At 36.8% G+C, this 144,179-nt stretch overlaps 1 protein-coding gene across 1 annotated transcript; it reads right to left on the reverse strand.

Annotated features, from left to right (window-relative positions):
• Positions 1 to 25,874: 25,874 nt before the first annotated feature.
• On the reverse strand, positions 25,875 to 91,668 carry MSR1 (macrophage scavenger receptor 1). The gene is made up of 10 exons (XM_060001374.1): positions 91,604 to 91,668; positions 83,297 to 83,403; positions 81,714 to 81,827; positions 75,466 to 75,878; positions 70,979 to 71,165; positions 61,589 to 61,669; positions 58,544 to 58,633; positions 53,127 to 53,180; positions 35,923 to 36,111; positions 25,875 to 26,084 (listed from the first exon to the last, which is right to left on the reverse strand). The coding sequence occupies exons 2-10, from the start codon at positions 83,397 to 83,399 to the stop codon at positions 25,951 to 25,953; spliced, it is 1,365 nt and encodes a 454-aa protein (XP_059857357.1). The 5' UTR covers positions 83,400 to 83,403; positions 91,604 to 91,668; the 3' UTR covers positions 25,875 to 25,950.
• Positions 91,669 to 144,179: the final 52,511 nt, after the last annotated feature.

The raw sequence follows: 144,179 nt of genomic DNA on the forward strand, positions 1-144,179 counted from the left end.
GATTATGGAAGGGACTATGTCCCGGGTACTGTGGGAAAACCAAGAGAAAGGAAGGGGCAGTTCCTTGAAGGGGCAAAGGCTAGGGTGGAATGATTGAAGATGTTTTCAATTTCTAATTTTTAAGAGTCTATCAAAGAAATGAGGACATTTTAAGCAGAAGGAAAAATAAACAAGTGTACAAAGATATAAAAATACACAGGATGTTTATGGAGTTGTGAGTAGCCGTGGCAAGCTCATGCCAGAGAGGAAGTGGTAGTGTTTGCAGTAGGGGGAGCATTAGTTGTAAAGCAAGATTTATTTTGTTTTTTAAAATTTTTTATTGAAATACAGTTAATTTATAATGTGTTAGTTTCAGGTGTACAGCAAAGTGATTCAGCTATATATATATTTTTTCAGATTCTTTTCTGCTATAGGTTGTTATAAGATACTGAGTATAGTTCCCTGTGGTATAAGTAAATCCTTGTTGTTTATTTTGTATATAGTAGTGTGAATATTTTAATCCCAAACTCCTAATTTATCCCTCCTCCCCTTCCCCTTTGGTAATCATGTTTCTTTTCTATGTCTTTGAGTCTATTTATGTTTGTAAATAAGTTCATTTGTATCATTTTTTTAGACTCCACGTATAATCAATATCATATGATATTTGTCTTTGTCTGACTTGCTTCACTTAGTTTGATAATCTCTGGTCCATCCACGTTACTGAAAATGGCATTATTTCATTCTTTTTTAAATTCCATTGTGTATACATACCACATCTTGTTTAAATTTGTGGTAGGCACTGTGAATTTGATCTTGTAGGCAATTCACTCCTTTAAGGGTTTTCAAGATAGTAAATAGAGTGACTTATTCTACTTTAAAAAATCATTTTTTCAAATAGTGGATTACAAACTCTTCAAAGAAATTTATAAACAAAAAGTCTCTTATCTGTGATCCCTTCCCAAGTAATTTTATAAGCAAATAGCCTGGCACTGTGAACCCAGGAGCACCTCCTGCCGGGGGAGTGCCGATGGTTTCACTGGACCCTCCCAAGTCAGGCTGCGGTACCCAGCGCTGCTCAAGGAGGAGAGGCACGGTCTGTGAGATTCACTCACAGCTGTTCTGGAACCTCTAGCTAGGAGTTTCTCAAAGCTCAAGTCCACTCCCTTCAGCATATAATTTGAGAGCATCCTATTTATCAAAATCTAAAATGGCAGGAGGAGACAGGATCCACCATAGTATCAGAATAAAGGTATTCATTCAATGCATTCTTCCATTCACCCAAAATGCCGCTGCTTCTTGAGAAAGATTTTGGTTATTTTGTTGTGATTGTGATCCACTTTCAAGTGCACACGGGGGCAGCTCGAAATATTTGTTATTGAGTGCTGATCAATGCCGTAAGAAAATTGTGGAACATCTCTTACAAAATTGCGGTCATCTTCTTTGACAGCTTTAGCAGAAAGAGTGGGAAATTGCAGAAAATTGTTAAAAAAAAAAAAAGCAGTTAAAATGGTTCACACTTACTGACAACCTCTATCTCAAACCCTGCTATTTATCATTCATTTAACTTAATCTATGGTTTTAGCTACTAGTTTAAATTTCACTTTCGATTTTCTCCCTTGTGTTAGGACTCCCTTGCCTCCTGCATCTGGCATCCCAGCAGTGAGCATATATTCATTCCTGATTACCAGGCACCTGGGCAGTTACATGTTCAGGTCTCCAGCTCTAAATGGGGATGAGTGCTTATTAAAGACTGCCGTTTTATGCACGTATTTTGTGATTATTCTCCTTTGTTTAAACTGCAAACATTCCAAACTTTTCTTTTTTACATCTTTATTAGAGTATAATTGCATTACAATGGTGTGTTAGTTTCTGCTTTATAACAAAGCGAATCAGTTATACATATACATATGTTCCCATCTGTCTTCCCTCTTGCGTCTCCCTCCCTCCCACCCTCCCTATCCCACCCCTCCAGGCGGTCACAAAGCACCGAGCTGATCTCCCTGTGCCATGCGGCTGCTTCCCACTAGTTATCTACCTTACGTTTGGTAGTGTATATATGTCCATGCCTTTCTCGCTTTGTCACAGCTTACCCTTCCCCCTCCCCATATCCTCAAGTCCATTCTCTATTAGGTCTGTGTCTTTATTCCTGTCTTACCCCTAGGTTCTTCATGACATTTTTTCCCCTTAAATTCCATAATATGTGTTAGCATATGGTATTTGTCTTTCTCTTTCTGACTTACTTCACTCTGTATGACAAACTCTAGGTTCATCCACCTCATTACAAATAGCTCAATTTCGTTTCTTTTTATGGCTGAGTAATATTCCATTGTATATATGTGCCACATCTTCTTTATCCATTCATCCGATGATGGACACTTAGGTTGTTTCCATCTCCGGGCTATTGTAAATAGAGCTGCAATGAACATTTTGGTACATGACTCTTTTTGAATTATGGTTTTCTCAGTGCATATGCCCAGTAGTGGGATTGCTGGGTCATATGGTAGTTCTATTTGTAGTTTTTTAAGGAACCTCCATACTGTTCTCCATAGTGGCTGTACCAATTCACATTCCCACCAGCAGTGCAGGAGTGTTCCCTTTTCTTCTCACCCTCTCCAGCATTTATTGTTCCTAGATTTTTCGATGATGGCCATTCTGACTGGTGTGAGATGATATCTCACTGTAGTTTTGATTTGCATTTCTCTAATGATTAATGATGTTGAGCATTCTTTCATGTGTTTGTTGGCAGTCTGTATATCTTCTCTGGAGAAGTGTCTATTTAGGTCTTCTGCCCATTTTTGTATTGGGTTGTTTGTTTTTTTGTTATTGAGCTGCATGAGCTGCTTATAAATTTTGGAGATTAATCCTTTGTCAGTTGCTTCGTTTGCAAATATTTCTTCCCATTCTGTCTTTTGGTCTTGTTTATGGTTTCCCTTTTTATTGCTGACAATCTGACCTCCTTTTTAAATTAACTACAGAGGTTTGGTTTATACTAATCAATAAGAACTATTAGCTTCAATATTTGTATACAGAAAAAACCTTTTTAATGTATAGGAAAGTTTGAACTATTATTTGAGAGTTTTTAAAATTAATAATGCAATAGAATCAAGCCTCTGATTTTTGTAATAAAACTCCTTTCTCCTCTCTGGACTTAGAATTGTAATGGTTTTGTCTACTTATTTGCCTCAATCAAATATGACCTTGCATCAACTCTTATTTTCTTGTCTACTTGTCCAATTATTGTGTCATAAGTATTCTTACCACAAGTAAACTGTAAGCTCCCAGAAAGTATGAAATGTACACCATTTTTTTCTAGCTCCCCAAACCCCCAGAAAACCTCATATGTTACTTGGCATATTCTACGTTAAAAATGTTCCATCAGGATTAAATATTTTGAGGAGAAATTTGCCTCTACTCTTTTAGTACATTTAATACACAACTCAAGAAAGTAGATTTGCTTATTACCTTCCTTTCTCTTATAGTTCATAGTCTCATTTGCTTTGAGACTTTTCAACTTTGTGTGAGAGAGGAGCACAATTACTCCCACAAATAATGGGAAAGTAGATTGAGGGAAAAATTATATTTTCCAATACATAAACGGGGGTCACCTGCCTTAAAGAGTTACCTATAATGAATTTTAAATAACTGATGTAATGCAGTGTAGAAAAATAGACAGAATTTGCAGCAACATGGATGGACCTAGAGATGGTCACACTGAGTGAAGTAAGTCAGAGAAAGACAAATATCATATATTATCACTTATATGTGGAACCTATAAAAAAGGGTACAAATGAACTTATTTACAAAACAGAAAGAGAGTCACAGATGTAGAAAACAAACATGGTTACCAGGGGTAAGGGGGGGAGGAATAAATTGGGAGATTAGGATTGACACAAACACACTACTATACATAAAATAGATAACTCATAAGAACCTGCTGTCTAGCACAGGGAACTCTACTCAATACTCTGTAATGACCTATATGGGAAAAGAATCTAAAAAACAGTGGATACATGTATACGTATGACTGAGTCACTTTGCTGTGCACCTGAAACTAACATAACATTGTAAATTAGCTATATGTCAATAAAATTTTTTTAATAAATTAAAAATAAATAAAACATTAAAAAAATAGGCAGAAACATAGGTAAGTGAGAGATGATGTGAAGGTTATTATTAAAAATGGAGCAGAAGAGCCTAGAAAGAGAAGAAAAGAGAGAAAGGAAAATAATTCATTCTGGCAAGAAATGACTTCAAGGCTGACTTTTATAGGAAAGAAGTTTAGAAACAAACTGCAGGAAACTGAAAGTGATCTTTGATCATTTAGAGAGTAGATGCCAACAAAATGTTCCTTCTAAAGGAAGTAGTCATAGTAAGGAAAAAATCACCACCTTAACCCTAGAGCTAAAAAACTAGAACTTATAAATTATGAATAATGTCTTATAAATCAGTCAGGGATATTAGAGAATTAAGAGAACTATACAGGTGAAACAAAATATATATTGAAAAGGAGCTGATGTTACTCCTGAGAGAAAAGTCAAAACAACAACAAAAAACAAGGACTTCACTGGTGGTGTGGTGGTTAAGAATCCGCCAGACAGCGCAGGCGGCACGGGTTCGAGCCCTGGTACAGGAAGATCCCACATGCCGGGAAGCAATTAAGCCCATGCGCCACAACTACTGAGCCTGCGCTCTAGAGCTCACGAGCCACAACTACTGAGCCTGTGTGCCACAACTACTGAAGACCCACACACATAAAGCATGTGCTCCACAACAAGAGAAGCCACCACAATGAGAAGCCTGCAATGAGAAGATGATTTGAGTTTGAATGAATAAGTCAGTAATTCTTTTCTGCACCTATATTAAATGTATATGGAAAATAGGTGGATAGGAAATTATGTATCCTTTTCTGATCTCTGGGAAGGTTTTATAGCTATTCTTTTCAGCTGTTTCCTCATAATTTTGAATGATTCTGTATTCTCAAGATGTACTTCCCATAACCATTTATGTCAATAACTCAGGATTTTCCTTGTCAAAGGTGAAATACCTGATTTTGTGAAGGCTGTTGTAACAATTGGCTAAAGATATCAACAAATGCCAAAATGTCTTGAAGACAATGGTTGCAAATAATATGTTGAATGTTATCCCAACAAGAGCAAGGGTGGAAATGAACAAATTAATTGATGTAAGCTTAGTGCAAAAGATATAATTTTCAAATTATATGTATGCTTAGGGATATCTTAACATGTGGAAAGAGTATTTTGAAGGTGCTTTTTTTAAATAATTGGATATATTTATATTTAGTTCTGTACTGGTATGAAATAAGAAGCACTATGATTGTACAGTACCTAAAGTTCACAAAACATTCAAAAGTATCAAATAGAAACTATTTTTATCTTACAAAAATGTTTATAGTAGAAAGGTCCTCCGAAAGAAGCAAAAAAAAGTACCTATGAAAATATTTTAGCTAAAATATTTATATATTTTAATGCAAAAAATAGAATTGAATATACTTTCTGTCCAGCAGAATTTGCCCCTATAGAGAGATAATTTCTCAATTAAAAATACGATATGTAGAGAAGAGTCAATTAAATCTATCAACAGCAAAGTATGCAAGTGGAAATACAACAAACTAAAAAGTTTCTGCACACCAAAGGAAACCATCAACAAAATGAAAAGGCAACCTACTGAATGGGAGAAAATATTTGCAAATCATGTATCTGATAAGGGATTAATATCTAAAATATATAGCAAACTCATGAAACTCAAGAGCAAAAAAAATTTCAATTAAAAATGGGCAGGGGACACAGGTTCATGCCCTGGTCCGGGAAGATTCCACATGCCACAGAGCGGCTGGGCCCGTGAGCCACCGCTGCTGAGCCTGCGCGTCTGGAGCCTGTGCTCCACGACAGGAGAGGCCACAACAGTGAGAGGCCTGCGTACCACAAAAAAAATAAATAAATAAAAAATGGGCAGAGGCTCTGAATGGCCATTTTTCCGAAGAGACATTCAGATGGCCAACGGACACATAAAAAGATGCTCAACATCACTAATCATCAAGGAAATGCAAATCAAAACCACAATGAGATATCACCTCACGCCTGTCAGAATAGTTATTATCAAAAAGACAAGACTTAAGTGTTGGAGAAAAGGGAACTGTCGTGCACTGCTGGTCGGAAAGTAAATTGGTACAGCCACTATGGAAAACAGTATGGAAGTTCCAAAAAAATTAAAAATACTACCATACAATCCAGAAATTCCACTTCTGGGTACATATTCACAGAAAACAAAAACACCAAGTTGAAAAGATAGCTATCTGCAGCCCAATGTCCCCTGCAGCATTATTTACAATAGCCAAGACATGTAAGCAACCTATATGTCCATCAATGGATAAATAAAGGAGATGTGGTATAAATATATACAATGGAATATTATTCAGTCGTAAAAAAGAAGGAACTCTTGCCAGTTATGACAACATAGTTGGACATTTAGGGTATTATGCTAAGTAAACTATATCAGACAGAGAAAGATAAATACTATATGATCTCACTCATGTGGAATCTAAAGAAAAAAACAAAAAGCAATTCACAGAATCAGAGAATGGATTGGTGGTTGCCAGGGGTGTGGGGTGTGGGTGGGCAAAATGGGTGAAGGGAGTCAAAAGGTACAAACTGTCAGTTATAGAATAAGTAAGTCATAGGAATGTAATGTATAGCATGGCGATTCTATTCTAGTTAATAATACTCTAGTGTATATTTGAAAGTTGCTAAGACAATAGATCTTAAGTTCCCATCAAAAGAAACAATTTTTAACTCTATGTGGTGATGGAGGTAAATGACTTGTGGTGATGATTTAGATACACAGGCAAATGTCAAATCATTTTGTTGTATATATGAAATCGATATAATGTTATAGGTTCATTAGATCTCAATAAAACTTTGTAATTAAATAGAAAGAAAGTATCAACCATTTCAAAGTTTTTAACCATAAATTGCCTCCTGGAAGAAAATAGCTGACAACGTTAGAAAAAAACATTATTCCCATCTACTGAGGATGATGTTCTCCCGAGAAAGCACTTGGTACGTGGCAGCCCCAGGAAGTTGCCATGTTTGGCTCTTCTCCTGTTCTTTTGTACTTTCAGCTAAAGAGGATTGGTTTTTTCTTTCCCTATGGGTCCTGCTTTGCCCCCTGGAACAGAGATGTTGTAGCCATTTGACTAGTATTCTCACTTCCATTCTACCAAGCAGAGTCAGCAGAGTTTACAGTCCACACATAGTCACTCCTGCAGCAGCCACTCAATATAGCTTTTTTTTTTTCCTCCCTGAGGTCTGTATGCTCCTTGCAGGCAGTTTAAGGGTGCACCACACATAAGGAGTCTGCAGAGAAGGGAGCTTTTTCACCATGCTTCGCACCTCCACATTTTTGATAGCATGTAGCCTAGGCTTTGATCTATTTTTTTAATCTAATTCTGAAACTAAAAAAAAAATGTCCCTTTTTGAGTGACATTTATCCTTAGTTTTTTCGTCTTCTATTAAATTGTCAACAAAAGATAATTTTGTCCTGACATATTCCTAAGAATGATCCTAAACCCAAGGCAGAGGACTTCTACAAAAGATATTCTTTCCCCCATCTTCTCACCAAATTTTACCTGGAGAACAAGAAGGTACTGGAAAGGAAAGAGGGCCAAAAGGGCTTTCTGATTGCTCTTGGGTGACAAAAGGTGTGCCCCTGTATGGATTACAGTTGGGTCCAAGCACTTTTCTGACTTGTAGGCAGATGAAAGATAGTATGAGGTCTCCTCAGGAAATACTGAGGTGGTAGTGGTCTGAGAGACTGATTTATCCTGGGTGGCCTGATTAAAGTTCTCCCCATCCATTTGAAGGCAGCTGTGACAAAAGAAATGAATGCTAGAAGCCTGGCCTATCAGTCCCAGCTACCAGATCATCCTCGCTTCCAAATCTCTTGGAAGAATATTCCTACCCATCTTCTCAGGATTCCAAGCCCTATGCTGTGACAAATGGCTCTACCATAATATTAAATATAATTTTTTTCTCATCACTATTTCAGCCTTTACCCTATCTGTAACTATTTAAACTCATTCCTTTCTTTACTATCAACTTAGACTTCTTACAGAGATGAACTTATGGCTATATACATGTATATGTGTTTGACTTTTTACTTTATAATTTCCATTTGCAGAGATATATACTTAAAAGTTTAACAGAACTTCTAAAGAGCATCAGGTTATTTTCTACTTTGGACACATGGAATAGAAAAGAAGTCCTTGGAAGGGGACAGATGGAAAGAACAGAATGCACTCAAGCCCACTAATGACGACAGGGAAGGACTGGGATTCTGCTCAGAGAGGAAGATGGGATGGGATCGGGGACATCTAGAAAGAGTTGTCACATGTACAGATTGGACAGTAAGTAAATGGGTCCCTCTTTTCTACATATTATTCTCAATCTTATCAATAAAAGACTATACCTCACAGTTATTTTTAATGCATTTTTAATCAGATTGTTTCTATAGACACAGATCCCAGAGAAACACCCCAGAGATGTCCCTGACTAATTAGGTCAACTGTCCTCTTGCTTCATATGATCTACAATCATATTACTTTATTCATACAAGTCTTCATTTTATTTTATTCATACAAATTTTGATGCTTATAAGGATTTTAATAAACCGTTCCTCTCAGTTTTAGGCTCCCATCCTAAATCTAATGGGTCGGCGGGGGAGATGCTATAGGGTACAGTAATTTATCATTCATTCCTGATCCACCACCAACATCCTGGACCTTACCTCCTCCTGAGATGATACGTATCTGTTCATGGGCATAGTGTAAATGTCAATGAGTGTATCAGCTAGATTGTGGCATGGAGGAAAGAGTGTAATTCCCCCCCCCCCGCCCCGCCCTGCTAGATATGCCTAATATGGAATTAAAGATCTAACTAGATGATATGACCAAAGGAGGTCATCTAAAAGTATCCTTTACCTCAAAATCCCATCGTTTTGTCCCAAATTTTATTGGTGTCTTTTCTGGGTGGTTAATTTAAAGCTCATGTTAAATCATGTGTTGTATGGGTGTATTAGTTAAGGAAATGCTCACTAAGTACTCTAACAGATAAACCCCCAAATATTAGTGGCTCAACACTAACAACTTATAAACGATAACTGCTCATTCCTCACTTGTATAAGAGTCCCTGATATGTTACTGGTTGGTAAGTTTCCCACAATCGAGTAGGACCCAGGTTGGCAGATGTTCTTATCTTTTTAATATGGTTTTGAAGGTTATCTTGGGGGTGTGTTCCAGACTGAAAATGGAGGGAGGGAGGGAGAGAGAAGGGACAGAAGAGAGGAGGAGATATTACGGGCAAGGCCTGTGAGTGGTAGATATAGTTTCTTCCTATATTCCTTTAGTCAGAACTCAGTAGCATGGCCATAACTTCTGCAACTGCATTCCCAGGAGGAAGGCAAATAGGTTTGATACATGTTATTTTTCTCTGCCACAATGGACAAGGTAAGAGAGATTTGTTCATACAAATGCTACCAGAGGTAGGGTTTGCAAGAAAGTAGGTCTGAAGATAGAAGTTTTGTAGGCTACTTGGGAAAGTGATCTTCTACCAAGAAAAAAATTTCCCCATCCTCCTATGACACATCTAATGGGGAACAACATAAAGATAACGAACAGCTAAGACAGACGAAGAAGACGGCAAAATCAAAGAGGAAGAATGGAGACAGGCACAGGAAATCTTCCTGAGGACAACTGTTTCCACTTTGCTACGTGCTCTGTGCTCTCCCTTCTACAGAGAAGGTGTAAGAATCCCAAATGATGGTGAACGCCTGTGTGATCAAAGTCAGTGCTTCCTAAAATTGAGAATAAGAATCAGATTTAAGACTCGCCACTGACAAGAGCTACCAGAAGCACTTAGAATGAGCCAGACACTGTTAAATGCTTTGCTTGTATTAGTGTTTTTTAACTTTCACAACAAACTTATGAAGTACTGAGTTCTATTTAGGTCACTTCTACCAAAATTAAAATTGAAATTCAGAACTAAAGTGGCTTGTATAACATCACACAGCAGAAAGTACTGAAGCTAGGACTAAGTTCCATGTCAGTTTTACTGCAAAACCTTGTACTTCTTCTGGTGATATTGGGAAGACTGAAGCTATTGTACTTTAATATAATCAATAATATGATATACACCTCACTGGGAAAAGAATAGACTGTTATTTATCAGAAGAAAGCTATTTGCCTTAAGAAAGAAATGTTAAAAATGTTAATAGGTTGTATTCAGTAAAAATCAAAGTACTGATTACAAGTATAGTTTATTTTGAGGAAATCTGAGGAAATAGAAATATTCAAGTACAATAATAAAACAAGGAAAGTTTTAGAAAAATCCAATGTATTAAAATACGTTCTACCCTTAGAAACTTGAAGTCCTTTGCCTTTGCCTTGTCATTTTACAAATTTATTGTTCTTTCATTAGGTGCTATGAGTCCAGATTCTGACCACTCCTTTGAGTTACACATCACTGAGTATTCTTCACATTTGAGTATGATGTTCTGGTCTAACCTTCATTTGTGATCATTTGTTTCTGACTTCACTTGGTTTACAATTTTTCTGGACATTATTGCCACAGGATTAACATCTTTGTAAGCATTTCATTACATACTTGAGCTTGGCTGCTTCAAGAAGTGAGCACATAGTTTTACAATGTGTTAGGCACAGATAATGCATTTTTAATTGTGAATATACTTATTGGAGGCAAAGGAAGTATTAACTGTGTTCTCATGGGTCAGTAACTGCAAATTGAGGAAGGCTTTCCCTAATCCTCTCTTCTCGTGCTATTTTATTTCTCCTGTTTTTCTCTTGTCTCTTCCTGATTTGTGGATCTGTCTCCAGCTCTCCTGACAGCTGTGCCAACAACTGGAAACTCAGGTAACTTTACTCCAGTGCCCCCATCCTGTTGACCTTTTCTGGCTCTTTCTCATTTCAAAAGTGGCCTACACTCAAAGCAATTAAGTTCTCGAAAAATGCAAGACTATAAACACTTGCTGTGCTTTTGATGCTTCTCAGTAGAGGAACTAATGACAATGTCTGTTAGTTTAAAGTGTGACAAGGGTATATGCAGAGAAAAGCATGCATGGTAAATCTCTTCATGGTAGGTTTGCTTTTGAACTGTGCCCAGACCATCTTACAACAGTTCAACTGGAGTAAACATCTCTTTCATAAAAGTTGTCCATACTCCCTGTCTCCACCTCCATAAATTCCAACCTCTTCTCAATCTCCATTGCTACCACCCCTCTCCCCTGCCCCCAAGTCAACAAGAATTTGCTAGATTCTTAACTCCTAAAGACACTTTCTGCTTTTCATTTTAAAATGCTCTGCAGCATGATACTATCATCTCCTCTTTCTGAAAACAATCACCATCAAATATTGTGCCTTACAATACTTTTTCCTTTATAATTGTGGAATAATGAAAATTGCAAAAAAAGTTTAAATGACACTATGATGAACACCTCTGAGGTCACCACCTTAACTCAAGAAAATTAAAATATAACAATATAACAGTTCAAACTTCCCACATGTTTCCTGACTGCAAGCCTCTCTCTCTCTCTCTCTCCCTCTCTCTCTCTCTCCATTCCCCAAACCCTCAATATGGTCAGTATCATCTATCTTCATTTTCTCAACTTGGATCACATTTGTATGTATCCTTAAATAATTTAGACTGTTGATTTGCATTTATTTAAATTTTATATAAATGGAGCTAAACTATATCTATAGCAGTTCTTGTTTTATTGTTACTGTTTTTTTAAGTTAAATGTTGTTTGTCAGATTTATTCATATTGCTTTGTATAGCTATAGACCACTTCTTTTTATAGTACATTCATTGTTTAAATCTACTGCTGCTGACTGCCCAAAAGACCACCAGAAAAACTTGCTAATCAAGTAAAGTTTATTAGACTTACTGTAGTAAAGCAGAAACAACACTGACAATTTTTAAAGTATTTCAGAAGGGACAAACCAGGGCGAATACTTATGCATTTTGAAGTACTGGGCTAGGTGATTTTAAGGTGGGCCTTACGAGGAAGGAAACAGTTTGAGATTGAACAGGATTTATGGCATTATGTCTTTGGAACAAGGGTTTTGAAGAGCATCTTGCTCAGTCTGATAATCTTGAGATGATAGGAGAATTATTAGTTTGTAAAGTAGTTTATTTTAGATGGTGCATAGGCTTATTTCCAGGAGCAAGTATTTCTTGGAACAAGCTAATTTATTTTGCTTTTTCTCAATACTGCTTAACATAGGACCACTGTTAACATGGCTCAGTTTTATTTAACTATGGGGCAGAAAAGGATTGTTTAACACAACATGATGGAATTGTGTTTAAATTCTCCCCACAATTTTTAAAAATCCATTTTCTCTATCAACTGTTTTCAATGCTACTATGAACGATGCTATAATACTCCTTTTTAATATTAAAAAACCTAAAGTGTAATAGATGGTTATAAGGAATTTACATTTTAGAATTTACTAGACAATGAAACTTTGCTCTACAAATACACTGTTGTAAGTTAAATTCCCACCAGAACCTTATGAGAATTCTTTGTCCACACTCTTGCCAGTACTTACAACTGTTAGATTTTTAAAGTTTTCCCCAAATTTAAATGATACCATGGTTCAGTTTGCTTTTTGTAGTCACTACTTGGGTTTGCTTTCTGTCAGTTGCTGTTCCTATCTTTTATCTACTTTTCTACTGAGTCTGTATTTTTCTATATTGACTTTAGATGCTCTGGAGTTTCATGTAAACCATTTTTTAAAAATGATTATATGCATTGCAAATATTTTATCTCAGTTTTTGGCTTGTCTTTTCTTTCTCCATTTTATATATTTAGTTTCCTATAAAGTTTTTTTTAATGTAGTAAGATTCATCAATCTTTTCATTATAGCTTATAATTTTTGTCCCATTCAAGATATATTTCCCTGCTAGGAAGTCATCAAGATGTCTTCCTGTGTTTTTTTCTCATCGTTTTACAGGCTGGCTTTAAACATTTAGATCTTTAATTAACCAGGAATTAATTTTTGTACTTGGTGTTAGTCAGAAACGAATTTCATTTTTGACTATACATGGATGACTCGTTTTCACAGCATAATAGAGAACATCTTTTTCAACTTTCTATCACATATCAAACTTCCAAATATGGGTTGGTCTACTCCAGGCTCTAAATTCTATTCCACTGTGCTATTTGTCTATTCCAGAACCAATACCACCCTTTCTTAGTGTAGTGTGATGATATTTGAGACTTGGAGAAGCAAATTTTCCTATTCAGTTCTTTTTTCTTCAAGGGTGTCTTTCCCCTCACTTTTCCTCTTCCACAGAATTGTGGAGTCACCTGTCAAGCTCTACTGAAAAAACCAACAAAAACAAGAAATAAATTTTAAAATCCCGTTGCCATTTTAATTGGAACTGTGTTGACTCTAGGTCATTTGGGGAAGAATGGGGATTTTTAAAATGATAGCCAAACTTTCTATTCATGAAGATAGAATCCCTTGCTCCTTGTTTGTAGCTTTCTTAATATTGTAGTGACTATGGAAATGCACTTCTCTGGTCTCTTAGTGTAGAAAGCGTAGTGGATGGATGAAGGCCCTGGCTGACATCTCTCTGGATCTATCATCAAGTTCATGCAGGTGACTTTGCACTTGTTCAAGGTTGCTCCCAGCCAGTGATGGAGCACACAGGGTACTAAATTTAGGCCCAGTCCTGCTTAATTCAAGTCTCCTCTGACAGGTAACTTTGACTCAGGGACTCCCCATTGGCTTGGCAGAAACTTTCTTATAACTGCTTTGTGGTCTTCTCCTACCCAAGCCTCCTTCCTTCCCTCATTTCTTCCCCAAGTATCAAACCTACATCACAGTCTAAGGTTTACTCTCTTTCCCCTTTATCCTCCAGATGTTCCCTCTAATCAATCTACTTCATTGCTAATTACATCTAGGTGCCAGCCTCTTGCAAATCACCCAAACACAGTGATTTTCAAAGTTATTTCCAGACTTTTATGAGATTTTTTAATAAACATTTAAGATTTAAAAATCATACTTCTTGATTGCTATTGGTGGTAGAGAGATTGAATATAGGGACTAGCATATATCTTTGAGGACTTGCCTAATACATGCTATTCCCTACCTAAAAGATTTAGAAAAGCAGCAGAAAGAGTACACCATGTTCAGCAACTTGTAGATCTGTGGAACCACACTGGCCATCTTCTACCTCATAGCTAAGACTGAGGTTGCAGGCATAATAAAGGGAAAAGAGCAGAATTCTTGACCCCTGCCTGCAAAAAGAGACTAAGGAACAAGGAATCGCAGAGCAGCGGAGCTCAGGGACGGCACATGAACCCGGTTCTGTAAACCTGAAACTGAAAAACAGAGTTCTAGACCCAGTCTTGGCTTCTCAACCTCTGTTTGGGGATGTTGTTATAGTGAGACAGGTCCTATGGCTTCCATCTCTGAGATTTGGGAGGTGGTACTTCAACAATACCGAGCTTCCTAGACAAGAAACCATTGCTGGGTAACACAGCCCAGGAGGCACCTCCTATCAACGGACCCCTAAGTAATGAAGACCACTTGCTGAGGACTTGATAAATAGCGGATGAGTTTATCCATAAATCCAGGAGAGAAGTCAAGAATGAGTCATCTCCTCTTCTGACAAAACAGCCTTTAGTTGAAAACCAATCTAACCTTGAGGCAGGATGTTCTGAAACAACCTACAGACAGAAGAATAGAAAATTCTCTTAGAATTCAGCTGCTCCTCTGTTAGGTGAGGCTGAGACACGGCCACATCCTTGGCTGCCTTGGGCACTTTGCCTACAGTGCTTCTTGCTGCAGAGTTCAGCAGTTCATCATGTCCCAAGGCTGAATGCTAGGACCCCAAATTGTGCGCCCTCCTTGGGGTGATTAAACCCATCCCACTTGGATGCTGCCTCAACTTGGCAGGCTCCTAGGTGGAGAGTCATCTGTTTTCATTCCATTGTTAACATCAGTTTGAGTTTCAATAGACCCTATCCTTTTGTTTCCCTTTTGGTCCGGAAGCCTCAACCCTATTATTTACCAGCAAATACGGTGATCACTGGTCTGCTTTCCCAAGGACTGAGCCAGACTAGTGATAACATTAAGTGAGGCTTCCAGTGAGCTAGAAGATGACCATGGTTCTTCATGATAATTCTTATTACATGACTATGAGAGATAAGACAGTGAGTCTAAGGAAGGTTGAGTACTTTGCCTAAGGTTACACGTAAACTTGTAAAATGCAGAGTTAGGATTTGAACCCAAGATTCTTGGACTTTGGACTCTGTGCCCTTTCCACGGTGCATTTTCACCTACCGTGCTATGCACTTCAGTTCCCCATCTCTGTGTTCAATCTCCAGGCTGGGTCATCTTATTGCATCTCTTTAGATGCCTCAGTGCAAAGTGTGTAATTAAGCCTTGACAACTCTCTCAGTCGGGTTCCCCCTGGGTCTCACTGTGTCCAGGGAAAACGGGGGTGTTACCCCTCACCATCTCCTACTACTCTACTTTATTGATAAATCCTCAGAAATTATAAATGTTGAGAAATCATTTTTTCTATTACAAAATTTTTTTATTTCTAATCCCTTCTATCTATTTCCATTGATAAAAGCTACTGATTCTCAGATCCCAGATTTATTATCTGAGAGAGTACTCAGCTAAAGAAAACGTTTTAAACTAATTTACTATATTTTCTAAGTTGCAAATTGCTTTCCATTAGCTTTAATTTATGAAAATATGCCATGAGAAGTCAGAAGATGTTGCATATGCACTGACACCAACACTCAGGGAAGGTTATGCCTCAGCTAAGGAGATGCTTAAGTCATTTGAAGGCTTATTTCAAAGTTCAAAAATAAAATTATTACTGCAGAGCCATCAACACAGTGCTTAGATAAAGGATATGATGGGAAAGCAATGAGTGACACTTTACATGAACAAATACCTTTTTATGGTCTATTAACAGTTCTGTGCTTGAACTAGTAGTTACACCCATTAGCTTCTAAATGGAGCACTGTTGAGAAGCACTGGACTGTGATATTAGGAATGATGTCGTCAGTAGAATAAAGTGATTGAAGAGTTGAACTATTTTCAAATGATAGCTGGAGAGGTACTACGGGATCAATGAGTTTGGTGTACAGGAAACACAGGGAGCTGGGTGGGGAGCTCCGCCCCTTTCCAATGCTGACTAGGTTATGTAGAGGGTTGATATTTTAGTTGGGTCCAAATAGTAAGTCACAGAACAAGAAATCAGGATGGATGGGGTTGTGATTTTCATGGACTCTCTTAACATACACAGGGGTACATTAGGGTTTACAGGACAAGAAACCCCAGCTGACTGAAAGGGAGAGTGTGCTGACATGGACTAAATGGGACCATAAGACCCCAGCAAGCAGAGTAGAGACCCTGTAGTCCTCCAGGCCAGTGGGGGACCCCTGTGATCATCAGGCACTGAGAAAGACATGCAGTCATTTGGCCAGCTTATGCAGTAGAAGTAATAAGAAAGCCTCTTGTTGGAGGTACAAGGACACTCAGCATTCTCAGGGAACAGGATGGATACCAGGATTATGACTATGCTTGTCATCGGAGATCACACCTGCTGGTGGGAACTGGGTTTCCAATGTGTTCAGTCTTATTGCAAGAAGCGGCCAGACCGAGTCATTAAGTATTGAATAACAGAGCCTGTTAATTTGCTACAGCCTTCTACAGATTATGAATAATAAACTCAGTACATCTATGTGGTAATTCTTCCTGTCCACCTCTTATTTACCAATTATATTTTATTCATTTTTTGGCCCCATAGTAGCTAGATAAATGCTTGCCTAGTTTGAGTTCTTAGAAAATGCATGGTTGTGTTTTCTATTTGAAACTAACCTATAAGGTAAGGAAGAAAATTGTTTCAGTAGCTTGTAACAGGTCCTCTTAGAGAGAAGGAAAACTATTAGGTCAATGTTTGTCGGTAGATTTAGGGGAGGAAAGTAAGCCTCCTTAGTCAAGGACATATATAATGAGAAAAAGTAAGATGAAGATCTGTGATGCACAAGCAATTAATAGGCATTGGATGCTGGGTTAGAGCCTAAGAAGGATGGGAAAGAATTGAGGAAGCAGGTAGGTATCTGAGAAGCAAAGGGGAAGTAAGATTGTTCGATGAGACATTCCCGATGGTAGGGGCTTCAACAACAGGGATGCTTAATATTTGGTCCTGTATTGTTAACATTATTGGGAATTTTATCTGATTCTTTGAATCCTCAGGCTTTTTGTATGTTTTATTTTGGACACAGAGGAATTCGAATGGTGTCCATAATGAGGCAATGCAGAAAAAGAAATGTACTCTTGAAACACTAAGCTGAACCCTAAATTTAACTTAGAAGAAGCAGGCATGGGAATCCCAGGTTGACCAGGTGAAGCATCAGTTCTAATCGGTTCCCTCCAGTAAATCTGAGAGGGATCTAAGTCTCCCTTTGCTGGTTGGGAGGGAAATCAATTTGTTTAATGTTTGGATTTAACTTTACAGGAGTTTTCAGTTCCAGACAACAAAAGCAAAAAGAAATTCTCTACTCATCTTTCCAGTTTGTAATTCAGTATGCATTTGGCATTTAAAAAGACACATATTCCAAAAAAGTACATATATTCAGATCTAAAAGAACTTCTGATCACTATAAAAACACGTTTACAATCCTTCAAGGTAACGCATTTCTAAAATTAGCATCCTCCTGTGTACTTTCATACCCTAAAAGTCTATCTGAGACTCTAGGTGTGCGGAGCTAGAACTGCAACACCCAGGAATTACAGTGGATCTGTAGAACCCTGTCCCTTGTCCTCATTACTTTTAATAAAGTCCTCTTCAGCACTGTCTTTTGACATTGAGAAATCCTTCTTTCTAAACGACTTCTTAAATAATACTAATCTTTAAAAATTACCCTCAGTTGTTCCTCACATTATTTTATTGATTTTAACAAGTCTGTAAGTACTTTTATTTTCACCATATACACATATGAGAAAACTGACAGTCATGGATTGACATTTGTGTAGTTTAAACTTGTATATGGGAACCAGCACCAAACTCACATCTGACCATCAGAGAACAGGAGGAACCGGTAAGTGAGGTAGGAGCCCAGCCACCACGATCTGTCCCCAAAACTTTCCACATAGCACTGTGCCTTATATAGGCCAAAGGTGGGCCTTGCTTAAACCATTTAAGAAAAATATGGAAACGAAAGCAGAATCGCTATTACTAACGATGCTGGCACCTGGCAATGTCATAACATGAATTATACAATAAAGCAGGGCAATTATGCCAAAATGATTAATGAGAACTACCAAGAAACTTATATTATCATATATTAAAAATTCATCCTACACACGTATAATTCTATACTTGGAATTATCCCAAGCCAGACTCACTCCTTGGGAGTGAAAAAGAAGCACATTTTCTCTGCCTCTCTCTCACCTCCTCCTCCTAGACAGCAATAATAATAAAGCTAATTTAAATGTTATTAAAACATTTACACAGCATACCCATACTTTCGTATGAGTCTAATATTATTGCGACAGTGGCACTGTAAAGTAGGAGTTGCAGGTGTACATATCTTATTTTAAAGATGAATAAATGTGAAGCCTAACAAGTGTCATCACCCTGTTTAATTTCACAATACTCGTTAGGGGGTTTGTGTAGCTCAATCCAGTTTGGGGAGCTGCTCTCAGGGACTGTGGAGTAGCAGAGAGCACAATCACTTTGAGTTTGAACGAGCCCATTATTGAGTTAAACAGGTGTTTGGTATTTTACATCACCAGCCCATCAAGCCTGCAGATAACCAGCTTCTCTCTAGCCACAATCATTAGATACGACTTTCCTTTCCACAGCTTTACAATGGGTCCCAGATGCTTCTTAAATCCAATTAAAAACTCCTGAGCCGGAGTTCTTTTCCTTCTAGGAATTTCCTTCAGCTCTTACCGTTCTTCTCAGGTTGTTAAAAGTTTTACCCCTTCGTGGCCCTGCTTGTAAGAACCTCTTCCGTACCAAACCACATTTTTCTTCTTTAGACCATAACCACTTCCCAAGAAGGGCCCAAGTTTCTTCCTTCTTTCTTTCTTGTTTTCCTAAGTCTCTGTAACTTTCCCCAGCCTGACTCGGATGGTTGTGTGCTGTATCAGATGCTGGCTGACTCAATTTAGTAAGTGGTTTGGATGGAGACCTTGGCAGGCCTTCTCTAGGACAGGCCAGTGTTTGTCTAGTGGCTTTTCAATAAAACCCCAGGCCTTTTCAAGGGTGAGAGAGGAAAGGAAAGGAACAGCAGAGATAAGAGAGAAATGATATGAAGAGAAAACTACTCAGTAAAGGGACTGACATTTTGGAAGGCAGAGGGAAGGAGATTCACCTGGGGAGTGTTTCGGCTTCTTCATCTGAGATTTCTGCTGTGGCTCAGAATCAGTCTGCAAATTTCTTTGTCTCTCTCCTGTCTTCTTTCTCTGGACTCCTGTGCAGGCCTGAAGCTGCTTCTGTAGGGGACAAGGTGCGTACCCCTAGGCAGCCTTGGAAATGTCCCCCTTATTATGTTTTTCAGTTTACCAGGTAATTCCTTTACCAGGTTAAACTAAACTTATTCCCACAACATTTCTCCTCCCAAAAGATCTGAGTCAATTCAAAGTTCTAGATACACAGTAAACTTTCTATTCGAATTTACAGAACACTGTCACATTTTGAACCCCAGTGATACTATGTGTGTGTGGGTCTCAGGGTCATGTTCCAATGAAAAGGGCACAGTCTAGAAAGCAAAAGAAACTTCAAAATCATTCCATTTCTTTACTAGTATTCACACCATGAAACGCGCGAGGGCTAGTAATTATTACGGGTACTTGAATCACTTCTGTCAGTAATTCATGTTCACATCTACTCCTCACAAGCACGTCCTGAGTTTTAGGTAAATCGCATACAATTACTCCCATTTATGTACTAAAGTTTGAGAATTTAGAGGTTAAATGACTTCCCTAAAGAACGTACAGCCAGCAGGAAGCAGAGCCAGGAGAGAAAGACTGGTTTTCCCTTCTAGCCCAGTACACTGACCGTATCACAGGGCTTCCTAATAAACAGTAGCCTTTTCATGAAACGACGAAAATGAAATGCCTTGTTGGTGGAGAAAACACTTAGTAAATTACAACGAACTGCTTAAGTTTTTCACCCCTATGAGAAACGCATAATCCACAGAGAACGTTATGCATTTGTGCTTCATCTTAACGTCATATGTTTTCTCAGTGTTAAGGATTAAAAGACAATATACGGTAATTCTATTTAAAAATGAAACATACAACAAATGGCGTTCTAGCGTAGGAAATGTTTGTTCTGTTGTCACACTGTGAACCTAAGTTTATGGGTGCAGATTTCTTCCAATTGTAATTGGAGTCCACGGCCACTGGTGGGAAGTTTTTATATGCTAAATTTGCTCCCCTGTATTTCTTGGTTCCCTTACTACCTGCAATGTGGAGTGAAGCTCTGTCTTTAGGTAGGAAGTCAACTTTAGAATCTGAATATTAAGATAAAAATAATTGTCTAATATTACCATAGTCCCAAGAGCCTTTTTTCTCCAATTAAATTGTTACCTCATTTCTTCAGCATAAGAAGTTTAAAAATATCACAAAATGACTTACCTTCTAATTCAGAAGTTTTGGTGTATAATGAAGTGGTGATTAGTATGACTTGCTATTCCTTGGATCTCTTTTCTTCTTTCCTCCCTTCTTTTTCTTCCTTCCTTTTTCCTTCCCTCCCTTCGCTCCTACCTCCCTTCACTCCTACCGCCCTACACGCCTACTGCCCCTCCTCCCGTCCTTCCTTCCTTTTATACTGAACTCTCAGGTTATCCCTTTTACCCCATAATCACTCTGGCAGCTGACTTGAATATGAGATAATAGTTCTCTAAGTCAGCAAGCCTTGCCTTCTTGAATAGGCCCTTATTCAGAATAACAGCTGTGTTTTCACTTTATTCTGCCATTGAATCTTTATAGTAGGACAATGTTATGCCATTTAATAAAAGAAAATAAATGAGCAATTTATGTCATTAACTTTATCAGTCTTTTTAGGGAAATGATGTAAGCATGAAACATCAAAGACATTTTCTGAAACGATTCAAATGTCTTCCAGTAGGTTTGCTTGAACTGACTTGGCCCTAGGGAGGTTCTTAATGGATGATTAACAAATGTATTTCAGTCTTTGTTTTTTCTTTTCGTCCTAACCTAAAATTACTCTAGGCATGTAATTCTAAAGTTTTTCATTCAGGGAACTCCAAAGAGCTTTAGGGTTACAGTCAATTCTAGAGTTATTAAAAATAATAAAGTAATTTCCCTTTTAAAAATTCTTTGGGTGCTTGACATTTTTGTAGAAAAACCTACAGCACAACAGTTTCAAACGTTATTTAACACTTTTAAAACCTGGGCCCAGGTGTTTCAGTTTCAACGTAGTGTTGCTTTCAGAAAGCTTGTTCAACAGCCAAAGTAGTTCAAAATAATTCCATGTTTTACTTGTATGCTTTATAAACCGGAAGAGAATCTAAATTTCTTTTTTGATGTGACCATTTTTTAAAAGTCTATATTGAATTTGTTACAATATTGTTTCTGTTTTATGTTTTGGTGTTTTGGCCATGAGGCATGTGGGGTCTTAGCTCCCTGACCAGGGATCGAACGCACACCCCATGCATTGGAAGGTGAAGTCTTAACCACTGGACTGCCGGTGAAGTCCCATTGCAATGATTAAATGTCCTCTATTCTCCGGTCCCCTTTTCTGCCTAAGACCAGTCTCAAAATCCAGAGCAACTGTTCCTTTGTTCCCTTCAAGAGACTCAATCTTATGCAGTTGTGGATTGTGGCTGATGATTGAGCTTTCAAGGCAAGTGTGTTGTGTTTGTGCCTGGGCCTGGGTCTGAAGCCAGGTGGTGGCTGTTTAGGAGGGAGGATGGGTGTGAACTGGGAAAGAGAGTGAGGACAAAATGGAACCCCTATAGATGAGCTGGAACCTCCAACTTTGATGACCCAGGTGGCATGCAGGAGAAGGTAGTAAATTCATCACAGAGCTCAATGTGCACCTGGCTCAGGTGAGAGAGAAACTGCAGGAGGCTCCACGGGGAAGTTCAGGAGCTACAGGCTCTGCTGTCCTGCAAACCCAGTCAGCCATCAGCACAGCACCATCTGTGTATGCTGTGTCCATGCCTTGCTGCCCCTCAGTGACTTTCTGAGCATAAAAAGGACCATGGCTGCTGCTAAACTCTCAGTTTCCCAATCCCATGCAAAAATGTCTTTGGTGGGCCATGATAAACCAGAACAACATAGGAGAGAAAGAATCCTGGAAAGTGCAGTTCTTCCATAGCTACATCGATGCAATATAAATCCAGCAGCAGGAAGGATTTGGCCTAGTTAGTATAGGGGTTTTTGTCTGTTTGTTTTTGTTTTGTGTTTGTGTTTTAGTAAGTTGGAGGAGGAGAAAGTTGGGTAATACTACCACACCAATTATTGTTGTCATATATCACTGATTTGACACTGTTTTTTATTTTGTCTTAAAGTCTTTTTTTTTTACTATAGTATTCTTGTGAAAGAGATAGAGATTATTTATTTTTCTTCCCCTTTTATACAACTGTTGTAATTTCTGATCTGTGGAATTGCACTTAAGAAACAAAATCTATGTAGAAGGTGATTTGCCCAGTATCTCCCCTACAAGTCTATGGGAGAGTCAGAGCATTCCTGCTTAGTTGAAAAAACAATGACTTGAGAATAGGGAAACCTGGCATGACTTCTCTGTAAAAACTGGGTAATCTCTGGCAATTAATCTGTCTTACTGTGCTGCAATTGTTCTATCTGAAAAAAGGGAAAATAATAAGATAAATAAGATAATTTCTAAAATTATTAGTTTTCAATTTTAAAAAGTCTGGTTATATAACTAATACTTGTTTAGTATAAGAAATTCAAAGTTCCTAGCACAATTATCAGTGATTAGTAGAGCATCTCCTGGTTAGGAAAAAAAAAAAAAGAGCTACTTTCCTACTCCTGCTGCTTTATTTCTTATGACTTTGAGTTAATTTCTAGTGTTCTTTCATTTCAACCTGAAGGACACCTCTTTAGTTTTTCTTATAGGGCAGGTCCAGTAGTAAGAAACTACCTTAGTTTTTGTTTATGTGGGAATGTCTTACTTTCTCCTTCATTTCTGAAGACAGTTTTGCCAGATATAGAATTCTTGGTTAATGGGTTTTTCCTTTCAGCACTTTAAAACTTGTCTTCTGGCCTCATGGTTTCTAATGAGAAATTGGCTGTTAATCTTATTGAGGATCCCTTGTACGTGACAAGTTGCTACTCTCTTGCTGCTTTCAGGATTCTCTCTTTATCTTTCAACAGTCTATTATGATATATCTTGCTGTGGGTACTTTGAATCTATCCTACTTGGATATTGTTGAATTTCTTGGATATGTATATTTGGATCTTCTGTCAAATTTGAGAAGTTTTGCACGTTATTTCTTCAGATATTCTCCTTCCTCCCTCCCTCCCACCTTTCTTTCCTTCCTTCCTTCCTCCCTCCCTCCCTCCCTTCCTTTTCTCCTCCTTCTCCTTCTTCTCCTTTCTCTCTCTCTCATTCTCTGCTATTTCTGGGACTCCTATAATGCATATTTGGGCAACCTACAGGTACCTTACTTTACTTTTCTTCATGTTTTCTTCATCCTCAGACTCAATAACTTCAATTGTCCAATCTTCAAGTTAGTTAATCCTTCTTCTTTTTTTTTAAATGTACTGTTAAATTCCTCATGTGAAGTTTTCATTTTTGTAATTGTAATTTTCAGATCCAGAATTTCACTTTGGCTCTGTAAAACAATTTCTCTTTATTGATATTCTGATTTTGTTAGTACACTGTTTTCAGTTTCCTTTGTCTTTTTTTTTTTTAGCATACTTTAGTAGTTGTTTTAAAGACTTTGTCAAGTAAGCCCAACACCTAAACTTCCTCAGTGACTTTTTCTGTCAAGTTATATTGTTCCTTTCAATGGGTCATACTTCCCTGTTTCTTTATATGCCTTGTGATTTTTTTCTTTAACTGCTGTTGTTGGACACTGGACATAAGAATATTATAATGCAGTAATTGTGAAAAGCAGATTCTCCCCCTTCCCAAAAATTTGCTGGGGATTTTTCTGTTTGTTTATTTGTTTGCTGAAGGCTGTAGAGTCTATTTGTAAAGTTACTTCCCTAAACAATTTTGCAAAGACTATGTTCCTTGTTGTGGGTAGTCACTGAAGACTCTGTTCTTTAGCTTGTGTTCAGCTAGTGTTTTTGAATGTTAGGAGCTAAAACAACAAACAAACAGAACCCTACAAAAAAACCAAACATACCAAAAAAAAAAAAAAACAACAACAATAACAACAAAACCCACCTCTCCCAGCATTTGCAGATTGGCTCTATGCTGAGGCACTCCTTCAACACTTAATCACAAAAATACACCACTGGAGAAAATCACCTACATTCAACAAGTAGAAGAATGTACCACAATAAATGCATTTTCAGCAGACCATTTCCAATAGTCCCAATTCCAAGGTAACAATTTTGCCTTTGCAAGTGAGAGGGCAGGGAGTCTATAATCTGCTTACTATCTTGAGCTGAGACTTCAGGGTATGAAAAAATGCTTAAGCCCATGCTTTTGCTTATCACCATTAAAGAAAGAACAGTAGAGCCATTCTGTACTAGTACTATTTTCTAATCACGAGTTTCTCTGAGTTGGACTTAGGAAACTTGAAAATTATGTTTTTCAGGGCTGAGATTAGATTTAGTTGAATTTCAGTAGCAATCACTGGTCTTTCTGCCTGTAAACCTAGACAGCAGGGCACAATCACCGGGTTCCAGGGTGAACTTGGCACTATTTTGGCATGCTCAGGGTCATCAACCCTTTAGGGTTAAAGATGCCTCTCTCTCTCTGGTTGTAAATATTGACTCACTTCATGAAAGACTAGAGAGAAGGGTTGTTGAAACCTCCTTCTGCACTCAAGGCATTGCATGCTGTTAGTTAAAATGGAATAAGTAAATATATTTACTGTTTAAACACAGTGTCCTAAGTTGTAACAAAGTAATTACTCATATTAATTTAAAATGCATAGCAAACTGAGCTCCATGCTGAAAATGACATTTTTGATCCACTAATTAGCTGGACACATATAGCAATGGTGGGCCTGTGCCTTTTCTCATATGTCCTGCTTTCAACTAACTTTATAGTGCAGTTAAAAAAAAAAAACCTGTCAATACATGACCATGTCAAATAAACATGTTATTGTTAATGGCCATGCTATTAGCCACGTTATTAATGACCATCTCAATATATGAGCATGTAAAACATGATGAGTTTTTCATCATGGCCAAAACATATCATGAACATTGCTATCTAACAGCTAAGTTACTGCACAGAGATCTTGAGAGCTGGATAAGATTCTTCCTTTAGAAATGTATGTGGATTGGAGATTTTGCCACCTTGGCACAAAAGAAAACTTTCCAACCCTCTCATTATTCAGAAAGTAATTACATTAAAATGAACTAAATAGATTACAAAGGAGACTAAAATTGTAATCTTGTGAAGATATAAATTGTAGCCAGTGATGGGGATGTGTTTCCATTATCACTGGCATTTGTAATCTAGAAGTTTTAAACTTCAATATATTCAATACATAAGTCATTATATTAGAAAATTCCATTTGAAAACTTAGAGAAGTTAGAATGGTTCAGATATAGACATATAGTAATTATGAAGGTATTTTATATGTTTATCCACTGATTTTTAAATATTCCTTTTCCGTGGACAAAATTCTTAATCTCTTAAATATTCATTAAGCTGATTTTAATGAAGCAAAGTAATAAAAATCATTTTGCAGCAATTTCATAAATGTGAATGAAAATATGGTGCATTATGTATTGCAAGTGACCCCGGCATCTTCAGCATGTGAACAGACTCTCACACCCCATTGTCTAATTTTACACTCTTCAATAGATGATTCTCTCCCAAAACAAAATACTTCATTCAGCCATATTGGACCAGTACCTGCAAAAATCAGATACAACTGTATTAATAAGTATAGTTTAGTGGTTATGTTTGAGTGGGAAAGAGCCATTAATTTATTCACCAATTTAACAAAAAAAAATGTGTTGATCATTATCCATATACAAGTTCTGTGCTCTGTATTAAGATTCAAAAATTAACCCCCTGCCCCAGAAAATTTTAGTTTCTGTCACTGTGTAACCAACTAAAATACTAAGTAATAAGAGGTGTAACAAAGGTGCATACAGAGTTCTATGAAATCGTAGATTGAAGAACTATTGGTTTCCTCTAATGATTTAATAGTTTTATTTTTAAAAATAAGGAAGGAAATAAACTTTAATAATAATGGATACATACAATGATTTAATGATCTATATGTATCTGTACAAGGCATATCTAGAACATAAGCAATCCTGGAGTTCTTTTCTTAGGTTCCAGTGTATTTCAGTTTGCATGTGTCTGGTTTACCAGACATGTTATCTATTTTTAATTAAACCAAGAGTAATATGATCAGCAAAGGGCTTATAAAATATCCTGCAAGAACACCATAGATTATTAAGTGCAAACACAAGCAAACAACAAGAAAATGGCACAGCTAACACTTATTCTTTTTGTCCGAATTCTTCCTCAGGCACATTAGAAGGAAAAATGACCTGTCAGCATAGGCTACCTAGAAGACAATTAACTAAATGAATGTAACCACCACTTTCAAGATAAGGACATTATTTTATCAATGAATAAGAAAACAACTGTTTTTTTGAAAAGAATTCATGGCAGGAAAAGATAACTTTAAAATGAATGTTTGGAAATGTTTTTCTGATATTCTCTAAAGATTTTTTAAGTGTATCACTATAAAAGTTTGTTCTTTTATACTTAAGACATTTGGGAGCAGAACCTTTGAAAAACTTCTAAATGAATGATTTCATTGGGTTTTGTTAAACATATAATATTGCAAACCTCCTAATGAATTTTCAAGAACATTTCATGTTGTCAAGAAACTGATGATTTAGCAGCAAAATTTCAATAAACACCTTTGCAAAACTGGTGGATGGTAAGTAAATATCTTAATACTGTAAGCATAATCAACAATGCATTTTTTCCATTTGAATCAATATGTTAAAAGGTTCTCTTTCAGTCACAAGAGCTATATAAAGCATATTTGGAAATGTCTTCAAGACTTAGAAACATACCTTTGTGTAGTTCTAAAAGTTAAATGAACACTTGTTTTTCACAGAGGCATAAATAATGGCACATATAATTACATTACTCTTAACTGATTTTTCAAATATTATGTCAGTTCAAGAAATAAAAATTAACAACATGTGCATGGTTAATAATGTGCATAATTGTATAGCAGTATGTGCCTATAATATATGAATAAATTTCCAAGATATTGGAAATTTTGTAATCACAATGTGGATAACATTTGACTGAACCCTAAAAAATGGAGGTTTTCTGCGTATGGAAAAGAAGTCATTCCATAGAGTGGGGGCAGCATGAAAATGCTTGATGTATTAGAACAGTTAATGGTCTCCTGGCATCTAAAACACAAAGTATATTAATGAGGGGAGGAGGACTCTTTGGGAAGGTTGGATAGAGAGCTGGGACCATGCTATAAACATTTTTGAATTTTATGTTGTGAGTCACCAAAAGAAATATCATCAAACTATATTTTAGAATTGTATGTTTGGCAGAAATGTGGAAGCTGGATTGAAGAAGAAAAAATCTATAATCTAAAAGAACAGTTAATAGGATGTTTATATAGATATTTTCTGTGAAGACATGTTTTTATTTACCCTTAGAACTAGGAAATTTTGATTTCCACATAGAAAATAAATAGGTTCATTCACTTAGTTTTTGAATAATTTGTACCTTCACCAGAAATATCCAAATACAAGACAAGTTATATTTAGGTTTACATTATCAAGGTAACTGGAAATATTGTAGTTTTCATTTCATATAATAGTAATTAAATCAATAGAATCCAAACAATGTTTCTATTAGACAAGCAAAGGTTTTCCTGGGCTGACCAATTATAAGAGTAGTAACTTGGACAGCTCAAGTGTTTTCTGAAATGTTTTTATAAGAGTATTAAGACTTTTCAACTTGAAATTTTAAGGCAGATAAAAAGGAAAAGATTAGGAGAATATGATCTCAAAGTCAGAAACATTGCCAGGAATACTTTCTGGTTTCCAAATTGCTCTTACTAGGCATATCATGGTCCCTTTTCTGTTTGTGTTTGTATGTATGAGCATGTTTGTGAATGTGTGTTTATTTTAAATATATAAAGTCTATCTGAACTTTTTGGAAGTTGCTCCAAAGGGCTATTCAAAAAACATAGGCAAGGACTTCCCTGGTGACTCCGTGGTTAAGAATCCACCTGCCAATGCAGGAGACATGGGTTTGAGCCCTGGTCCGGGAAAATCCCACATGCTGCGGAGCAACTAAGCCTGTGTGCCACACCTACGGACTCTGCACTCTAGAGCCCATGAATCACAACTACTGAGCCCATGTGCCACAACTACTTTAGCCTGCATGCCTAGAGCCTGTGCTCCACAACAAGAGAAGCCACCGCAGTGAGAAGCCTGTGTACCACAATGAAGAGCAGTCCCCACTCACCACAACTAGAGAAAGCCTGTGCACAGCAATGAAGACCCAACACAGCTAAATAAATAAATAAGTAAGTAAAACCTTCATAAAAAAACATAGGCAAACAATAACAATTGCACAAATAATAAAACTACTTCCATTTTAACATGTAAAGGAACCAAAACAGTGGGACATTTATGTATTACATTTATTGCATTTATGAACATTTATAAATTGTATAAATAAACATAAATAAAACTTTTGGTGAAAGCCATGGTTCTGTTGTGTTTGGGAGCATGAGAACAGTATGGTTCCATGGTTTCTGTACCCAGGGGACAGTGATGCTTTCACTCTACATTTTGTAGATCTAGTCACCAGATTTATGTCTCAGCAGTGCAGAATTTTTACAATCCAGGAAAAGAGAATTAATGGTGACAATCCTCTCAATGTCTGAAGTATCCAGAGGGCATCCCCATAGGGGAAGCACAAGATAGATATTATTCAGTCAATGTGCTGACATGTGAGCACAAGTTTTTAGAAACCATAGTAGAGGAAACCATGAATATTAGAATACCAAAGCTGTAGTAATAACAATGAACATTTAAGCCCACTTTTTTAAGAATTTACTGGGCAGAAAATATTCAAAGTACTTTTGAGTTGTTATCTCACTGACTTCTCAAACAACCTTAAAAAGTTAATAAATGCTATTATAATGTCGTTTTACTGTTGAGGAAAGTGAAAATCAGAGAGAAAAAGTAACTCCACCCAAGGTCACATAGCTAATGCCTAATGGAGCTAGTATTCCCACCCTGGGTCTGCCTAATGTCAGTGCCTTTAATCAAAGATTTACTGCAATCCCCTGCGTTATTAGATTTGGTCATTTAACAAATCTCTTTTGAGTGCCTATGTGAGTGAACAAAAATCAGAATCCATTCTCTCTTGGACTGACCTTCTAGTGAAGGCTTCTGTTTTAGGTAAATGCAGCAACTGAGGTCACATGTGTAATTAGTGGCAAAGCTGATTCTTGTATTTAGAACCCCTAACTCATATTTCAGTGCTTTTCTCACTAAGAACATATGGATGTGATAAACATATTGTATTATTCAGTAACTCTGGTCTTATGCTATGTGGAAAAGATTCAGACACAGTGAACATGCTAGGTCTTTTCACATATAATTTTAAAAATTTACTTCTAATAACTTTGTAAAATATTGGCAATTATTTCCATTTCACAGGTAAATAAACTGAGACTCAGAAAGGATGCATGACTTTCTCAAAACAACAGAGAGAATAGAGCCAAGCAACAGAACATGATGATATTTAAAACTTAGAGCTATTCATTGACTACAAAGAAGCCCAGATAGTTATAAAAATAATTTTCAAGGATTCGCTGTTTTATTTTTATATTAGTATATTTGGGACTATCAAGCCTAAGGAAAAAAATTATTTAATACTCATGTCCCATCTCCTTCCAAATTGTTTTCTGCATTAAAAATTAATGCCAAGGTAGCATAAAATGCCTAAAATTTAATCTTCATGTGCACCTCAAAGATTAAAAAGGAGATCTGTTTTTATTTCTTTAGGTAATAACTGTTACTCAAGGATATTTTTTCTTGCTGCTGTCATTGTTATTTTTTGCCTCTGAGTTATCGTTTCTACTAGTGGAAACCTATGCAAAATCGATGTATATATTTTAGAAATGTTTTTATTCTCTAGTCCTGTTTATCATCTATTTATCTATCTACCTAACCATCTACATATCTACAATTCCCTTTACAATTCGAAGGCTGCATAAGGAAGACAGATTGACCAATTTTGTGTTTCCAAAAGCAGACAACAATAACCGTGTTGTCCATGGCTTCTGGAATTTTATGAGCTTGGTTTGTGATGCTTAAGAGTATGCTTGACAGCTGATACCATTTCCTCTTAATCTCTCTTTTAAAAATACAAATATTGATATTTCTTTGAGGGATTTGAGTTTCCTTAATCTTCGGTAACACTGCTTTTATTTAAAAAAGTAATCATATTTCAAACATCAGCCAGATATACAGTGACACGATGAGATTTGAGATTAGCTCCTGAATGGATAAGTCGGGAAGCAAAAATCACTAATGGTTAAAGTCTCTGAATGAATTTTAATTACATCCAGTCAAGCCTGGGTGACATGCATTTATATCACTTTAAGACTTCTAGTTGGGAAGTGCTTTGTCAACAGTTTCTTCTTTGAGAAAAGCATTCTGGGCTTTTGTTTTTGGATCAATGTTAAAAATGAAATGGGGGGGGCTTCCCTGGTGGCGCAGTGGGTCAGAGTCCGCCTGCCGATGCAGGGGACACGGGTTGGTGCCCTGGTCCGGGAAGATCCCACATGCCGCGGAGCGGCTGGGCCTGTGAGCCATGGCCGCTGAGCCTGCGCATCCGGAGCCTGTGCTCCGCAACAGGAGAGGCCACAACAGTGAGAGGCCCACGTACCGCAAAAAAAAGAAAAAAGAAAAAAAAAATGAAATGGGAATCAGAATAGAGAATGGGTAAACTTACACTATAGTTCTGGATTCTAGTTTTGTGGTTCTGGAGAAGCCACTCATTTTCCCTGTTTTATTATATATGCAGAATAGAGAGGTGGGGGGTCGAAAGAGCTCTAAGATTTCATTTCCCTTTAAAATTCTGTGATCCTAAGATTCTGAAGAAGCAAACTCTTTAGAAATGAAGTTTTTAAGGTTAAAGAACTTAGGACAGTCTGCCTAGTGAAGAGACAGGGTGAGGGATGGATGTTGAGTGCTCTCCCCACGACTGCCACAATAGCTATGTGAACGGGGCATGTTTTGTGACAGTTCTGTCAGCTTTACTTAATTTTACATGAAAAGTGGGGCTGTAATATCTATTTCTCACAGGCACCGTAAGCACTGAATGAGATCATGTAGTAAACACCTGATAAACAGTATTATTCCATACTTAGTATTTATTGCCTTTGTTACTGTAAGTAACAGAACAGACATGTTAAGAACCCTATTATAATGGCTCTATATCAGGTTCCATAATACCCAACAACTAAACATTTACGTTTCAAAACTTTCAGTGCGCAGGGAGCAGTACATAAGAATTAGAGTTCTGACCTATTGATATATTTTATTCATCTTTGAGACTGCTTTTACTTCCAATCACTAATGGATAGTTCAGAGATGCAGAGTTATATTCTTGATCTCCTTCAGTTTATTCTTGTAATTTTTTAAAAATTCCACTCAGAAAATTGATTATGGAATGTGAAGGGGGTAATGAATAAAAGATAGCATTTATGTTTAGAATTTTCTTTTGTTTCTGCTTTTAAGTTCAGAGCTTCAGCACCAACTCCTTTAAATTTAGGAGAAGATGAGATAGCTGCTCCAGATCGAGCTCTTACTTCCTGCATCAGCTGACAGGCTCAGATATGCCTGGAACAAACTCCCGGACTACCACTGTCCTCTGACAAAGCTCATCCAAGTTTGCTACAGGGAGACCACCAGGATGAGAGATTGGAAAGCTTGCATAGGGAGAGAAAAGCCTCCCTCCCCCTTCCCTGCCCCGTGCAATGGCAAGCACCAGAAGCTTCTCAGTGCTTCCTTAATTTAACCATTTTGTCTACACAGGAAAAAGAAAGACCATTCCACTTTATGCAAATGGTGCAACCAGATGAAAGAACCCATTTAAAGGAGTGTGCTTTAAGCTTTGTTCCTATAAATCATTTTCTTTGTAACTGCAAAACTCATTGTTCTTAAAGCTAATAAGGATTATCTCTGGTAAGCCAGGTTTGCTATTTTAAAATGAGAAGAAAGAAGAAAGAAAAAAAAAGGAGAGGGGGAAACTGTGTCCAGAAAATTGTATTCTTTCCTTAATGGGAGGAGAGATACAAAGGAGATAAATTTAAACTTTTATCTTCTTGTTTCAATTTTGATAATAATGCAAAATACAGTATTAATCTGATTCTTCTTACTTTCCTATAAGAATGACACATAATTAAAACTCTAGTGCATTCCTCCTCCTCTCTCTACCCCTCCACTCATATTTCTAAGTTTCCTTTCCAGTCTCTGTTCTGCATTCAAAATTACTTTTTCTTTTCCTCCTGAGTAAAACTGCAAATTTAAGGTGGAGGAGTGGAAAAAGGAGGCGTTGAAACAGCTTTACATGAAAAGGTGGTTTACCATGACTAATCCAACATCAGTTTACGATGCAAGCCTGTTTCTTAAAATACAATGTACAATGAAGCAGATCATGAAATTTATTTTTTAGATTCTTTTTCTCCAGAACAAATCACCTCAGTTCTATTCTTTCTCCCAGCTCATCTTGCTTTATTATTTTAAAATTCTCATCATCATTCTTCAATTGTGGGGGACTGAATATGCAGAGAGCTGAAACAGAGCTGGATGTGTGTGGAGCAGAGTGGGAAGATTAGAAGAGAAGGTTACACAGAATGCTTCTTAAATCACACCTCTGTACTGTGGGAAAAACCACATTCAAGTTTACCACCCTTGGAACATCGTGAGTATCGCTCTACAGTATAACATGGATCTGACTTTTCTACCATTCAACAAGGATTGCAAATAAACTTGTAATTATACAGTTGGCAGTGCTGCTACCAGTGATCTCTGTCACTCTTGAGCAATGCTATGAGTCCGGCTTCGTAATGGGCACTTTCTATACGCAGCTCATTTCAGATTAAAATAAATCTGCTGGGTTGTTACTATTATTCTCATTTTATTGGAAAGGAAACTGAAAGTCTGAGATGTATCAGAGCTAAGGTTTCAACTCCTATCTCCTTAGTTTATATTATAAAACTTTTAGTCTTTCCAGTTCAGTTTGGTAGGTATTTGAGAATGTGAGAGGAACAACAAAATTCTGATATATCTCATTGTTTTATTATAATAAAACTCTAGTTTAATGTATAGGGTCACCATGAATACAAAGCCTCACTGAAAATGGATGCTCAGCTTAGAGAAATAGTCGGTTACCTGAAGAAAACTGGAGAGAATCGTCTCCATATAGCCAAATGACTCATTTCACAGGAGACTAAACTCTATTGTTTCTTATATAAATAATGAACTTTCTTCTTTTTGGCCAGTACTTCAGAATATGTATTTTATTCCTTTCTTACCAGTGCTTTAGACTAGAAATCCCTAGAGGTATAAGCAAGAATGAATAAAAGCTGTGGGGAAAAGAATATTTTACTTGTGAGACTAGGCCTGCAAGTTAATGGAATCTTAAGATAATAGTCTCCAATTGTGTGTTTACCATCTAGGTTTAGAACCTCAATTGAAGAACAGCTTTGAAATCTATGGCAAGGCTTCATATTCGAAAAAGAACAGAGCTGGCGTATAACGTCTTATTCACTTTCCCACCACAGATTGTATTTGAAATGTTTCATACAATTATGTATTTTAAATAAATGGCCTTTCATGCTATGGATCTTAGTTACCATAGAAATGGATTTTTTCCTCACAGAACATTGTAGAAATCCAGATTGGCAGCTTAGTCTTCCTAAACAATTCACTGATTCATTTGATTTTCTAGTGACTAAGAGTTAGGGATTTTTTTCTTTTCCCCTTCTGTGGGGAAAAAAAAAATCCAGCTTATTGCTGTTTAAAACAATTCATTTAGGAGGTAAATTTTACAGGTGCAAAGATGATTTTGGTCTGACACTTTTCAAGATGGGGAAGAAGTTCTGAAAGTGTAGTAGAAATGGAAAATTTGGAAATTCCAAAGATCTATTGGATGATGGCAAATTATGGATATTTTCTATTTCCTTTGTTTCTTCTATTCAAAACTCTAAGGCACAAAGTAAAAACTGACAGCACAGCCGGAGGCTTGAACCTGGTGCAGAAACTTTCAACATCTCTCTTCCGTCTTGTGCTTAGCCTCTTTATGAAATTAAATCAAGTTTCTGGTCTCTAAAGACTTTAGAACCTGGATCCCTGCTAAAATTCACCTCTTAAATTTGATAAAATGAATTCTTTTCGTAAAGGAATAAAGGATATAATTGTGATCTTATTATTATCTTATCTTATTATTAATACTATTTACGTGTTTAGCACAATGCCTGACACATAGTTATTACTCAATAAACTGTAGCATAATAGTACTTAACAATCTATTTTATGAATTTAAGAAGTCTATTTTATCTTGTTTAGTCTTTTGACCTGATAATTTGACATACTCCACTATGTTATCATCATACACAAGATTATCTGGTAATACTGCTGTTTTATCTCTATTATTTTGCATACAATTTCCTATTGCCCATATCTATCTAGGAGAATAACACAAAATCAAGATGGTCAAATCTTTTTTTTTTTTTTCTTGGTCAACATGAACTTCAGAGATACCAATTATCTATCACATATGGACAGTAGAATAAATAAAGAGGAAATATTGACTATAAAATTCTAGTTTACCTACATATGGCTATTTTTTTCTAATCTGTCCTTCAGAATTGAAGCACTTATATATGTTTAATTATACATAAAACCTATTATTAGGTGCCAATTTAGAAAAAAAAATGAGGTAATAAAAATATCATGGGTAAACATTCAAACATTTTGTCCCCAGCAAATTTTCTTCCTAGCTCTTTCAATACATTCACAGAACAAGTTACTGAGTCATCCAGATGAAAATATGCAGATATACATGCAGCAAAAACATTATTCAATTCGACCTCAAATAGAGGGGAAAGTAACCTTTCTCTTCCCTTATTTCTCATCAAGTTCCTTAAAGGAGAAGTCACAATTAGTAGGCGTAGAGAACCCGTAAAATCACCTCTTTCTCTTTCAGGGTTTTTCACCGTCCTTTCAGAATAGAGGTGCTCCATCATGGACTAAGCTTTGGGAAGTAAATGCAGAAGCTGGTACCCACCACCCACCCTCCAGTTCCACAGAAGAGAGAATGGGGGAGCACGTGGACTTGCCCAGCTGCCCGCAAGACCCAGATATGTAAATGAGTTTCCCAGGAAGTCATGCCTTGTCTATATAATTCACTGGTTCCTGTTCATCTGCTTTACCAGTAATTTTCCATATTTTCCTCTATTGTCCAACTAACTGATTGAGTCTAAACGAAATTTAGACATTAAATGTTGTCTGAGAGCATCTTTTTTTTTAATCTCTATCTTTTCATTTCTACTTTCTAGGAAAGGCCTTAAAAAAAGAATCCTGCTTCCTATTCTACATGCTCCTGTCTCTACTTGATTGTATGTACTGGAGAATGCCTACATTTCATTAAAAAAAAAAATTACCTTGTCCAAAATAAGCTCCCTTATGCACATTTCGAGCACCTTGGTATCCCAAACTCCTACAGATGACCTGTCCTCCACGCAATTCCCAGCGGTCGTCACAAACTGTACCCCACTGGCCATCATGGAAAATTTCCACTCTGCCTTCGTGAGGGCCGCTACCACCAACCAGTCGAACTGTCTTAGACGGTGCTGTCACAGAAACAAGCAGAGCTTAATTTTACATATATGTACATATTGCTTTATGCTTTAAAAAAAAAAAAAGCATTTGAGCACATTTTTCCAGCAAGTTCAATTATTGGAATAAATATTAAACTTTCTAGCACCACCTATTGGTAAAGAGTTTAACTGCAAACATTGTACATATTGGTCAGATCTGAAGAGTAAATCTACTCTTGCTTTTTTATAAGTTACATCTATGAAAACACTGCAATGATTTTGTTCCAGTGACTTTAAAATTTTACAGCTACAAGTCTGTGAATGTTATAGAGATTTTTCATACTATTTTTAAAAATTTTAACAAAGTGATTGCTTTCTTGACGCACTAACACACAAACTGGAACATACATCCAGTGACTTTCCGTGATACAGGAGGTTGAGGAGAAGATATTTTATAATATCATAAACATAAAAATAGACCAAACGTCCTGTTCTTTACCAAGAAAAACAAGGTAACTATAATGACAAAATCAATTCAGAAATAGCAAAGATATTCCTTGATATAAGCCCCCTGGATTTTGTCCCAAAGTGTTTTTCTTGTTTTGAAAAAGGATTAATGAGATAGAAATCAGACAAGTTTCGTTTATTTTGAGAAATCGCTAAATCAGTAAACTTTGGGAAGAAATATACCATGTTTACAACAAAGTAACTTTGTTCTGCAATGCCTATGTAATCAAAATTGCCATATATACAGTAAACTTTTATAAAACTTTGATCATGTGCAGTGATTTACATAAATATGAAATGTCTCTTTCCCATTTTTAAAACCAACATACACATTTTGAACCTAAGAACAGATAAAGTGTGTAAATAGTATCACAAAAATTTTCACTTAGAGTTAGAAAATTTCTTTAAACAGCCTGAACTATTCTAGTAAGTATTTGTTAAAAAATCATTTGGCTGAAGAACAGAAAAAGGCAAAGACAGAAAATAATTTTTAAAATTTACTTAGTGCTAAATAAAATAAAAATATTCTCTAATTAGAAAAGCCAATGAATAAACACAGTTCTATTTAAATATATCTTTTCAAATATGAGTTTGAAGAACACCATAATATAAAAAAGCAAGATGCAATTCTTACAACAAAAATATCTCTGTAATGTGAAAATGGAGTTTTAGTGTATGGGTTTTCAGAACTCAGTTAACTAAAGAAATAGTAACTTTTGTTTTCTAATTTGAGCAAATTTTGTTGAAACAGTAATCCAACAATATGTAAACAAAATAAACAATTTCCTACGAGCCTGACTGAGCCACTCAGAAACATGAAAAGCAAACATTAACATGTAGTATTACAATTATAATTACTTTCTTGATTCATCCAAAATATAATTCAGTGCTAAATACTGAATTAATGTAATAATGTCCAGGTGCATAAGCCCTTCCTCACTTAATAAACATGAGTTACAAACATTAAAAACATTTTTAGAAAGGAAAATAATTTGCTATTGCAGTATTCAAACTTCCAATTACTAAGTAAAATACCTGGGTGACCCAATCATTCACTGTAAATGCCTAAGAAAATAGGAAATAATAATCCAGGAATAGATTGTGTAGTTTTAAAACATTACAGTCATGTAATAGTAACTAGTGCCACTCCCAATTATTTTACATAAGTCAAAAATAAATCTCCCTGTGCTATGCTGCCACTTCCCATCAGCCAACTATTTGACATTCGGTAGTGTATATGTGTGGATGCTACTCTCACTTTGCCCCAGCTTCGCCCTCCCACCCCCTATCCTCAAGTCCATTTTCTATGCCTACCCCTTTATTCCTGTCCTGCCCCTAGGTTCTTCAGAACCATTTTTTTTTTTTAGATTCCATATATATGCGTTAGCATACAGTATTTTTCTCTTTCTGACTTACTTTACTCTGTATGACAGACTGTAGGTCCATCCACCTCACTACAAATAACTCAATTTCGTTTCTTTTTATGGCTGAGTAATATTCCCTTGTATATATGTGCCACATCTTCTTTATGCATTCATCTGTTGATGGACATTTAGGTTGGTTCCATGTCCTGGCTATTGTAAATAGAGGACACAACCTTTAAAAGAATGACATAGCCATAGGACATGACATAAACTGGTTAGAACCAACTAGGTCTGAGATGGGGACGAGACTTCCACTGGACCTTGAGGTTCTGTATATGCTCACTGTAACACATCAGCATGCTAAATGACACACCCACAGGCTCCATGGCAGTTCCAAGGCTGACCATAAAAGGTCAACAAGTAGGTGGGGCCCAGTTCCTGGAAATCCCCACCCCTTCCCCAAAATAGCTGGAATACTCCTCCCACTCATTAGCCTAAGAAATTACACCCCCCCCCCAATAAAAACTGACCCTGTACCCTGGTGCCTTTCTCACCTTCTGAGATGGCCCACACTCTGTCTGTGGAGTGCATTTCTCTCTAAATAAATCCACTTCTTACCTATCACTTGGTCTCTCAGTGAATTCTTTCTGTGATGAGACATCAAGAACCTGAGCTTCATTAAGTTCTGAGACCAGGTGTGTGGTATCAGTTAAAAGACTGTGGGTTCAAGTCCCAATCTGAGATACACGGTTTAAGTTAGTCACCTGGAACAGCTGAATCATCACTTGAATCTGCTCAGGATTCTCTCTCCAAATTTTATCCAAGAGCCTCTCTGTTAAGCTGCTTCATTCTTTCCTTTGATTGCAAGCTGGCCATCTTTGTTCCCCAGTGAACACGTCTATTAACAAGTCCTACATTTATATTTTACAGTCTCTTTCTCGGAGACAGTTCTAAAATATCCAAGGAAGTCCTCCTATGACCTAGTTTGGGCGAGATGCCCATCTATGGACTAAACAGCTTGGGCCAAAGACAGGGTCAGTTACATTCACATGCCATTCCTGGAATGGGGGGAGGGGAGAGGCATTTCCCTGTTGAAGGTGAGTTTTGAGCAAAGACAGTAAGCCCGGTTCATCAGACATTTTAATAATCTTCGTGTATTTATGAATATTCATTATGCTATATGTTTAGCCTGGTGTTCTTTTAATATCCCTGACTGTAGAGTATAACTGAAATTAAAAATCCACGAGTTAGATAATCTGGATTTTACTTATTCCTCTGACACTGTTTATGTGAGCTTATTAAACTATTCAATCTCTCTAGGACCAAATTTTCCAACTGTTAAAAAGAGAAAATGATATTTGCTCTTAGTTAAAGCATCTAAACACAACTTCTCTGTGGCAGGCATTTTCCTTGGTTTCAGAAATTATTTGAATAAAGCATGTATCCTGCTCTCAAGATTCAAGTATTTCTGAGGTTATTTTGAAGGTTAAATAGTTCATTCTTTAAAATGAAGTACAAATGTAAAGGTTTTACTTTTACAAGTTTTGAAAATTTTGAGGTTTACATTTTGTGGAGAAAGCATTAGAATGAATATATTATCTTGATATTAATCACCTTATTAATTTTTTAACTACTTTCCTATTTAATACTTATCCTTCTCAAAGAGGAGATCTTAACCGAGTAGGATGACATTTTACAGATAGACAAAACCTACCCTATGGTTTCAGATGTGAGTGTATTTGACCTTTGTTATTTCCAAACATGATAAACCTTGAAGAGACTCTTGGAGACCAGTAATGAGTAAACTATGGCCTTAAGCCAATCTCAGCTTGCTGTCTATTTTGTAAATAAAGTTTTGGTGGAATGCAGCCATGCCCATTAGTTTACATACTGAGTAGGGCTGCTTTCAGGCTACACAGAAGAGTTGAATAGTGTGACAGAGACCTTCTGGCATGCAAACCAAAAATATTTACTAGCTGGTCCTTTTCTGAAAAAGCTTGCCAACCCGTGATATAATTGAAAACATAAGACTAGTATGATAGAGGATTTCAGTAGGGAAAATCCTGCCGTGTGACCCCTGGAACAAATAAGGTCATGATTAATCTCTACTTACTTCTCCAGTTTAACCCTTTGAAAACCTCTCCACCCCCTCTCCTTGCTCCCTTTAGTTCAATTGTATAATTACTCACATTCCCAAATAAGCCTTGCTCTCCTTTATTTCTGGGGCTTTCGTTCCTCAATCCCCCCCACCCTTTCCTCCCCTCCCCACCACTGGCACCTCCCATTTCTTCACCCTCAGCCCCCAGTTTGGACTGGTATCCCTTCTCAGGCTCGCATAGCACTACTGCCCTGCAAGGCACCGTGAACTAGGTAATTTTCTCTCCCAGACTGAGGTCCTTCCCGTTATCTTTTCAATACCTGACCAAATATCACTTGATGAAGTCACTTGATGAAGGGTTTATGGTGTGAATGAATGAATTTTGACCTCTTCTTGATACGCCATCTCTATTACCTGAGTGGATTAAATTGGCAAATGCTTCAAATATCAAACACTGAAAGAAGTAGAATTTAGTATGTCACCAGTCTCTAGAGAGAATATAGTTTCTATGTGTAGAAGCAGTAAAGGAAATTGCGAAGGAGAGGTTGATTTAAACGTGAGTCTATTATAGGAAAAAACTATGTGGCTGTCCACGAAGAGCCCTCCAAGGTGGACCGGTCTGGTGGCAGGGTCTGATCAGAAACCTCACATATTCCAAAACCTGATTATTTGTAGGTTTAGAGGATTTATCTCTTAGTGGCAGACTAACGTTAAACAGACTCTCAGGACTAAATGTCAATTCAATTTACAACCAGAAAGGTAGTTGCCTCAAAAACGGGAATATTTTTAACTACTTGACAAGGCCATTTTCTCTCTGTGGGCAATCTGCACAAGAAGTCAAATCACAATCAGTGAATTGTTCGTTTAATTAATTTATTAATTTACAATGAGACATAGCTATGAGATTTTGCCTCTGGGTTTGGCCAGTGCTCTTTGCTTAACACATTTTTCTTTATATATGTTAATATATTCCATCAAGTTAGGTGGTTTGACATATCTCTGCTCTGATTCACTGCAGTTTAACTTTCTAAAGGAAATCTTACTCTTATTCCCTAGATTTGGAGGAAAGTGTAGAGTACTGATAATTTCTATATATTTTTAAAAGCCTGTGTGTAATATTAAAATATATAAAATATTTATTACACAAATAGCTCATTCATATTTTTATAAGATACCAGACAAAAAATAAACAATAGAGTAGATAATTTACAAAGGTTTTCTAATCTAATCTGAGAAAATAACTTCAAATATAGTGAAAGTTAACAAGTTCACTAGTTATTATTGTTTTGTTTATTGAAGGCTTATTTTTAAAGGAGGAAGTAAAACATATATTAAATATATGATATATAAATATAAATATATATTTTATATAAAATATAAAACATATATTAAATATCTCGGAATAGAGGAATAGCTAAATTAATTATAGTATACATTAGATGGATAGTTTTAGACTCATTAAACATTCCTGTCAAAAGAATCATACAGAAAATAGAGAAAAATGATAATATAAAATTTAAGTGACTATATTAACATTAATGTTTCATTTTAATATGCCAAAAAAATTGATATATAAAAAGATTAGAAGGAAGTATCCAAGCATATTGACAGTAATTTTGTACAGGGGACAGAAATTGAATATAAAATCTTTTTCTTATTTTCTGAAATTATATTATTTTTAAAACTAAGATTAATTTAATTAAAATAAGTGGTGGCCAGATAGTCACTGATGTCCTTACTGTTTTAAAGGGTCTATGATTCAAGTTAAGCTGAAATTCATAAAACTGAGGGAAAGAACAAGCTCAGAATGAGAGATATAGTATAATGTCCTTTATATAAAACACAGAAAATAATACCATCTATCATTTATGCAAACATACATATGTAGTAAATATATAAAAACACGAATAGAAAGACACATGTAAACTCCATGACAGAAGTTTAACCTGGAAAAGCAAGGGAGGCAGGTATAAATGGGGCTTCATCTGTGCTAGTTAACATGATATTTCTTAAAAGAGAAATATGTGTAGTTCGTATGGTAAAAGGACAACACCTCTAAAATGCGGGTGGTGTGTACATGACTATGTATTAGCTATTTGTTGTAAATGTTCTTCCTTCTTTTCTTTATATTTGAAATCTATTTTATTTAAAGAAGAAATCTATTTTATTTAAAGTCCCATGTTCATGGGGACACTGATGGAGCCATCTATGAGCCCAAAATAAATTATAAAAATGCTTCATATACGAGTCTTTTCTTGAAAGTTAGGAAAAACTATTATGAATCTACTATGTTTGAGACAGGAAGGGGTCAGGGCACAACCCTTAAAAGAATGACATAGCCATTGAAGACACAACAAACTGGTTAGAACAACTAGGTCCAAGATGGCGGACAAGTTGACTTCTACTAGACCTTGAGCCTCATTATACACTCATTGTAATCCATCAGCATACTAACTGACATACCCACAGGCACCATGACGGTTCTGAGGCCAACCATAAAAGGCCAAAAAGTAGGCGATGACCCAATTCCTGGAAATCTCCGCTCCGTCCCCAAAACAGTTGGAATAATCCTCCCACTCATTAGCTTATGAAATTGCCCTATAAAAACTAACCACCCATATTTTGGGGGCTCTTGCCTTCTGAGATGCCCCATACCCTGTCTATGAAGTGTGTATCTCCCTGAATAAAACTCCTTTTACTTTACTATGGCTCACTCTTGCATTCTTTCCTTCGCAAAGCCAAGAACCCACACTTGGTGGTAGTCCCACGGACTCACGCGAGACCTGGGACGTGACCATCCTCTCGTGCCCCACTTTCTTTCTTGCAACAAGCTCTAGTAGACAAAATTTTAATTTGAAAAGTGAAGTCAGGAAGAATGTGGACTATGGGGTGTCTTTGCATTGTGTCCATCACTGCTACTTGAGTGGAAGTAAAGAACTGAGGTTAAAATGTAAAATGACTTTTGAGGAGTGTAGCCATTTCATTTCAATTATTATCATATTGTTTACCTCGTGGTCATGCTTTCTTTTTTTTGTATCATTTATTGGAATTAGGATTTAGGGTTAAATTTATTACTCAATAGTAATTATTATATTTGAGTTTCAAATGTAACGAACATTTTTTTAAAAAGTCTGGTTGCAAGTTGACCCAGAAGTCCTTGCAATATGGCAAAATTCCTCTAGAAAGGGAACTGATTTTTAATTTAAGATAATTAGCTTAATGAGGTATTTAACTATGAAAGGCACACCCTGGTGTGAAATAAAACTCATTTTATGGCAAGACAAGAAAAATTTAAACATAAAAAAATTTCTCTGCCCTTTGGATTCCACTCTCTCTTCTACTGTGCATTGTGTGTCTGACTTATGCATCGACCAGACCTCCCCCATCAGCAGAAATACCTGCTCAACCATAAAGAACATTCTCCTAGCATTAGCAAGACAACTCCTTCAAAGATAACATTCCTTCTTGATCATGTACGGGATCACATGACTTACCACGATGACCCTTAGATCTGGATTATGTAAACTGTCAATAATACATCATTTGATGTACAGCCCTCTGCCTCAAAAAACTTATATAACTGTGCCTTGACTTCTAATGGGCGGAACAGTTCTCAGACCTGAGATGCTCTTGCTGAGTTATAATCCTCAAATTTGGCCCGAATAAAAGTTTCCATTTCTTTCTTAGATTGACTGATTATTATTTTTTTACACTGGATATCAGATGTTTGGAGAAATAGGCTGAATTTCTTGGAAAAATAATTTAACAGATTTTGAATCTTACTCCAGCAGTCAAAGAAAACACATATTCTGGAAGCCCCTAAACAGGGTAAAGAGGAGAAACCAGAGGGGGAAGATTTCAGTGGAGCACGAGTATGCAAAGTATTTTGATGGCAGGGGAGAGACCGAGGAGAGTGGCCAGTGAGGAAAATATGGAGTCTAATCTAGCCAGGAATTTCGACACAGTAAAGTCTAAGGTTCAACTTGAAAGTTGTAGACTCTTCTGCTCACATTTTCCTGTTATGAATAAGTCTTCAGTAAAATTCTCTTAGATCCCCAGGTGGAGCTAGGGAACATCCTCAAATGAAAGGAGAGGTGTGGTGCTGTGTTGGAATGAGTGACGTGGAGGGAAAGGAGCGATCATAGATGCATAGGCATGTGAGTTTCCTAGGGCTACGATATTAAATGGTCACAAGTTGTGCAGCAAATTAAAACAAAAGAAATTTATTCTCACAGTTCTGGAGATCAGAAGTCTGAAATCAAGATGTCCGCAGGGCTGTTTTCTCTTTGAAGGCTCTGGGGAGAAATCCTTCCTTGCCTTGTCTTAGGTTCTCATGACTCGGGCCAGTCTCAGTGTTCTTTGGCTTGTAACCGAATCACTCTAATCCCTGCCTCTGTCTCCAGCTTTTCACCATGTCTCTGTGGCCTCCTCTTATAAAAACGCCAGTTGTTAGCTTTAGGGCCCACCTGGATCCAAAATGACCTCATCTTAGCCTAACTACATCTGCAAAGACCCTACTTCCAAATAAGGTCACATCCTGAGGTTTCAGGAGCACTTGAATTTCTAGAAACCCTACTAAACCCACTATCACAGCCGTGGCAGGGATTTGAATGAGGAGACATGGGGAATATAATTTTTCCGTATTTTCGTCAATCTACTTCAGACAGGAGGCACTGGAATTGCCTTAGAATGTGAGGTTGGTGCTCAAACAATTTTATTTCAATATTAAAGAACTGACCCCCAAGATTTGAGGACTGCAGAATAGCTGGGTAGTAGACATTTGGTTACACTGGAAATTAGTGACTTAGCAAAGTTAACCAGGATGACAGTGAACACCCATAGTTCAGCGACTGAATAATTAAAAGACTGAGAATGTGTTGCGTCAAAATAAACTGTACTAAACCTCAGATGATATTGAGTAAATCTATTATAACTTAAAAGTTCTTACTTCGCAGTGGGTTAAGCAGGATATGAGTGACAATTCAGGTGAAGCAGGGGATGAAAATAACTGTAGTACCCCAGGAAAGGGTCAGGACCTGTAGGTTAAGCCACAGTGGGAGATATTTCTGGGACACTTCATGTGCAAGCAAGTAACTGCTGTTCTAGGGAATCTCGTCTTGAGACTCACATTGTAGGGCAATGCATGGCCAGAGAAGCCAGGTTAAGGGAGCAAATGATAGGTTGTGAACCGGGAATACTTCGGTGGTCCAGTGGTTAGGACTCCATGCACTCACTGCCGAGGGCCCGGGTTCAATCCCTGGTCAGGGGACTAAGGTCCCACAAGTCACCAGGTGCGGCCAAAAAAAAGGCTGGAACCTATAACCTATGTTCGGAAAGTGCTTGAATTGGAACAAAAGAAACAATCTTGTATTAGTGTAAGACTACATGTACTGCAGAACAGGAAGCCAGGACCTGGTTCTCTGAAAAAAGCCATTTGGTCCTCCGAGGTTGTGGAGGCATGGGGAGTGGCGTGTTGGGTCTTTCTACTCTATCTGAATTCCGGCACATAACTGAAGGAATTTCAAATTTTGCTAATGCAAAAGACCTGGCTGGAATCGTATTGATGTTTTTTTTTCTTCCGTCTCATTAGCTCTTGTGAGAATCAGGCTGTAAGTCAGCTGAGATAACTCCTAAACAGGACCAGTGCTAATCACTGGATTCACTGCTGATTTAAATCTCTATTTCAATTTACAAGACATATTAGTTATACGTACTACAAAGGAACACATGTACTGTGTTAATGGAATACTATATGTTTTTAGTGCCCATTTATGGAATCATATAAAGCTTGAAACACCACACAACTGTCAAGAATGAGCGGCATTTGTCTAAGTTAGCTGGAGACAACACTGCTCAGGCACACTCTGCTCTGCTGAAGCCTAGCTGGGCTACTGAGAAAAGGACAGTGCAGTTAAACAAGAGACACAATAAAAGAAGAGGACATCAAAGCAATCACATTATATTGAAAAAAAAAATGTTCAAATTGAGCCAGTTACTGAAATAAAGATAGAATATTAGCAGGTAGCTTCTTCCCCTTGTGCATATGAGTAATTCTCAATACAATAATGGAGGCTAGGTAAGCATTCTAGAAAGACTATGTTTCTGAGTTAATATACTTGGGGGAAGAGACTGGAGGCAATGGCTGGAATGGGATATGAAGGAAGAAACATAAACTAACAGAGATTAATTGAGAATATTTTTGGGGAATTTGACCTAATGGAGTTCATATTGTAAGAACTCTTATGTTAAGGTCTTTCAATGATTAGGCTCATTCTAGAAAACCAAATTGCTCTTTACAAATCTCTTTCTCTCCCTTCCTTCTTTCTCTCTCCACACCTTCCGTATGACATATTTGTGGTATTTATATATAAAAAATATATAAAGCTAGTTGTGGGAGTGTTGAATGGAGCCACAGTTACAAATAGGGACTTTGGAGATCAATACACCAGGCTTTGTGATTCTGTTCTACCACTTAGTGGTGAGCTTCAGTTTCTAATCTATAAAATGGAAATGATGATAGGACTTACCTCAAAGGCTCTTCTGAAGATCAGATGAGATAACGCATTAAAGTCCCTGCATTAGAGAGTAAATATTTTCTAAAAGCTCATTATTATACTTATTTCATGTTTGGAAGAGATGCCTTTACTTTGGTCAACTGAATGCTTAGAGAAAGACCAGAATTCATTTAAGGTTGTGCTGAGCCCTCAGCAGAAATTAAATGAAAGACACACAGATACTTCGTATCATTGTATGAGTTTCAAAATAAGACATTTACTCTAAATTCACATCCTAATTACAGTCTTATTGGGTAAAAAGCACAGTAGAAAACACTAAGAAATGACACATTAGTAATTGGTATATTGAGGACAGAACCTCACACAAAGTGTTTCATTGTATGGCTGGAATTCTGTTTGCTTGAAACACATACGCTTTCAAGTTAGGGTGAGAACACAGCAAACTATTAGGACAAGCTTTAGAACTTGGTGCAGACTTGTTTTCTTTTTATTATATGTTATTAAATTTGGTGTAATTTGTGCATTTGAACTGGGCATTTCAGCTTCTACTTCTGTCTAAAGAAAAAAGCCTTTCTCCCCTAATTTGGAAAGTTCAGGTTCGTATTTGACACACTTAAGAATCCCTCTGCAGTCTGGGGTGTCAGATAACTGGTGAACCAAACCCCCTGGCATTGTCCCCCAGGGTCCCTGGGATCAGGGCCGTCAGTGGCAAGTGTGGACCAAGTACTGCTGCAGAAGAAGAGGGCTCCCAGGTGCTGCCTGTTCCCCGGTACAGAATGGGGTAGGAAGTCCTACCCAATTAAACCACAGGCAAAGAGATACAACTCATCTTCAGATGTTTGCTTTAACTGGCTCGTCATCGTTGCCAGTTTGCTACTACTGAGGATGATCTGATTCCTCTCTGCCCCTTTTTTTCCTGGAGACTTTGGTGTCAAGCCAGCACAGGCCCAGAGTACCACTGACAACTCTAATCTGTTTCAACACTTCTCGGAGCTTTTTCATCAGCAGCGTCTTGGGCTCACGCTTTGTTCCTCAGAGCCTGGAACTCCCGTTTTATTAGCCTGACATTTTGTTCTGACCTCTGTTGACAGCTTCTGGCCTCTGGCGTGCACTCTGTTTAGTCACTCCTTTTATTTATAACTTATGCTCTTTTGCTCGGCTCAAACTCATTGATTTGTGATCTGGTCATACTTGCGTTGCTCTACCTAATGCAAAATCTCATCTGACTCTCCAGCACCTCTTTTTGTCCATGGCATTTATTTAGCTTCTTGCATTTTCATTTGGCTCTCACTCCTGTCCTGCTTACAGATTTGAAATGTCTGCATTATACCAGCGAGGAAGAGCAGCTCCAGTTCAGAGAGACCATGACCACTGAGAACTATGCCTTATGAGTGTAAAGCACTTTATAGTATTACAGAGCATCTGCATGCACACAATATCTTTCGTGACCCTCACAACAATCCAGTGAGGTAGGCAATACGATGCCCATTTCACTGGGGAAGGAATGGAAGTGGGGAGACACACATAGGGACGCTACTGAGAATTCTACTAGAACATTAATGCTGTGAATCCTGGGACTATGTGTTAAACCTTGAAGGATAGGAGAGTTGACAAAATTCAATCTGTTGATGAATAGAGAGACATTCAAAACTAACATGGAATCCCACATTTTTCCTTTTTTTAGTTTGCCTTTTCTTACATTTTCTCCTTTCTCACTGTCAGCCCTTTCTTCACCTACACAAAATATCTCCAGTTCTACTGAAATATTTATTTTTCTCCAGGATCTATACTGGATATTTGAAGCATGAAGTACAATGAGTTGTGTTTAAAAAAAAATTTTTTTTTTACAGTTTTTATTCAATAACGTAACTAGCACACTTAGGAACTTTGTTTTTTACATGTGCTTTTACCAAGGATACTAAATGCAGCAGGCTGGTGAAAAGACCTTTTTAGACTAAAACAATTTCATCTTTTTTTTTCAGCAATTTTTTTTATGATCAAAATATTGTTGCTTGAAACAGCTCGGTATTTTAAGGAAACAAGTTTTGTTTTTTGGTTCAAAAATGTTGAATGAACTGCCCCAGCTCCACTAGCCCTCACTATAAAACTTGAAAACAAATATGCCATAAATTGGAGAATAAGAAGACATAAATGCAAACTAAGCAAATCAAAGTCAATTTACCTTTTTAAAATTCTAAGGAATTAAAAAGTCTTGACCTGCTCTGAACACCTATGGAGCCCTGTTCCTTCCCACCATATACCTCTGCTCTATTCTATAACTGCCTGTTTCCACGTCTATGTGTTCCTGGGACAATTAGTTCAGGAAGTCCAGGGACAATGGCTATCTTATGAGCAGTTTAGTCCAGCTCCAGGAGGTACACAATAAACATATGCTGAATGAACAAACGGATTCTTTTAGGGCATCCCTATCTCTGGTTGAGACTGGTACTTTTGAGGGTAGAGAATGCACATATAATCGGTATCCATGAGATTTCTCCTGGAATCCGATGGGTTCAGAAGACACTGGATGAGCGGGTGGCAGAGGGCTCCTGGCCTAGCTCTGAGGAAGGTAGGAACAGCCCGCCAGTCAGTACCTGGGAGGCGTCCCAGCTCAGGACGGTGGTGATGGTGGGGTGCTAGAGTGGGTAGAGGTATGAGCAAGGGAGCAGAGAGCCAAACAGTACCAAGGACCAGGAGAGGAAGGCATGCGGAAGCCAGGCACCATTCGGGAACCAAGGTTGTCTGGAGGAGCCACAAAGGGATCTTGGAATCAGTTGTGCTGTGACTTGTCCAGAGGTGAAGGTCCTTTTAGTGAGATGGTGGCACAGGGTGTCCCGCCCAACCCACCTGATCTTCAAAGGGGCCTGCCCTAATATGATCAGGGAGTTATGCTGGTCCTGACACATATGTAAAAGAGGAAATAAGAATGAAATTAGAACATTCTCTAACACCATACACAAAAATAAACTCAAAATGGATTAAAGACCTAAATGTAAGACTAGATCCTATAAAACTCTTAGAGGAAATCACAGGGAGAACACTCTCTGACATAAATCACAGCCAGATGTGATAGGTCTTTTCTGATCCACCTCCCAGAGTAATGAAAATAAAAACAAAAATAAACAAATGGGACCTAATTAAACTTAAAAGGTTTTGCACAGCAAAGGCACCCATAACAAAATGAAAAGAAAACCCACAGAATGGGAGAAAATATTTGCAAACGAAGTGACCAACAAGGGATTAATCTCCAAAATATACAAACAGCTCACGCAGCTCAATATCAAAAAAACAAACAACCCAATCAAAAAATGGGTGGAAGATCTAAATAAACGTTTCTCCAAAGAGGACATACAGATGGCCAAGAGGCACATGAAAGATGCTCAACATCGCTAATTATTAGAGAAATGCAAATCAAAACTATAATGAGGTATCACCTCACACCAGTCAGAATGGGCATCATCAGAAAATCTACAAACAACAAATGCTGGAGAGGGTGTGGAGAAAAGGGAACCCTCCTATACTGTTGGTAGGAATGTAAATTTGTACAGCCACTATGGAGAACAGTATGGAGGTTCCTTTAAAAACTAAAACTAGAACTACCATATGATCCAGCAATCCCACTCCTGGGCATATATCCAGAGAAAACCATAATTCAAAAAGATACATGTACCCCGATGTTCACTGTAGCACTATTTACAATAGCCAGGACATAGAAACAACCTAAAGGTCCACCAACAAAGGAATGGATAAAGAAGGTGTGGTATATATATACAATAAAATATTAGTCAGCCATAAAAAAGAATGAAATAATGCCATTTGCAGTGACATGGACTGACCTAGAGATTGTCATACTGAGTGAAGTAAGTCAGACAGAGAAAGACAAAGACCATATGATATTGCTTATATGTGGAATCTTAAAAAATGGTACAAATGAACCTATTTACAAAACAGAAATAGAGTCAGAGATGTAGAAAACAAAGTTGTGGTTACCAATGGGGAAGGGGGGGTATAAATTTCAAGATTGGGATTGACATATACACACTATTATATATAAAATAGATAACTAATAATAACTTACTGTATAGCACAGGGAACTCTACTCAGTACTCTGTAATGACCTATATGGGAATAGAATCTAAAAAAGAGTGGATATATCTATATGTATAACTAGTTCACTTTGCTATACAGCAGAAACCAATACAATATTGTAAATCAACTACACTCTAATAAAAATTAATTCTAAAAAGCTGAACCAAAAAACAAATAAAAGAGGAAATCAATGATTACTTTTGTTATATTTAAATCATGCTTGAAAAATATTTTCTAAAAGTACAGCAAAATAATTCAATATAAATTTTCATATACCAGAATTAATTGAATATGTGGGGAATCACGCACTTTCACAGGGAACAAATTGGCACAACCTTTTGGAAGCCATTTGTAAGAATCCATCAAATTGTAAAATGCACGTCACCTTTGAACTATTGATTCTACTGCTAGCAAATTCTCTATTAAAAAATATTCTCACAAGATCATGTAAAAGAGTGCTGAATGTAGCACTGTTTCTTAAAGCCAAGCTAAAGCAAAGAAAAATCATCAAGTGTTCATGACTAGGGAACTGAATGATACATTATGCTAATTATGGTAGCGCTATACAATGGAAGAGTGTGTAGCCACTGAGAGAAAAGAGCCACACACACTGCCATAGCAGATGATTGGCATATTAACTTAAATAAGGAGAAAACAGAACACACTGTATAGATGTTTCTGTATTTGATTCTTTCTGTCTTTTTGAAACATTAAGGAATTATATACTCTCCATGAGGGGCTGGGTACGTGGAGAGGAATCTGGAGGCTATGTACACACACACACATTTATACACAGAAATCTCTCTTAATACTTCCTCAAAGAAAGCAAGCACGTAAACTTCAAAACAGCCACGAAAATATCTGTAACTGAAAACATATCTGAACGTATCTGAAAAAAAAAAATTCAAAGCATTTGATTACCTCAGGTAACAAAAGACAGTGTGGGTGTTAGATTAACAGGCTACAAAATAAAGGTGTCCCTTATTTGCCAAGCTTAACCAGAGTCAAGGTTAAGAAGCTCAGAGAAAGTCTCAGGAAAAGGAGAAAAGGAGATAAAGAAGAATCAAAGATAAAGGTAGAGATAAAGATAGAAATAAACATGCAGATAGGGAAGAGTTACACAGGAGTTCAGTGAAAATAAATGGAGTGACAAGGAGAAAGGAGAAGAAATGGAATAAAAAGTAAAACAACAGATCAAAGTGATCACATCAAAGAATAAATGGACACAAAGGAGAATTTTTCCTATTGTTTCTATTATCTTAATATAATAATAACAACAATAATAATCATTGACTAACACTAAAGCACTTTGAGGAGACACACAATACTCAGTGTTGTTCAATTTAGGGGCAAACACACTTCAACAATGCAAACACTTATGAAAACAACTGTAGAAAGCATCATGTGGTTACACCACACTTCAATGGCTGGCATTCACAATGGTGACCCTAAGCTGCCTAAATGTGGCATCAACACAGTGTATGAGGTAAAAATAATTATTTTTACTAAGACAGAGAAACTGGGACTGCATTTTTTAAACAATAATTACAACTGAAAACTGCTAGATTTGGGGATCCATTAAAGGATTTGTGAAAATCTGCCTAAAACAGACCCTTGATGGGTAAAGATTATGATAGTTGTGTATCACTTATTCTCTCTCTCTCTCTCTCTCTCTCTCTCTCTCACACACACACACACACACACACACACACACTACATGCAGCTCCAACTAGGAACACAGAGGAGGAACGCTTGGTTTCTGAGAAATCAAGTGTGGATTCCTCATTCCCTTTCAAAATCCTTTCATTATATCTGGTAGATTTGGCCTAGACACACAACCAATGACTTATGGCACTGTGACTACTGAAGATATCTTATCTAATATCTAGTTTTCAAGATCCAATGTACAGATTCTCTACATTGGAACATGAGGTCAGCATTCCACCCACAGAGATCCCTGTTGTGAAATCTATTCTGTTGCAGTTTTGAAGGTCTGGGATATCGAATACCACTTCTCAAGTTTTTATCAAAACAAAACAAAACACACAAAAATACCCCAGCTGTCAGAGAATTAGCCTGTTCTTAGATTGTTCAAATTCCTATATGTAACATTTCAGTTATTTCAGTTAGTAGGTAGGGAGGCTGTATTGTTTCTATTCATAAGCTTGATTCTCTTTCAGCAGATTGAAATTGGCTTGAAAATTGAACAATTTTCTATGTGAAATTTTTAGAAAATTACACTCATCACAAAAACTAAATACAAATGGGTAATGAGATTTAGAGTAGTATAATTTAATCTATTTGTTTTACACCAGTTAGCACAGTTTATTTGTAGAAAGCTGTGGCTGACTTCCAGAGAATCCCCATGGATCAACACTGAAGTTCTCAACCTTTGCCTCAAGCCCAGACCACCACTATCACAAGCTTGTTTATTACAAAGGCACACACAAAAAAACCAAGAAACCATAAACTTACTTAGCACGCTTCCACTCCCTTTTTCCCCCTTCTGGCCTTTTTGTCCAGAATTTCCTTTAAAAAAATAAAAATAAATAAAAAGAAAAAACTTTTTTAAATTTAGGCAATTCACAGCGCTTGAAATGGAGACAGCAACACAAGGTCATCTAGAATAACAACGTATAACAACCTACAGATTTTCAGACATAATAATGTTGATGACGATGATGATGATAATACTAATAGCTATCATTTTAGAAACCCTCTTATGAACTTAGCATTTTATGGGTAGGTCCTTTACATACATTATCTCAGATTACTTACCAGGACACTAAATGTTCCATTTTCCTAAAGTAGGCAAAACTGAGGTGTAAGCAGTTTGTTTGGGATTATTCACACTCCTTTTCCTCCTCCTTCTTTGTGTCTTCCTCCCTCTCCCAGAAAGCCTGGTATCCTCCATCTCATCCCAAACCTTGTTTTTCTGTTCCCATTACAATCTGTCTGTCTTGTTTTCTATTTCTTTTATGTGAAGCCTAGCAAAGATGGAGCTGTGAATGAATTTCTGGGAGTGGTGAGATCCCAATTACCTCAGTCTTGGGGGAAGCTGGGAAGGTCTGAGGGGTGTCTAAACCTCTAGATAGTTACTTTTGGCTTCGAGAAACCTCATTCACATCCTTTAGAGGTGTGCTACAGACCCTGTGCTAATAAGGGTCAGGACCTTATATGGAAACATTGTTAAGACCCTGCTCTTTGCTAATGGGTTGCTATTTCACCTAAGGTTCCCAAAGCTATATCCAGAGGTTAAGCCCTTAGTACCAACAAGAAAATTCAACGATGACAATTGCATCTCACTAGAGGGGTACTGTTCTCACATATCGATTCTTCTTCCAAGAGTCGTCAGATATGTATTGTAAGTAATCACCTTCCTGGCATAAATGCAGGACTGACCATAGAGCCATCTATCTCTAAGTCAAAATCTTCATTAATGTTCTTGATTTCCTCCAGCAAAATCAAGGACTGTTCTCTTTTCATCCAAGAGCTCAAAGGGCATAGTTCAAAGATCATGAGCTTTGGAATAATAACAATAATTTTAGATTCTCTTGTGTTGAATTATTTTGCTCTGCCACTTATTAGGTATGTGGCTCAGAACAAGTCTTTAAACCTTTCTGAGCTGAAGTCTATTCTTCTTTCAAATGAAAAAATAGTACCCTCCATTGCAAACCTGCCTTGAAAATTAGCAGCAATGTTTATAAAGGGCCTTGCTCTTAAGAGATGCATGTAAGAGATGGTAGCTCTTATTTGTTTTACAACATAACTTAGCTAATTTTATTTTCAGTGAATGAGAGGATTTTTTCATTTCACTTTTTTATGGCAAAATTATTTTACATTTTATTTTGCAGTTTTAATCATTATTTTGTTGTTTTTTTTGGTCTGTTTCTCTAGCTTACTTTGCCTTATCCATGCTTTGTTTTCGAACATTTGTCCTTATTCACCTCTTAGAGAAGACTTTTTTGATCTCCAATTTACCAGATTAAAAAAAATACAAAATAACGTGTGATGAGTAACATGAAAATTGAGATTTAGCACTTAAAAACTGAAGCTATTTCCAATTAAAATTTTATTTTGAAATGCCAACCATTCCTTATCATGGTATAATAGTCTCTAATTGCTTTGCATATATGATTACACTGTACATCATTAAATTCATTTTTCAATTGTGATTCAGTCATTTCAGGTAATATTAAATTGACAAGAATCATTAATTTAGCACAAAGTACCTAAAACCTTTTCTATTTTTTTTTTTTGGATGGTAGGCTTTTATAAGATATAATACCAAAGTTTTAGATTTCCTCAAGAGGAAAAATCTAAGATATTAAACAAAAATTGGGGGAGGGGGGTTAAAATGGTGTAACTGATCAGTTCTAATTCTTTTCAGAGAAGATAATATAATAAACAAGCTTAATTTTATCATTCTAGCGTTATTTTCAGAATTAGAAAATAATTGTAAAATTACTCTGGGAAGTCTTTTCATGTTGTAGTTTGTCTTGGGTATTTTATTTTTTAAATAAATTTATTTATTTATTTTTTGGCTGAATTGGGTCTTTGTTGCTGCGTGCAGGCTTCCTCTAGTTGCGGCAAGTGGGGTCTACTCTTCGTTGCGGTGCGTGGGCTTCTCATTGTGGTGGCTTCTCTTGTTGCGGTGCATGGGCTCTAGGCATGTGGGCTTCAGTAGTTGTGGCACGTGGGCTCGGTAGTTGTGGCTCTCGGGCTCTAGAGCACAGGCTCAGTATTTGTGGTGCACGGGCTTAGTTGCTCCACAGCATGTGGGATCTTCCCGGACCAGGGCTCGAACCCACGTCCCCTGCATTGGCAGGCAGATTCTTAACCACTGCGCCACCAGGGAAGTCCCTGTCTTAGGTATGTTAACGATACCTTGGTCTCTATTCAAGCCAGAGAGCTGAACAAATGACCCACTTTTCTTCTTATAAATAAAAAAAAAATGTTTTATGTCATTTTAGCATGATTCCTTGATTTCCTCACAGACGACACTTGGAAATCTTTTCTCACACTTGAACACATTAAAAACATCCTTTCTAGAGAACAGGGATTCCTCCCTCCTTTATAATGACATCTTAGGCTAAAAACGAGCCCAAGGGCTTTGTCAAAACCTGGAGTTAACCACCTCCTGTCAGATATGTCACTCTTCTGTCAAAAATAAAGAACTAATATTTCTGAAAGCCACTGAAAAGTAAGAAGGAGATGGTATGTAATATACCGCCACTCTAACTTTAAATATCAATATAAGAGGAGGTATTTTCAACAGCATCATTGTGACTTCAAGCATTTTCAGAGCCCCTGCCATGAGCTAGGCACTGGGTTCCTCATCTTCACACACAGGCACACTTAGTCCAGCCCAGCTCTTTTCACCTACTTCAATTCAGATGTGACATCTTCCCTCCTCTGCCTAATGCTTCTTTCTATTTCCTGAATTCTTCACCTTCAACCTTCTTCTTAACCTTCCACAATCTTTTTAACCCTTCTTTCCTCTGTATCTTCAACAACTTCTCTATTTTACCTTGCTGTCAGCATTTAAATAGTATTCAAATTCACTTTCAAAGAAAAAACAAAATCAAATGAAAAAACCGATCTCTTCCTCCCCCTCTGAAGAGCCAGACTGCTCTACCCTGCTGTCTACCAGCCTCATCACCTGGCACCCCTGGGCATTCCCCAGTCTGGCTTCCACCCCACTCCACCCAGCCCCACCAAAGCTGCTCTCAGTAAAGGCAACATCCTCACAGCAACAAATGGAAGAAGCTTTCTGTTGACTGCATCTCACTTGACCAACTTTTGGAACTCCTTTGGTTTTTTTCCACACCACCTTCTCTGGGTTTTCTTCCTCACTCCGGCTGCTTTGCTCTTTCTGCTCAGTCTGTACGTCTGGAACCACTCAAGGCTTTATCCTAGGCCCTTTCTCTTCTCACTGTTGCCTACCCATAAAATATTACTAAAATCAATGATTATTAAAATTCATTGACTTCAGTGAACATTTATATGAGCATAGCTACAACTTTGTCTTTCTACCTCTGGCTTCCCCTCTGAGTTCCAAACCCATATATTCGACTATAAATATCTCCATGAATGGCACAGAGTGTTCAATAGCTGTTTGTCAAATAAATAAAGGAATTCATTGTGGTCTATAATTTTAGACATTCCTAAGAAAGACCATAACTCACCCTTAGAATCAGACTTTGAATGGACTCCAGGAGTCTAACTGGAGAGAAGCACATTATTTACATTGCTGGAAAACCTAGTTCATTTAATGAGGTCCTGTTCAGAGTACTCTAGGGATTTTGAAGATATGTAAGGTAACACTTCAATTAAATCCTCCGAGCTCTCTGCAGTAAATCTGTCAGATGGTAAATGCTCTATAGATCTGCCATGGATCAAGAAGAAAGTCTTCCCTTTCTCTTCTTATATTTGTATACTTTATCAGTTAAGGACTGTGTCTTATTTACTTCTCATTTCCCTGTACCAAGCATTGTCCCTTGTATATATATATTGAGTACTTAATACATGTGGAAGGAAGAGGGCAGGGTGGGGAAGAAAAGGAGAGCAGGAGAGAAAATAGAAAATAAATAGGGCTGCTCTTTCTTAATCTTTTTGCTTTGAAATCACTTTGCTTTGATATTACTCGGATAGTCCAGGCTGTGTCATTAATTAGAAAATGACAATTAGTAGATTTTATTTCTAATTTTGTTACCCTCTTTGGACTCTTGTAGAGGAAGAATGCATTCACTGCTTTAATCTGCAGTATAACTAAACTAGTACCAGGCACTGCTGCTCATATTTCTACCAAATTTGAGTCTTTTAATAAGGAAGTAATATCCGGAGAATATCTTTTGTCAAGGGATTTATTACCTCTACCCCTGCTTTCATTTTTACAGTCTCTCTTTCTCCAGTTTTCTTCACCTGAAGATGTGGTTCTCAAAGTGTGGTCCCTGATCAGCATCATCACTGTCACCTGGAAACTTGTGAGGAGCAAACATTCCCCAGGGAGCCCAATCCCTAACCTATTGTATCAGAAAGTCCTCCGGAGGTGGAGCCCAGTCAGCTGTTTTAACAGGCCCTGTAGGTAATTCTAATGTCTGCTCAAGCTTGAGAACCACAGATGTAAAGGAATTCTGCGCATCTTTAGGCCAGCTCTAACACGACTTTCTTTGTAACATCTTGTCTTGCTGTACAGAGTTAATCACTCTACTTTCTACTTCCACAGCTTCCAGCTTCCATTAGTTTTGTCCCACTTTACAAATGTTTTATTACTTACCACTTGGTAATACAGCTAACTGGTTCTGCATTTTTCTGTCCCCTGCTCTCTTCTAAAATTTCTGTGTACAGTTCACAATTCAAGCTTAGGCTAGCGGCATAAGGAGTAGAAATAATATCATCATGTATGTAAATTGTAAAGGGCCCGAACATGGTGATTATTAAGTACTAATATACAGTAGCAGGCAGGTTATCTTGTAAAGGACAGGATTTCAGGTCTGCCTGTATTTTGCTAACTGTAACTTAACAGGGTTTGGCGGTTTTGGTTAAAGGGGTGTTAATACTTGGCTTGTTTGTTTTTCTCTACCAGTCTTTCCACTCTCTTTATTCTAAGATAGATACCATTCTTCATGGTGATTTATAGTGGTGTGGAGTTGACAGATCCTCTGTTGTGATTTTATATGGAACTGTTTTCCTTTTGGACATAGAAACTTTCCTCAGGTGGACAGAAATCAGTTTCAAAATGTTTCAGATCAGAAAATAAACTGCATGTGAGTGCTGCTTTTCATACTATGATGACCATTGTTTCTGTTATCTAAGAAGTTGAAAGGAATATCTATGATCTGGTATTTATTTTACATATTCTGTGAAGAAAATATGCATTATCATAATACCTGGCCTCCCGGTCTTCCCCGCTGATCCTGGGAATCCTCGACTTCCAGGAAAACCAATGGATCCTCGATCACCTTTAAGACCTGGAGGACCTATATGGTAAATGAAGAAAAAAAAAAAAAAACCCAAAACAGTGGTAATAATTCATTTTGCATGAAGATTTGAGAGAATAATGAAACAATCTAATTTCACTAATGGATATGAAGGAGGTGAATCTCCAAAAGGAGGAACAATGTCTTTCCTAAACTTTCATGTGTAAAAATTGATAGATAACAGTAACAGTAAGTAGAAACATAGTGCATTTAGTACACTGTAGATATTCAATATGTAACAGATTGTCACTAAAAATAAAAACACACAAGAAAAAAAAATCTTCGAGTTTTAACTGGAAGCCTTATATAGTCTAATCAGGAATCTTCAAATGGCAGAATTTTGCTATAGCTGAAATGATAACTTTGAAATGTAAGGTAAAAATTGGACTTTTAAGATTTGTCCCAGAAAAATCACAAGTCAAGCAATGAGAGGTATCAAAGAATATTTATTAAAAAAATACTGAGGCCCTAGTGCAGGAATATATTACTCTATCTCTCATGCTCTTGTTTTTACATACTCCATTGTAATCCCAAACAATAATGTAGCCGTGTGTGTGTGTGTGTGTGTGTGGGTGTGTGTGTGTGTGTGTGTGTGTCCCAGGCACAGGGAAAGTATTCAGTAAACATTTTTTTAAAGTAAAAGGTTATAGGTAATTCTCCTTGGCATGCTTCCAAGGAAATGGCATGCTGAAATGAATTTCTATTATATTATTTTGAGATAAAGCCAGTGTAACATAATATCCACCCCAGTACATGAGTAACAATTGTAATATATTTAATGTACTGATTATTTAATACTACTAAGCACGTATATCTTCTCAGATTTTCATATCATGGTTTCGAGTCAAGCTGAGTTTAGTGGGCTCATTTGCATGTATAGGTATTTTTTGTTTGTTTGTTTTTGTTTTGTTTTGTTGGTACAGGGTTTCTTTTGTCTTTTCTTTAAACACTCCCATTGTAATATTTATTTATTTATTTGTTTGGCTGCACCAGGTCTTAGTTGCGGCACATGGGATCTTTTAGTTGTGGCATGTGGGATCTTTAGTTGAGGCACGTGAACTCTTAGTTGCAGCATGTGGGATCTAGTTCCGTGACCAGTGATCAAACCTGGGCCCCCTGCATTGGGAGCACGGAGTCTTAGCCACTGGACCACCAGGGAAGTCCCTATAGGTGGGATTTTAGTAAGCCTGCTTAAATCAGGAAGTAGAATTATCAAGACAGTCCATCATATACTTTTAACTTCCTGATTTCCTACCAGACATGGGGCAAATAGGCAATCTGGCAAGGAAAAAAACAGATTGAAGCAATCAGGTAGGAAAGATGCCTAGTAACTTGAATATTTTTGCTGCAGTGCACCAACTCAAATGGCAACCTAAAAATCTAAAAGAGTCAGTTTATCACTCCAACAATGAAATCTATCTCTCTTTTTTGAGGGGCCAGATAATGCCTATTTGTGTATATGAGCAATACCAACAGCAGCAGACTAAACCCTCACTTAAAGAATCAAAGCAGCTTTGCAACGGTATCTGTCTAGGGTGATAACAAAAGCTGAAACTTTTAAATCCCTCTTTCTATTTGATTCCGAAACAGCTACAAAAGATGTTCCCAAGATGAAGCTTTGGAAGGCAAGTTGTAGCCCAGACTGAACTTTTATGGTTGAGTTATAAAGCTTTGATAATTGCAATTTGTAATGGAGGAGTTGACAGACCTTTGACAATAGCTGCTCTGGCAGATAATATAACACTGGTTACTTCCCCTGCTTATGACATTAATGCACCATTGCTAAGATCTGCTGGGTGCCAGTCAAGTAGAAAGACTTTTCTGAACAAAGAATCTTACCTGGTATTACTTTCAAAGGCAAACCAACAATTGATATATATATATATATATATATATATATATAGAATTCTAAAAGCTTTTTTTTTTAAGGTAAACTTTATATATTGGCTTTTTAAGCACTATGATGTAAAGGGCTGGCATGTGTCAAATTCATGCTTTTCATTTTTAAAAATTGTTTTTCTGATTTAACCTGGGCTGGTTGATACATTGATCAGAAAGAAGAACAGTCTATATAATCAAAACACAGAAAATTAAGATCAAGTCGCTGGTATTTAGACACTTCTTTAGCAGCACAAACTATTCTAGTTATCATTAGACGGAGCAGTATACTCCCCACCTTCAAAAAGCATGCAGGTATTTGATTTCTAGCCATGAATAACATGATGATCATGTTACTGTTATTATCTTTATTTTTTTGAAAGCAAAGAAAGTTCATGCTCTTTCTCTTTTTCTGTCTTCTATTATTGTCTTTCAAAATATTGCTTTCAAGATTATAGAAGAAAATAATTTGAAACAATTTTGCTCTAAGTAAGATACAGAGAGTGGCTGACAGCAAAGGGAAAAGTCATCTGTATTCTAGTCAATATTTACATTGAGATTGCATAGGTTTAAGCAGATAAATTCCAGTTAAGGACCATATAAGGAGTATAATCCAATTTGCCTTTGATTTACATTAGTTGTTTTTTTTTTTGTATCTTAAAAACCAGGTAACCTCCAAATATATTCAATGTGAAGATGGTTTTCATATTTTCCTTCACATGTGACCTAAAACTAGGTCGGCCAAATACTGTTTGCACTCAGTGATATGGAGAGCACTCTCTAGACTTATGAACAACCCCATGTTGTTAAAGCACTTAACTTTCTTTAAAAATCAAGAGTCACTGCTTACCATTCAGAACATGATAGTGATTATCATTTGATATCCCCTCAACATTTGATATCATTTGATATCCCCTCAACACACACAAACATACACATGCGGACACGGACACACACACACACACACACACACACACACGCCACACAGGGAACCAGTCAAATAACTGATTCCCCCTACACACATTCACAGATGTACATTACCTAGCCCTGCAGTATATGATGGAGTAGTTACCGTACCTACTGGACCTGGAATGCCTTGTGGACCAACTTCTCCAGTGGGACCTCTATCTCCTTTTTCACCTGGAGGTCCAGGAGGACCTTTAAAAAATAAATGACAATTACTGATCATAGGCTTAAAGCATAGGTAAAATAGATTTGTCATTTGTCAAGACAGTTACGTAGGTAAATCCAAAGCCTTTTATTTGTTGCACAATTACACAGAATGAATGAGACTAACCTTCCTGAATGGACGCATACCCTGCTACTGAGTAGTGCAATGAGATAGCTCTAAATTAGACAACCTAATTATGGACTAAATACTTCTGTGTGCCAAGCAGTGTACTAGGTTCTTAGATGCTGCAGGCAGAGAAAGACAGTGAGTCAATCAATGATGGCACAAATCCACATTAGTATTGTGTAGCTACTGGGTATGAAACCCAGTGCCCCTAAAACTGAGCTCCCTTGCCAAGTTTATGATTAACCTCTCTATCCAAAATTTTATTCCCCTTCTTGACCTACCTCTGTTCCCCTCAGGACTGAGGAATATCAAAGAAAAGGGGGATTGAAACCAAGCAGGACCCTGCAGGGCCTTCCTGGGTACAAAAGCACCCTCCAGGTGCCCTGTTTCTTGTTTGCAGAAAAAAGGCTTTAGTTTCCTAGGCCTTCCCTGAGCCCCAAAGAGCAGGCACAAGGAGTTAACAATGAGAGGAGTGAGGGGATGCAGAAACAAAGGAGAAGCAGTCAAGCAAGGTAGCTAGAATGATAGTTCGGAGTCCTAGTTCCTCCTCAATGGGTATACATGACAATCTGACACATATCTTTGAGTCGATCTGTAGAAACTAAGCCCTTCACCCATGTGGAGGATGGTGACTACACGCTGACCACTAGTATGTAGACCCCACACTGGTTGGAACCAGAAGGTTGATGATTAAGCTTCTGGGAGCATCACCCTGTTACCTCACCACCAGGCAGATTTCACTACATTAATTTAGATGCTCTGTGGAAAATGTATAAGTCAAGTCATGTGTGATACCCTCAAGGGAAACAAAAATCCACACAAAGTAGACAACCAAAAACCCTATCATTGAAAATGATACCCTCGGATATTAGAAAAATGCAGATCAGCAAGAGGAGCAGTGGTTGAAAAGACTTAATAGGATGCGAAGGGGATTTTGAAGAATGGGGAGAATGAGAAGAAAGAGAATGCTGGGTAAGTAGGAAAGATGCGGGGAAGGGCAGGAAAGTGAAAATGAGTAAAGGAATAACTTTTCAAGTAAAATATTAGGTAGAATCCCTAGATAGATATAGACATTATAAAATAAGTCGGAGAGGTTGCAGGGAAAATTTTGACTACCTGGCATGACAATTACCAAGGTGTCCCCCAGTACTGAGTTTGATCAACACTGATTTAGTCATTTGAATTTTCTGTGCCCAGCAAAACAGATATCTAGTGATCACCTCTTTAGAATGATGGCACTGAGTATGTCCCTCTTCTACATGGAGTGCCACAGGACAAGTGTTATTCCTTTCCTTTAAAGCAGAACACTTAGCAATTTCTTTTCAATTCCAAAAGGAAGAAATGAACCTGGACATACCATAGAATAATCAAATAGTGATGTTTTAAAAGAGTCATTTTCAATTTCCGTGGTTCAAGGACAGCAAGGATAACACACAACTATGTTTAGCATCACTGGTTAGAGAGCACTTGTTTACAAATTTTAATCGGGTGGGGAGATATGATACTTGAAAGATTCTAAGAAGGGGCTCCATAAATAATGATAATCTTATGAGTAAATATATTCTGTCCATTTTCTTTGCTTCTTTTGAAATCCTTGTCCCTTGCCTCTCTCCATTTTTCTGATCTGTTTCTGATTTTTCAAGGTCCAACTTGGGTTTTAGCACCTTCCTTCCCTGGTGACTTAATTTTCCAGATATCGTTGCTCTTCTCAATGGCACATCATTCATTTCCCTTCATACACACCATTGGGCTGTAAGGTTTTATTGCATTTTCATTACAATAGTAACTACATATTATAGGAAACATAAAAGCCTAGAAAAAATGAGGAAAATATAATACATAATTCTATCATCTTAAGAGAATAATCACTAACATTTATTTTCTGTTTTTGTTGTATATTTTTTGTTTTTTACATAATCATCATGCAAACTGCATACTACTGGGCATTAAGTAGTTGTAGTAACAACTAGCAAATTCTCCTAAGCTATAGCTTAATGTCGGAAACATATATTAAGGTGTCCACAAGAGATGTCATGGTTCTACATCAATGGGAATCTACGCATCTTCTATTCCTGCAGAATGTAGTTTCTCCCAACAAAGGGGTTTTAATTCCCACAACCGTGAACACAGCTGCGGTTCATTCATCTCTGCACAGTGACAATGGAGGGGGCAAGCAGGACAGAAAGACTCAATTTGCAGCTTGAATTTTGCTGAGCAAATTAAAGGGAAGCAAATCCACAGTACTCCAGGATGGCATTTTGAAAAAAAAAAGCACATGAAAAGACTGTGATTCAGTGATTAGGGCTCTAAAAAAGCAAGACAGACATTCCAGGAAAAACTAGAAGGTGTGAGACAAGAAACAAGGGACACAGATTAGTTCTGGGCTCTTAGCCTCTGAGATCAAGAGTTTTCACCATTTCTTTAATAAGTAAGAAATGGAACTCACTATCTTTTCAATTATTTTGCATGTAACTATGTATAGTAACTGTACACAGCTCAAATGTTGGAGCATTAACTCAATCATAACAAATACATCTATGCTATTTTATAAAATTCAGGGTTAAAGATCCCTCTTTGTCTATTTCTATATAAAAATGCTGATACCAGGTACTTGAATCCCAGAGTAAGAAAACGAGGTGAAGTCTTTCCTTCAAGAGTTCTGAGTGTGTTGGATGTTACATTTTTACTGTTATCTTAGTCTTCAATGTAACATTAATCTCACCCATTACATTCTGTTTAAATTCTGTAATTTGTTATGTGTCTTCGACTGCCTAGAGCAAAATGTGGAAAGTATCTCAATGGTTTAAGTGTCTTTTTGATAGTTTGGAGGGATAGAAGTACACAGATCATATACTACTTTCTCTTAGCTTCTTATGTAGAACTTTTGAGAACATTATCAACGTAATGCTCTCATCTACCTTCCAAAACTGGTCTCTCCAATCCTGCTGTTGCTCACATCCTTATCATACTGCAGTTGGACTAATCTAGAGGGTTTTTTATTAAAATATGGTGTGAATATATTTTGTCTATTCCACCCTCATTCATTCATTTATTTCAGTTTAAAAACAAATGTGCATCAACAGACATTTGTTTTTATGTATCATTCTACATAAAGAAATGTAGCTATTTATTCTGCCACATTATGGAAAAAAAGAATGAAGAACTTTAAGTCTGAGACTTCAAGTCTATTGTAGTCACCTTCTTGGTTCTGAGTTACTATTTAACCTTTCAAAATTCTGTCCCATAATCACATCAACAACCACCTCTGTGCATCAATAATGGACACAATGCTTCCCGGTAGCTCTCTTGCTAACATATGTCAAAGGACACTAGATTAATATTGTTCGAAACATCTGATCTGCCCTAGATCAAGAACCCATAAGAATTCCACTATTTTTCATCATCTTTAGTACCATCTAACTGCAAAGTTAGAGGGATAATTCATAAATGCTATAGCAGTAATTTGCCATGAACAATTCCCTCTATAAAACACACCACCAAATCCGCTATTAGCTGTCTCCCTATGATTTTTTGTTTTTAAGGAAAACTAAGATATCTACTTAGCCACAGAGATGTACTGATTTAAAATACTCAGTAATTTAAAAATATCATAGATCAAAATTACCCAATTTACTGGGAAAGAAAACCCAGGAACATCACATCATTTAAAATCCTCAGATGATAACATAGCACTAATAATATCTGCCAAAATTTCCAGAGCTATGCTTCTCCATGTCGTGTTCATTACGATCATAAATTTCCTACTTTGTTCTCAATCTTGCCTCACATGTAGATCACCATAAAAATCTGCCAAGTCTTCTAGGCTGCTGCTATTTAAACCTCTTTATTTTTTTTCTTTTTTCTTCCAGTTTTCATGCTCACTGACTTAGAGGTGTTTAATCTGGACGAAGCCTTAAAGCTTGCTTAGTCAAACATAATTATAGAGGTCTGAGAGAGTGAATTCCCAAGGTCTTAAAGCCAGTTGGGTAAAATCAGAACTAGAATACTTCTTTCCTGATGTTCTAGGCTATACTTTTCCAAAATTAATTGATTTAATTTTGGGCATCTGTTCTTTCATTATTCCTGAGATGAATTTTTCTTTTACATAGTGGTTAAAGACACAATTCATTTCTTAAATCCCAATAATTAATTGCACAAATCTCCAAATTCAAATTCTATCAATCACTTCTTCTTCTTTATCATGACACTTGATCAATTGATACATTTTTTTCTCTTTTTGGTGCTTTTAGTTTCTGGAAAAAAAATATGCTTAAAATTTTTCCACATAACCACTGCTTTCAGCAATGAGTCATATTTTATTTCTCTTAATTTCTCTTAAGTTCCTTCCTCAAATGTTTAACAACTTTGTCTTTTAAAGTCATGTTATCCCCCACTCCCCACCAAATTCTGCTTCACCATTTCATTTCAACAATGAAATTTCATTTAGTCCTTTAGACTTTAATTGCTATAATTACTTGAGAAATATATTAAAATATCTCTACCTCTTTAATCTTCATAAATATTTAGTAATTGCTAACATAAAAGAGGAGGGACACCAAGTAATGACACTGATCCTACAACCGACATTAGATAAAGCACTCATTAATTAATACAATGTCTCTCTTGGGTTATAGTTTAATAAATATTTATTAAAAATTATGACTAGATGCTGTAGAGGATATAAAAACTAGCCCGTAATTTTAATGAACTTACTGTTTCCAGTAAGAGACAACATTTCGATAGAAGACAGTATGAGATATTTTTAGATATGACAATCATATTAGGAATTCTCTTGTGAAAGAATACTTAATGTTCAAAAGTAAGCAAGATATAAATGTCAGCAAGAGTATTACTACAGTGGGACCAGAAAAGCTTCATGGAAGAGGTTGCATGTATGTCATCTATGGACATTAATGATAGATAAGATATTTTCAGATACAAATAGAAGAGGAAAGATATTCTTTCAAGTGAAGGAAAAGCCATGAGGCAGGATGTAAAAAGTATTGGGCATGTCAGAATCACAGTAAAATCAATCGAAATATTTGGTGTCAAAAAGGGAAAAGACAGGGAATGAGGCATTCAAAAGTAGTTAAGAGAAGCACTATAGAAGAACTTGAGCGCTGCAGAGAAAAGTGTATGTGTAATAAGGAGGTGATAGAGAGTCTCTTTGCAATCTAGGGTGTCCCTCTAGGAAGGCTGCATTCTAACAAGAGTGTAGAAAGGATTGTAGTCTGAAAGACTGAGGCAGGAAATGATTGCAAGACTATTTCAATAGTCTGGCAGAGTAATGATAAGAATAGTTTACACAGAATATAAAGGAGTGACAAGGGGTTAGAGAATGTGGAACATAAGAAGTAATGGTATTCTGGGAGAAAATAACAACAACAATTAAAATTTCTACCTTGGAAATCTGGAAGAATGACATTGCCATTACAAAGTGTAACTTCATAAAAGGGAAGTGTTACTTTCACTTATTCCTTTAAGGCATATACATTTGCTCACCCACCATATACCAGGCACTCTAACAGGTGCTGTGTATGGAGAGACAGACAAGAGAGACAAGACCCAACCTCATGGAATTCGCATTTTATTCGAGAAGATCTCTGATAAACAAATAAGCAAATGTATACATGAAACAGTATCATGTAGTTTTAAATACTATGAGGAAGTTAAAGCACACCATGATATAGAGAGATAATAAGAATGGGGAGGGAGAAATTATCACTAGAAAGGTAACTTTGAGTGGATCTAAGGAGAACAGAAAGCTAAGAGAACATTTAAAGGGAAAGAGAGCTGTCTAGTGCACATTATGACAGCAAGAAGTGAAACCAGCACTTCCTGCTTGTTAACTTATACTGTTCAATGGCACTTTCATTCTTCCAGCTCTTCCAAGCTAGACAGAGGGAAAATTAGAAAAGAGGGCAGATAAGTAGATGGGTGCCAGATCAAGTAGGAGTTCAGATTTTATTCCAAGTTCAATGGGAAGATATTGGAGGGTTTTAAGAGATAAAAGATCTAATCATATGTTATTAATATTATCATTTCAATAACACTCTTTTGCTCTCTGTAGAATGGATTAAGAGTAGAATCAGGGAGAACAATTGGGAAGCTGATGTAGTACACCAGGCTGTAATACAGTTGCTTGAATTAGAGTCATAGCAGAGGAGACAGTGAGAAGGAGTTTTATCATATGGAAGAAGAGTTAACAGGACTCATATATGGATTGGATACAGGGAGTGAGAGAAAGAGAGAAATCAAAGCTTGCTTCCAAGACCTTGGAGTGAGTTACTAGTTGGACAATGACTCAATTGACAGATAAGACTAGAGAACCAACAGATTTGAGGGGTGGATGAGGGTAGGTGCTCTCAAGAACTAAGGGCTTGGCACAGGTTCGATCCCTGTTCAGGGAACTAAGATCCCACATGCCGTGTGGCATGGCCAAAAAAAAGAGAGAGGGAGAGGGAGGGGGAGGGGGAGAGGGAAAGGGAAAGGGAGAGGGAGAGGGAGAGGGAGAGGGAGAGGGAGAGGGAGAGAGAGAGGGAGAGAGAGAGAGAGAAACAGAACTAAGGGTTTGGGTGTGGATTTGTAAAGTTGGGGATATTTAATTGAAATCCCAAGTGGAATTCGAAATCCCAAGTGGAATGTCTAATTGTTAGAGTGAAAGCTGATTAATTCAATTTTTCTTTATCATTGGTTTCAATGTAATACTTAAAGAAAACATGCAGTAGAGGCTTCCCTGGTGGTGCAGTGGTTAAGAATCCGACTGCCAACGCAGGGGACAAGGGTTCAAGCCCTGGTCCGGGAAGATCCCACATGCCACACAGCAACTAAGCCCATGCGCCACAACTACTGAGCCTGCCCTCTAGAGCCTGCGAGCCACAACTACTGAGCCTGTGTGCCACAACTACTGAAGCCCGCACGCCTAGAGCCTGTGCTCCACAACAAGAGAAGCCACCACAATGAGAAGGCCGTGCACCGCAAAGAAGAGTAGCCCCACTAGCCGCAACTAGAGAAAGCCTGCACGCAGCAACAAAGACCCAACTGAAAGAAAGAAAGAAAGAAAGAGCGAGAGAGAGAGAAAGAAAGAAAGAAGGAAAGACAGAAAGAAAGAGAAAAAAGAGAAAGAAAGAAAGAGAGAAAGAAAGAAATTTATAAAAAAAAGAATACATGCAATATATTCTATACCAGTTAGCTATAAACATAATAATAAATATACCTGCAACACTACAACCCAACAAACAGCTATCTATTTAGCCACTTTCCCATCTCGCTCATCTTCTTCCTTTTCAAAAACGATCATTAACCTGAATTTTGTGTTTCTCATTTTCTTACATTTTAAAAACAACCATTCTCATTAAATGTGTATGTGTAAATATACATTATTTACTTTTACTAAATCATGAGCATTAGAAAAAAAATCGTACTGTAAATAGTCTCTGGGACTTATTTTTTTAATTTTTCTTTTCTTGTAAAAATTTGGATATTAAGAGTTCTTAATTATCCTAAACTAGTGTTATGTAAGATGAAATCACATGGGTTTCTGTTTCTCTTATTCTAGTAAGAATTAACAATTGAAAGTGTAAAGTAGAGCTTAACAGACATGGTAGCTAGAATAAGATCCAACATGAATTTAACTAGTGTTACAGAGGAAAGGACAGAGAGAATTGTGAAGAGGCAATATTCAGAGACTGAAGCTGATAATGTTCCTACATTTATGATAGACTTAATCCACAAATATAAGTGGATTTAGGAAGAAAATGAAGTAAAACAAATGCCACATGGAAAAACTGTCGACATAAAAAACATAGACTAATGAAATTGTAGGTATTAAAGACAAAGATAATGGCAAGCAATGTGGTCATAATCATTTTAAAAGCAATAAGAAAGGCCATAAACCAGAAGAAAATACGAATAAAAATAATAACTGTTACCCTAAGAAATATGTATGTGGTAAAACAATTTTAAAGATCAAGGACAAAATAGAAAAAATGAAATCAAAACATCTCACCACCAATGGACTTTCACTAAACAAATCTCCAAATAATACTTCAGGAAGAAAAAAATGATCCCAGAAGAGATGTCACAGATACATTTAGGAGGAGGAAAAACTGGCAAACTCATGGGCTAATCTATATAAATATTGTCTGTATCATGTAAGAAAAACAATCTTGACTTAATTCTTGGCTTAAAAAATACATAAAATAGAAATGAGCTATACTCAAAGACAGCAGGAAACCAGGGAAGAGGGTCATCAGAGCGTTTTAATTTCCTTGTATATTTGAGGATGAAGGTGAAGATACTGATCAACTTGTGACTTTAAGATAAATTTTAAGGATGACTATCAGCAAAATAAAAATAAATATAAGGTTTCCAAAATCTTTTTGGTGCCCTTGATAGAGAGAAAAGTTTAATGAGAAAAATTTCAAATAATACTAAAGTTGACATGGAAGGAAAGCAAAAGGAACATGGGACTGGACAGAAATGGAGCATAAAATGACAGTAGAAATAAATATGGTGAAAAGAGATGGCCAGATTGCATAGTAAATTTTAAGAACTATTCTTTACAAGAGACAAGCCTAATACAAAGGATAACAAAGGTTGAAAGTAAAATATGAAAAAAAAAGTTAAAATGTAAATAATGACTAAAACCTAGTATAGAAATATATATGATATATATACTAATTTAGAAGTCAGTAAGATTCAATTCACCTTGTTTTACTCACAGGAGCTAAAGAAGAAATTGACAAACTCATTGTTTTTTTGGAGAATTCAAAAGACCCTTCTAATTAATAATACAATTGATCAGGTAAGAAGAAAAAATCTGTAAGTTTAGAAAAATAGAATTAACAAGCTTGATTTACAGACAGGTAGAGAACTTTGTGCCTCACAGAAAACTTGTATTTGTACATATGAGAAATTCTGAACAATAATTCATTAAACCGTAAGAGCAATTTCATTTTTTTTTGCTTTTTTTAAAATCACCATTTAAGGATACCAAGATACTGTCATCTTAACATGTCTTGATATGATCTCAAGGCTCCTTCCTCTGGATCTTTGTGGTAAAATTTGTAGTAAACTATTTTAAAACCAGAGAGTTTCCCATATCAAATTTCTGCATATATCAGTGCATTTTAGTACATCATCATCTGGAGAATGAGAGGATATTTTACCTTGAATTAAAGTGATATTTTTCAGTGTCTGAGAATGTTCCCAATCCTTCAGCCTGAGATCATTAGTGATGTTATTCAACAGTTTCACTTCTCCTTTTATATCCTGTTCCAAATGCACTTGTTTTTCTTCCAGAGACTTAATTTCTGCTGATGTATTGTACACATGCTCCTCTAATTTACTTATCTCCTGTGAAACATAAGCAAACGTCCACAATTTTTGTTACACACATAATTATCAAATATATAAGTTTAAGAAGCTCTACAAGTCAGGTTTTTAAAAAATGTAAACTATTACAGTAATATTATGGAATAAGAATATAGAAATTAGAGAACAATTTTAAAATAGTAATTCTTTGGTTTTGAAGCATTCCTCTTTTAATTGAATGGCTGAATTTTCACACCCTCTGCCAGAAAAAAATTGGTTAAATATATATCTAAGGTATGCTTCTATTCCCAAATATATACATGTCAAAATGCTAAAAATAAAATTAAAAACTTGTCATGTTTTTTAATTTATCTGAAGTGAAATTCTTTACACTGTACTTAATTACAGTTCCTTAAATAGATTTGTATATTAAACTGTTTTATAGCAATAACGAAGTTTAATGTCATAATTCTCAGTGGTAATGAACATTAAGGATAGCTTTTCAGATTCAATAAAATCTCAACTAGCATTAACAATACCTTATGTTCAGCTTTTTTATTGCCTCTGCATTGAGATTTCATTATTATTTTACGGTTTCAAATGCATATATATTTTGTGCGTATTTACATACATGCGTGCATATCTGGAGACTGAGCAAGACAGACTGTACTACATTCTGGATTATGCTTTTATTTTTCACTCAATAATATAAGAATATTTACCTATTAAAATACTTAGAGACTGCCTTATTTTCTATAATTTAGTGGAATTGTATTGCATGTATTTTTCATAATTTATTTGATATCTATTGATAGAGTTTTGAGCTGCACATAAATAATGCTGAAATGAACACCATTTTATATATATCTACATATTTATACAAGCACTTCTATAGGACAGCTTCCTGGAAGTGGATCTGATCAAAGGGACTAAATATTAAAATTTTGTTCACTACTGCCACACCACCCTCCAAATATATGGGACCATTTTTTAAACCTTTCTCAGTGTACATGAATGCTTACTTTTGCACTCAAATCCTAGGTATTCATCAATATATTTAACTTTGTAGAGTAAGAGTAAACATAATAAAACCTTGTTTAATTTGTTTTTCAAATTAAGTATCTAGTCATAAAGTTTTTGACAATGTTTTCCTTTATTGCTTTTCCTTTCAAGTCTTTTGCTTGGTTTTCCTTTGGGCGCTGGGCTTTCTCTTTCCAAAGTACCTAACCTTCTCATCTAGCCTGGTAATGTTTTCTGTCTCTCTGTTCTTTTATTGCATCCTCTGTTTCCATGGTATGCTCTATACTTTTCTAAGGACTTCTAGGTTTAACTGTTGATAGATTCTCATCTCCCATTTGCACAAAGAAATAAACCAGTGGTTTATTGTTAATTAATCCAGGTATGAAGAGAAAATTTCACCTCCCTTCACTGGACTGGACAAGTTGAAGTGAGAGGATCAAGAGAGTCAAGTAAAACCTTTGGAAAGAAGTGAACATGTACCAGATCTGCCTCTACAACAGCAGTGTACTCAAGCAGAGAGACATCCATTTTTACTGCTCCAACGGCTTTCCCCATCCAAAACCTTGTTCTAGATTAGAATTTCTCTACCCTCTACCGCCTCCCTCCCTATTTGGTATTTTCTGTACACTATGATATAAAGGTGGGATAGTGAACATGGATGTTTGCAGAGTGCAGCAACATGGTAAATATGCTCGATGTCATTTAGGTGGCTGCAAATTGCTCCAGCTGTCAGGTAGTTCCTGATATCTACAGAGCAAAAGGCAGGGGACTAGCTGGTGATTTTGCTACCTAAGCCCTGGGAGCCGCCCATGTTTTTCATACCTAAAGCTGCGGCTGCCTTTTTTTTCCTTCTTTGAAAACTGCATGTGGTGCTCACATTAACCATATTTCACTTGAAATAAGTTTTATTAGGAAGAGAGAAAATGCATTTGATATATTTTTTAAAGTGCTATACAGCACCTACACACACCGTCCACAGTCTGTCACCAGTGGCACTGCTAGAAACAGGCATTTATTTTTGCATTCTTACAGTCCTTTGTACGTACAATGGAGAGGATAAATCCCACGTCTCTCTTTGATTTTGTGTCAGTGTTCTCTTTTCTTTCAAATTAATGCTTGGTCTGTCCTTGCTAAACATTATGCTGCTATTACTTATAAGCCTTTTCCTCAAACAGCATTTACTGATTGAGGCACTCATTTAATTTACTTATTCCTGCATTGGGCTAAAGATTCTAAGATGAATACAGTTGTTTTAAGCAATGAGAATGAGATTCCAAATATTGTTTTCAGTGAGTAAGCACACGCGCACACACACTAGCACTGACCTAGATTCCAAATCTCCACAGATGACTACTGTCTCAAAAAAAAGAAAGCTTTGAAAAAATAATTAACTTTGGAAGTTCCTCCTTTCCCTTGTACCTCCACATCTAATACTGTGACCCCTTCCAAAATTTAAGTGCAATCTGTCCGAATAGCTCACTGATCACCAGAGTTTGGTTATTTCTATTAAGTATCACTTCAAACAGGTTCAGGACTTCTACTGCCTTCCAAATGGTTTCCACTTTGGTTTCAATTCCTCATTTACATGGGTTCACAGATATTCTATAATCTCTAATGAGTTGGGGATATTACTAATATCAAATATATTATTTTTTCATCGTGTCCATCTTCGTTTTCTCCACACCCTGTCTCACTGTTCCTCTGATCCTGTTTCCACACAAAGTAATATTTCTTCTCCCTTCCTCTTTCCTTCCAATTTAATCAGTTTCTACTCCCATAGCTGACATTTTACTTTCCTCTGTTCCTCAGCCCTGGAGACAGTTGCTTCTTTGAGAATTTTCTCTAACTCCTCCATAGCTTGAGTCCTTGATATTCCAATAGCATCTGATATGCTTGGGTACTTATTAACCGTGTGGGAAACACTAACAGTCAGATTTTGGAAGATGTGACAAGGATCAGAGAGAGAATATTAAGGTTGGTGTTAGGATGAGGTTCACCAACAGTCTCCATATTTAAATAGCAATGTCACTGTCTTCTCAGTGACTGCATTTTACAAAAACTAAACATGTAGGGTGTTCTTTCTTAACCTGTTTAGTCTATTCTCTAGTCAATAATTTAGTTGGTTGCCACCTGCTGTTACAACTTCAGAGGCTTCTGCTTGCTCTCTATAAGGGACATCCATTTTTAACAATCACTGTGGCATAACACTGCATCTATACGGAAAACAACCTCATTAATTAAGAAGTGGTCTATTCAAGTAAAATCTACTACAAAGACGCCAGCCTTGCTGAGCTAATGGTGGAAAATTTATAGATTTTAGTACTGAAGATTGTAGTAGTATGAAGATTATTTTTTTACATGAGTAATGAAGTTTTATTCATATGCTTATTTTTTCCTGGAATGGAATAATGATAATTACCCAACAACAAAAAATAATTCAATATTGAACTAAACAACTTGCTTCTTAATTTCTTTCTCATCAAAACTAAGTGACCCAGAGAGTTGGCCACAGAATAGTTTAGAGCAAAGGTAAGAAAATTATGATTCATGGGTCAAAGTCTTTTTCTGAAAAGAAAGATTTATTGGATCACATTTTCACTCATCTGTCCATGTGTTGTCTACGACTGCTTTTGTGCTACAGTGGCAGAGTTAAGAAGTTGCAAAAGAGACCATGTGGTCCTCAAAGCCTAAGGGTTGTACCTGGGCCTTTGAAAAGAAACTTTTGCTAGCAACTGGTCTGGAAGATGCTTTGCTCTCTTGTCTTGTGTATTTGATCCTGTGACGGTAATAAGATGTTGTATACATTATTCAAACTTTAATTCTTTAATTATAGTTACCTTTACACATAAAAACTTATGGATGCTTCTTGGGAGTGACAAACTATTTTAAAATTTAGATTTTGTATTTCGCCCATGTAAATAAGGTTTTCATTCCTTTGATGATGAAGGAAGTTTGGGTTTCGTATAAAATTTGCAAATGCAGAGTATCTATCTTTCCAAATTGGCTAAGATAATCTAACAACTGTAATTGGTTTCAAGAGTCTCAAGAGGCATTCTAACAGTATTTATAAAATTAAAATACACTAAGAGGGTCTATATTCAATGAAAAACAAACAAACAAATTTCCCCTTTTGCTGGGAATCTGGAAAAGGCAGTGGGTAAATCCATTTGAAACTTTCTGGTAAGATTGCAAGAGGAATCAGGGTTAAGTAGAATGATGTTGAAACAGGGTTTGCAACTTTTTCTCTTCCCTGGACTACCTGAGGAGATAGGATCTAGATGGATTCAATCCCAGGTATGACCTTCCAATACAAACCTCTTACCTCTTGTTGTTTAAATGCATTCGCTTGGACTTTGGCATTCAGTGTTGCAATACTGAGCTGCAAATCAAGCAGTGTGGTGTTCAGACTTATTAATGACTTGGAGACTTCACCTATTACATTTCCATGTCCCTGGATGAAGGAAAGTAAGGAACTTAGCTGGAAAAGAACGTCATTAAACCTTTGATCGGTTGTTACACTGAAATTTTGGAAATTCTTGGCATCTATGAGATTGGCTTCATTATCTGAAAGATATTGGATTCTCTTCTCCACGTTGCTCATGTGTTCCATAACGACTTCTCGAAATCTCATTGCATCTTCACTGTCATTTCCTTTTCCTGCGAGACTTGGAGATATATCATTTGCATTAACTGAACCAGCTGTGCAATTCTTCATTTCCCATTTCAGGAGTTGAGCTGCGTATTTAAGTAAAAAAAAAGAGTCATGCCCCGTAACCTTCAATGCATCCACCATTCCATTCCATAACACTTCATCCCATTCTAACGTTCTGAACACTATCCTAAATCAGGTATGTATTTTAAATATACAAAGTATGAACCAAGGTTGGCATACTGCTGAGAGGGAAACTGTCTCCTTTTCCCACTTTACATTAGAGTTTATCCCACAGTTAAGTCACTCTTTCTGAACTGCTGCTTAGATGAATCTTCTGGGTCATGGCACACAGCTCTGAGAGTAAGAGTAAATTCTAGAGATCATGAAGTACACTGTATGCTGGTCCTCAGGTGTGCTGTTAAGAGTAAAACGAGATAATACTTAACACAGTGTCTGAAGTAAACATGTTGAGTAGGTTAGTTTTTATGAAGACAAACGATAATGTGACAGAAACAATACGTAGTATCAATAAAGGTAGAAATATTAGTGTTATCCACTGTACGAACGAAGTGTTGGCTCATCTTCCTTATCCTGTCACTAAGCTAGCAGAGAGTTATCATTTTCAGTTTCCACAGAACTAATTTACTGTTGGTAGAGCAGGAAACTGGATAAAAGAAGTTTTTTTAACTTTAAAAAATATTGTTTTTATAAGACTCCTCTTTACTTATTATAAAGCATATATTTATAGCAGAAAATTTAGAAAAGACAAGGAATAAGGAAAAATAATTTACCATTAGTCTCACCGTCCTGAATTAAGTGCTAACATTTTGGTATATGCCTATCAAATTTCTGTTCCCACTATCATATTATCATCACAAAAGCAAGATTTTATATACAATCTGGAAACTAGCTTTTAATTAGTACTCTATCATAGACTTTTGCATATTATTTAATATTGTTTTACAAAAATAATTAGAATAACTACATTGTATTCTATGTGTGATTCTACCAGATTTATTTAACAAAACTCCAACATTTACTTTGCCTCTGTTTCTACTAATATATTGAACACTTTGATGAACAATCTTATAAGTAATTACTTCCTGAATTAAAAAATTCTACTAAATGGTATTTGGAGGCATACAGAAGTGCTGATATATATTTCCAAATGGGCATATGTTCTTTAAACAAGCTAATTATCCTTCTGAAAGGGTCTAGAGAAATACGTTTATAGTTTCAAAAACTGAAAAGCATAAACATTACTTTTGCAGATAAAAATAATATACAATTATACACAATGAAGAAAATGTTAAACACCATTTTATATAATCAGTGGTGGTTAAGATTTTATTGTTTTTTTCATCTCTTTTTATATATCTATATTGTTTATACCTTTTAGCTATGTATATATCAGTCTGATCCATATTAATTTGACTGCATAAGATTTTCCATATTTGACCATTACTGAGTAATAAAGAGTAACTTAATATTGCTTAAAAGTATATCTACATAAACAGTGATATCTGATCTGTCAGTTTTCTTAATAAAATGATATGGCAATTGTATCAGCTTCATAGGTTTTTGAGACTTAAATGAGATTACACATGAAAAATATTATATTCCACCCTGAGCTCAGGGTACCTGTTACACAAATGAGAGCTTGATATTTGCACAGGAACAAGCTGCCTCGTTCTGGAATCTAGTTCCATTCCTCCATTACTAGCTGGATTACTCTGAGAAAATTATTTATCTTTTCCTTGATTAGGTTTCCCCAGTGATCTAAAAGTAATAACTATCTTACAGTGGTGCTGAGGATGAATGCGATAGGGCATGTAAATCAAGTAGCACACAGATGGCACGTGTGAAAACTCTACACAAATTAAGGTGCCTTATCCTTGAAAGATATTATCTTAGTTACAGAGTCTTCACCACCTTTACTTAAAGAAGCTGTTTGATGATGGTTGTCATTGTAGCTATGATTATATTAAGTATTAAACTACATATGCAATTAAATCCCAATTAAAAATAAAACACATTATATCATATTTTCCTAGTTACATTCTCTTTAAAATTAGCTTATTTGAATTAATAAAATATGTAACTACATTTTGATATAATCCACAACCGAGACCATATTGCATGTACATTATTTTACATTTCTAAATATATCAATAAATTATACAAAATAGTATACTTCTTACTTGGATCTCATCACATTTATTAAATTAAGTGTAGGGAGCAAGTTTTGGATTGACAGCCTCATTCATGGAGTCATCAATTCTATGATTTATTTATTAAGCACCTACTATATATAAAGCACCGCTTGAGCGACTCTGGGAATAGAAAATGACTGGGAATGGACTTTGACTTTAACAATAAGAAATCTAAACTAACAATATTTGCAAAATTATCTCAAACTTGTCCCTTAAAAATTTTTCTTTTGTGATAATTACTGCCTTTTTAGGTAACAGTTAATAATCTAAGTTCTGGAGGAGAGCTGCCTGGATTAGTGGTTCTTGCTTTTTCCTTTATAAGCTGTGCGTTTGAGCAAATTAATTGGTCCATGCTTCCATTTCACTATCTGTATAAATAGGATACTACTAGTCAGTGTTTAAATAATTAAATGAGCTGATATATGCAAAGTGCTTAGATCTTTTCCTGGCACATAATACACATTTGATACTTTTCAATATTTTAATTATTATTAATATTTCAGATTCAATATCTGTATGGCCAATACTGATAACAAGGGGAATTAATGTTGTGTAATATAAAAAAATTGGGAGGACGTTGAGTATTCTATGAGAAAGGTAGTATCTGTGCTTTATTTATTTTTTATTGGAGTATAGTTGCTTTAGACTGCTGTGTCAGTTTCTGCTGTACAGCAAAGTGAATCAGCCATACGTATACATATATCTCCTCTTTTTTGGATTTCCTTCCCATTTAGGTCACCATAGAGCACTGGGCAGAGTTCCCTATGCTATACTGTACGTTCTCATTAGTTATCTATTTTATACATAGTAGTACATATATGTCAATCCCAAAAGAGAAAAACAAATATCATATATTAATGCACATATGTGCTTTAACAGACATATTGATCTAATTACTCAACCATATAATTTTTACTTTCACTGGAAATACTTCTTATTTCATATGGGTAAAGCAAAACTTCTTCACAGTATAGAAAGGGAAGACTTGATTTAACAAAATGTCATGTAACCAAGGATTTTTCTTTAATACCAAGTTCAACATGAACTGACAATAAAGGCTATTTTTTGCTTATAGACTTAAAAACACAATATTGCTTATTTTCCCAAATCTTGAATGAAAACTAATTTAATCCTTACTTTCTTTAAAAAATTTAATACTGTATCAGAAATCTAGGTAAAGAATGACAGAGTTCATATTTTCAAATGTTCATTTCTTTCATTATCATCAGAGAGATGCCATTTTGTGACTTTTCTATTTTACATTTGAAAGGAGACAAATTTTATGGCTTGTGCAAAGACCTAGGGAGAGAGTTATATTTGATTTTACAGATCACATTTGCTCTTTCATGTTGGCAAAACCTTCTTCTACCCAAAATTTATATTATTTTGAGCTAAAGGATCTTCAATGTATCAGTAACAATTTATATACATTAATCTTAGATTATATCTTATTCTTCAGAGACATTATTCTATGTCACTGTACTGTGATAGTGATCTAGTAGCTTCTTGAAGAAAAGGTAGCGCATGGAGAAGATTTTATAATTAAGAAATATCTTTCAATGTATAAGACACTTTAAATAGAGTTTTCATGTATAACACTTTATTTTATCTACTGATTTATATTTGCCAAAACAGAGTAATTTCTATCATTTCAGGGATACATTTTGTCTATATTTGAAAGTTTTGGATATCAAGTAGAGATATGTATTGCATTTTAGTTTTCTTTTGGAAAATATTCTGACCTACAACTTACAGCTGTAAATGGATTGTCAGTGTTTATTATTCAAGTATGATAGACACAGGGAGATCTGTTTCAAATTCTGGTGAATTTGGGTGCTAACGTGAACTTATAAGATTTGAACATTTTTAGCTTTTTGTCAGTCGTAATAGGTACATGCTACAGCTTTAGGAAACAAAGCTACTTCAGATCAATCATTGTCAACCCTAGAAAAAATGTGTTGACTTGGTAGTATTTTCTAATAGCCCAGAGATTTTTGAACTTGGTTAGAACCCTGAAGTCTTTCCAGACTTCAGTTCGTATTCTGCCTGGGCCTAGTAGAAAGAAGTTGCACTCCCTGAGGTTGGCTCTGTAGGCCACGGTTTGTATAAAAGTGATGAAATGTACCAAATTCTAACTGGCTATTAGCTAATGATCCCTAACAATGACACATCTTTCAGTTATGCATTTCAAACTACAGATAAGCATATACATGAACAGCACACAGATAATCTCAGTTCATCAGGAAGTTAGTTGTTTAATGACAAACATATCAGGTTCTTTTACTTAGATGGCTGTGGTTGGTTTGACAGGCTGATTGGATCCGTTTGTTGTGGTTGGCTAATGTTTTTGTTTCAAAATAGGAGTTGATTTTTACATATGGAAAGTATTTTCCTGCCTAAAATTATGACAACTCTGTTTTGTTTTGTTTTTTTATTGGCCAACCATATTTTGTTCTAAAACCCCAATTGCACTGGGAGATAATAGACCACAGAAGTTAGGAGTCAGGAGCCATGGGTGGGAACTCCAACTCCATTGCTGAACAGTTTCCTTTTGTGGATGATGAGGGTAAGCATACATCTGCTCAAGGGTAACTGTAAGGTGTATTGAGATAATCTGTGGAAAATGTATAGCCTAGTGCCTGAACATAGTACGTGCTCAGAAGCATTACAAAAATGTTACAGTTATTGTTGTTTTCATTATCATTTCTTTCTTAGTAGAATTTTTGGCTTTCTCTTGGAATATTCTTTAGGTTGTCTCTTGGTGGAGGAGGTTTGGCCTTTATTAGGAGAATTTTCTTATTAATCTGATTAGTATGCACATAAAAATATATCTTCCTCCCAGCCTATCTCTTGTTCGAGCATATGTCCATTTTGCCACTCACAAAGAGGAGAGCTACAAGGTATATAAATTCAAATGCCAATCAAATCCCTCAAAAATGCTCCTGAGGAAAACAATATTTACAGATTTGCTTGAGTTATATGCAAGCCATCCACCTCTGTAGAAATCCTCAAATTTATCCCCAATTCAAGCCAAACTCTCCAAAAAAAAAAAAAATGTACCTGAAAAACATCATGTAGAACCCAAGCAAAGTGTTCTATTTTTATTTTTCTTTGAAAGGATGCTAGCAGGTTATTTTTAGAGATGTTTTAAATAATACCCTTATGAAATATGTGGCCATATAAACTGTACAAATATTACTGAGGGATAGGCCATTATTTTACGAGGTTTCCTCTGTTTGAAGACTCACAGGAATACTTTCTGCTCTCAATACTAGGAGTAGAAGTGTATTTCTTGAACAACTGGCTTATTTTTATATTTTAGGCATCATTAATGTAAATGATCATGTTTATATCCTCACATTGGCAACTAGAATACTTACCATGAAATTTATGATGCATCATTAGAAATATATAGGACTTCAGGGGGTAATATTTTTGAAATGGTCTAATTCTTTCCATCTTACCTTTCCATATCTATATTTTTATCTCAAACTTCCATTTTCTATGCTATTTAAAAACCTTTTTTTTTTACTTAATAACTTTGCAGAATCTATTTTTTCATGAAATAACTATGAGGAACACTTTGTGATGTGAAGTCACCCTTATGAATCTCCCATATACAAAACACTGAATGCTTCTTTTTGCTCCTGCAATAATTAATTCACAGGATGAGTTGCTGAGTTTCAGAACTCTAGAATACTGTACCTGCCACTATTCCGATGATAGGTACAAGAACGACAAACACAAGGAGATAAAGGGCAATCAGTGCAGCTTTGAAAGACTTCATTTTCTCTTGAAGAGTTGGGCCATTTTTAGGATCTGAAAAACAAAAGCCCAACCTACTGTTAGAAAACTTACTCTTCTTACTTAAAATTTTTGAAATCTCCAATTACATTGCTAGTATCAAACCTATTGGAATAAAAAGGGAACAAAAAATAGGTTCTTATTTATTCAGTACAAAGCAAAAGGGACAGTCACAGAAGAAGCCAATACAGGTATCAGTATGGACATTTGATTGTCTTATCCATTAATTAAACATCCAGGACAAAGTTACTATTCTCTGCAAGTTGTACTTGTCTCATTTGGGGGCACTAGCTGGAAAACTTTAGTACTGATACCATACCAACATACATGCAAACCTAAATTTCATTCTTCTATTTCACATGGGAATATATTCTGGGTGAAAATAAAATTCTTCATGCAACTATGTAATTATACCATTTTTTCAGATTTTAAGTGAGATAAGAGAAACGTTATTGTCAATGATAATTATGCAAACTGTCTCTCCTAATTCCATCTCAATAGTTTTGTATTTGGATGCTTCTTATGATTTGAATATAATGTGAAAAAAATGAAATAAAATGACTCACATTTTGATTAAACTTTGGAATGGATCAATGAAGCCCATTCTCTGGATATTTCAGAACATAGTAATATTTTAGTATTATTTGTTTATATGGAACACCAATTCACATAATGGGATGCTAATTGTAGAAAAGATAACTCAATGTAGAGGGGAAACTTACTAGCAAAGGAAGACATTTCTCTGATTAAGTGAATACAAATTTCTTTCCTATGGCCATTGTTTTTATTGTTTAATCAAAAAGAAGGAAATTTTGTTTTCAGGTTGTAAACTCCTAAATTAAAACAAAAGTTTAGACATTGTTCAATAACGTTCTATGAGGGATTGAACAAAAAAGGAGAAAAGAATTAAGTAAAGAGAAGAAAACAATAAAGAAAAGGGGGAAAATTGAAGGAAAAAAGAGAAGGAGCGGGGCTTCCCTGGTGGCGCAGTGGTTGAGTGTCCGCCTGCCAATGCAGGGGACATGGGTTCAAGCCCTGGTCCAGGAGGATCCCACATGCCGCAGAGCAACTAAGCCTGTGGGCCACAACTACTGAGCCTGCGAGCCACAACTACTAAAGCCTGCATGCCTAGAGCCCATGCTCCACAACAAGAGAAGCCACCACAATGAGAAGCCTGCGCACCACATCAAAGAGTGGCCCCTGCTCGCCGCAACTGGAGAAAGCCCATGCGCAACAAGGAAGACCCAACACAGCCAAAAATGGATGAATAAATAAATAGATGAATAAATACATTTTTTAAAAAGAGAAGAAGCAGCCACACTATAAGCAAGATGGGATGTTCCATCTGTCAGGTGACTAAATTTGAAATCCAACCTGGCAGATGGAATGTACACATTTAGGGTAAGTCTCAAGACCATAATTTTACATAGTGTCACTAACTCTAAGGACAATCTCCACGAGCACCCCACTCTCATTCTACTTACTCGGAGGAAGCAAAGCGGTCATTGAGTGAGCATCAAACTTCACAGATTCTGTACAGCTATTAGTGTCCTCCTGTTGATTGGGAAAGCTCTCCCACGGTTCCATACTTCTATCAAACACGTGGAGAAATATGATAATTACACATGGAATTGCTAGGGCCCTTTGGCAAAAAGTTTCAAATTGACATTTATAATTAAAATCCAATTTTAGCAAGGGAACAAGTATAATTAGTTAGTTAAATTTACATATCTGCCCTATATAGCAACATATTATACTTACCCATAAGTTTTAATTTTAACATTAAAGGACAGATTTACATGAATCCACTCATGTATCTTTCTATGTACAAATGTGTACCTGTGATTGTAGATGTGCGTTTTTTTAGAGTGAGAGGTAACTTTGCTCTCTTAGCCAAAAAAAAAAACCAAAAAAAATCCAACGGCAGAAAACAACCATTCAGCCGAAAAGAAAAAAAAGAATTTCCCTTAGAACAAACAGTAGCTGAAAAGTTGAAGGAAATATTTCCTGTGATCTTTTATCAGAGGTTCCAGATAGAGCAAACAGTTATGCAAAATTTGGAAAAAATGTTTCCTGTGATCTTTTATCAGAGCTTCATGAGCCAAGTTTTCTTTTGCCAAGGCATCAGCTTTATTCCTTTAGAAAGATTTAACAAAGTCTAGTCACAGATTAGGAGCCAGCTTTTTTCTTTTCCTTTGTCTTCCTTTCCTTCCCTTCGCTTCCCTTCGCTTCCCTTCCCTTTCCTTTCTCTTCTCTTTGCTTCCTTTTTTTCTTTTCTTTCTCACATATTTTTCTTTCAGGGTTCCTTCACTATATACATTGGCAGCATCTCAAATATGTGCTTGTATCTTTTTAAGCACAATCTATTATATTTTATGACCCAGTCTATGTCTATGTCTCTTTAAGGTGCATCAGAATCATTTGAAGGGCTTCCTTTAAAACACATTGAGGGGCCCCACCCCCAGGGTTTCTGATATTTAGGGTAGGGGTAAAGAATTTGCAATCCCAACAAGTTTTCTAGTGATGCTGTTGCTGCCCATCTGAGGACTGCATTTTAAGAACATTTGCCATGAAGAGAAATTGTATGACTTTTTCTTGGAAACAGTTCAGTTCATTTGATTGATAAATTTAGCCTAAAGCCAACATCTTCTGATTATTATTTATTTTCTCTAATGATGAGTTATGGATTTAGCAGAGCTGAAGTTGTAACTGAGTGCACTGGCAGCTCCAGGACATCAAACTCATGTCTCCTCCAGAAACTGAAGGACAACCATTCATATGCAAACGTTCATCCTACTTTGGGAAGAGGTTTTGACAAGTAAGGATGTGACTCAACTCCTGTCAATGTATTTTTAAAAATATTACCAAGGAGATTCTTTATTTTGCAGTTTGTACCTGTATCATTCCGTAACCTGATCTTAGTTTTTTGTAAATCCTATTGATCTGACCAAGGAGTGTGTTCTTTAAATGCTTCAGCCACTCTGGAGGAAGCAGGCAGAGGGGGAATTTATAGAACCTACATTCTCTTTTCTAAGGCAGAGGTGAAGCTAAATAAACGATTATCTGGGAACATTCACTATTATAGGAAACCAAATTGATTAATTCAGGTCCAGACTCTCCTGCCATTTCCCCCCTTTTAATTCACTCTATTATTTGATTTGGATGACAGTTTTTTACTTGCCATGGAAAACAAATGAACAAACAAATAAGTTTTTAAAATGAGACGACAATAAAACTTAGCTAAATGCATTTTAAAACTACAATTCAAAGCAATTGGGGGACCTGCCTGGTGGTGCAGTGGTTAAGAATCCACCTGCCAATGCAGGGGCACGGGTTCGAGCCCTGGTCCAGGAAGATCCCACATGCCGTGGAGCAGCTAAGCCCGTGCGCCACAACTACTGAGTCTGCGCTCTAGAGCCCGCAAGCCACAACTACTGAGCTGGCGCTCTAGAGCCCGCGCGCCTAGAGCCCGCACTGCGCAACAAGAGAAGCCACCGCAGTGCAAAGCCCACGCACCACAACAAAGAGTAGCCCCCGCTCGCCGCAACTAGAGAAAGCCCGAGTGCAGCAGTGAAGACCCAACGCAGCCAAAAAAAAAAAAAAGCAGTTAGGACTGTGGCAAAGCTTTTAAACTTTGAGCTCAGTTTATAAAGGATGGGCTCACAAAATATATACATTTAGACACCCCTGCTATGTACCTAGAAATCTTTTCCTGTCAGTCTGTCTACCAGCCCCTTCTCTACGTGTTTGACTATGGTTTTGGCTCTAATAGTTGAGATATTATGACTCCATTTTCACCTATATACAAAGGAAACATCCTTGGGACTTCCCTGGCCGTCCAGTGGTTAAGAATCTGCCTTCCAATGCAGGGGACGTGGGTTCGATCCCTGGTCGGGGAACTAAGATCCCACATGCCACAGGGCAACTAAGCAGGCTTCTCATTGCAGTGGCTTCTCTTATTGTGGAGCGCAGGCTCCAGTAGTTGCAGCACGTGGGCTCAGTAGTTGCGGCGGGCCGGCTCTAGCTTGCGTGGGCCTCAGTAGTTGTGGCTTGCGGGCTCTCAAGCGCAGGCTCAGTAGTTGTGGTGCATGGGCTCAGTTGCTCTGCGGCATGTGGGATCTTCCTGGACCAGGGATTGAACCCGTGTCCCCTGCATTGGCAGGAGGATTCTTAACCACTGCACCACCAGGGACGTTCTCAATTTTGTTTTTCTTTAGCCCTCTACACTTTGATCTATCTTTTATGGGCTTTAGAGGATAATATACATCTTTTACATTACTGTATTTCAAACTGTGATTTCTTTGGGTAGATTTATTAAAACTGAAAAAGAAAACCCTCTAATAAATGCCTACAAGTGGATTAGACTAAATGACCATATCTGGGAATTCCCTGGCTGTCCAGTGGTTAGGACTCCACACTTCCACTCCAGAGGGCATGGGTTCGATCCCTGGTCGGGGAACTAAGATCCCACATGCTGGGTGATGCAGCCAACAAATAAATAAATAAATATCTGGGCTATAGAGGTATAGAGGGTGAAAGGGAGATGAACACTAAAATCTGTTGAGTGGCATGATGAATGAAAAATACTTCCCTCTGGCTACTCTGGGTGCACCATGAGTTCTGTCTGTTTTCTGGAGCAGTGTATAACAAGGGTTAATCATGATCTGTATGAAATATCAGTATACTTTTTTCTATTAAAAATAGATTAAGTTAATCATAGATGACGTTGTCCTAAGATTGCTGGCATTTTCTGTTCTTTCTTTCTTTTATTCTTAGTATCCGTACTCGCTGAGACTCTCATCTGTTTACATGGCAGAGCCACTACCTGCGTCCTGACCAGGCCAATACATCCAGTTCAGATCTCATGTCTCAGAATCAGATTTTTTTTTTTTTAATAATACAGCTAGCTACAATGGTGTACTTTCCACATCAACCTAACTTTTCTTTTTCCAGGATTTTTAATGTTGGCATGCCACCCATTTATATCATCTGTTTATTATTATAATCATTCTTTTTTTTTTTTTTACTACTTTTTACTATTTTTTGTGTAGCAAGGCATACATGACATAATCAGGTGTGTGGCAATACAGAATTAATATGACAGTGCTAGAAAAGTATGGGCATTCAAAGCAGAGGCCAGGACTTCATTCTAGATCACTCTCACCCAAAGACCCGTATCTGGTGGCATAGCAACCCCTCACTTCCTCAAAGCCATTCCTTCCACTCGATCCCAATTTTTAGATTTCAGTTCATTTTTATCTACCCAGCCAGGCATCTTAGATAGTAGCAGTGGGGTAGGCAATTGAGGGGCGAATCCAAGAGGCATTAAGAAGGAGGAGGGGGGCTTCCCTGGTGGCGCAGTGGTTGAGGGTCCGCCTGCAGATGCAGGGGACGCGGGTTCGTGCCCCGGTCCGGGAAGATCCCACATGCCACGGAGTGGCTGGGCCCATGAGCCATGGCCGCTGAGCCTGCGCGTCCGGGGCCTGTGCTCCGCAACGGGAGAGGCCACAACAGTGAGAGGCCCGCGTACCGCAAAAAAAAAAAAAAAAAAAAAAAAAAAAAAAGGAAGGAGGAGGAAATTCAAAAGAATTGATGAACAAGCATCAAAATGTAGCACTTTAACAAAGACTAGGAGAAAAAAATCAAAGAGGAGAAATTATTTTTCAGGGAAAAAATATGGCAGATACAAACAAACATATTTAGTAGGCTAGTAAAGAAAGAATGGCAGTACTAAAAATAAGGAAGAAACTCTGACACTACGGTAGAACAGGAACTCAGGGTCAGGGAAAAAAGAAAAGAATGTCAAGACATGCAGGTCACCCATAACCTGCCACACGGAATTTGAGCTGTATTCCTCATATGGTAGAGGCAGAAGCAGATGCTGAGAAATCAAGAAGCAGTAAATGTATAAAAATGAAATGCCTTGAGTGTACACTGGAAATCTAGTCATGTTCTTGCTTTTCCGTTGAGAAGAGATGCTGAAGATAGTACTGAGGCAGTACATTGAGGACAGCGTTATTTTTTCCTGCTTGTTCTTCTCATCTCCCAAACTACTGACACTGGAGTGTGCCTGGTCTCAGTTCTTGTCCTCTTTTTATCTTATTCACTCCCTCGGTGAGCTCACTAGTCTCATTGCTTTAGATACAATCTATACGGCTGATGACTCTCCATCTTCATCTCCCACCCAGGCCACTCCTTTTAACTGCAGACCTGGATATGCATCTCCCTAACAACACCACCATCTGGATTTCTAATATGGCCCAAACCTAGGGGTCTCCTTGTCACCCACTTTCTGTCATCCTCCACATCCAATCTACCATCAGATCTTGCTGGTCTGATTTCAAACCCTAAGCAGAAACTGACGGCTTCTCGTCACCTCCCCTCCTGCCATCCTGGCTTAAGCCCCATCATCTTTCTCACCTGGACGATTTTAATAGCTCCCTATGTGGTCTCTCAGCTTCATTCAGTTCCCTCCACTTTACTTTCCACACAGCCTCTAGAATGTTCCTCTGAAAAAAGTAAGTCAGATCATATCACTCCTCTGCTCAAAACATGTGAACACTCTCCGATCTCGCGTGGGTCCTGACTAAAAGCTCACTAGCTCAGACAGACCATTCTCCAGCATCAGATTTAAAATGGCAGCCTACCTCTTTCACTTCCTCTTCTCCTTCCTGCCTTGATTCCCAGCCCCAAACTTACCACCGTCTAACATGAAATACATTTCCCTTGTTTATCGTGTCTATTGTCTGTCTCTTTTTGCACAAGTTAGATCCATGACTCAGGAGTTTTTATCTCTTTGGTTCAATGACTAGAGAGTTCCTGCCACTTAGCATGTGTTCATCACTAGGAGAAATTCCATAAATAAATGAAAGACAAAATATTTTGCAAGATGACTGGATTTTAGACCTGGGGTTATGCCTCAAGAAAAGTCTGCATTTCACTAATGCAGAAATATAAAAAATTCTTCTGCTACACTTTGGGAAATAAAAGGTTTTTCTCTGAATTGTGTGTAAATAGGAAACTGAAACAAAAAATCTCACCCCCAAGGTTCCCACTTTTGCCTCAAAGACATTCGTGAGACTTACCAGATTCCTCCAGTTCCTTACTCCATAGTATACATGTTTTAGTAGTGTTAGAGAATATACACATGTGAGGCTTTATCAGCCAGTGAACAATTCACATAATCTAAGTGTGCCTTTAAATGCCTTTTCCAAAGTTAAGAAGAAAACTAACTTCTCATAAATTTATTCCTAACAACTGTCAATGCACTGATAAAGAATTATGAAATCGTTTGAGTTTGTATAATCTACTGAAATCATGTTCTCATGAGAAGTGAAACACATCTCTGCAATATCAGCTTTTCATGAAATGGGTGAAAAGTTTAGAGAAGCTACAACAGGAAAAACAATGAAAGAATTTCAGTGTTTTTCTGTTTGAAAACACACTCTTCTTTTTTCCTGTTTTTATTACAAAAACATTATAACACTATTAAAGATAAGTTGGGACAAAACTTCTATCATCCCATCACCCTAACAGAAGAAAAACATTGAGTGTATACCTGTTATAAATTGATACCATAGTGTACATTATCATTTGGTCTTATGCATTTCCCTTAAAATCATATCAATAACTTTATACTTTGAACTATTTTTTCAAATTTAAAATGATGGGCTATATAATAATTCATCTAATATATGTATCTTATTTATGCAGTCATTTTTCTACAATTCTTTTTAGAAAAATGTTCCCTGTTCTTTGGAGGGCAATGTTTAACTAATATAGATGATGATGCTGTAAATATTTTTATAACTTAGCTTTCTTCTTTTGAAATGTTTCTTAGGATAATTCACTATATGTTGAACTACCAGGTGACAGGAAGACTACCTCAAACTTCTTAGTATCTACTGTCTTACTGCTCTTTAAAAAGATCGTACACATTTACAAAGATTCCAGTCACTTATGTTTTAAACCAAATTCACCACTATTCAGTAACAATGTTTATTTTAGAATTATTTAGATTTTAGTAAGAGTTAAATGATACCTTAAGGTGGCTTTCATTTGCATTTTTTTACTTTTAGTGTAGAAAGGCTATTTCCATGTAATTTTTTACTATTTATTTTTCTTCTTGAGTTTTTGTTTATTCATATCAATTGCTCATACATTCCCCAGGGTATCTTTCTTTACATAGATATGAAAAAAAACTTTCTTTACGTAATATAATTTAATGCACATTCTTTTTTTCTAAGACTATGTCTTATTTGAATTTATCTTCAAACTCTCAATGTTAATTTCACTGTTAAGATTTGGGGTAAATAATAACTTTGTAATCTTATTATTTAAAAACAAAAACTCTGATTTTATGAACAGTTAAAAACCCACATGAAGTGAACATAAAATTAACATGCTTGTGAAACCAGTAGCTCTACACTTACAGAACACATCCGTAAGAGGGATTAAGGTAAGGCCTGGAAACATCCATGTTGCCCCTGATGCTACCCATATTCATCCTCTGCAGTGAAGGAGAAAGAGCATCAATTCTTTAATGTGAGATCTAGATGTGAATGCTGGCTGTGTCCTTTCCTTGCCATGTGATCTTTGGCAAATATTTTAATTTATTTGATTGCAGATTCTTTATATATATATATATATATATATATATATATATATATATATATATATATATATATAAAATATATATATATACACACATGACTATATATAACCATTTATATGGTTATAATATCAATTTAAAGATTATGAGAATTAAAAATAACTTTTGTAAATTGTCTAGTACACAGAGAACAACCAATAAATGAATCACCAATATTTTAAAACACCAATTTTTTTTTAACATGAACTTTTCTTATTTTATCCTCACAGCAGCACCATGAGGTATTTTCTCTATTTTACAGGTTGGGAAACCAAGAGCTAAAACACTGAAGTACCTAGTTAACGTAACACAGCTAGGGAGAGGGGGAGCTAGGGCCTGAAGGTCGGCAGTGTACTACCAGAACAACGGCTCCTAAACCCTGTGTAAAACATTTATAATCTCACTTTTATGACTTTTCTATCACTATTCTCACATTGCCAATGAGACGCCTAACCCCCGTTTTTTATGTCGTGTAAATCTTAATCATTCTTCAAGGTGAACTTAAATTCTAACACCTCCATGAAGGTTTTTCTTTCTCCTCTTGAAGTAGGTTTGGCCCTCCTGTACCCCCACAGTAGTTATATAGAGCACTTTCACACCACTTACAGTGCTCAAATTATATTATGCCAATTTGCCTTAGGTCATGATCTTCTTGAAGACAGAGACTATATTTTATTTTTCGTGTCCTTTCCCTATATCTAGTTCAGGGAAGTGCACATAATAGATGCCCAACCAAGATCTGCTATATGAGCAGTAAAGACAATATGAAGTACAAAGTCAAAAGTATCATGTAAAAACTAAGCAGATGAGACTAATTAAAATATATTTAGTCATATTTTGAATAAAGTCAATAATTTGTAATAAAATATGCAAAATTATATGCCAAAAATCTCTTGCTAATTCAGCACACATATACATTTTTCACCCACAGAAAATCTAGCAGAAATATCTATCACTGAAACAATCAAATCAAATAATTAGGGATACGATAAAAAAATTCTACCACAAATTATTGATCCCATATGTATATATCTCTCACATATCACATACACGCATACGCTTAGACACACACAAACACACAGAGTAGACACATACACTCAATAGAAGCAATTTGGGAAAAGCATAAGTAAACTTCTTTTACCGTGTCCTAAAGACGGCAGCACTGATTTATCCACTTCCCTCTCTTAACAATTGAAACCTAAAGCCTTTATCACATAATATTTCAGCAGGGCACATGAAAAAGGAAATGACACATTTGTATGTTGGAAATCTTTCTTAACAATGTATTTCAATAGTACTCCCCTCAGTGCACAAGTTTGCAAAATCTAAATTTGTCAGATAACTCATTCCTCTTCCCATCTAGGACTTCACAAAAGAAAAAGAGAAGTAAAATGAAAAAGAAATGGAGTTAATGTAACAGGGTACATAATGTATGGCAGACTGATCTTTTCCTTTTAATAAGATATGTCTGCCTTCTATAACATTCTCATTATTATTTATCTTCTATTAATCTCATTATCTTCCACTAATTCTCATGATCTCTTTCGTACTATATAACCTTGAGGGAAGACTCCATGTTTAAGTGATTTGTTTTTCTTAATCCTTTTCCCTATATCCCTTATCTCTAGCTTCAAACACAAAACACAGGAGGAAAGGATTCCTACTAAGTAAAAGTAGTAATCCCATACTACTCACTTCAGCTCTGTCTATAGTGATGTTAGCATTATCTATCGATCTCTTTCGAGCACCTAAAAAGTTACTTATTTCCCCAAGAGTATAATAGAGGAAAGGGGTCTCAGGCATAGAATCAGAGCAAAGGAATGACCTTCATCTTCTACCCCTGTCAGAGTTTTACACTTTTAATCTCATTTATTTAATCACTTCAAGTTCCAGTAGGACACGTATAATAAAAAACACACAACATTACACGAATGAGCTAATTTTTAGATCGATTCTTTTGGGGGAAGGTGTTTAATTTATATTCCATGGATACTTCTTGGTGCTCCAAACAGGGAGGGATCTACTTTCTACCAAAAGATGGTCAAAATGACCTTGCCTTGCCCATGGGCACCACAGAACACTACCTGCCCCCAGGAGATAACATGCCTGGTAGAGAGAATGCAGGAACAGTGCAAACTCACAGCTGAGTTCCGCTTACTTGGAGCAGAGCCGCTAGAATCCTAGACCAGCGAGAACACTTAAATTGTAATTTGGACCAATTGCTGGAGGCTGAGTGAGGGCCAGTGTGAGAGTGAGGGACTCCTGGGGCTGTAGTCTCAGGCGGGACCCCAAACTTCCTGGGCTCTATCCCCAGGAACCCCACCAGGTTCTTACAGCGAAGAGCCAAGAAAACTCAAAAACTCAATTGGCGCCTCTGGAAGAGGGAGGGGAAAGTAAGCATTTTTAAATGTCCGGTGAAAGACTGGGATTTAATCAGTTATAGAACACTTCCCCTCCCCCATACCTTACCGCCTCTTGGGCTCCAGTAGGATAAGAGTGGATTAGAGCGGAAAGACCTGCAAAAAGTTCTTTTTTAAGGGAAGTTTGTAGGGAAACCCCCAAACTACAGAGGAGACAGAAACAGACACTGGAGGAAATTTTAGCCTCCGACAGCTCCAGCTCCAGCAAATATTAAACACAGCCCAACTCCTAGTGAGGTTCCCATAAAACTTCACACTAACATACTGTTCACCTCAGTTCCTATACCTGACCTGACGTATCAACTCCAGTTTTCAACAAAAGACATGCTGCAAGTCAAGAAAGTGTGTGACGGCCCTAAAAGTCACAGGTTCCTTGGATAGTTAGGGAAGTGGTGAGGGGTAAGGGTGGGTAGAGTATGTACAAAATACTAGTGACTAATTTCCCTCAAGCAACATTAACAAATCACCCCTGCCTCGTGAGACACAAAAATGCCAGTTAAGAAAAAAGTGATCGTGATATTTTTAAGTGATACTTTTAAAACATGAATGCCCTGAATTTAGGGAAGTCTGGCTTCAGAGGGACAGACGCATGTAGTTTAAATAAGCTTAAATGTGGTAAAAGTGTCAATTTAAGCTTGAGCAAAATTCATTAAGCAAATTCTTCCTCTTTTTCTTTCTTTTTTTTTTTTTTTGCCACACCACACGACTGGTGGAATTTTAGTTACCAGGGATGAAACCTGGACCCTCAGCAGTGAGAGCCTGGAGTCCTAACCACTGGACCACCAGGGAATTCCCTCCTTAAGCAAATTCTTATCCAGAAGTCTCCTGGAATCATTATGAGAGGTCAGGCTAGGGGCTCAAAAGAGAACAGAACTTTCTACCACAGCTAAGAGAATGGCAGCAAACTGAGTATCACTCATTTTATAGCAACTTTACATGTGCCATATTCTTTCCTACTCACAGCAAAAAAATTCTTCATTTTAAAATGAGAGAACTTAAAGACTCTTCAAAAAATTTATCTAGGGACACCTGGCCAGTGACAGAGCATGAACTAGAATCTATATTCTATGATGTTCTTTCCACTATGCCACTTGAATCCTTAGTTTTCATGAACACACATAATTGCTCATCTCTACATCTCCATTTTCTCCCATATCTTCAGAAGCTATGGCTGATGATTTCCAGGAGTGCTTCCAAAGCTCAGATCTGTCTTTTCCTGTTTGATCTGCCTCCATTAGCTTTCAGAGAATAAAGGGCTCTCTCTTTGACTTCCAGATCTCTTGAAAACACTACTCCTTAGCCAACTCTAACCAGGAATCGTATGGGGAAGGTGATTCTGAGCAATGTAGTTCCTGGCATCTCCCGTGGGGCACAGGAAAGATAGAAAAAGTGTAGTGAGGCAAAAAGCAATAGTGGATATCTATGTAGTCTGACAACTCAGAAAAGGACACTTACCATCCAAAGAGGGAGTGGATACTGAATTGCTGAAAAGGGGGAAAGACTGCCTTGGGTGCAAAAGACAGTCATCCAAATGCCTGAAAAAGACAGGAACATGAAGAGTGTCAAAGACCAGAGCAAGGCCAACGTGGCCGGGGTAAAAATGGAAAAAGTGGCAAGCAAGGTTCCACCTAAGGCTGAGCGTTGGGTAGGTGGCCATGAACTGAGGAGTTTTTCTTTATCTTAAGAGCAGTGGAGGGACTTTCCTGGTGGTGTAGTGGCTAAGAATCTGCCTGCCAACGCAGGGGACACGGGTTCGAGCCCTGGTCCGGGAAGATCCCACATGCCGCAGAGCAACTAAGCCCGTGTACCACAACTACTGAGCCTGCACTCTAGAGCCCACAAGCCACAACTACTGAGTCCATGTCCCACAACTACTGAGCCTGCACTCTAGTGTCCGTGAGCCACAACTACTGAGCCCACATGCCACAACTACTGAAGCCCGTATGCCCTAGAGCCCATGCTCTGCAACAAGAGAAGCCAGCGCAATAAGAAGCCCACGCACCACATCGAGGAGTAGCCCCTGCTCGCCGCAACTAGAGAAAGCCCGCACGCAGCAACGAAGACCCAACGCAGCCAAAAAAGATAAATTAAAAAAAAACCAAAAAAGCAGTGGAAAGGCATTAATGATTTTGAAGTGGGATGAATGAGCCATATTTGGGTTTTAAAAGTTGACTGAATGCAACATGGAGAACAAATTGGATGTGGGCAGTGTGGTTGAGCACAAGTCAACTAGTTAGGAAATTACTGCAATGGTGTCTGGGAAAGTTGATGGCAGCTTGGACTTGGGTGGTGTCAGTGGTAAAGGGGAGAAGTGGAGAAAGATATTAAAAGGCGAATTTAATGGGACTTGATAATGGATTTGATGGTGATGGGCTTAAATTTTTCTCATTTACTACTCCAGACCCACTCTCCACCTTTCTCTATCCTTCTATTTTCCCCAGGAGCTTGACTTTCTGGGCTGAAACACACAGCTCTCTTGATCTCTGGCTTCCGATGAGGTCTGGCAAATGGCAGCCCAGCAGGAGATTTGTGAAAGGAAGGAGAGTTGGTTCTTCATGTTAATTGTCTAGAAATGAAATAAATACTTATTACCTGGGAATGTTGGTGGCCTCTTAAGGGCTACTTGACCTATATAAGCAGAAAATTTCTGTTAGGCAGAAACCTCTTGTTACTGTGGAGATTTCAGTATCATACCCATTTCCAGAACTGTGATAGCTAAAATATCCACTACCTTTTAAGAATAACCAATGGCTGGTGATAGGACTTAGGGTTGGCAGAATAATGTCCTCCCCCAGAAAGCTATCCACATCCTAATTCCCAGAAGAATGTTATGTTACAAGGCGAAGGGGAATTAAGTTTGTACATGGATTTAAGGTTCCTAATCAGCTGACTTAGGAAAATTATTCTGGAATTATCTGAGTGGGTCCAAGGTAATAACCAGGATCCATAAAAGTAGGAGAGGGAGGCAGAAGAAGAGGGTCAGAGGAAGTTTCCAGTTTTGATGACGGAGGAAAAAGGCCACAGGCTAAAGCCTGTGAGTGCCCTCTAGAGGCTGTAAAAGGCAAGAACATAGACGTTCCCTTAAGTGTTGAGAAAGTAATGCAGCCCTGATGACAACTTAATTTTAGCCCAGTGAGATTCATTTTGGACATCGAACCTAGAGGACTGTAAGAAAATAAACTTGTATTCTTTTTAGCCACTAAATTTGTTAATATGTTATTGAAGCAGTAGAAAACTAACCCAGGACTCTTTGTTTGTTTGAGCTGCCATAATAAAACACCGCGTTAGATAGACAGGGTGGCTCAAACAATAGAAATTTATTTTTCACAGCTCTGGAGGCTGAGGTCCAAGATCAGGGTGTCAGCAGGTTTGGTTTCCCCTGAGGCCTCTCTCCTTGGCTTACACATGGCTGCCCTTTTGCTTCTCCTTCACATGGTTGTCCCTTGATGCTCACATTCCCCTGGTGTCTATCATTCAAGTTTCTTCTTCTTATAAGGAAATTAGTCATATTGGATTAAGGCCTCATTTTACCTTAATCACCATTTTCAAGGCCCTATTTCCAAATACAGCCACATTCTCAGGTACTAGGGGTTAGGACTTCAGTATATGAATTTGGGGAGAACACGATTCCGTTTATTAACAAAAACTATATCATAAACCTCCCTTGATGCCCTCTCCAGAGGTTCCTAAGGCAATAAACCAAGGTGATTTACTGGTGTCTGTTAAATAGAGACTCAGAGCTCATGCCGTTCTTGGCCCAAGTCCATTTCACAGTGGATCCTAAGGGACTACAGACCCATCCTATGGTTATTTCTCCAGTCATAAATATGTATTGAGAATAGATATATTTAACAATTGGACGAATGCACATTGGTTCCTTGATCTATTGGGCAAAACCTCTTATGGTGGAAAGGGTCAAATAGCAGCTAATGAAACTTCCCCTCCCTATCAGGATAGTCATCCAAAAGCTTTCCTGCATCACTAGGAAAACTCTTGAGATCAGGGCACAATCAAATATTAATGTCGCAAAGCTGTGATTCTGGGGAAATGATATATGAATGAAACGTGAAAACACTCATTTCCGGTGTAAATGTCCACTAGAGGGCACCCACTGGGGGACCGAATAATCTGACTGACAAAATGACTTTCTCTGGTGAAAGCCAGCCAGTTTTTTCCCCGCAGTTAGTACACGTATAAGTCATATTGCAAAAGAGATGAAAGTGGCTCCTGAGCTGAACAACATGGGCTTCCTCTCAAGAAGGATGATCTGCATATTGCAAATGAGTTTCCAATATTTCAACAGCAGAGGCTAATGCTAAAACCTAATCTGGTTTCTTCCAGGGAAGAATGTTTAATCCTCACTGGAATAAACACTTGCTTAGGATGTGGATTTGCCTTTCCTGCTTTCAGTGCTTTCCCCAGCACCAGTTAACAGATACACAGAATCCCTTATTCAACACTGATGTATTCTACACAAGATTTTTTCTGACCAAGGCACATATTTTATAAATGGTTCCAACTTCAAAGGCTTCAGGAATGGGTTCTGATTGGTTACATTTGACCATTCATTTTCCCCTAGAGGTGGGGTTTTATAAGAATGCCAGCTCTCTCACAAATAAAGTGGTTGGATTAGGATAAGAAATATGTCTCAGAAGAGACATTGGTGGTACAGGAATATCCTAGCAATAATTTTCTGTTCTCTTAAATTTCTTATTTATCATAGTGTTGTTTGACTTTTCACCTATTTGTCCCATTTTTCAAACAGAATGAGAACATGCATATTCTCAATATATTTTTAATTAAAATGTTAATTAAAATACCTTACAATAATACTTTCTTTTTTCTAATGTTGATTAACTTTTTATTTTGTTTTATTTTATTATTATTATTATTTTTTGGCTGTGCTGCACGATATGTGGGATCTTAGTTTCCTGACCAGGGATTGAACCCATGCCCCTGCAGTGGAAGTGTGGAGTCCTAAGCTCTGGCCTCCCAGGGAACTCCCACAATAATATATTCTTTAGGACACATATTGTTACTTTTTTTTTTTCAGTCTCACACCTAGTAGGCCCTTAATACTTTTTTTGAATGGACAAAAATCGAAAGAAATATTACACAGGTTATCTCATATCATTCCTTACAATGACCTTACATTCTAGACAGAATAGTATTATCCCAGTTTAAAACTGAGAAAACAAAGGCTCAGAGAAGATAACTTCCTTAGCCAAAACTATCAGGATGGTAAATGACTGAATTAGAACCCAAATTGTTTGTTAACTGATCATTCTTTGCAATACTATACTACCTGTGAATATGATAATGATGACTGAAATGGGTCCAAAGAGGTTGGCTAAAGAGCATTAGAAACACTTGGTTGCTAGTAAATCGCCCACTGTGAGTATATATCTTCTGGGGAGCCAGGGTCCACAAGGCTGCAAGTTCAAGAAGGTTTCTCTTCCTGCTCCTTGAAAACTGGAGGCCAGGCCAGTGACTCAATCCTGCCTGAATTCTGAGTGTTGAGAAAATAAGACAAAGACTTTAGGATAGGTAGGAAACAATTCATAGCAATGGTGGGAATGAGAGTCCAGAGAAAAGTTTCTTATCAAGGATCCCGTGTGGGTGATGCTATGAGTAACATCCTTAACTGAAGGTGGCTTTGGGCCTGCGTGCTTAGCCCACTTTACTTCTCAAGCTGGGCTCTCCAATCTTCCCACTAATTGGACCAGAGGGACCAGAGAGTCTTTAAGTCCTTTTTTTTGCTGCTTACATTAGCCAGAGTTCTTACTACTACAATGATGATGATAACCAAATAGAAGCCGATGTAGAGAAACCAGATGGTCTCAAGAATACATATTCTTCTCTGGCTAATCACCATTGTCTAGGACTTTTTTCTTTTCCCCAGTTCAGTTGTTAAGAGTTCAAAGTTTAATAGTTTACATGATTTCAATGGTAACTTTATAAATGGAATGCTGTCTCTACTGAATCATGGGCAGTATGAATAAATGAATTCTTACATAAAAATTGGTCATATTCTATTTCTCTTCATTAGATATGTAATATGGAGATAGGCTTTGTGATCTTTAGTAAAGACCCACTTAAAAATATGCACTCAATCCTTAGCTACTTAGAGGTAAACACCTTAATTTACCCATATCTAAGATGAAAAGAATAGTTAGAACGTTGTTAATTGGGCTCTGATGCCTGAACAGATCTGAGGGAGTCCTGCAGCTCTCTGCAGGACAAGAACATCCAAAAAGCACCCAACTAAGGAGAACAATGAACATGATGAGGATGAAAGGAAATGGCAACTTTTTATCATCAACCAAAGTGAAGAAACCCCATAAAAGACAAAAAGCAACACCATCTTCCAAATAATAGTTCAAAGAAGAGGATGATTCAGAAAAATGAAGAAATGGAATTCATATAACCTGCTCAAGATTGCATTTTTCTCTGTAATATAAATGGCAATTGCAATGCTTAATCTTCAGGCTCCTACTATTTAGATGTGAATACAAATTATCTTAAGAAAATTCCTTTGCAAGGCAAAAGGTTTTTTAAATTTAAATGAGTTCTTTCCCATCTGTCATAATGCTTACAACAAGTTTACACAGACTTCACATTGCACTGATTTAACCAAAGGGAATAGTCTTCCCTGGTTGCTTTTACATCAGATGGAAGAGATTTTGTTTATTTGTTCATTTCATTTTGTTTTTACTGTGGGAGACAGTGGCATATCAAATATTCCAGCCCGTCTCCAAAACCTATACCCCAAACACTGTATTTCTTACATTTCAAAATACCTACTTAGCTGAGACAGATTAAGGAGAATTGTTAGAAAATTGGTTACTGAGATTATTATGTCTCAAAATAAACTCTTTGCATCCAAATCACTTGCTATATTCATACAACATAGGAAAAAACAAGCAAGATGAGGTCTTCAAAGATAGAGTATAAATCAGCTAGTAAAAAGCTATTCAAGGGCTTCCTTGGTGGCACAGTGGTTGAGAGTTCGCCTGCCGAGACAGGGGACACGGGTTCGTGCCCCGGTGTGGGAAGATCCCACATGCCGCGGAGCGGCTGGGCCCGTGAGCCATGGCCGCTGAGCCTGCGCGTCCGGAGCCTGTGCTCCGCAATGGGAGAGACCACAACAGTGAGAGGCCCGCGTACCATAAATAAATAAAGAATGGCTGTCAAGATTTTGAATCCTGCCTCTGGTACTTGCTGACTGTGCCATCAGGCATGTTATTTTATCTCAGTTTTTCATCTGTAAGCTGATTTTCAAAAAGATCTATTAGAATTGAATAAGTTCATAGTTGTAAAGCACGTTTAACAGTGCTTGGCATCTGGTATGTCCTCCGTGAGTACATTGTTACATTGTATACGGTAAATTAAAAGGTTAGAATTGGAAAATGTAAAATCAACATTGAATCTTCTTCATTAATATTACAATACTTTTTCTTAAAACAGCAATCTCTTAGGAAAGACAAACTGACTAGCAAATTTCTTTCATCTCTGATAACTCGTGTAATATTGGCATGCTATTTTACCCAGTACATTCACCTGAGTACACTTCGATGTCAGCAAGATGGATTGTTATATTTTCTATATTCTTATTTACTTCTCTCCTGAATTATTCTTGTCCTTGAAAATTCAGCAATTTAAATGAACCATTTAAACTTTAAAATGGTTGGAAAGATTCTTGTTATGTATACCATCATGGTTGATTTGCTCATGAATTCTAGCATTTTGACAACATGGGAAAAAAGTCACACATTCTAGAGCCAAACTACCTGGCTTCAAATTCCAGATCTACTCTATTTAGCTACGTGATTTGGGGCAAGTTATTTAACCTCACTGTGCCAGTCTTCCTCATCTCTAAAACAGGATGAAGGAGAACGTTATCTCATATTTTATGGTGAAAACTGAATAAGTTTATATAGCTGTGCTTTCACAGAGCAGATAATCATAAGTATTCATTGGTATTATTCTAATACCAGTTATAATCGGTATTGTTATAATAGTTCTTGTGACATCGTTATATTTTAATTTTTGTGTCCATTTTTGGACCCGTGAAATATATACTTTCTGTAATTTTTTGTGGATGTCAATTTCTTTGACATTGTCAATATTTCAAAAAAATGTTTATTGAGGATCTGTTATGAGTTAGCTGCTTTGACAGACATGTAGGTGGAATAAATATAATAAAACACTCATTATGCTTGGGTTTAGAATCTAGAAGGGGCATGTGGAAGGCACGCTAGGACTCATCAACAGTGAGTTCTCCTTTCCTTCCTGGGTGTTTGGGAGATCAAACTTTCCAGTCCACTTGTGGGGTCATGTGACTGCTATGGCTGAAAAAATACGAACAGAGTAATATGAGTCACTTTGGGGCTAAGGCAATGAAAAGTGCAAGTTCAAGCAGAAAGGCATAATGGAATCTTAAGATCGTAAAGATTATTCAATATCAAATTACACATTATAAAGAAAATGACATGACACCAAAAATAACATGCCATAACATGCACAAAACATAACATACTTGAATTAGTATTGAAAATACTATTTCTTAGTATGATAATTTGTTCGTTAGATTAATAACTTTGTCTCTTTTCAAAGAAAATAAAACACCTTAATTTTAGAGAATTTCACAAAACGTAAGAATAGTTTATAAAATTCCAAACAAAATGAATTTAACAGAACTCTCAGAAATGTTTTGACATCTTTAGAATGGAATCAGTTTCATGATATTCACAGATTCTGCAAAAAAGAATGACATTTTATTCATGAATCACAAGAACTCAAATCATATTTTCTGTTATTTACTAAAACAAAAGGAAAAGTGTTGAAATGTATGTGCATCTATTTTGAGTCATGGAATTTAATAAAATAATGTCATTTAAAAAATACTTGTTTTTCAAGACATTTGAATCAAATATTTATTAAAACCTGAGTTATCCTTATAGTAAACTATGGTCTGTTTTTATAAATAAAGTTTTATTGGAATGCAGTCATGTCCATTTGTTTACATATTGTCTATGGCTGCTTTTGCTACAACTTCAGAATTAGGCATTTGTGACAGCGAGTGCATATCCCACAAAGCCTAAATTATTTACTATTTGACCCTATATGAGAAAGTTTGCTAACCCCTGCTTATAAAGAATTTCTATTAATTTATTCATTTTTAAATATTTTGAATTTCACTCAGGGGTTCAGTGCACCAAAAGAGAGATCTAATGATCTTTAAAGTACTTAGGAGTTTTAAGCAGAAAGGTATTTAATTCAGGGAATAAGATATCTACAAAATTGTTGAAAGGTTTGAAGGGGCCAAATCTAGGCTGGGGCTCTTGGAATGTCTCCCAGACAATTTAGGAGTGAACTTTCAGGGTACCTACTACCTCTGAGGTATCCAAAGGAGGGATCTGGGCCCAAAGAAGAGGACCCAGGACTCTGCCTCTTCAACTGCTTCTCATCCAAAGAGCTGAATAATGAATACCATTCTCCAGAACTTTGCTGCAGGAAAGTTGTACAGACGCATGTATTTGCTTCTCAGAAGCAAAAGGCAAGGACTCCAGGAAGATGGGCTCTACCTATTGTACTTTCTAATTTGCAAAGGAGTTATTCTTACTGGATAATTTTTACTCAGGCTCAATCTACAAGGGAATCTGGAAAATGTGAAATGTAGTTTTTTTTTTTTTTTTTTTTTTTACTTTCAATATCTTCATCTAGAAGAAGGGTAGAATGGACAGACTTTCAGTGAGCCAATATTGAGAATCCACCTGATCATGTAATAAAAGCAACAATTATGCTTATTAAAATTATTTGATTAGAGGATAAATATTACAGGCTTATTAAAATTATTTGATTAGAGGATAAATATTACAGGCTAAGTGAAATAAGTCAGAGAGAGACAAATACTGTTTGTTATCACATATGTGGAATCTATGAAATACAGCAAACAAGTGAAGATAACAAAAAAGAAGCAGACTCACAGATAGAGAGAACAAACTAGTGGTTACCAGTGGCGAGAGGAAAGTGGGGAGGGGCAATGTAGGGGTAGGGTATTAAGAGGTACAAACTATTAGATATAAAATAAGCTATAAGGGTATATTGTACAACATAGAGAATATAGCCAATATTTTATAATAACTATAAATGGGGTATAACCTTTAAAATTGTGAATCACTATATTGTTTACCTGTAACATATAATATTGTACATCAACTACATTCAGTTTTTTTAAAAAAAGTTATAGGGCTTTTCAGGTTATCTATTTTCTCCACTGTGAAGCTTGTTAGTTTGTATCATTTATGATATTTATTTATTCTTTCTAAGTTTTCAAATATATTGTCTTAAAGATATTCATATTATTTCACACTTATTTTTTAAAGTCTTTAGACCTTGACTGCTAGATATCATGATAGATATTGATAATTTGTGTTTTCCCTTTTTGGTTTTTTTTTGGTAAGGAAGATTGATGAAGTTACTAGGATTAAGTACTTTTCTTTAGGTATCCAGTGACTTTTTAAAAAAAATTGAGGTATAATTGACATGTAACAGTATATTAGTTTCAGGTATACAACATAGTGATTCAGTACTTCTATATATTTCAAAATTATCATCACATAAGTCTAATTAACATGCATCCCCATACAGTTACAATTTTTTTTTGTAATGAGTACTTTTGAGATCTACTTTCTTAGCAACTTTCAAATATGCAATACAGTGTTGTTAATCATACTGTACATTACATCCCCATGACATTTATTTTATAAGTGGAAGTTTGTATCTTTAACCCTCTTCACCCAACTTTTTAATGTGTTTTCCATTTTTATACTGATTAGTTTGGTGAGAGGATTATTCTTTTATTCACCTTCTCAAAGAAAAAACTTTCAGTTTGACTGATTTTTCTCTACTGTTTTTCTGTTTTCAATTTCATTAATTTCTAGTCTTTTCTTTCCTGTTTTTTAGGTTAAGTTTGCCCTTCTTTTTTAATACAATGTTGACTGCTACAAATTTATTTCTAATGATGTGGTCTAGCTGCATTCTACAAATTGTTGATGGTAGTATTTCCATTTTTATCCAGTTCCAAATATTTCCTAATTTTCCATTAATATTCTCTTTGACCCATGAGTTATGCAACAGCATGCTGTTTAATTTCCAAGTGTTGGGAATATTAGTGACATTCTTTTTTGTTTGTTTTTTTATTCTCTTGCTCTCAGAGAACATATTTTTATGGTTTCAATACTTATAAATTTATTGAGACTTGTTTTATGGTCTCAAGTATCATCTATCTGGGTATATAATCTGTGTGCATTTTAAAAGAATATGTATTCTCCTGTTGTTTGGTGAATTATTCTATAAATGTCAACTAGGTCTGTTGTTCAAATGTTCCTACCAATTTTTTTTGAATTATTGAGAAAGTGATGTTCAAATCTCTATGCTTATAGATTTATCTATTTCTTCTTCCAGATATAAGAGATTTTGCTTCATGTATTTTGTATCTTTAGATTTTACATATTTATGTTTTTTATGTCCTGAATTGACCATATTATTATGAACAATTTCTCTTAAGCCTGTTACTATTTCTTAAAATTTACTTTTTTGATATTATTATATCCAGTGTCCATGTGCATGTGTGTGTGTCTGTGTGTACTGACATGGAATATTGTTGTCTATCCTTTAACTTTTAACCTACTAGTGTCTTTGAATGGGTCATCTTCACTTTGAATGATTCTGATATGATTTCTAGTTATCATTGTTAAAGTAACCAGATTGGGACAAGATGAAGTCACTCATGCTAAGACCCACATTACCAAACCAAAATTTAACTAACTTTCTATGCTCAGCTGTCACAGAAAAGGAGGTCCTATGCCAACCAATCAGCAATTGCCTGCTCAGCACAAGTTACCTAACCTAGCTCCAAGACTTCTCTTTGCTCCATGTAAGGAAAGTTATCCAGCTTTAACCAATTGGTAAATGTCCAGTAAACAAGGCAAAGATGCCCACTCTCACCACTTTTGGGGTTTTTTTGTTTTTTAAATGTATTTATTTATTTATTTTTGGCTGCGTTGGGTCTTCATTGCTGCGTGCGGGCTTTTCTCTAGTTGCGGTGATCAGGGACTACTCTTCATTGCAGTGCACAGGCTTCTCATCGTGGTGGCTTCTCTTGTTGCAGAGCACAGGCTCTAGGCTCATGGGCTTCAGTAGTTGTGGCACGCGGGCTCTAGGGTGCAGGCTCAGTAGTTGTGGTACACAGGCTTAGTTGCTCTGCGGCATGTGGGATCTTCCCAGACCAGGGCTCCAACCCGTGTCCCCTGCATTGGCAGGTGGATTCTCAACCACTGTGCCACCAGTGAAGCCCAACAATTTTGTTTAACATATTATTAGAAGTCCTAGCTAGAGCAATTAGGCAAGAAAATAAAAAGGCATCCGAATTGAAAAGGAAGAAGTAAAACTACTACTGTTCTGGGGAGAATGGATACATGTATATGTATGCCTGAGTTTCTCTGCTGTGCACCTGAAACCATCACAACATTGTTAATCGGCTATACTCCAATATAAAATAAAGAGTTAAAAAAAAAAACTACTACTGTTTGCAGATGACATGATATTATAAAGACTCCATCAAAAATGATTAGAAATAATAAACAAATTCAGTAAAATTACAGGATACAGAATCAATACACAAAACTCTGTTGTATTTCTATACACTAATAGCAAACTATTAGAAAAGGAAGTTAAGAAAACAATCCCATTTCAATTGCATCAAAAAGAATAAAATACCTTGGGATAAATTTAATCAGGGAGGTAAAAGACCTATACATTGGAAACTATAAGATGGTAATGAAAAAAATTAAAGATGAAATAAATAAATGGAAAGATATTGTATGCTCATGGATTGGAATAATCAATATTGTTAAAATGTCCATACTACCCAAAGCAATCTACAGATTCAATCCAATCCTTATAAAAATTACAATGACATTTTTCACAGAAATAGAACAATAATACTAAAGTTTGTGTGGAACCACAAAAGGGCCCACACAGCCAAAGCAGTCTTGAGAAAGGAGAACAAAGCTGGAGTCAACATGCGCCCTGATTTCAAACTATACTTCAAAATTATAGTAATCAAAACAGTATGGTATTGGCAATAAAAAGACACACAGATCAATGCCACAGAATAGAGAGCCCAGAAATAAACTCACACATATATGGTCAATTAATTTACCACAAAGGAGCTAAGAATATACAATGGGGAAAGGACAGTCTTTTTAATAAATGGTGTTGGAAAAACTGTACTACAGTTACAGCTACATACAAAAGAATGAAACTGGACTACTCTCTTAAAACATACATAAAAATTAACTCAAAATGGATTAAAAATTTAAACATGAGGCCTGAAACCATAAAACTTCTAGAAGAAAACATAGGCAGTAATCTCCTAGACATAGGTCTTTGAGATGATTTTTTAAATCTAACCCCAAAAGCAAAAGTAATAAGAGCAAAAATAAATGAGTTGGGATTACAACAAAGTAAAAAAGCTTCTGCACAGCAAAGGAAACCATCAGCAAAATTAAAAGGCAACCTACCGAATGGTGAAAATATTTTCAAATCATAAATCTGATAAGGGGCTAATAACCAAAAATATATGAAGAACTCATACAACTCAACAGCAAAAAACAATCCGATGAAAAAATGGGCAGGTGATTTGGATAGACATTTTTCCAAAGAAGATGTACAGATGGCCAACAGGTACATGAAAACATGCTAATTGTTTATAACCAGGGAAATGCAAAACAAAACCACAGTATGATATCACCTCACACTTGTTAGAATGGCTATTATCAAAAAGACAAGAAATAACAAGTGTTGGTGAGGATATGGAGAAAAGGGAACCCTTGTGCACTGTTAGCGGGAATGTAAATTGGTGGAGCCACTACGGAAAACAAAATGGAAGTTCTTAAAAAAATTAAAAAGAGAACTTCCATATCATCCAGGATTCCACTTCTGGGTTTTTATCCAAAGAAAACAAAAATACTAAGTTTAAAAGATATATGCACCTCCGCTTTAACTGCAGCATTATTTACAATTTTCAAGACATGGAAGCAACTTAAGTGTCCATTAACGTATGAATAGATAAAGAATATGTGGTATATATAGAGAATATAATATTATATAGCCATAAAAAGAATGAAATCTTACCATTTATGACAACATGGCTGGACTTCGAAGTCATTATGCTGAGTGAAGTAAGTCAGACAAAGAAAGAAAAATACTGTGGTCTCTTACATACGGAATCTATTAAAAACAAAAAACAAAAGAAACAAGCATGTAGATACATCAAACAGATTGGTGGTTGCCAGAGGTGGGTGGTGGGTGGTGGTAGAAATGGGTGAAGGGGAGGGTAAAAATAATAAAAAAAATTCATAAAGAAATAGTTCCAAAAATGTTAACAAGTATTGTAGCTGACATTCAGAATTTTAAAAAAATAAATAAAGCATGAAGTTAATGGAACTCTTGTGTCTTTTCTCATTAACTAAATTTGCTGACATTTTCAACTGGCACAGTCCTTTCCCTGTCCCACACTACCATTCAAAGTGAGCACTGTCTATATTCCTAAGTGGGTGTTTTTATAAGATGGTGAAATGGTGTTTTATCCAATTGACAGTTTGCACATATTGTGAAAACATAACAGAATTAAGATACGATAATGATAGTCTACATGAAGAAAAATGTTATTTGTAGACAATTTCCTTCTAAAATATCAGACATAATGACAGAAAAAAACAATCTAAACACATTGCTCTGATTCGCTGAACACTGCCAGCAAGATGGTACCATTTTATGAGTTGTGATCTGAAACAGTGTGATCAAGAAGCTAAATACAAACTTACCATTTTTAAAATCAAACAATTTATAATTAAATTAAACTGATATAGATTTAATGACACATTTAATCAAAGGCATGGTAAATATTCAAATGGAGCAGTTCTCAAAAATGATTTAATTGGAATTCTGTGACATAGTTAAGTTGATTTGCTGAGGCTGTTTTCACATTGTGAGTTCCCTTTATCTATAAGCAATATCAATATTGACAATTTCCCATGGTGCCACTATAGCATTTGCTCTGCATTTTGCAGATGTGTGCACACAGGTTAAAAGACAAGTGAGTTTTAATTCCCTAGCTTATGAGATTGCTTTGTCCCCAGCCTGCTTTTATGTCATAGAATTGTAAAGCTCTTTTTAGCATTTCTGTGATCTGAGTCTCTGGTTCACTGCACATTCCTTATACTCCTATGAAAATTTGAAAATAAATTTGAGTAGACTAGATCTGAGGCTTCTTTATTATAACTGGTTTAGCATTTCTGTGTTGAAATTTATTACAGTTTCTAAATGTGTATGGCACATTATGTTGTCTAAATTTAAAGAGAAACAAAGACATGTGGCACCATCTGATTTACTCAACATTCTAAACCCCAGTTTGGACATTTAAATTAGTCTAGAAATCATGCTGGAAAATAATAAGGCACATTTTTGGAAAACTATGAGGTGGAAGTAGGGCTTGTTCCCTTTCTTCCTCCACCCTAATGTGCACATTGACAAAATCATACTAAGTTCATATTAAGTTCAAATAATATTCTATTAGGCTTCCCTTTACTAGAGAGGTATGCTCTTAAAAGTAATGCTTTATTGTACAATATTTGAAATTTTCATTAGATACCTCTGCACCAGTGCACAGTCTGGGCCACAATTTTTGCTCTGGCTGCTACTGAAGCATCCAGCTCACAGTGGGCTTTACCCACAAACTGGAGACCCCTCCAGATTTGCCGAAAGCCCTTACCAGGTACCTCTTGCTTTGTATCCCAGAGTTTTGCTGATGATGTCACTCTGATACAAGGATTAGCTGGAACCTTGGAGGGTTCTTTAAGGAAGTAAGGTTAGCCTTGACCAACAGGGACAGAAACTGGCGGTTAAATGGTCTTCTCCCTTTCTTCAGGTAGATTACTCTGAGACACATCATTTAAGTCTCTTCAGGCCTGGGCTTGAGTCTCATAGACATAGCTATAATACTGGCCAACCTGATAAAATATCCTTGTACTCTTTTAACTCCTTCCTTTTTTCTCTTTCCAGGTCTCTTCCTAGGATCAGCCAAAACCTAAAACTAAAACAAACACAAACAAAAAACTGCTTGCACATGAGTGTTCGCATCACGTTTACCTTGGGCATGGGGAGTGGGGGAGGGCAGCTAAAATAAAGTAAATGGCATTAAGTTGCTCCCTGTATGTGCACATTTTATTCCTCTGCCTGAGGTGAAGCTGAAACTAAAGAATGAATGAGAATGATCACAAGCTATTTATCAAGTTGAAATCTTTCCTCACCAGACAACTCCTGCTGTACCCTCCTCTCCCACTGTTTCAAATCCTCCGAGCACTTTTATCTGGCCTGTGTCAACTGGCTCTTCACTTGCTGAGCTAGGGAAGTCCTTTGTCTCAAGGTGAACAGTAGACTATCAGCTATACTGCCCATATCTTTTTAATCTTTCACCTTTCTTTATGAACAATCCAGAGTAAATGTTAATGACAAATGTTTGAATGAATGGATCAAAAAATAATTGTACTCAGTCTTAGGTAGTCACTCAGGCAGCAAGGAGCTAAATTAATTTTTCTTCCTCCACTGAATGATAGTCCAGGTGGAAGGAAAATTTCTGAGAAGAACACGGAGTGTCTTCTTCCCTCATTATCCCCCTTCTTTATTGAAGATTGCAAGATGTGCTTCAATAGGTTTTACTGTAATTGGCTATAACTGTTTGGGGTTAACTGTCACTCTAGAAACATGACAGCAATACATTGTAACCAATTAGGAAACTGTATCTTAAAATGTTAGTACAGACAAAATTGTCATATTAAATTTATGAACTCTTATATGGCAACTGCAAGGTATAAATAAGAAAGTTTCCACCTTGATGAAGAATGAGCATTACCACATCATGAATAAGAATCACTAAATGAAAATTTTTAAAGTTTTTAACTTTATGCAGAATTAGTCACCATATTAGAGTGTTTATGCATATTAACATACAGCTTTATGCAAATATATATGTATATGTAGTGGGATGGATCTTTAATCTCAAAATAACGTAACCAGGGACTTTCCTGTTGTGCAGTGGTTAAGACTCGTGCTCTCAATGCAGGGGGCCTGGGTTTGATCCCTGGTCAGGGAACTAGATCCCACATGCACGCCACAACCAAGAGTTCACGTGCCACAACTAAGGAGCTTGTGAAACACAACTAAGTAGCCTGCAAGCTGCAACGAAGGAGCCCACCTGCCACAACTAAGGAGCTCATGTGCCACAACTAAAGGAGCCGGCGCTGCAACTAAGGATCCCACAAGCTGCAACTAAGGAGTACACATGCTGCAACTAAGGAGTACATGTGCTGCAACTAAAGAAGCCGACTGGCCACAACTAAGGAGCCCATGAGCTGCAACTAAGGAGCATGAGAGCCACAACTAAGACCCAGCATAACCAAAATGAATAAATAAATAAATAAAATAATAAATATTAAAAACAATAACTTGAACAGTGAGGCCAAGTCTACATAAAAATTTAGGATGGAAGTAAAATACTTGACCTTTTGGCTTATTTGTAGCTTATTATGGTTCATTATTCCTAAAACACCATAACTGTACTTTAATGTGACAATTTAAAAATTAAAATCAATAAAAAATTTATTTTGCACCCAGAGATTATCATACTAAGTGAAGTAAGTCAGAAAGACAAATACCACGTGATATCACTTATATGTGAAATGACACAAACTTATCTATGAAATACTCACAGACATAGAGAACAGACTTGTGGTTGCCAAGGTGGGAGCGAGGGAGGGTTGGATTGGGAGTTTGGGGTTAGTAGATGCAAATTATTACATATAGAATGGATAAACAACAAGGTCCTACTATATAGCACAGGGAACCATATTCAGTATTCTGTAATAAACCATAATGGAAAAGAATATGAAAAAATAAATAAAAATTTTATGCTAAATCATACAAAATGTGTAAGATATCTATATCTACACCAAGATTTTATTCCCAAGACAATTGTCTTGACTCGCCTTACTGTGAAGAAAGTATATATTAATACTCACTCCAAGTCTTTATGGTTTCATATACAATGAATGGATGAGAAAAGAAAATAACATTTGTAAATTTTCTTGTTTTCTTCATTTATGAAAATTTGGAAAATAGAGAAGTTATAAAGAAGTGAATTTAAATTATCCACAAAACTACTAAGAATATACTATTGCAATGAACTTTGCCTGTATTTCAGGTACTTTTATACACATACAAATAGATGCATTTTAAGTGGATCAAATGCCTCTGGGTCATTTTTCTCCAAATTAATCTTTAGAACTCCTCCTTTTAGCTTCACTACTGATTTGTAACTCCTGATTCTCATTTTTATACAACTTCCCCACTCAAATCTTCCTCATCCCATGTACAGAAGATGGAAAAAAAGAGGCAAGGTTGAGGGGGACCCTGGTCTCAGACCATTTCTCTATTAGCAAGAATCACAGCAAATATATTAGATGGAAAGATTAGCACTGGAGTCTAATAATTTAGTTTGTTCCACGGTTCCATGTAAATTGTCCCATCTCCAGGCTGTTTTATTTTCTGACTCAAAACAGAACTAACAGCAGGCAGTTTGCTCAAGAAACCAGAACACTTGAAGTACCAAACTTCTCATTTCCATCTAGCTCTTCTCTAGAAATTTGGACATATTGCTGTTGCCTGGTTCCTTTTCTATTCACTCCATGTTTACATATGATCAGACTCAATGTAGGATATAATCCATAGGTGTTGGGGGTCAGATTTTTAGTTTTGAAATCCATGTCAGAGAAAATGTACCATTAATTTTGCCTTTTCATTTTCTCATCTCTTCATGCAAACAACTATTTCTAACTAACCACAATATAAGTTAAAAACAAAGTTTTATTTCTTACACATTTCTATTCTAATACATTTATAATATTTAAAAATATTATATGTTTCTCTTAAAACATTTTGTTTCAAGCACACGTTGTCATATAACATTTTTCAACTTCAGCTCAGATGCCCCTGCTTGATAGTTATTTTTCTTGGTTGTACCCATGAAGGATCTCTAACGCTTCGCCTATGGAAAGATTCCCTCTGCTATTTTGAACACCAAATTTTAAATGAATGAAATCATTTGAATTGTTGTACAATTTTCTTTAAATTGACTTTTACTTTGTTTTTTCATTTGGGGTTAATATAAATAATGTTGCTATAAAGATTATTGTATATGTGTTTGGTATGTTCCACCATCATGACTGGAAGCAGAGGTTCGATTTATTTTCCATCTTAGGAAAAAGAGAAACAAGAGAAAATTAAAATTTACATCTATATTCGTATTGAAATTGGCAGTATCATTTGGTCTTTCTATCACATGCTATATCAGGGGTTATCTCGAGATAAAAAGTATCTATAAACACTAAAATTTTGTGTGTGTGTGAATACGAAAGAGTGAAATTTATAGATAACAGAGTATGCAAATATTCAGATTTAGTAGGTAATGATGAGCAATTTTCCAAACTATTAGTACCAATTTGCACCCATGCTATCAGGAAATTAGTTTTCAGATGCTTTTCATTCTTATTAATTTGGTATTTTCTGCCTTTTTCATTTTAGACACTCTGTTATATGTGTGACTTTAATTTGCCTTTCTCTGATGACTAATCAATTTGAGCACCATTTTATATGTTTATTGGCTTTCGGATATCCTCATCTGTGAAATGCTATTTGAGTTTTTAGTCTGTTTTTCTACTGGGTTGATACTTTGCCTTTTAGATTTATAGGAGATTTTCTATGTTTTATGTAAGTTCTTTGTCAAACATATATAGAAAATAATCTTTCAGGAGAGTAGTTGACTCTTCTTTTAACTCTTCTTTAACTTTGTAGCTTTTGGAAGAAATCTTTGCCTGCATCAAGGTCTTGAGGGTATTCTCTTATGCTTTATCCTAAAAGCTTTATTATTTTATTTCAATATTAACTGTATAATACAGCTGGAACTGATTGTTGTATTTTGTGTAATAGAGATTTGATTTGGTCTTTTCCATGTAGAAATCTAATTAACTTAGTACCACTTATTTAAAAGATATTCTTTACCCAACAGCACCGCATTGTAACCTGTGTCACAGATCAAATGACCCTCTGTGTATGGGTTTGCTTCTGGGCTCTTGTTCTGTTTTATTGGTCTTTTTGTTGTACTCTTTAAATATCTTGCTAATCATGAAGTTTTCATTGTATTATTAGCAAATATCTCAAACACAGAATCCATTCACAATCCAATTTATTTTTCACAATAATATGTGCAATTTTGTATTTCAGAACACTCAATAATTTATTTTTTTTGTAACTTCTCATATTCTATTAGGTCATCAAGGTTTTTGCCTCATAATGAGGCTGATGAAGAGTTCATACTTAGAGTAGACATGACAACAAAAGACTTTTTTTTATTATTCCCTTGTCCTTAATGATCTTCAATATATGGTTTGTTTTGGTGAATATTTTCAAATACTAGGCCATTCATGGTAGTTAAAACTAGAAAACAGAAACTCCTGATATTCTTAATCAGAAATGTTATATTAATTTCAATACTCTGAAAAGGAAATAAGGCCACTACCAACCCCCTGCATTAAGAAACATTTTTATCTCAAGATAACCCCTGATACAGCATGTGACAGAAGGACTAAATGAAACTGCCACTTTCAATATGAATATAAAACACAGATGTAAATTTTAATTTTCTCTTGCTTCTTTTTTTCCTAAGATGGAAAATAAACAGAACTTCTGCTTTCAGTCATGATGGAGTAATAGAGACTAGATTTCTCCTCCTGCCTGAAACAATTGTAAAACTAGATAAAATACATGAAAACAGTTTTCAGATAATAGACACAAGGCAGCACAAGACAATGATCCCTGAGAGAGGGGAATCTGGTTGCCTGGTTGCCCGGTTGCCCTGGCCTATTGTCTGGCAGAAGTGCAGGGAGGAGCACGAATGATTTAACCCAAAGCAGAAGAACCTGTAAATTGTGGAACCTGTAAAGGACTCAGCAGATGATGGAGGGAATGGCGGTGGGGTGAGGAGACCAGGCAGTTGTTACTGTTGCTTATTCTTCACTCTATATTTAAATATAGTTGAGACCTGCTCTTTAATGCCACATCCTTGACCCGTTAATCATTCCCTCTTAAAATTTTCTTCGGCCTAGAATCGCACAAAACTGCCTCCAACTTTTGCTGAATGGCAGTCTTCCCTTTTTTGGGTGTCTGCTTTTAACATATTTGTGTAAGTTTCTGTAAAGAACAATCTAGGAGCAACTTTCAAAACTTTTATAAAAATCTGTTATTTAGACCAAAGTATGTCTTCACATAGTTGCTAGGATGCCTGTTAGCTCTTTGATTGATTCTGTGTGAAAACCATTAGTGGGATGGTCTAAATATAAAGAATCAGATAAAAGTGAATCATAATGTAATTTTATTTCATGTTCATAGAGAATGACAATCTTTTATGGGGTTATGTGCTTTATATGTTCCCTTCCCATTATCATCAAGAATAAGCAATTGGTGATTAAGAGGACTGATTTGGAAAAATGAACTGATCCCAGGAAGTAAAGAAATCTGGATTTGCTCCTTCATACTTTTATTAAAGTGAAAATTTGCAGCATAATTTTACTTTCTATTATTTCATCAACTGATTCAAAATTGGGTATTTATCCCAAATTTTAGCTTTAAGAAAATACAGTTTATGTTAAGAATAAATCTAAGCAAATGGATACATTTCTCACATTAAATGATGCCAGATAGTTGGTCCACATTTTCTGTCTATAGAATTCTGAATTTCAACTGAATTAAATCAAGATGAGGAAATATTTTAGGTTGTGTGAATGAAGAAGAAATAGGAAAATAAATCTCACTAAATTTAAGAGAAGATACGGCAGCATTTGAAATAAGGACTACTTTTCAAGGGTAATAAAAACCTAACTAGTTATCTTAGTAAGTTAGCCTGGAAATTTTGGCCTCAGTGGCACTTCAGGGTAGGAGGAAAGCCCAGGTCTTTCCCAGTGTATGGGAGTCCATGTTGTGATGTAAGCCAGCCTATGAAACAGACAAACAAAATCGAACAAAGGAACAAGGAGATGGCTGGGTTTCCAAGTCACTGGACTTCTCACTGTGGAACACTTCAGTAAGTAGAATAGAATCATAATCTTTTTACTTCACTCAATGGCATTTTCTGCTGGGTCCATGCAGCCACATCTAACAGAGGTGATGACACTCATGGGCTGAATCTCCCTAAGATTTGGCAAATGGTTCTCCTAGCTGACGGGCATGGACAGGGAGCAGGAAATATGGTAGTTTTCAGGATTAACAGTGATTAAATTCCAGAGTTATGAGTAGGCAATAAATCTGGGCCTCCTGCCTTCCTCTTTGCCTAAATTTTTATCATTACTGAAGCAAAGAATTGTTCCCATACCTTCCTAGGCAAGTTTACTAATCAAGTAAAATTTTACAAAATCCTTTTTTTTTTTTTTTTTTTTGTGGTACGCGGGCCTCTCACTGTTGTGGCCTCTCCTGTTGCGGAGCACAGGCCCCGGACGCACAGGCCCAGCGGCCATGGCTCACGGGCCCAGCCGCTCTGCGGCATGTGGGATCCTCCCGGACCGGGGCACGAACCCGTGTCCCCTGCATCGGCAGGCGGACTCTCAACCACTGCACCACCAGGGAAGCCCCTACAAAATCCTTTTTAAGGAAGCCAGTTATATTTGCTAGGACAGGAGCTAAAAAAGGGTAAGCACAAACTGAAACTTACTTTATGATTCTGAATGCTATTATAACGACATATATATATACACACACACACACACATATATACATACGTACACAAGCACATATATTATTTTTCTCATCTAATGTAGCACTTTGAAGTGCCCTAATGGGAAAAAAATTTTATTGTAAAGTCTACTTCTAACTTCTTGATGATGATCATTTTGAACTCTAAATAAGAATTTGAAAAAATGGAGACACTATCTCTATAAGCATCATTTTCCTCATCTTTAAAACAGAAGTGTTAACAATGTCAGTCCATAGGGTATTGGCGGAGTCCTTTAGAACCTTGCCTGTAGAGGGCTTAGCACAGTTCCTGGATGCAGAAAATCTTTACAAAAGCCTGCTGTTGTGGGAAAAAAAAGACAAAGCAAGCATGAATAAACTTACATGCATTCCTATCACAGGGGAACTGAGTTTATTTCATTCCAATCTCTAGATTGGAGAGCAAGTTTTCCAGGACTCTCTTTTTGGAATTGTGACAAAGACTTCAGGGAATGAGATTTCATCAGGGTGAATCTTCCTTGCTCCTACTGTGATCCCCTGACATCCTAGATGTACTTTATAAAGGACCCCATAGATCACAGCCTGGCTTGTGGAACAGGGGATTGGTGGCTCCAGACCTTATTACAAGTCATTAACTTCGGAATTGCTGTGGGAATTTTAGTGACGCTTCCTTTGTGTTCACATCTTGCATTCGAAATGCAATGAAAGATTAAGGCTCCCCTCCTGTGTATGAGGCCAAAGGCTGGTTAAGTCACAGAGAAATATATTTGAACAATTAAATTCAATTCTCAGCTGGTCTGAAGCTGTGCTCTTTCCTAGGTAATGGCATTTTCCCTAGACTCACACTTTTAGATATCCTGTGAGGGCACTTAAGAGTGATAACCAGACCAGAGAAAAAAGGCCACTAGACCTTCTTACAATTCCTCCATCTAGAAATGAATGAGTCCAAGGAGCATCTCAAGCCACTCCAGGAAAATATGTTCCTGCCGTGTGAGGCCAGAGGAGCACAGAAAGGGGAATAATAACGCGAACTGGCTTACAGGGCAGATTTTGTTTGTTGCCCCTGAGGATCTTGATATGAGCATGACCACATTGTTTTGATAATGGTACCAGGGGACAGCCTGGCTGGATGAGTTGCAGAGAGAGACCAAGAGTCAAAGACCCAGACCTCTGGCAGAGAGAGGAACTGCTCTTGAGAGAGTGGTTCACTGACAGATGGGTGGAAGTGAGAGTAAAGGTGAAACCAGCAAAGTTCCACACTTTACAAATATTTCAGGAGAAGGGATTTAAGGACAAAAGCACTTGGATCATAGGAGAAAAGAAGCCCAACTTTAAAATGGAAGTTTTGCAGGTGATAGTTAAGCTGTGTCATGGGATCCTGTATTTACTGAGGAAAGTAGCTCCAATACTGCTAGATCCCATGAACAGGGATATTTAAAGATGTGTCTGTCTCCCTCCCATAAGAGACAGCAGGCATCCTGACACAGAAATCCCCATGTGTATGTCCAGAGAAGTCTCATTGATTTCAGGATAGACACTGAGTCTTAGGAAAGGAGAGTGAAAGAGATTATAAAAAGTGAGAAATATTTTTAAAATGAAGTTACCAATTGCTAAGGATGGTCCCTACAATAGTTAAATACTTATTAAGAAAAAAAATCAAGATTAAAAAATAAATAAGTAGAAATAAAAAGCAAAGGGGTCTCCTATGAATACAAAGAATAAGAGATGGCATTATTCTCTCACCTGAAGTAGGGCAGGAAACTCTTCTAACTGAAGTACTTATTCATATTGACCCAAATGAGAATGGTGACAAGTGTGATGCTAATGGCTCACCTTGGATATGACTTGGCTGTGCTCTCTTGGCCAATCTGTGGCTTCCATTATAAGTGGGTAGGATTGGGTCGTATCCAAACAGAATGAATGTTGTAAGCTAAGAACTGCAATCTACTGAAAGGATGTTACATAAGATGCAGGTCTGAAATCTCACTGATTTATTGACTCTTAAACAAGATCAGAATTGCTTTAGTTTCCTGATTGATCAAAACCAGTCCAAAGTTGTCTCCAACTCATTAATTCAAGACCTAGCATTCTAACTCAAGCATACCTAATAAATGAACCTAATTATATTCACTGAGATTCTCATTTCACCTTTCTTAAAGAAGAAATAATTGACAATATTCTTTAGGAAATTCATGGTACATATTCTTGGAATGAGCTGAAAGAGATTTTAGAGTTTAGAACAGAACAGGAAACTCAGCATTTCCCCCAAAGTAGGACCTGTAGTATCTGTTTTTTTCCTCTTAGAAAATTATAACTTTAATATATATAAATATCAATTTATGTTCTGCTACAAATATCAATTTATGTTTTGCTATATTTTGCTTAGTGTCTTAAGATAATCATTTTTATATATTATTGCACACTCCATTTGTTTCAACCAAAAAAAGTAAAGTGAATGTTGATGGTTCAGTGGTTGCAATCCCCATAAAGAAAAACCTAAGTAAACCAGTGGTATTTGATTGAATAGAAAGCAGGGGAAAGTAAATGACCAAATAATAAAGGTAAATGGTAAAAACTTGTCAAACGGACAGAATTGTTTTAAACAAAAATATAAACCTTGGCACGCTTAGCTAACACGTATTTCGTTAACAACTACTATGTCTCAGAAATTGTGTTGAGCCCTGCAGATGCAAAAATTAAGGCATAATTCTGATCTCAGAAGCTTCCATTTTGAGGTTAAAATACACATTAGGAAAATATATGCATATCAGGAAAAAAAGGTTAAAATCTAGCATTAAGAGTCCTTATAGCACCTGAGTTCAGAGTTTGTCACAGGGACATTTCATAGGGGCACTGAGCTTGGACTGCGGTGGTGGGGAGAGTCATAACTAACAAGCAGAATTAAATAAAAGGGGGCTTTGGCACAGAAAAAGGCCTGTGTAAAGAGAAAAACGAACAAAATAAGAAACTATTAAATGTTTAAGAAACTGCAAATAATTGGGTATGAAAGAAATGAGGACAGGAGAAAAAATATATGCAAATATTTTTATAATTTGGGGTTGAGAAAAAGCTTTCTAAACCTGATACCATGATACCATATTAGGCAGCAAAGAATGGAAGGGAATTACGCAGACCCAGCTGCTTTGGTTGGTATCTTAATAAGAGAGACCTGGAAGAATCTACTCCTAGGATTTCAGCCCTTCGGTTTCCTCTTTTTTTTTTTTTTAACCTGCATGCAATGTTGTTTTGAGGAGCAATGAATTAATATTTTAAAAAGTATCTAGAACAGTGTCTGACACATAATAAGCATTCAACTAAATATTAGCTATTACTAATATTAGCAAAATCTGAAACCATAAAACTGTTGATAGATGTAACTGTATGTAGCACAAAAACAAATTTCATAGAGATAAAATTGTACTGAAATGTGTCACTTACACCGGTTGGGGATAATCACAGACTTCTTAGTGCCCACTGAGTCACATCAGGCTCTTAATAAAGACAAAAGGATAGAGGAGAAGAGGAGAAAGTGAGCGCAGGCAGCACCGGAATTAGAGAGATTTTCAGGCTCAGCTCCACAGGGGCCTTTCTTGGGAGCACAGGAGGTGTTTCATCTTCAGGTTGCAAAACACCAAGATATGCCTCAGAAATCTTAGCTCCAGGGGAGCCTCAGCAAAAGTTTCCAGTGGGATCTTTCATGCCCAACTGGTCACATAGCCAAGCCAGGCTGTAAAACTTGTATGACCAGGTCTAAGTCATCATTCCATATACCTTAAAATAAGACAAAAAGGCTAGCCCCTGGTGTCTGAAGGACAGTTTTGAACTTTAAACAGCACATCATCAATCACTAGTTCGCGCATCTCATCCTAATTTTGGCCTAGGGACAGTACCAGAATTCCAGGCATCTCCAAACATGAGCATAGAGCCGCCCCAATCCAGCTGCAGGATTCCTTTACCTTATACATTCCCCACTTCTGACTCATGTTCACATTTTTAAAATTATAAACTGTTCATCATCACATTTCTGTAACTTTTGCACCACTTACAAAACAGTAAAAGCAAAGAACAATAACAAAAATGATAATTACTTGTATCATTCAATGAAATGTATACTGCTTCAGAGAAACATGTCCATTTCCAAATATTCCAGCCCTACTTGTTTGTAATCATGCAAAACTTGACAACTCTTTTACTTCCTTTCACTACCAAAATTTGAACTTTGGGAATGCTATCAATAGATCAACTAATTAATAATTATTCAATTATTAACTAAAGCTAGTTACTCTCTCCAATCAGCTTCCAACAGAAGAATATTTTGTGAAGGTTTTAATTCAATCTCCCATTCCATTTGATATCAATATCAGTATTATCAATCCAATTTAATTGCACCAACTACACCAATATTAGGATTAAAAGCAGTCCCATTATGAGTTAGAAAAAGATCATTTACAACATTAGTCAGTTTTAAATATAATAGCATTATCCCAGCCTTTTCAAAGGAGCCCTTATCCATATAAGAAATGTTGTCAGGAATTAGGGTCTAAATCAAAAGTAAATTTCAGCTAATTCTGGATCCCAGATCGCTTATGGGTGTAGACATATGCCTTGTTTCATGCCATAAAGTTGTACTAATATGGTTTCCCACTGGGTCTAATCTTTAATTAATGCCCATTTCTCCTCACTGGTAAAAATCCTAGTCAAGTTTAATAACTTGATCGCACTGCTGAGTGCATATGGTTTTTGTTTATAAGTGGGCCTTGGCAGTTAGAAAGCACCTATGAAAATTACACTGTCCAATTATGAATTCTCATAGGCTAGAGGGACAATAAATCTCTTATAAAATCATTCCCTGTGCTTCTACTGTCATGATCCCAGGCCATTACCCTTGAACAGATGAAGTAGCATTAGAATTACTCCCAGTGTTTCTTCACAAGGTGTTGTTAGTGTCATTGACACAGAGCATATGGGCGACTCCAGGTTGCATGCGACTTAAATCAGCTTAAATCTCCACACTAGACTTTTGGCTCAAAACAAATGAAGCGGTTTCTGTAAGCAAATAGCCCAAGTCTTTCGGGCATTAACAAATATAGCTAAGAGATAATAATCTTGTTTTCAGCCTCTCAAAAGGCACCAAGTGAATATAGGCATTACTTTTTTGAATGGTTACTTATGGGTTTCCTTTCTCAGAGCAGTCACTGCAGCTTCCTGCCATTTAGCATTAATTTTCACCAGAGCCTGTGGGGAGGACCATCAGGTTCCATCAAAGGACTGATGCACAGAGTTGGCAGCAATATGAATCTGGTTAATCTGGATTAAGTACAAATTTGTAGGACTAGCTCATCTCCTACATGGGAGAGAGGCAGAAATCACTGATCTCAGCTTAGGCAGGTGAGGGAAACAACCCATGCCATCACATGCTTAAGAACTGGGATAGTAAAATTTTGAGGAAGTGCCATGGGTAATATTTAGAAACCAATCCTTCATCCGGAGCTTATAAATACAATCCAGATCCTGGTGCTACAGGATTAGGAAGAGAAGAAAAATAGGAGGCGGCAAGAAATTTATGTGTTGGTAAGTTCTTGTGTCATCTCTTATCGCTTCTTCCCTATCTTCCCACGATATTTCAACAATCTAACCAATGATGATCCCTCCTTATTTCCATGCATATTAAATTTTAACACACTTTCATTTAATTGTGCAAGCCATCCCTTCAGTCTTTTCTTATCCTGATGGTTTAGTAAGTAGGTATTTCAACAACTATTCTGATTTTTAATCAATCCTCTTCTTTTCACATATATAGGTATATGATAAGCCCATGTATATGATGCTTCTTAGACCACGGTAATATTGCACCTACAGTAAAACTGTTTCTGTGATCGGATAATATATAAGCAGAGGATTCAAAGTGGATAACAGTTTCTGTGATATGTCTCTCAGAAAGTTAGAACTTTCCTTCAGTTACTAGGCATGCAAATCTAAAATAAGAATGAGAATGGATTCCAGTCAAGACCCATAAATATTCACACAGCTGCAGGCAACAGGTCAGTGCATTCCACCTGCTAGCTATGGTCCAGACTGGCTCCACTGAGCATCTGTAGCTGCTTTTAGTTTCTCATGGTCTTGTTGACAAACAAAAGCGCTGTTAGTCATCATTTTGCACTTCTGAGGATGATAGCGGGATGCAGGCTTTACTGTGCCTTTCTAAAATTTTGCATTGCTTGCATACTTCCATGGCCGTTTATCTTGTATAGAAAAAGATCAAACAAACAAGGGCATCTACTTTTAAAAAAATTTGTGATTACTTATTTTTAAAATGTTAATGAGGTATAATTTACATACAATAAACTATCAATATATAAAGTATAAAATGTGATATGTTTGACCTGCATCCAGCCTTGAAAACATCACCACAATTAGGATAAAAAACCTATCTATTATCTATTATCCTTTAGAATGTCCTCATGCCACTTTGTAATTCTTCCCTCCTGCCATTTTCCACATTTTTCTTGTTAACCAGGCAATAGAGATCTGCTTTCTGTCAATAAATTTGGCTACATTTTCTAGAATTTTATATAAATGGAATCATATAGTACTTTCTTTTTTTTTTTTTTTTAAGGCTTCTTTTACTCAGAATAATTATTTTGAGTTTCATCCATGTTTAGGAATATTATAGCTCTGCTTGGCTCTTTACTCACTGATATAAATTTTAGAGATAAATTCTACCAAAAACATCTATTAGTACTTTAACTAGAATATCATTAAATCTATAGATCCAGTTGTGCACAACTGACACCTTGAAAATTCTATGCCTTCCTATCAATAACTATTGTATGTTTCTCCATTTATTTACTTAGGACAATGTTCTTAAGTCAAGTTTTCATTTTCTCCATAGATGATGCATACTCTCATTAGATTTATTCATAGGTAACATACTGGAGTTTTTGTTACTGCAAATACAACCTTTAGTATAGCATTTATAATTGTTTCCTGTGTGTAGAAATGAATTTAGTTTTTATATATTGGATTTGTAACCAATGATTTACTAAATTCTCTTGCTGATTCTCTTGGTTTTCTATATAAAAGCTTATTAGCTGTGAATAATGACAATTTTGTTACTTCTTTTAAAATATTTTAGAATATAGACATTTATCCTGTTTTGGAGGCTGCCAATGTCTACAAGTGCAAGGTTGAATATAAGTATTCATAGGGGGCATCCTTACTTGTTTCTGATATTAAAGAGAATGCTTCTAACATTTCTGAATTACATTTTCTCTGCATCTTGGTAGATATCTTTGATGATTAAGGAGATTCAACTCTGCATCTAGTTTACTGACAGTCTTTATCATAATTGCATTGAATTGTATTAAATGCTGTTATACTGGGTCTATTGATATAATAATATGATTTTTCACTTTAAGTTTTAATTTGATTAATTTATTTTAATACATTTTCTCATGAAAAACACCTTGCAATCCTAGAGGAAACCAAATTTTTTTCCTAACAATTTATTTTATTTGTCATTGGGTTGCTGAATTAGTTTGCTAACATTTTGGGGCGGATAAAGGTTTCTTAGATGTGACAACAAAAGCATGATTCATAAAATAACAAATTGTTAAACTGACTTTACCAAAATTAGAAATGTCTGCTCTTTGAAAGACACTGTTAGGAAAATATAAAGACAACTTACAGACTAGGAAGAAGCTTTCCTAAGAGTATTAATAGGAACATTCTTCATTATAGCAGAAAACAACAAACAAAAAATTCACAAAAAGATCCAAATATCCAGTAGGATGAATAACTAAATTGGGTCTGTTGATTTAATGGCTTACTCTAAGAAGAGAAAATGAACAAGCAAGAGCTAATCACCATAAATGGATTTCAGGAACATGTGGAGAAAAAATGCTAATTCTAGATGGATACATATAATTAGATTACATTTATGAAAATTTTAAAACTGGAAAAAAATATTTTATTCTGGAGAATACTGGCAAAACCATGAAGGAAAATGGATGAATTATTAACTCAAGATTCAGGCTCATGAATGGATAAATTTCAGCCTGCAATCTGGGTGAACATCAGAGAATTTCAAAAATACTGGTGATACGCTATATTTTTTTCATTCATAGATTTATTATTTAGAACAGCTTCTAGGTTCATAAAGTGTTAAGCAGAAAGTACAGAGATTTCCCATAAACCCCTTCCCTTCACCCCTCCCCCAGTTTTTTCCTATTATTAATATCTTACATTACTGTGAGATATTTGTTAGAATTGATTAGCCAACACTGATACATTATTATTAGCTAAAATTCATAGTTTACATTAGAGTTCATTCTTTGTGTTTCACATTCTATAAGTTTTGACAGCGTAAAAAGTCATGTATCCATCATTACAGTGTCATACACTGTATGAACAGAATAGTTTCGCTACCCTACAAATCCCCTCTGCTCCACCTATTCATCCCTCCTCCTTCCCCATAACCCCTGGCAACCACTGATCTCTTTACTGTCTCCATAGTTTTGCTTTTTCCAGAATGTCATGTAGTTAGAATCATACAGTATGTAGACTTTTCAGATTGGCTTCTTTCACTTAGCAATATGCCTTTATAGTTCTTCCACATTTTTTTGTGACCTAATAGCTCATTTATTTTTATCATCAAATAATATTCCATTGCATTAACGTACCATAGTTGTTTGTCCATCCATGTATTGAAGGACATTTTGGTTGTTTCCAAGTTTTGGCAATTATAAATAATCTATTGTTTAAGTGTGTGTGGGGGGGGCAGAGAAATACTTTATTATTATTACTTACACTCTACATATTATACACAATATTACATATTTATTAGATATCTCATGGCTGATATAATAAATTATCCAGTTGTTAATATTATGATATACGCCTCTGAATACATACATATGCCTGCATATATGTACCTCTCTATATATCTAGTAATTATTAAAATAAAAATACATATCTCTCTATATATGTATCTATATGTATGTTTCTGTATATTTATTGACATGCAAACTTTTCATGGCTCACTGTTAGGGGAATAAAGCCTAGTTATAAAAGAATATTCTTAGTGATTCTGATTTTATAGATTTATAGCTAGAGAGAGAGGATAGATAAATAAGTAGATAATATCTGAAATTATGTTCATCCAAATGTTTATAGTATTTGCCTCTGGGTGGTAGATTTAGAATGCTTTTAACTATCTCCTTTTATTATACGGTGAACTTTTATCATTAATATTATCCTTTATATAATTTATCCTATCCTTACATTAAGGATATTAATATCCTTAATATTATCCTGTAAATTTGTAAAAATTTACAAAAATAAAATTTAAGTCATTTGTATTAAACATATGGAAGCATAAAACTTAAATTCAGAAAAGAATGCAGGGAAGCTTCTTAAATGGACAGACAATAGAGACCAAAAAAAGAATAAAATTTTGCCATTTACAACAACATGGACGAACTTGGAGGGTATTATGCGAAGTGAAATAAATCAGACAGAGAAAGGCAAATACCGTATGATATCACTTATATGTGGAATCTAAAAAATAAAACAAACTAGTGAATATAACAAAAAAGAAACAGATTCACAGATATAGAAACATACTAGTGGTTACCAGCGGAGAGTGGAAAGGTGGGAGGGCAAAGATAGGGGTAGAGGATTAAGAGGTACAAGCTATTAAGTATAAAATAAGCTACAAGGATATATTGTACAACACAGGGAATACAGCCAATATTTTACAGTAACTATAAATGGAGAATAACCTTTAAAAGTTGTGAATCACTATATTGTACACCTATAACCCATAAAATATTGTACACCAACCATACTTCAATTTAAAAAAAAATCTTAAATTAAAAACCCCTATAAATTGATTGTAAAATGTTGAAGGAGGATGAAACTTCCAGAAAAAAATAACATGTAATATATAATATATAAAATAATACAATACTAATATTAAATTAAAAATTTTTAAGTCCTTCTGTGAAAGAGTTAAAACCTGAAAAGAGATGTAAAGTGACTTTAAGTGAATCCTAATTGCCAAGTCTACATCTGTTGGCTCTACCTTCTAATAAATTGAACTTTTTTGATTTGTGATTAAAAAACAAAATCCTATGAATTGATTTTTAAAGGAGTTTGATGCCAAATCTTCATACATGTACTATGTCACTGATAACAGAATTTTACAAGATTTAGTTAGCAAATGAATTTTCATAATTCATGTAGATAAGAAAGACACTATATTAAAACAGACAAGATAACACAGGAACAGACAGAGGGCAATGGAGTGAGACAACCTGGGGAAGGAAGAGAACAGCTTCTCACTGACTGAACCCTTCACGTCAGATTGTTTCTTATTTCGACAAAGGTTCTTTCCGTAGAACGAATAGAGAAAGCCAGTGTGTTAGCAGGAATTTTGCTTCTGTTTTCACATATAAAAATTTACCTGGAGGTTTTAAATGATACATTACTTGTTTTTAGAAATATTTTTCATCAGTTCTCAGACACAGTTTTTAAAAATAAAGCTACCAAATATTTCAGTGTTTTTGAATTGTATTATTTTACTTTTGGTGTATTTCTCTAATATATGAAGGCTAGTATTCAAAAAGAAATTCAGAAACATGATTAGATAGGAGGATATGGATCATCTATGAGTAATTCTTTATAAATACTTAAGCAAATCATTTTAAGAAAAAAACACAGTATTCTATAAGTTAAAGATTATAAATATAAAGGAAAAAAAGTACATAACCAAGGGCAACTCAATTCAAAATGTAACATTCTCTGAAGAAAATCAGTAAAACTATTTTTGCTTTTACAATCTTAGCATGTAATGTGCCTTTGAGTATTTCTGCCACCTTCCCTCAGGATACATATCTTTAATAAACCATAACAGATGTATGCTAAACACTAAATGTATGTTAAAGATCTCCAGCAGGCTGCTTTGCATTTTGAAAAGTAATGCTATTTCAAACATACATTGACTTGTACCTAAAATAATTTTTAAAGCACACACACACACATATATATATACAGATAGATCCTCAAGTAATAACTAAACAAGCATTTAACATCTCAAGACAAAGACAGCAAAACAAAAGAAACTACAAGGACAAAAAAAGAGCCCCATATTCAGAGTAACTTAGATGAGAAAAGCAGAGCTGAGATCATTTAAGCATATAAAATGTCATTTCCTGAAATGATGGCAGTGGAGTCCTAGCACAGTTTTGTAGACGATATCCTTAACCTCATCTCCATGTGAAGACTGTAACCCACCAGGTATTTATTAAGCAAGTGCAATGGCAGATTCCATAGCTCCATGGCCACAGAGTCCCTTGTCTGAAATTAGAAATAAGGTAGGTGTAGAAGAAACTACAAGGCATTCACATAAAATTATTCATAAATAAGTAAGATACTGTCACTCATGTATAATTGCTGTGCAGAACATAGGACATGCCACCAAGTAACTAAGGGTACCAAGGTAGAGGCAGAGAGTAACTTTTGAAAAACGGATTTGGTATTAGTTCTCTGAGGAGATGACTTTATGGCTGAGATGAGGAACCTCACATGCAAAGGCCCTGCAGTAGGGACAGGTGTGGTGTATTAGAGTTGAAAGCCCTGGGTGTCTGGAGAGTAGTGAACAAATGGTAACCCACGTAGCAAAGCCTTAAAAGGACCGGAGATCTGGAAGGACCTGGCAAATGTTGGCCAAGAGCCTAGACTACTGCATTCAGAAGCCACTGGAGGGTTTAACTATAGAAATGGCATTTTCTGATTTCTGTTTTTAAAATCCCACCTTGGCTGCTCTGAGAAGAATGGATTGTAAGGGGAAAAAATGTAATGATGGAGATCAGCTTAAAAACCTATTCACTACTGTGCCCTCACTGGTTAGCACACAATAGGTGCTCAGAAGAAATGAATGAATTTCCAGGTTACAAGGGAAAGGTGTGAGGAGTCCATGGAATTGTATGTCTAAAAACAAATAGTTTGTAAAGGCACAGCCGTCCTATATATCTCTCTGGGTTGCATGAGGACTAAACATCTCTGAAGATATGGAATCGTGATTTGAGCAATGTTGGTGAACACTCACTGGTAAAATATACAAAAGAAAAGAAATTAAAAAAAAAAAAAAAAGAAAAGAAATAGAAAAAAGAGGTGGAAAATGACCCAAATACACCATTAATTTACAGAGCCTATGAATCAGAAACAGCAGCATGTGAAGTTTTAATTGACTATTACACTCTCTGAAATTACACATCTGCTATGCTATGTGTCCCTGAGGATAATATAACTTCTTCATTAATGACGATTCAAATAGAAATCATATTTTACCTCATTAAAATTCATTTAGCAAACAATCATGCAGCCCTTAATTTTTTCCAAGGACTGTACAAAGACGAATAAAGCCCAGCGCTTGCAATCAGTGTCTAGCTGAGGACAGTGCCACCCTCAGGCCCGGTCACATCTACAAACGTTAAAACACAAGGACCTTTTTTTCTTTTTTTTCCCCTGATTTGGTCTTATGAGAAAGTTATTTGAAAGTTTAGCAACCTAATGAACCAAGAGAAAATGCAGAGGCAGAAGTGTGCCCCCCAAGCAAGAGGATGCATCCCTGAGTACCCGGAAAGGAGAATACACCCCAGTGTGTATAGAGCATGGTCCAGAGAAAGCGTGACTGTGCTTTTTACGGCTGGCCTCTCCAAATCACCCAACACAGCATCTAAGCGGACCAGTTCTGCAGATTTCCATGCTCCCACCTTCTCCTCTGCCCAGGTGGAGGCATTTAGAATTGCCTAGAAAGCTTGTTGGAAAAGGGAAGTTTTAGGAAGAGAAAACTACCCATTCTCCAGACCTCCATTTTGGTTCAGGCAGATCTGGTAGTGGGCCAGGCATGCCTTTGGCCAGCGCTGCTCCAGCAGATAACAGGTAAAACCAAGGCTCAGAGGCAGCAGGGCTGGAGCGGGGTGAGGGATGGTGGAACTCGGCCCCTCCAACTTTAAGCTGTGGGTTACAAGGGCCACGCTGGCTGGGCTGGCTGCGGTGCCTGCTGGGCCATGGGGTAACCTAAGCTGGACATTGGAGGTAATTTAGAACTTTAAATATTCAGACATGAATACACGAGCCTCTTTCTTTGCACTCACAAATATTAAATGAGCCTATCGAGGTGACTGGAAAAATAACCATAATAAAATATGATAGGGTCGAACTACATGATGGAAATTGCACAGGGTGTGGAACCAGTCAAAACTGGCAGTGAATCATGGCTCCCCCTCCTAATGGCTCTGTTTCCCTTTTGAATGGCCACTGACCATCTCTCAGTGGCTTTAACTATAGGGTGGCAGAAGCAATTTCTACTCCACACAGTATAGTCTTAAGGATTAATACTGTCACAAAGCTGAAGCCACCCACCCCGGCATAGTGCCCAAGACAGTTTAGTGCCACCTCCATGAAACAGGGTGCTATGGAAAATGGTGGGGAGAGAGATTCATTCTTCCCAGGGGCTCACAGTCATGGAAGGCTTCAAAGAAAGGAAGGCATTTAATATGGTCTTAAAAATAAAGCATCAGAAGAGAAATAAAATGAGCAAAAGTATGAAGTATGCAAAATGCATGACTGAATTGAAATTTTTTTTCGGTATGCGGGCCTCTCACTGTTGTGGCCTCTCCCGTTGCGGAGCACAGGCTCCGGACGCGCAGGCTCAGCGGCCATGGCTCACGGGCCCAGCCGCTCTGTGGCATGTGGCATCTTCCCGGACCGGGGCACGAACCCGTGTCCCCTGCATCGGCAGGCAGACTCTCTGCCACTGCGCCACCAGGGAAGCCCCATGAATTGAAATTTAATTGTGGGGGGAGTGGTAGAAGTTAAAGACAGAATGATTGGTCTGTGAAATGACGTTTTCACAATATACAACTTATCGAGAGGTTTTACCTTGTGGATAACTGGATATTAGTAAGTTTTTGTTTGTTTGCTTGTTTGCTTTGTTTTGTTTTAATGAGAGCAATGACCTCATTGGTCACTCCAAATGCTGACTGGAAATAAATGTTTTAGAAAGATAATTCCCACTTCAGGTTGATGTCTCCAAGAAGGACTTGTTGACCGTCAGTCATTCTCCTAATGCTGAAATTATCACAGAACCTATAGGAAAGTCCCAAATGGTGGTGCCCACAGATCAAAAGTAGGAATAAAACAATTATTTCTGAAAAAATCCAAGGGTTATTTGTTGAACATGCAAGCTGTGATATTTACACTTTTCCCTTTTGTTTATAATTATGTTCACAGTTTATTTCCACATAATTTGTGTTTTAGACCCTACATCATTAAGTTTGATACTTTAGATTCTTTACAATAGTAAAAGTAAACTATTAAAAACTCAGAAGAAAAGTTGTATCACATTTGACTGCAGCGGATATGGAAATAGCAAAACATCTAAAATTGCCCAGAGCAAGGGTGTGGCTTGGTTCCTAGAAAACTTCAATTGGATTGGATTTCTGAGATTTTTAAATACTTCAGGTTTTAATGCTACAGTTTCGTTGCCTTTCATTGCTCTGGTGGAAGTAAGCTGCTTCATGCTTTATTTGCTTTTCCTTCTCAGATTCCATTTTAAATAGTTAAAGCCTAGCTACATGGTAATGAAGGAAAGTGGAAAAGAAGAGGCCAGAAAGAATATTTGGTATTTCAGTGCTTTAACTTCACAACTCAAAGGTTTTGAATAATTTATTGTCCATAAAATAAGGCTCCCTTGTCTATTTCTAAGCACTGGATACCAAACAGCAAATATGAATAACAAAATCCTAGTCACTTTTATAATGAATTCGTTGCGCCTGTGTGGCATTTCTGGTCATTTTATTGCTTTTCCACTTTTGTCCAAGTTAATAAAAGAAGCTGATACCTCCTTCCTACCTAAACAATTCAGCAGCAACTGTGGGGATAATAAAAAGATGCTTTACAATCCATTTGGATAATTTCTTGAAGCAGGCTTAGAACTATCTCATAATTCTCAGCCTAATGTGAAATAATATAAGTCATAAAATCCTGGCACTGGAGTGGAAACGACAAAGAGGTCTAGTATGAAGCATGATGTGCATCTGGGTGGAGGGATGCCCAATCATTCTCACCAGAATCACTCTCTATCATTTGCAAAATAGAATGAAAGCAAAATATTCTGTGTTGCAATGTTATAACAAATTTTTTAGAAAATGTTGCCAATACGTGAACTGATAGCAGAAAGACCAGAACATTTACTATCCAACATGGGAAATATTAACAATTTTTCTGGGACATCATGGAGAACCCAGGACAATCCCTAACAAACCAGGATTTATTGTCACTAACCAATACTCTTTTCCAAAACTGTGACTTTAGTACTCTTTTCCTGTTTTTTTGCCTCAGAGTTCCTGCTGCACATATTATTTCTCTACTTAAAATTCTTCAGTGGCATCTCACTGTAGTTGAGACATGTTCCTAATTATAAACCAGGTTTATAACACCTACACAATCCATTCTGCTGGTGCCTCCCTTGTGCTGACTGTTGTCGCTAAGACTGCTCTAACCATTCGGCTTTTTACCATTCCTTGAGTTTGCCAAGCTAATTCTGGCCACATTTCTTTACATTCCTCTGTCTGAGTTGCGTTTCTCCTGCATCTTTGCATGGCTGGTTCCTTTTCCTCATTCAGGTTTCACCCCAAATGTGAGAGCTCTCTGACAACCCCACTGGAAGAGGCCTTCCCAGCCCTGACTTCTCAGGCTCTCTTCATCTCCTTTCCATGTTGACTTTTTTCCACCACGCTTGACACTGAACTTTTCAGTCTTCATCTTATTTAATGCAGCAGCATTTGGTAAAATTGATCTTCTTGCCCTTTGGACACACTTCCTTCACAGGATAGCCTATCACCTGGGTTTCCTCTCACCATTTTTGGTGGTTCCTATTCAGATCCTTTGCTACTTCCTTCTCATGTATTAACCTGTAAATTCTGTAACCCTAGTCTCAGTTACCAACATCTTTTCCTTACTACCTATGCTGATGCCCTAAGCGATTTCATCCAGTCTCATTGCTTCCAGTATCACGTACAACCTGATAACTCCCACATTGATACCTGCAGCTCATATGTCTCCCCTGAACTTCAGGTCTGCATGTCCAATGATAGTCTAACTGATGTCTCCATGTGGACATCTAAGTGGCATCCTTAATTTAACAAAATCTGAGCCCCTGATATTTCCTGTTCTCTTCCAGACCATCTTCCCCTTTCAGCCATCCACATCTCATTTAATGGTGACTCAATCCTTTCCCTTTCTGATGCTAAAAACCTTGTGTCCACCTTTGACTCCTCCTTTTCCCACAAAAGCCTCATCTGTTCCATCAACAAATCCTATCTGCTCTTCCTTAAAAAGAAACACAGAATTCTATAATGTGTCACGAACCCAGCAGGCCCTGTGCTGACCTCGGCACCATGTTCTTTCCTTAGTTATTGAAATAGGCTCCCAACTGATCTTCTGACTTCTGCCCTGGCCTCTGGAGAGCATTCACAGCACCACAGTCACAGTAATCCTGTTAAAATGTAAGTCTTGGCCTGTCACTCCCCCAGTGTCTGCCTGTCTCAGAGTAAAGACAGAATTTCCACAGTGACTCCCCAGAATGCTAGAATGTGCATGTTGTGTGCCTCAGTATCTGTCTGATCTTCTCTTGTTTTATTCTTCCTTGTTTGGCTACAGTAGTTTTTTTCATTGTTTTTTATTTTCTGTTGGTGGACCTTATCAGACACATTCCCTCTCCTGAGCCTTTGCACTTGAATTTCCTTCCGACTGGGATGCTCTTCTCCAATAGCCACAGATAGCTCTCTCACTTCCTTCAGGTTTTTACTGAAAAGCCACCTTCTCGGTGAGACATGTCTCCAATCTCACCTGTCATTTTATATAGCCCTTCTCTGATTCTCTGCTTTATCTTTCTCACTAGTATTTATCACCAAGGAACATATACATTTTACTTAATTATCGAGTATATTTTCTGTCTCCCATAACAGGAATGTAAGCTCCATGAGAAGACAGGTTTTCTCAGTCTTGGTCAGTGTCATAGTCCCATTACCTGGAAGAGGGCCTGGACTATAGTAGTCATTTAACCTATGTTTGTTGACTGTTTTCATGAAATTAGAAGCTCTTCTTAACTCCGCATTCTTTGTTTTCATGCTCCTGGTTTGTGCTTCAATTGAGACTCCAATTACTCAAAGTTTGAAGACACAGGCAAACTTTCTACTTTCCCACCTACACGTCACTCTGAAGCCCACTCCTGTCTGGCTTTCATCCTCACCATTCACCCAAATGCTTCTTGTCAATGTCACCAATGGCCTACCTACTGCCAATCCCTATTCAAACATTCCAACCATTACTGGATTTGTAAGTTTAGAATATTTCACACAGTTTAACACTGTCACTGAATTTTGTGACACTGTATTCTCCACGGTTTCATCAACAGTCTTGGCCCCTTTTACTGGTCTCCTTTGCCAGTTTATCCTTTATCTGATGTCTCAATTTCAAGTTTCTCAAGCGCCTGTTTTTCATGATTTTCTCTCTTTATATTCCCTATGTATGTGATTTATCATCCATTTCTATATAGCACTAAATTCCATCCATAGGATAAAATGTACATTTACATCTGCAGGCTATAAACTCCTCAAAGATAGAAGGATAAAATGGACTGTGGAACTCCTGGTTTCAACAGCGCCATATTTGTTTCAGTCGCCTGAGAGTACTTACCATTCTTCCGCAGTGTCACAAGTGACTAGAAGGAACTCAAACTTGGTGGGAAGTACCAAATATTACAGGGAAAGAAATTAAGCTATATTATTTGCCCAGTTGTACCTTTCAGTCTATAGAGAATAATATGAAATCATGTGTTATTAGTTATGAAATTTGAGACAAGAAGTAGGATGTGTTCTTTCTGTATCATGGATGTTATTTTGAAAGAGCACACATTTATTCAAAGCTGGTTCTCTACTTTTTCACCCACTCAACACTATGTTATGAATCACTATAAAAATGCATATTCTTTTTTATTTCCTTCATGTTCTGAGAGGCATTTCATTATTTATTTTATCCTTAGGTAGAACTTATATCCCATTTGTTACCATTCCTCAGAGAAATATATTATGTATCTTTTTATTAAACTGTTTATTTTACCAAGATGCGATGCATATTGCAAAACGAACATCTTCAGAACTTGGGAAGAACTGGTGAAATCCAAACAAATCCTGCAGTTTAGTTAACAGTGATGTACTGATGTTGGTTTCTCAGTTTTGACAAATGTATTATGGTAAGATATTAACAACAGAAGAAACTGGGTGAAGGGTGTACGGGAGCTCTCTGTACTATCTTTGTAACTTTTCTGTAAATTTAAAATAATTCTAAAACACAAAGTTAATTCAAAAGGTAAAAAATATATATAATAACTTTGAAAAATTAAAAAGAGGAAGGAGGATTCTGAAAATCTCTACAGAGGCTTATAAAAAATTGCTTTTCTCTTAGGCAATCTTCAGTGAGGCTGCTTTTTCATTTTATTGGCGGTTTATACTGTCACGAGGTCACAAATAAATGAAAAAATAGAAAAAAAAATCAGTATGTATATGATTGAACATAAAATTACTATGACATTCTTATTAAATTTAAGTTCAATTTCCCAAATAGGTACATGAGAAATCTAGAAACATTCCTTCATCTTTGCCTTATGTATGCTGTTCCTTCTATCCTGACTGAAGTAGCGCATAATCCAAAGAAAAGTTCAGGTATTTCTCTACTCCAAACATAAATAGATAGCCTATGGTTTCTAGGGTAGGTAACTTAGTTTGTATGAAATATAAGGTGATATTGTAATATTATGCCCATGTCAGCACATCTAACTTATACCATAGTCCTTTTGAAAAGTTAATTCCAAGGAAAGGTGGGCCAGTGGAATGGGGCCAAATAGAAATATTCCTTTATCGTGACTATTATAAGAGCTGGTTTCTACTAGTCCACAGTTTATTGTCATGCCTTACACAGTCCCAGTCACAAGAAACATGGATGGAGGGGACAAAGAGAAAGGGAGAACCAGGCAAGAAAGGCATGAAGAAATTGGTCCTGCAGAAGGACGTGCCTTTACAGTGCAGTCATTCATTGAGGGTGCAGTGTCCATTGGTTCACAGGGACTTACAGATCTAAACCAATGAATGTGTATTATGGAAGGATTCTGTGGTCTAACAAATGGAGACCAGAAAATCCTTCATTGGCCCTCATTCTTAGAAACAGATAATTAGTAGTAAACCTTTTCCATGAACCTTCTCCAAAGATAAATAAAATAGAAAAACAAACTATGAGCCCGAACTGGATTTGGTGGTGGTCAGCAGCAAGGAAGCTAGAGAACCAAGCTTGCCTGATAGCAAATGTGGCTGACGATGCTCCAACCCAAACACTGAGCCCTGGGCCAGCAGCCAGACCTGTGGACTAAACCTGGCAGCCCACAATGTGCTGAGGCACTTGAAGAAGGATAAAGTGCTGCTATTTTCCTCCTTCAAAGATTCCAATTTGAAGTATGCCAACTTCTAGCAAAAGCTGTTGTAAAACTTCCCTGAACATTTCCAATATAACTACTCATCAGTCACACAGATGGACAACAAACAGATATGAGTTCACATAGGTATCACCAAGAACACAGGGAGGCAGGGCACCAAGAGGGAGCACCAGCACAAACAGTAAACAACCGATTAGGCCCACAAAGGAATTGTGAGGATGAAAGTGTCAGAGAATACACAATTGCTATGTAGAATAACTACGTATAACATGACTAAAGAAATGTGAGGTAGCAATTAGAGATTACCAAGAAAGAACAGGAATAAAGGAAGAGAATCAAAGAGAACTTCCAGAAATGAAAACTATAACTTCTGAGATTAAAAATGAAGCCTTAGGGCTTCCCTGGTGGTGCAGTGGTTGAGAGTCCGCCTGCCGATGCAGGGGACACGGGTTCGTGCCCCGGTCCGGGAAGATCCCACATGCCGCGGAATGGCTGGGCCTGTGAGCCATGGCCGCTGAGCCTGCGCGTCCGGAGCCTGTGCTCCGCAATGGGAGAGGCCACAGCAGTGAGAGGCCTGCGTATCGCAAAAAAATAAATAAATAAATAAAATGAAGCCTTAATAGATGGATTAAACAGAAGATAAGACATGGCTGAACAGGGAATTATTGAACAGAAAGATTCATCTGAAGAAAGGAAGCAAAATTCACTACAGGGTACGGGGAAAGGAGACTATGTCAATAGACATTGGGAATTAAATGTCTAGTATCCACTTTATTTGTGTTTCAGACAAAAGAGGAAATATTGAAGAGAAAATTTTTTAGAATTTCTCCAAAACCACTGAAATTTCTCTTAATCATTTTGTTTGAACTAATTTCATTTCAAAATCTGAAACCTAAATCTACTGAGTAAAACACACACAAAAAAGGAAATTTGAAAGATTATGCATCAATGTAAGTATGGCAGTATTCCTGTTATCTCCATTAAATATTTATGATGTGGATGATGATGGCAAAAATTAGGATAACATGGAGTGTTTTGTAAGCTCTAAGCAAGGTTCTAACAATTTTTAAATTTCAGCTAGACTGTCTGAAAATGAATTCCTGGAATACAGCCTTTTTATTAGCAGTAAAGTCACTTTTTTATTCCTTTGAAATATAGAACTTGTGTTAATGTGTGGAGGATGGATGACAAAAACGTACATATAAACAGCTGCTGTACTGCAGGTAAAATGAAATTGCTTTAGACAGGGTGGGTGAAAGAAACCCCAGCAGGCTACAAGGCAAGACACAGTGTCAGCTTTCATAAGAACCCATCTTTAATGGATGCAAAGAAGCTGGGGCAGGACATAGCAGATAGAACCTCACAGCCCATAACAATCAGATAACTCAGCGTTTCGCTGTGGATAAACCTCATAAACCTCGGAGAGAAAGAAAAAGAAAGGAAACGCTGAGTTTGACAACAGAGTAAAATCAGTCTTCATTTGTATGCAGCTAGAAACAAAAGCCTGTCAGCCTTCGCTGGCCTTTTAAACCAGATTTGCACATACTGATAGCAACGTTATCTATAGTTTACAACATGAAAGCATAGGACAGTGGTATATATATTAATCCTTCTACCTTTATCCCATTGCTTTGGACATTTTCCAAAAAATTCTAAAATTCAACAATATTCTTCAAGTGCCCAAGAGACAAGTGAAGCTACTCCAGCCCATGTGACACTGGAAAGATATTTCCTTCTTGATGATACAAGAACAGTTTAATGGCGGACAAGACATAAGCTGTTTAAGGCAGAATAGGAATTAAAAAAAGATTGTGGCTACCTTCATCCCAGAGTTTAAGATGACATCTCACTTTACCCACAGTTTTTGTTGTGCTTGTGAACAACTGTCAGAATCAACTTATTTCTATGCAAATGCAAGATCACATTCTGATAGAGACTGTTTCTCCTTGAACCTGGAAATAACAGCCCTGCTAAACTTAAGCCCATATAAGTAAGAAGACAAAAATGCAAATGCCTATGACTGAGGAGAGGTGGTAGAATCTGCTTGAATTGTCCAAGCATCAAAGGAAAAGATAACCCTGTTATAGACGAATCCCTAAATCAGGCTGGTAGTTAAGGTACCAGCGGTACTGCACAGATATCCAATGTCATCTACCTGTTCTGTGACAAATTTTATAAGAGAGGAGAAAACAAAATTAAATGATCTGGGTAATGTGACAATAATGCCCATTCATTTTCTGACTTTTTTTCTTTAATGGGAAATGTCTTCATTTATATGATAAAGAAGGTGTCCTCTTCCCTCTGACTGGAGGGTTTGGCCAATTCTCTGCTCAAGTGCTGTTTTTTTTTTTTTTTTAATTAAAGATTTTTTTAAATCAGTTATGTAGTGCTACAATAAATGTCCAATAATCTATATAGGAACAATCTTTGATGATGAAAATGATGAAGATTGAATAAGGCTATCGATTACCTTATCTTATTTACATATAAAGAATAGATACCCAATGGTGAGGAAGAGACAGAAATCGGACAAATACTCATAGGTGTAAAAATTACATCTACCTCTGAGCTTATATTGTAAATGAGACATTTTAAATAGTCCTGTAGCCCATGCCTATTTTTTCCTCAGAAAAAGAAAAGCTGCCATCATGACATCCCCTCTTGTTGCAGATTTCCACAGTGTCACTTGAACTTTCAGTCAGAATCTTACTTTCTTCAAAAAATAAAGAAAATACTCCCTGCTCTTTATCTTATAAAGATAAATTTATCTTATAAATTTATTTGTTTAATAGTATACTTTTCTTTCTCATACAAAATTTTAATATCCTATAATTGTCACTTAAAATGTTTTCAAAAAAATTAAATTAATTCCTCAATATTTGAATATTTTCAGAAAAACAGCTCATTGTGAGGTGAGGTAAATGTTTTCCAGACACTTTAATTATAATTTTGTTTTTTTCGATTATGTATTTTAGATTTGCATTCTCTCCACATGATATTTGGTTTGAATTAGTTCTTAGCTGTTTACTAATTAGGTTCAAGTAGCTGATATCTGTGGTTTGTTGTGGAAATGAACTATTCAATTGTACATGTATTACAAAATTTTTATAAAGCCTTTAAAAAAGCATATAGAGTCTAATCTCAAAATGCAAACTAAACTCTCCTCAGTTGGCATTTAAATTTAGCCAAGTGTTTCAGGATGTATCACCATGTCATCTTGCTCGGTTCCAGTTCCATTTGGAGTCCTGGTTTTGACAACCGAGAAGCTGAAAAGTTTTCCTCTTTTACTCTTGGAAAATATCCCTCAAGTAACTTTACTGGGATTTTGGCATGATTCTGCAAATTTGGCATCCCATGGACTCTACTTCTTTCCTTTGACCCTAGCCTAGGGGTGGAAATTTTGCTCTCAGCTAAAAATAATGTCTTGCTCTGGAGTTACTACCTGCTGCAAATATATTCCCGTACAGCCCTTGATGGTATACTATATTCCTGTTAGGATACCTGTTCTTCATTTTGAAGCTGCTCATACTTTTCCTTGGGTTTAAAAACAGATGGAAAGATATACTATGTTCTTGGATTGGAAGAATCAATATTGTCAAAATGACTATACTACCCAAGGTAATCTACAGATTCAATACAATCCCTATCAAATTACCAATGGCATTTTTTGCAGATCTAGCACAAAAAAAATCTTAAAATTTGTATGGAAACACAAAAGACCCTGAATAGCCAAAGCAATCTTGAGAAAGAAAAATGGAGCCAGAGGAATCAGGCTCCCTGACTTCAGACTATACTATAAAGCTACAACAATCAAAACAGTATGGTACTGGTACAAAGACAAACTTATAGATCTATGTAACAGGATAGAAAGCCCTGAAATAAACCCACGCACCTATGGTCAAAAAAACCCAAAACCAAAAATGAGAATTTTGAGTTGAGTCATTCTCAGAGATTCCATCAGTTATGATCAACTCCAATGGGTTGGTCATTAACCATCATGTGTACTGTACTCATGCCTTTGGGCACCATGTTCTAAGTATCACAATTTTTTCCAAAACTGGTAATACAGCCAATTCTACTCAGGTTCAGCCATTCTCTATGGATCATTCATATTTTGTTTATAAATGAATGTTAAATTTTATCAAATGCTTACTCTGCATCTTTGAGATGATCACATACATTTTCTCTCATTTAATATATGAATTATACTGATTTTCAAATGTTAAACCAACCTTGTTATGCTGGGATAAACCATACTTGGTCTTGGCATGTTACCATTTTTATATATTGTTGGATTTAATTTGCTAATACTTTGCATAGAAATTTTGATTCTATCAGTCACAAGTTTTCTCTTCTTGTTACCTTTCCACTCCTCCCTAGTTTTGTGGTGATAATAAAAGTTCATTGCTCTCTTTTCTTTGGCAGGAGAGTAGATTTTGCATTAGATTGAAGTTGCAAAAAAGACTCCCCATGTGTAAAAGCATCTCATCCTGAGATGAAGCAACTTGGAGGCTTTACCGTTTAATTATTTCAGACCTACACACTTGTAGGCTGTTCCTTGTAGGTGAAGATGACACAAACTAAAGCCTTGATTAATTCATGTTAATTTTGACAGACATGGAGAAATTAACCACAAACTATGTTTTTGTTCTTTACAGAATCAGGACAGATTACATGTACATTTAGATAAAGGAAAATACTCTTTACCAAGAAAACTTAGATTATACATTAAGAGTAAGTAAAGAACATTTTATTTTATAGTCTTCCTCTACATTGCCTGGAATTAGGTTTCTAAATCTGTCAAAAAGCTTTATCTATATCATGGGTACTTTAAAATTACTTTTGCCAAATAACAACTGAACACAGGGCATATACATTTTAAAAAATTTTTATTAGGACATCACCCAGCGCTTCAAACATCAGTACTTTCTTTAAATCCCAGAATTTCTAATATAATGTTGAGATAGTTGGTGTTTACAAAGCAAAGCAAATAAAAACCAGATGTGCCCACTATACCTTCTGAAAATCTTTCCTACCTATAAGGGCCCTTATCTTCAAAAGAGATGATGAAATTGATATACCGCAAGAAAAGAACAAACAGCAGGGCAGTTGAGATGCCCAAAGGATAAGTTTCCCAGAAATAATTAGCTTTGAGAGTCAGTAAGAGCCTTCCAGAAGCATCTAAGAAGACAAAATCTCTTGCCTTCAAGCACCATTACTCCTTACCACTTTTAAAAATACTATTTTATATTGACTTTGTTAAAAGTTGGTAAAAACTGGTTTATACATACAGGAAAAGAAATAGAAACTAAATAATCTAATAATTGATAATATTTTATTCTTTCTTTTTTCTAACAGGAATCAGCAATATTAAAGGAAAAAAATAGCTATTTCATCTGCAACAAAAGATGGGAAAATTTTGTCTGAATTCAGTTATAGTGCATAGCTTTTATTGCTTTAATTCAAAAGTTTCTAAGAACATTTGTAGTTATTGTTAATTCTGTAGTTAATCATGGTTTTGTTACCTGTGTAACTGGTGATTAGAGGAGTCTCAACTCCTTATGTATAAAGAAGAAAAGTTTCGATTATTTCTCAGCTGCTGCTTTCAATGTGCAATGTTGAAACTCCCTTCACTGCTGGGAAGTTGGCCTCTTAACAGCATATGGTTTCAGTCCCATAATTATTCCATCATTTTAACATTCTCAGCTTAAATTTTAGAAATCTCGTATCACATTTAAAGCTCTAACCATGTCCCCCAGACAGACTTGATTTGTGGCTCTCCAGGCTTGGAGCAGGAAGTGAGCCATGGTCAGATCTTACACTTCTCTACCTCTAACTCATCAAGGGACATGGTCTGCGGGGACCAGAATTGAGTAAGAGGCCCCAACAGAAGGAAAGTGTCTGTGGCCAACATACACTTGCTCTACCAGAGAGCTATAGGAGTAATTCCTCTTCAACACAGCTGGAGCTGCTATTTGACCAACAGAACAGACAGGAATTTTATCTACACTTTCTGCGCAGAACATATATGGAGACAGAAGGAACTCACACTCTTTAATGCCAATAGGTGGCCAATTTAGAGACCCAGAGGTGGCATATTTGTGAATTAGCTTTTTATCTCTTTTTAATCTAGAATGAAAAGTTTTGCTTGTTCTATGATATATTCCATTTATTTGAGCTTTAACGTATCTTACTAGCCACTAAATGACTCCCTATATATAACATCTTTCATGACGCTTGTCTATGTTCACATGCTAGTTATCTACTTACCTACTTAGTTTTATTTAGTATTTATTTACTATGTTTAACACTTTGTATTCATCCTAGTTTGTTTTCCCATGTTCTCTAACAGAACTGCATTTTCTCAAGCAACGTAGAAAACTCACATTAGTCATATGAAGCAAAAAGGAAGAGGACTGACATTAATTACAGCTCAATACTTATCATGTCCAAAGTTGGGCATTAGGCACATTGTGTCTGCCTGCTCAGTTATTTCCTATTGGGAACCTGAGAGGAAGAGAGGATATCTCTATTATAGAGAAGGAGCAAAACGCTCACAGAAGATGGGTGATTTTTTCAATGTCATGTAACTGTCATATTCTAAAGCCTGGATGTGATCCAAATCTCTCTGGCATCAAAGTCCATAAAAGCCGCTGCCTGAAACATTAGTCATTGGATAGGAAATTGTTCATTTTTTGCCTAGAATAAAACACAATGTTGCCCCTAGGTCCTGCATAAAACATTTTATGTATTTATAATTGCTTTATTTCATTCTATGGGTGAAATAATTCTCTCTTTCTTCATAAATCTATTATATAACTGCATATATCTGGTTAAATTAACTCCTAGGTATTTAACTTTTTGTGTGTGATTACCCTTGAATATGGTACTCTTTATAACATTGATCTGTATTTTTAGATCTTAGTTTCTGGACAATCCATAGTGTTTAATGGGAAATTAGAAATGTGGGTCTCTAATACCCTTTGCCACTTTCAGAGAAGTTACCATGTGAAATATATCTTGAATTTAAATTCTACTAATTAGTTGCAAAGTCTAAGTTTACTCAAAGGGTAAAGATTTTACTTACTTCTGAATATTATATTTTATTACATATTATAAGCTAGTTACTATACTATATTTAAATTAGGGGAGGATGTAACTTAAATCTTTTAAGTTAACACAGTATTTGGGGACTTCCCTGGTGGCACAGTGGTTAAGAATCTGCCGGCCAATGCAGGGGACACAAGCTCGAGCTCTGGTGCAGGAAGATCCCAATGCCATGGAACAACTAAGCCTGTGTACCACAACTACTGAGCCTGCGCTCTGGAGCCTGAGAGCCACAACTACTGAGCCCGTGTGTCACAACTACTGAAGCCCGCGCACCTACAGCCCATGCTCTGCAACGAGAAGCCATTGTAATGAGAAGCCCGTGCACCACAATGAAGAGTAGCCCCTTCACTGCAACTAGAGAAAGCCTGCGTGCAGCAACGAAGACCCAACGCAGCCATAAATAAATAAGTAAATAAATAAATAAATAAAATTTAAAAAAACAAAAAGGCAGTATTTGGTAAAGTGTTTATTCCATCATTATCGTTGCCACCAACCATCAAAATGTAATGGCAGAGGGGTGGATCAAGATGGCGGAGTAGGAGGACTTGGAGCTCACCTCCCCCCTACATTCACATCAAAAATACATTTACATATGGGGGCTTCCCTGGTGGCACAGTGGTTGGGAGTCCACCTGTGGATGCAGGGGACATGGGTTCATGCCCTGGTCTGGGAGGATCCCACGTGCTGCGGAGCAGCTGGGCCCATAGGCCATGGTTGCTGGGCCTGCGTGTCCAGAGCCTATGCTCTGCAGCGGGAGAGGCCACATCAGTGAGAGGTCTGTGCACCTCAAAAAAAAAGAAAAAAAACATTTACATATGGAACAATTCTCACAGAAAACTAACTGGAAACTGGCAGAAGATCTCATACAACCGAAGCTGCAAGAAAGATCTCCACGTAACAAAGAAGGATAGGAAACAAAGGCATCAGGATGGGACCGGTGCCCCTGGAAGGGAGCTGTGAACAAGGGAAGGTCCAAATGGGTAGGCCCTAGTCCTGAGGAACACCCTTGACTCCTGAAAGGTCCAGGGACAGACAGAAGGGCTCAAGTAGTCTGGACACTGCTCGTGAGGTGTGCGCACGTGCTGCCTTATAGCAGTTAGGGCAGAGACTGACCTGCACTGAGAGCTGTCACCTCACCACACTTCCCAGTTCAAAATGGGCACCCAGTGGGGCTGCTAGTATTCACAGTGACTAGGCACTGGATCTCTGGCAGAGGGCTTGGTCTAGCTGTACAGAGACAGCCCAGAGGGCCTGGAGTGTGGTCCAGGCCAAACCTTGGAGTCCACTGTCAACAAGCACAAGGCAGGGGTAGGGGTAGCCTCTGAGGCCACTGTCAACACACACACAGTGGGGGTAGGTCCAGCCGCAGTGAACTTTGTGGACATGCATACCTGGTGGCACCACGGAAATGCACGTCTTGGGCTGATAGCACCTGGGGAGGAGTATGCTGAGCCCTGGCCTGGGAGGATTCCACATGCCATGGAGCAACTAAGCCCGTGCGCCACAACTACCGAGCCTGCACTCTAAAGCCCACGAGCCACAACTACTGAAGCCCGCGTGCCTAGAGCCCATGCTCCACAACAAGAGAAGCCACCACAATGAGAAGCCCACGCAGCACAACAAAGAGTAGCCCCTGCTTGCCACAGCTAGAGAAAGACCCCACGCAGCAACGAAGACCCAGCTCAGCTAAAGACAAATAAATAAATTTATAAAAAAGAATTAAGAAA

This window comes from Delphinus delphis, chromosome 21, assembly GCF_949987515.2.
Source record: "Delphinus delphis chromosome 21, mDelDel1.2, whole genome shotgun sequence".
NCBI lineage: Eukaryota > Metazoa > Chordata > Mammalia > Artiodactyla > Delphinidae > Delphinus > Delphinus delphis.

Excerpts from the sequence above, each read along its gene's own strand:
- MSR1 (XM_060001374.1), bottom strand. The coding sequence starts at position 83,399 with ATGGAACCGTGGGAGAGCTTTCCCAATCAACAGGAGGACACTAATAGC. Across the intron at positions 61,670-70,978 it reads AAATATCACTTTAATTCAAG|GTCCTCCTGGACCTCCAGGT; the intron begins GTAAAATATCCT and ends TATTTTTTAAAG. Across the intron at positions 58,634-61,588 it reads AGGCATTCCAGGTCCAGTAG|GTCCTCCAGGTCTTAAAGGT; the intron begins GTACGGTAACTA and ends TTTACCATATAG.